The sequence below is a fragment of the Microcaecilia unicolor genome, chromosome 1 (genome assembly GCF_901765095.1).
Source record: "Microcaecilia unicolor chromosome 1, aMicUni1.1, whole genome shotgun sequence".
In the NCBI taxonomy this organism is placed as follows: domain Eukaryota; kingdom Metazoa; phylum Chordata; class Amphibia; order Gymnophiona; family Siphonopidae; genus Microcaecilia; species Microcaecilia unicolor.
This window is the reverse complement of record NC_044031.1, coordinates 123,401,253-123,540,037: the sequence shown is the minus strand read 5'-3', so window position 1 is coordinate 123,540,037 and position 138,785 is coordinate 123,401,253. Positions and strand designations below refer to the sequence as shown.

At 43.9% G+C, this 138,785-nt stretch overlaps 3 protein-coding genes across 4 annotated transcripts; 1 reads left to right on the top strand and 2 right to left on the bottom strand.

Moving 5' to 3' along the window:
• Positions 1-21,973: 21,973 nt before the first annotated feature.
• RPP38 (ribonuclease P/MRP subunit p38) lies at positions 21,974-36,688 on the bottom strand. Its single transcript, XM_030199919.1, is given in 4 exon segments — positions 21,974-25,645; positions 25,647-25,819; positions 25,822-26,479; positions 36,600-36,688. Coding segments are annotated over 3 exon segments (915 nt in total). The 5' UTR covers positions 26,459-26,479; positions 36,600-36,688; the 3' UTR covers positions 21,974-25,540.
• A 10,941-nt stretch (positions 36,689-47,629) lies between these two features.
• Positions 47,630-57,637, top strand: ACBD7 (acyl-CoA binding domain containing 7). The gene is made up of 4 exons (XM_030189938.1): positions 47,630-47,725; positions 48,129-48,246; positions 57,348-57,410; positions 57,498-57,637. Exons 1-4 carry the CDS (start codon positions 47,714-47,716, stop codon positions 57,575-57,577), a joined length of 273 nt encoding a protein of 90 aa, XP_030045798.1. The 5' UTR covers positions 47,630-47,713; the 3' UTR covers positions 57,578-57,637.
• Positions 57,638-79,239: 21,602 nt separating this feature from the next.
• LOC115460090 (S-acyl fatty acid synthase thioesterase, medium chain-like) lies at positions 79,240-120,173 on the bottom strand. Of its 2 annotated transcripts, XM_030189937.1 has the most exons (8): positions 120,016-120,173; positions 118,433-118,526; positions 113,878-114,008; positions 107,912-108,050; positions 105,174-105,273; positions 90,317-90,486; positions 82,537-82,619; positions 79,240-80,496 (listed from the first exon to the last, which is right to left on the bottom strand). In XM_030189937.1, exons 3-8 carry the CDS (start codon positions 114,005-114,007, stop codon positions 80,354-80,356), a joined length of 765 nt encoding a protein of 254 aa, XP_030045797.1. In that variant the 5' UTR covers position 114,008; positions 118,433-118,526; positions 120,016-120,173; the 3' UTR covers positions 79,240-80,353. The 2 variants fall into 2 exon arrangements, with proteins under 2 accessions (XP_030045797.1, XP_030045796.1); XM_030189936.1 differs by lacking the exon at positions 120,016-120,173 and having other exon boundaries at positions 118,433-118,828.
• Between the last annotated feature and the right edge of the window lie 18,612 nt (positions 120,174-138,785).

Sequence of the window (138,785 nt, the reverse complement as noted above, 5' to 3'; positions counted from 1 at the left end):
TGGAGTCCAAGGACATTAGAAACTGTCCCTGGTGAATCGGCACAATTAGATCTCAACATTTCCATGTGGAATTTGAATGTGCAGACCTAAAATTGCACCCTTGAGGTGTGAGAGATAAGAACTTCCCTTTTTTTAGAAGCAAATTGAGTTGGAGACATCTGAACTGCTGCTGTTTGGCTACAGCGACTACTACATCCAAATACTGCAGGTTCTCCAGGGTGTTCTATATAACTGTCCCCTTTGCTGGGGCTGAACAGGGAGAAGTATAAAAAAAACTGTGAGGCGATGGGAAGCGTAGCACAAGTCCCCAGTAGTCTGATATGATCCAGGGCCACATCACAATGAAACAATAGCCAGCCCTCTACTTATGTGAGGAAGGGACCTCCTGCCCATTATTAGATACCTTTATTGGTGCAGAACCTTCTAACTTGTGGTACTTGCTCTCCCATGTACTCAAAGGACAAACATCTGTCTGGAAATCTAAGCCACTGAGCAGCTACCTAGCCTGGTCGATACCTGGGTGCCTTACAAAATAAGAGGCTTTCTTGCACCTGCGTTCAATCCTCTTTTAGACCTTTCCTTTGGTAACCTCTGAGGCTTGGACTCGCCAAAATCCAGCTTCTCCAGTTCTTCCCTAAAATGGAAATGTTGAGGTCTAATTGTCCCAATTCATTAAGAACAGATTTGGAAAAGTAATCCATTGCTCTTTCAAAGCCATAGAAGGCATTGAGCTGAAACCATCACTGCAGTATTCCTGGCGGAAGTCCTAATAAGTCCATACCAGTGATCGGCTATAGAAGCCAGCCCAGCCACTTTCCTCTAAAGGATCCGCTCTGGATCAGTATTCACTGCAACCTGCAGACCTGCTATCCAAAAGACCTGCTACAAGGCTTCAAGCTTCTTTTCCTGGTGTTTTTGACAGTGGCACCTGCCTCCATCAGAATGAAAGTAATCTTAGTCACTGCTGTAACTAAGGTATCAACACTGGGTCCACACAGTCTTTTCAGTCATCAGGGACTAAAGGACAAGCTTGCTCATGGCCCTTGTCAACCCTGAGACCATTTTCTGGATAGCCTGAAGCACTGGGAAGAACTTTAATAGCTTGCACCCTTTATTCCAGGATAGGATCGCCAGATAGTATGAGTTGCTGCACTGGAGACTCCATGTCTCTAAAGGTAAGCATTGATGGCCAAAATTACCTTTTTCAGAATGAGTGGACCACAGAAATGCAACTCCCCTCAATCACTATGAGGTCTTCCACCTCCAGTGTCTCCCAAGGTGACCCAGCCCAGTCTAACAAACTTCCCACCATCCAGCTCTCTGAACGTGCAGCTGAATAGGACCTCCCAGTTTCCTCTATATCTCAGTCTTGGTTCTTCTTTAGCTCTGGGCAATGCTGCCTCTTCCCCCCCCCCCCCCCCCACCCCCCCCCCCCCCCCCCCACCACCACAGGAGCATTGTGATAGATGTAAAAGAGATTAGTGATACAGCAGCATAAATTCCATGGAAAAGTAAACCCACAAACCCAAGGAGCCTCTCTTTCCATATGTCTCCTCTACTTCTTGCTGAGGAACCACATATGCCCCTTTTCACTGCACTTTCCATAGCCAACGCAGGAGCGTCAAACAAGGTCAGTGCTACAAGGCTTTCTGCATGTAAGATAGCGGCCATTCTTGCACTGTCATAAGCAACAGGAGCCCCCTGTGATGAAATTTTGGTGTTATTCTCTAGCTGTATCATCTTCTTGCTCTGGAATCAGCTCCATGTGAAGCAGCATAGATGGCTGCCACATGGTGCACCCAGACAGTAATCCTAAAAGCAGCTTCTCACACACAGCCACAACTGCCAAAAAGGCCTGCACCTCTCCCAGTATGAATTTAGCTCTGATGCCTTCACTGTTCAGGTGCCGCTCCCAGCACAGGCTTCCAGTCTCCCCCTTGTCCACACACTGCACAAGAGTTCCCTCCTGCAGGTGGGTCAAACACCTTCAGCACAAATTCTACTCTCCCTGGGTAACCTGCCTGGTGAGCACTCTCAGTAATATTTTTTTCAATCCTTGGAGGGGGGGGGGAGAGACGAGGAAGGGGCCTGAACTTCTCCAGGTATTCCCCTGAGCTGGGCAGACCTCTGCCTAACTGGACTGAACCAGGTAACCAGTTCTCCAACAGCCCAGGAGTCATGTCTAATCAATATTAGATGAACACAGCACAGAACACCTATCTACCATCAGCTGGACAAAATCTATATATACATGAGGTTGGCTGCTTTGGAGCCCTATATAGGGTAGAGCTGACAAGTCTGTGTTATCTGTTTCCATCTGCTTGTGAAGGGCATAATCCATCTGGTGGACAATAAGGAAGTGGACTATTTGAAATCACAAATGTTCACCTGCCTTTTAACACACTGCTTTCAATTTTAAATCATGCATTTTAGTTCTTTTTGTATCTCCACTTTATTTTACAATTGTCAGAAAATGTTTCTGTGGCATGCGTATTGTCACTTTGCTTGGAAGTTGTTTTTGAAAATGTAGAGTGAATATTTTGATTATTGTGTCAAAATAGTCTGAAATTTTAAATATTCCCATAAAATTAATGTAGGGAAATGTGACAAGTATTTTAAGAAGTACTGTCTCTACATGCAGTAACTAGCAAACACTGAACTGAATAAAAGGCATAACACAGTTAATTGGTGCTTGCTTACAACTGTGTGCCTGGACATTTTAATGAGGAAATTGAATCCAGGTTTATATATCCCTGCCTTTTTAAACAATGTCTGGAAGTGTTAAATATGTTTTGGAAATTAGCCAAGGGTATGTTTTCATAATTTATTGTAGTGACATAATCATGCAGAAGCAAGAGAATCCACATTTTCCTAAAGCCATCTACGGTATCTAAGAAAATTGAAAGAAAGTGTCAAATTGAAGAGGAAAAAAGGAGAAATTAGGCCTTACCTGCTAATTTTCTTTCTTTTAATACCTCTAGACTGGCACAGACAAATAGGTTATGCACTTGCAGATGAAGACTGAGAAACACCGACTTCTGTGTTACCTAGAAGTAGCCTGTGCAGTTCCCCCTAGAGCCAGTTTACATATAGCCAAGCAGATGACCTTGAAATATTACACCAGCCTACAAATTTCCTCTCAATGCTGCCCGTCCTCCCACCTAATCCAGAAGACCATGTCTGCTGCCCATGCAACCTCACTGAACCTCCCCTTCAAACCATGACCCCACAGTAACTAACATTGACTGTTGTCTCTTTCATTTTCCGTTTGAACAAACCTGAACAGCCAGACCTCACAGCCAAAAACTGCATCACAACATCCACATTATCTCATCACCGACCGTGCGATATGTGACAAGGGTGGGCTCTGTGCCGGTCTAGAGGAACTAAAAGAGAGAAAATAAAGTAAGCCCTAATTTCTCCTTCTATAGTGTTCCTCCAGACCAGCACAGGCAAATGGGAAGTACCAAACTGTGACCATAAGGGGTGGCACCCCCGGAGTCCATCCTGTAAAACCCTCACCCCAAAGGCGTGTTCTGTTGTTTCTGCACATCCACACAATAATGACACACAAAGGTATGTAAGGAGAACCAGACTGCCGCTTTGCAAATGTCCTGAGGAGGAAACCAGAGAACTCTCCGCCTATGAGGTTGCTTGCCCCTGGGTGGAATTAGCCTTCAGGAAAAGGGGAACAGATTTCCCTTTAAGAAGATACACCGAGGCCACCGTCTCCATAATCCACCTTTCTATGGTAGCCTTGGGTGCTGCCACACCTTTCTTACGGCCACTCAAAAGACAAACAGGTGTGCCAAACACTGAAATTCCTGAGTTCTTTGCAAGTGCATCCACAGGGTCCTGTAGATATCCAACTTCCGCAACCAGCACTGCACCAGAAAGCCTACTTGCTCACCAAGATCAGCAGCAAACCCAACTGATTGAGTTGGAAATCAAACACCACTTTAGGAAGAAAGGATGGAACCGGCCACAAACCATCTCCTTGGAAAACTGGAGGAAGCGCTGTCTGCATAAGAGGGAAATGGAACTTGATTTACCGCCTTTCTGAGGTTTTTGCAACTATATTCAAAGCGGTTTACATATATACAGGTACTTATTTTGTACCAGGGGCAATGGAGGGTTAAGTGACTTGCCAGAGTCACAAGGAGCTTTAGTGGGAATTGAACTCAGTTCCCCAGGATCAAAGTCCACTGCCCTAACCACTGGGCTACTCCTCCACTGTAACTCCAAAGTCTGATGTGCGGAGGTTATAGTCACCAAGAAGACCGTCTTCAGCATTAGGTCATTCAGTGTGCACTCCTCCAGAGGTTCAAATGGAGGGGAGACCAGTTCTGACAAAACCGATTCATATCCCAATGGGACAGAGAAGGTTGAAATGGTGAGCAAAAAAACTGCACAACATCCAGATGAGAGGCCAAATGCTTCCTCCGCACTAGACCTCTGAAGTATGCCAACAGCTGCCACCTGCACCCGCAGTAAGGCAAGGGAAAAGCCCTTATCCAAACATCCTGCAAAAACTCCGATACACGGAAGGGATATACAGAACTATGATATGCTCACTTCAGCAATCCTCAAAAATACGCCTCATGTGAACATACACCAAGGATGTAGACCGCTTCCTAGAACTCAAGAGTGTTGAGATGACTCAACTCGAATATCCCTTCTTCAAACGTGCCCTCTCAAGAGCCAGGCCATAAGACAAAATGGTGCTGGATTGGTTATATGCACCTACCCTTGTAACAGAAGATCTTCCATAAGTGGAGGATGCAGAGGTTCATCGGATCTCCATACCACGGTCTGTAAGACCAATACAGCGCAACCAATACCACCAGACCCTCTTGACAGCTGGCTCTTTGAAGAATCCTGCCTATGAGAGGCAATGGAGAAAATGCATACAGGAGCCCTGACATTGGCTGATGCTACACTTAGTCTTCCAGACTCTCCGCTTGAGGAGACCTGTGTCGGCTGAAAAATTGTGGAGCCTTGGCATTGCAAAATGTTGCCATCAGATCGAAGAGAGGCATTCCCCACTTGCTTACAAAGCTGGAAGGTGATGCCAGATTCCATTCCCCGCGATCCACATCTGGCTAAGATAGCCTGCCTGCACATTTTCCACACCAGCTCTGTGTGCCACTGACAGGTCCTGAAGATGTTTTTTTTACCCAAGCCATAAGGAAGCCACATCCTGAGCCACCAGACAGCTCTCAGTGCCGCCCTAGTAACATTGTCTGAGAGGACCTGAACTGCCTGGCCCCAGAGAAGACTCAGGAAGGCTTTCAACACAAACCAAATTGCTCTGGTTTCCAACTGATTGACCAACATGCCTCCTCGGGAGACCACTGACCTTGTGCTACCTGTCCAAACAGTGAACCCCCCAGTCTGAGAGACTGGCATCCATCATCACCACTGTCCAATGGGAGGGGGGATTCAGCCACACACCCCTGTGAGAGATTGTGAACCACCAGCTTAAGCTGCGCATTGCTGACCCCAGAAGTGGAAGATGAAAGTCTAGGTCCTGAGCCTGAGGAGAACACCTACAGAGTACAGTGTCCTGCAGTGGCCATATGGACCTGGGCCCACTGAACCATGCCCAAGCTCACTGAGATAATACAGGGATGGCACACACATAGCAACAAGCAAATCTGACCCTGAAAGCTTCTGAATCCTGCCCTTTGGAAGAAAAACTCTCCTCTGAAGCGTATCAAACCTCACTGAGATACTCCAGCAGCTGAGAAGGAACCAAGTGACTTTTGGCTAGGTTGACCACCCAGCCCAACAACTGAACAACACGCTTGGTCGCTGAAATACTCTTCTGAAAGAATTTTGCCTGACTCAACCAATCATCCATATATCGGTGAACCAAAATCCCTTCCTTTTGCAAGACTGTGGTCACCTTGAACATGACCTTGGAAAACGACCGAGGAGTGGTGGTCAGTCCAAAAGGTAGTGAGCAAAACTGGCAATTGTCAACCCCAAACCACAAATCGAAGAAATTTCTGATGCACAGACCAAATCAGAATATGAAGGTATGCTTCGGTCAAATCTAGGGACGTGAGGAACTCTTCAGACTGCACCGCTGTAATGATTGATCTCAGTTTCTGTGTGAAAGGAGAGCTTGCGAAGAGCCTGGTTTTACCTCCTTTAAATCCAGAATAGGGTGAAACTCCTCCTTCAGTACCACAAAATAAATGGCGTAGCAACCCATGCCCCGCTCCTTGCATGGAACCAGAACGACTGCACTAAGAGTGACCAATCTGCAGGGTGGCTCGAAAAGCCTGCAGTGGAGGAGTGGCCTAGTGGTTAAGGTGGTGGACTTTGGTCCTGGAGAACTGAGGAACTGAGTTCGATTCCCACTTCAGGCACAGGCAGCTCCTTGTGACTCTGGGCAAGTCACTTAACCCTCCATTGCCCCATGTAAGCTGCATTGAGCCTGCCATGAGTGGGAAAGCGCGGGGTACAAATGTAACACAAAACAAAAACTGACAAGAGGACTCCAGAAAGGCATTCCGCAGGGGACAAGCAAATTCCAGAGCATAACAGTTGTGTACCACCTCGAGAACCCACTGATCTGAGTTAATTTGGGCCCACTTCTAATAAAATTTGAGCCCTGCTCCCACCTGAACCAGAGAGTGGGCCCAAGCATCTTCATTGTGAAGAATGACTAGGGCTGTTGCCAACAGACTGGAATCCTGGCCTCCTCTGGAAAAGGACCGAGTCCTCGGGGGGGGGGGGGGGGGAGAAAACCAGCTACGTTGAGCAACAGCTTGTACCGGTCAGCCTCCCTGAAGTGGCCCCTACTTAAAGAGCCTCTGCCTGCTTACTTAAGGTTCCTCGTTTGTCAGAGGATAAACCTATCACCTCAGCTCCTAACTAACATGTCCAGCTCCTCACCAAATAATGACCATTTACAAGGGAACTTACTGAGCTTAGACTTGACGCTGCATCTGCTGACCAACTTCTAAGCCACAAGGACCTTCTGGCCACCACACTGAGTGCCATTGGCTTGGCCAAAGAATTGAGCAAATCGTATATGGCATCTGACAAAAGGATGCACCGATCTCAATCCTAGCAAGCTCCTTGGTCAACCAATGTCCAGTCATCCACAGAACAATCCAAAACGTGCTCAGCTCAGTGAAAATAAGCCCTGGCCACCAAGACTTCAGATAGCAGTCTAAACTGCCAGTGTTGCCACATCAAAACTCTGCTCCAAAAGAAACTCCATCCTACTTTCTTGTGGATCCTTTAGAGCTGTACCACCAGCCACGGGGACTGTATTTTTCTTAGTCACCACAGAGACTACGGCATCTACCACAGGAGGCTCCCTATCCTGGTCAGTTATGGGGAAACAAGTGTGCCATGGACCTGGCCACCTAAAAGGGAACATCTGGGAAGTTCCACTGCATCTGAATGGCCTCTATAATATCATGATGCATCAGGAACAGCTTCGAAGACTTCCTGATCCCTTTCAGAAAGGGATCTATGGTCCACAGGGTCTTCTTCGGTTCCTCTTCAAAATGCAACACTGTGAACACCTGAGCAATCAATTCCTGCAATTCCTCCCTGTGGAAAATGTGCACCACAGAGGAGGAGTCCTCCCCAGCAGGCAATTGCTCCATCCAGGTGTCTCAACAAAAGAAGGCAACAGGGAAACAGCAAGCAGAAGCCAACAGCATGAGTCACCAAAGCCATAAGTTCCAAAGACATTTGATTGAAATGTTCCAAAATGTTTATTCACCAATATAAATACGGTCAAAACCAGACACAGGCTGTGTTTTGGCACACTAACCTTCGGCAGGGGTCCTGTATTGTAACAATAGATGTACATTGATGAATTTGATCGTTTATCACTGTTATTTAATGGATAAGATACACCTGAGCTATTCTAAACATAATGGTAACACCACATCCAGCAGCCAACTCACGAATACTTGAAGCATTTGAGAGTTGACCACCAGATGTGGTGTTTCACAGATAAGATCTCTCAGGATTAAGTGTAATAACAGTAGTAAACTATCAAGTTCATGGCTGTACATCTATTGTCATAATACTGCACCTCTGTCGAAGGCAGCAAGCCGAAACATGACCTTTGTTTGGTTTTGCTTGTATTTATTATGTTGAATACACATTTTGGAACATTTCAATTGAATGTCTTTGGAATTTGTGGTTTTGCTGATTTCTACTCTTTGGCTTCTGCTTGATCTATCCAGGTATCTGCCCAATCCCCTCTGCCTCCAAAGGTTTCTCCTCAGGAAGATAGAGAATCTGCTTCCAGAAATTCCTCTCTGTCCAGATCTAACTTTCTCATTGGAAGGGGGAGGAAGAGGAGGATGCAAGGGCCTAGCCCAAAGACCCCACTGTTCCAGGTCACCACAACCCCATACTTACTTAAACAAAAGCTTGATCCATCGGAGGATAAAATCCTGAGCAAACTCTCCAGGAGGTTCCTGAGACGGCCCAGCACGAAATCCAGTCATGGAGACTGTTCAGGGCCCGGTGCTGCAGATGCATCTGCCAAGATGGTGGTTGTTCCTGCCAAAGCTGGGGCCATGGGCAGCACCTCCACAGCACCAGCGCTCGCCTTGGCCCCTATGCCACCATGGTTGGAGACCTCCAAAGAAGCCCCTAGACTGCATGCAACTGCCATCTTGGACCCCGCATGATCCATGACAGAGCAAGGCAGCCAAGGCAGTAGATACTGAAGAGGGGAGGTGTGGAAGGGACCTGGCCACCTGGATGTAGCACCCCTGAGGCCAAAGGAGAGACTTCTCCAGGCCCATGCCTCAGGCCAGGAGAAGGTAATAACTGCACTGAGAGGAAAACAGCACCAAACCGGTATTATTTCCTTTTGTCGTCCCCCCCCCCCCCCCCCCCCAATATTATTAAATAAGCAGAACCAAAACAACCTTATGACCTACTACTCCCAGGACTACACAATGTACTACATCTACCATCTGCAAGAGAATGAGAACAGAATGGCTCTTTGGGTACAGCAAGCCTACTTGTAGGTAACACAGATTACCCATGCAGATAAGTTCTGTTAATTGGTGGCTGCACCTATAAGGGACCCAAGGTACTAAATGTAGATCTGTGCCTGGGGTAAAGTGCTATTCCTTACTCCATGTATACACCAATATCAAATAGCATGGAGATAATGTCTAATAACTCCTAGCTGCCCTCCCCCCCCCCAAAAAAAAAAAAAAATTTAAAAAAAAATCAGCTGAGGTATGATTTACTTGTATAATAGTCTGCAGTTTGGAAATGCTATTCATCTTGATTACTTGCTCCATGTAATCAGGTCCATCATGAGCTTTGCTATAGTTTAGTCATGTCGTGTCATGCCAAGAAAAAGTTTCCTTTACTGTTACAGAACTTCACTCTTCATCTGCATCTTAGTCATAAGTCTACTCTGATGCAAACACACTCGCAGGCTGAAAGGTCTGACCCTTCTCCATCCATGGCAGAGCATCATGCTGTGCTGGTCTCATACCTAGTAAGAGGGTAGATGCACTACAGGATTCCACTAAACTTGTTATTTATCAGTTGAATAAGTGGTTTCTTCAGCTTAAGTGGGGAAAAAGCCACTTTGTAGATTGCAGCAGAACTTTGCATGGAAAAGGCCAAGCAGTTCCAGGTCTGCTAATTTTCAGCTGCAAGCAGTTTTAATTTCCCTACACCCACTTTATCCCATAGACATAGTTCAGCAAGAACAGGTAGAGCAGATGTACCCTTTAAAAACTTAATTAAACAAACTATAGTTCCGCTCTTAAGATTTCAGTTCAGTTTTATTCCAGCAAACACTGTCAGAAGAAAATGCATTTACAGAATATTTTGTCATGACTTCCAGCAGCCCTTTGTTACCCCACCCCCATCCACGCACACATAAAAACATAAGCTTATACTGGAACAGACAGAAGGTCCATCAAACCCAGCATCCTGTTTCCAACAGTGGCCAATCCAGGTTACCAGTACCTGGCAAGATCCCAAAACAGTACAATACATTTTGTGCTGCTTATCTTAGGTATACAACAAACTGTCAGTGGAGCAGCTCACACTTATTTATGCTTTAATGAGGGGATGTCTCATACTGTCACACAGGCACTTCTTTTTTGTGCTTCCTTAAAGCCTCAGCTTTAGTGACTCAGTTATAATCATGACTACCCCAACCACCGATAGTGCTGTCAACCACCTCAAAATAAGTGTTCTACAATAAATTAATCCATATTTCAACTGTGCTTATATAACAAAAAATTCTTCTTTGATTCATATCATTTTTTTGTAAATTTTATGCACTATCGTTTGTAGCTTATACAGTGGGGGAAATAAGTATTTGATCCCTTGCTGATTTTGTAAGTTTGCCCACTGACAAAGACATGAGCAGCCCATAATTGAAGGGTAGGTTATTGGTAACAGTGAGAGATAGCACATCACAAATTAAATCCGGAAAATCACATTGTGGAAAGTATATGAATTTATTTGCATTCTGCAGAGGGAAATAAGTATTTGATCCCCCACCAACCAGTAAGAGATCTGGCCCCTACAGACCAGGTAGATGCTCCAAATCAACTCGTTACCTGCATGACAGACAGCTGTCGGCAATGGTCACCTGTATGAAAGACACCTGTCCACAGACTCAGTGAATCAGTCAGACTCTAACCTCTACAAAATGGCCAAGAGCAAGGAGCTGTCTAAGGATGTCAGGGACAAGATCATACACCTGCACAAGGCTGGAATGGGCTACAAAACCATCAGTAAGACGCTGGGCGAGAAGGAGACAACTGTTGGTGCCATAGTAAGAAAATGGAAGAAGTACAAAATGACTGTCAATCGACAAAGATCTGGGGCTCCACGCAAAATCTCACCTCGTGGGGTATCCTTGATCATGAGGAAGGTTAGAAATCAGCCTACAACTACAAGGGGGGAACTTGTCAATGATCTCAAGGCAGCTGGGACCACTGTCACCACGAAAACCATTGGTAACACATTACGACATAACGGATTGCAATCCTGCAGTGCCCGCAAGGTCCCCCTGCTCCGGAAGGCACATGTGACGGCCCGTCTGAAGTTTGCCAGTGAACACCTGGGGGGGGGGGGGGGGGGGGGGGGGGGGGGGGGGGGGGGGGGGGGGGGGGGGGGGGGGGGGGGGGGGGGGGGGATGGGGGGGGGGTGGGAGTGATTGGAGAAGGTGCTGTGGTCAGATGAGACAAAAATTGAGCTCTTTGGCATGAACTCAACTCGCCGTGTTTGGAGGAAGAGAAATGCTGCCTATGACCCAAAGAACACCGTCCCCACTGTCAAGCATGGAGGTGGAAATGTTATGTTTTGGGGGTGTTTCTCTGCTAAGGGCACAGGACTACTTCACCGCATCAATGGGAGAATGGATGGGGCCATGTACCGTACAATTCTGAGTGACAACCTCCTTCCCTCCGCCAGGGCCTTAAAAATGGGTCGTGGCTGGGTCTTCCAGCACGACAATGACCCAAAACATACAGCCAAGGCAACAAAGGAGTGGCTCAGGAAGAAGCACATTAGGGTCATGGAGTGGCCTAGCCAGTCACCAGACCTTAATCCCATTGAAAACTTATGGAGGGAGCTGAAGCTGCGAGTTGCCAAGCGACAGCCCAGAACTCTTAATGATTTAGAGATGATCTGCAAAGAGGAGTGGACCAAAATTCCTCCTGACATGTGTGCAAACCTCATCATCAACTACAGAAGACGTCTGACCGCTGTGCTTGCCAACAAGGGTTTTGCCACCAAGTATTAGGTCTTGTTTGCCAGAGGGATTAAATACTTATTTCCCTCTGCAGAATGCAAATAAATTCATATACTTTCCACAATGTGATTTTCCGGATTTAATTTGTGATGTGCTATCTCTCACTGTTACCAATAACCTACCCTTCAATTATGGGCTGCTCATGTCTTTGTCAGTGGGCAAACTTACAAAATCAGCAAGGGATCAAATACTTATTTCCCCCACTGTTACAGAGCTTAAACACGTGCAGAAACAATGTTTATACTTGTCAAGCAGGATCAATGTTTAGACTATCTGGCTGAAAAAACCCCTGCTGCTTATTATCTGTAGCTCATGCTGTGGATTCAGCCGTCCTGCAAGTAAAATTTACCTACTTGAGGTTGGCCTAACCGACCAGTAATTATGATCTTCCTCCTTAATCCCACTTTTATGAAGAGGGACATCTGTCTATCTTCAGCCCTCAAACTACTTGCATCTCCAAAGCGTATTTGAACAGAACTCTCTGAAGCCAGAACCTCTCTGATCTCCTCCAATACCATGAGATGGCTCACATCTGGCCCACTGCCTTGCTCCACAGTATTTACATAGAACTAGAAAACTGAAAGTGGCTATTTACCCCTTTGCCATATGTCCTATGCTGTGCTTGTCAACCCAGCCTAACCTTTATAACATTAAATGCGTCACATTAACAAGAAACCTGGAGTTGACAAATATTACAGAGCTCCCAGGGAGCTTCTTAGATGGGCAAGTCTAAATTTTAAATGTCACCTTTGCAATAGAAAATTTAAAATTCCTGGGAGCTAATGGCCCAAGTAGCCCCCCCCCCCCCCAAACACCTAGCAGGAAGAAAGGAAAAACCCCATTAGCTCCCCAGGAATTTTGTTATAAACAGGTTATGAACGTTACAACATGTTCATAAAACATATTACAAACATGTTTGTAAAACATATTACTGTTTTTTATTAGGTCTGCCATCTGTTGCACAGTGGAGCCATGGGCTTTCTAACCAGCCTGGAAGGAACTGCATATCCCCTCTAGATCCTTAATTACCCCAACCTGAATCTGCACATGACAGTGTTAACAATCAGGGCAGTATAAAACCTATGTAATTAGAAAGGAACCCAGTATTTGATAGGTAAAGAAATGTAGTTTATTAACATTGATATCTCACCCAATGTAGTACAAGCAGTTCAGACACTCATATGGTTGAGCAGCAGCTCAGACACGTCTGTCACCCGCCTTCTCTGGTAGCCTTCCTCCTCTTGTCTGCTTTATACCCCTCAGACTGGTCCTTATATCCATTTTGACTCCATTGGTTCCAATGGACCCCAGTTTCTCACCAGGGCTCTTGGGCCTTATTAGTTGATAAGGATGACTTCACAAGTTCTCAGCTCTAACTATAACAGATATGTTCACAGCGCATCTCGCGAGATGTCTTCACAGGTCATTTTGCTCTCTCAGCTCCCCCCTCCCCTTGGTATGCTCATCCTACGTACATCTAACCCTCTATCAACTTCTATTAGCCCAACATCTTTCTATGACTTCTTACAGGTGCCAGTCCCGCTTTGTTTACAAGAGCAAATGCCCCCCTCCCTCGCCAGCTCTCTGGGAACTCACTTCAGCTTGTGCTGCAGAAAAATGTACTTTGTATCAGAGATGATTTTTGATTTCTAAGAGAGGCCTAGCTCCTTAACCTGAGCCATTGGCCTGTATTTTTACTGAGAGCAAGGGCTAGCAAGGCTAACATATTTCTTCATTGTATAAACTACTTGTATAACTCCTCCATATTCTTAAGAAAATCCCAAACAGCCCAGTGCTGCTATAGTCATGTTGCAATGCTAGACATGAAGTGTACTGAGCATCTGTATTATGAGTCCTATCATCTTACTGTTATGATCCAGGCAAGCTTAGTAGCACATCTAGCAAATGCTTTATAAAAGACGGTCATCACTAAAACTTAGTGATGTGCCTAGTGGTTAGTACAGTGACTTTGATCCTGGGGAACTGAGTTCAATTCCCCTGCAGCTCCTTGTGACTCTGGCAAGTCCACCTAACCCTCCATTGCCCCTGCTACAAATAAGTACCTGAATATACTATGTAAACCACTTTGAATGTAGTTGCAAAAACCACAGAGAGGCAGTATATCAAGTCCCATTTCCCTTCCATTAGTACATTTTTTCCCAGCCTTCTCCTGATGTACACCTATCCATGTTTTCTTGATGTATTAGCCTTTGAGTTTACAACTTAAGTTTTGCTTCAAATGATTCTTTCCCATCCCCAGAATGGGGTGAGGAGGAAAGGCAGGGAATATTTGTAATTTCTTTAATAATGGTACATTAACCTGTATGAATCTGACATCAAGAGAGTGACCATACTGTAATTCTGTACGCATTAAGTTATGCACATGCGTCCAGTTTGCCAGGAATGCATATGAAATACACAGCTGAGTACCATGTGCAAAGAAAAAGAATGTTTGTGGACAACTCCAGCTTTATTCCAACCAGCAACTAATTGACTGCCAGCCTTAAGCATTGAATTTATCCAGCATGAATTTTATTCCAGCGAACTTTACCTTTTGATATTCATTCAGCTGATGAGTTGTAAGACATAATGTTTACAGCTTTTGAATCCCAAGGGTAAAAATAATACATTTAAAAATAACATCTGTTCAATGTAATTTTTTCTATGTAGCTTCCCAAAAGGATGAATAAAATAAACGAATGCCCATGTAGTTTTTTTACTAAGCCAGGTAGTGTGCATTATTGGGCACATAACACATTTATTTAACATGGCTTTTAATTCTATTTGTACTAATATAATAATCTGCATCACATGCAAAGCTCTCAGTGTATTTAAAGATAGCACAGCTTGTATTACGTTTTTCAGTGCAAGCTGGTGCGGGAAAATTAACTACATCTCTCTCTGGAGGTGCGTTAACTTTCCCCTATAAGCATCAACTGTCTAACACAGGAACTGATTTTCCTGGAGAGTTCTTAAAAGGGAACACACTTCCTTCCAATACAAAATGTAAAATACCTGGTGGGCTAATAACATCCCCTTTCTACCTACCTACAAAGGCCATTCTTTGGGGAGGTGGGCTAGAAATCCGAGCAGCTAGTGGCCCAACTAGCATCACACCCCTTAGGTAGCAGGACAAGCATTTTACATAAGTATTGCCATACTGGGAAAGACCAAAGGTAAGTATGGAAGATTCCTCTCTCCCCCCCCCCCCCCCCCCCCCCCCCCCCACAAGCATAAAGAGTTGCCTGATCCAAACCTCCCCTGACTTATCCTTCAGGGTAAAATCTAAGGTTAGAGGGAGGACACCTCAGCTGCACCTCCCTAAATAATAGTCACTGAGTTTCTGCCCGGTACTTGTGACCTGGATTGGCCACTGGTGGAAGCAGGATACTGAGCTAGATGGATCATTGGTCTAACCCAGTATGGCTATGTGTGTACTGATGGGGTACTTTTTCCTGTACACCTAATCAGTGTGGTTTTCATGAGTCGGTCACTATGCATAAGAGATCTGCATACAGTGGAGACCTAATGTATGCAAATCTCTATCAATCATGGAAAACAGACTGAGGATAGAGGAAGTGATGTCACACACCTCAGTGGTTGGTTAACTGGAGAAGCGTACTCTCAACAGTGCAAATCCTGAATATCAAGCCTTTATTCTGATATAGCAGTTAGAAGCTGACAATTTGTTGCAGTTACAGTGCTGAAATCAGCCCAATCCATTTTTTAACCCAGTTTCGGCAGAAAGGTTATTTTAATTTTTGGCCATGTTTTTGGTTTCAGCTGAAAATGACCATGTGTTTTCGGTGGAAGCTGACAATTTGTGCTTTGTTTCATTTGTCTCCTTCCCCCAACCCATAGGCCACCCTGGGCCTAGCTTATAATCCCTAGTGGTCTAGGGCTGTAGTTGGGGAAGGAGTGATCCCCAGTTCTCCTGCCCATTCTGGCTCCACTGTCAAGATGCCTGCTGCAACTCAGGCATCACTCCTGCCCTGACTACACCACCAGGGAATGTAAGGTAGCCCTGAGGGGAGTGCTACTCAATGTGCTCCAAATAATTGCTTTGATTACAAAATTTTAGCAGGAATTTCAGTCTATATTTGGGATAAGCTCCTTAAGAATTAGTTTCTCTGTGGAGTTATGATGGTCCAACTGTCACTCATAGTGTGGCACACAATCAGCCACACTAAAGTACCATGGTTTTTAGTTTTTCATTAGCTGTGGTCCATGTAAAAGGTCATGGATTTGATATACCACCATTCTGTGGTACAGCCAAAGTGGTTTACATTTATATGCAGGCTATTTTGCTTGGTGGTAAAATACTTACATTAATTTATATTTAAATATCTTTATTAAGTCACCAGATATCATACCGTCCAAGCAGTACTAAAACAGTGAAAGCTATTAACATACAATCAAAAGCAGTACCCAAGATGATATCAGAATTAGTAAATATAACCCTTCCACAACTCCCCCCACCCCAAGAAAGAATTATTATGCCCCATCTCTTTATACCACCTACAGTAATAACTAATGAAAAGCACATCCCCTGAAGAAATCAACAGAACAGTCACTGGTCCAGTGTATTCAGAAAACGGAAGTATCTCATCGGAAGAGTACCCAGATAAAGCATCCTCAAATTAAGGAATTCTTTTTTTTGTCTTGGACCCCTGGCATCAACAGCAAAATTGTCCATAATCAAAAGTTCATGCATGTGGTTCCTCCATTGTTATGGTCTTTCATTTAAATTATTATAGTCTGGCTTGGAAACTGAGGGTTTGTCAGAGGGATACAGACTGCGAAACTCTGAAAATCCCCTATTGGATATTAGAGATGGATCAGGACAGATGTGACTACTAATTAGGCAACAGTATTGTAGAATATATAGCTTTGAAACAATGTCTCAAAAAGACGTAGAACAATACCTTAGAGCACAATGGATATGCATGAGAGATTTGCATGCACTGCCTCCTTGTTATGTAAATCTATCTTGTGCTATTCATTGTGGATATCCTGAAAATCTGTTGGGACTAGGTGTGCCTCAAGGATTGGGTGGAGAAGCACTGCCTTAGAGGGTGTTCTTCTCAGTAGACTCCCCAGTAGTCTCTCCAGGCATTTTTTGTTTTATTCCTTCCTCCTCCCCAAGAAGAAATTCTAGCCATTAAAAATATATGAGACACTCGGATAGATGCACAACATTCCATAAAGTTTTTAAAAGTCACTTTGGTGACCCCCCTTATAACCTGTTTAATTTTCTAAGAAGGGAAGAATTATGTTGAAAGGAGAAAGATCCAACAATATGTTGATTGCATTAGTCCCTCTCGTTATTAGGAACTGATTATAAGTTACTACGAAATTCTGACAAAATCATGTGCAGGTGATAGTACTACAGTTGGTCCATCAGACCACTGAGGGTTTTCCCTGGATGAGTAGCCTAATGTAAGTGCAGTAGCCTGAGATAAATTCCCATTTGCAGCTCCTTGTGAGTGGGCAAGCTACCTTCCTCTCCATTCCCCCATGGTGCTTTGATGATGATGAACTTGCAAAATTCTAAATATTAACTTGAAAGAAGTAGCCAAACGGTTCAGAATCAAGTCCCTTTCAGATGGGCAAAATAATCTCTTCGGCATTTGGAAATATAACTCAGGTGTACATTGTCTACTGTATCATTTAAAACTACACCTTTTATAGAAAGCATAACTAAGGAGCTGGACAGGTGAAGAAAACAATGTATCCTGGCTCAGAAGAATAGCCATGATAAAATGTTACTTTTTCAAATGTAATGATCTGATCCAGATACTGCCTTTTTGCAAATCCCAATAGGACCTTAGAAGCAATGCACAAAGAAATTGACGATCTGGACATGACAACTGCCTAGGATACTACAAAAAAATATTATCTTGAAGTAAAAAAAAAAGAAGAAGAATACATGGCGTTCTAGCTATACTAAAATTGCATATTGTATTGTGCAGTGGGCCTAGTTATAAGCCACATTAGAAAGGAAAGCTGATGAGCCAAAACAGCGAGCACCAAAAGAGCAATTGAGGGCAGGCCCCATGTCCCTCGAAATACAAGTTAGAGTTGCAGTGTAAGTAAAATCCTACAGCAGAAGAAGGAAAATCCTTACATAGTTCTCTCAGTGACACTGGGAAAATAGACCAATCAGTTTTGATCTAGACAAGGTGTACACTGCATTCTTTTTCTCCAAGGACAAGCAGGCCAGAGGTATTCTGACGTGGGTGACATCATCCAGTGGAAGCCTGGTGCGGATGCTGCCTAGTGTGTATAGCTCAAAGAAAGTTCTGGCAGAGGTCCTAACTCAGCCTCTTCTTTTCCATGCAGCTAGGACGAGGTTGTGTTTTGTTGGTCCTCTCGGCACTTTTCTCATGTGAATAATTTTTCTGGCTTATATGCCTCGTATTTTTTATTTTTTTACTTTCCCGTACTTTCTTAGTTTGTGTTAGGCCCTTCTTTATTTTCTTGTATCTCTGTAGGGCTGCTTAGTCCTGAGCACCAGCCTCAGTTTGAGTCTGGCCCCGCTCTGATCTCAAAATTGAGAAGTTTTAATTTAGCCATGATTCTCTTTTTGATGTTGAAGATGACCCCCAGTGGCTTCAAAAGGTGCACCTAATGTAATTGGCCTGATTTCTATCATGGACCCACAGAATTGGTGCATCGAGTGCTAGGATCTGACCGTGATGCTGATTCTTTGTTCTCTCTGTTTGCAAATCCAGCGAAAGACACAGAGCACACACCTGGCCCAGCAGGAGAAACTTTTGGCTCCTCGAGGGCCAGTCCATTAACATCAGCACCAGAAGCATCAACCTCGATGGCTGCCCAGACTGCTTCTACCATTGGAAGTGCACAAACATCAATGTCTCCATCTCCCTTGACCGGGTGCTGTTAATAGGCCCCTGGACCTGTCGGACAACAACACATGGATTCAAAGTTGTCCTTATCGGCACTGAGGGACCACACTGCCAAGCGAAGACTAAGAAGCATCAGCTTCAGTCCCCTTTGAAGTATGATACTGGGAGCTCTGGGGCATCGGCAATCACCAGCACCCGAGAAGCGGTTGGTACCGAGAGGACCACTCCCCCCTCCTTTGTGAGGTACTGATGCAACAGTTTCCATGCGGGCCAGGTCTCAGCTTCCGGTTTGATACTGACTCTTCCCAAAGCTGTCCCTAATCCGGCTCCTTAGCCTTTGCTGATGCCTACCTTTGATGAACGGTACTAGGCTATGCTCAGGGAGGAGTTGGCGTAGAATGCACTTGTGCCAGCTACAGCTGAGCCTCAACTCCTTACTGAGGCCCAAGCTCTGCCTGGTGAGCAGTTTTCAAAGTTCCTCGTCAGGCATAGACATCAACCCATACAGTACTGCTTTCAGCGTTGGGAGAGGGAGCTTCCCCAGAGGTCTTGAGAGTCTTGTTGCTGCTGATAGGGTTGTTCTCAGAAGGAAACCATAGAAGTGATTTAACTACAGCCAAAGTTACATGCTAGTGCAGTGTGGAGTTTTTATGCCCAATGATAGAATCCGAGCATGTGTTATAGTTCAAAGCTTAAGTCCATAACCACGTTCAAAACCTCAGGCAGGCTGCTTCTGGTTTCTGAGGGCTTTTCTCCACAGCACAACATAAGCACAAATTATATTTAAATTGTTGGCTAGAGTTTTATATATCCAAATATTAGGTACACAATTTTCACTCTAGCATACACTGCGATATTTTTGGGTTATTTTCTCAAGTCTCTGGCCCTCAAGGCCTGGACCTCACGAGCATAGGGTTTCATTCCTTTTATCTGCCTGAGGGTATCTCCAGAATCTGCTCGCTTCCAAAAAAGATTCCACTAAGGGATGTTATTCTTTTAAATGGATGAGGGTTGTCATCTGGTGTGAGGGCAGGGTCCTAGATCCGCTTACTTGCCCTACACAAAAACTGTTGAACACATCCTACACTTCTCTGAGTCTGGTTTAAAAAACCAATTCTGTAAGGGTACACCTCTGCAAGCACTGCTTGCCATCTCCATGTAGGGGGGGGGGGGGGAAGCACATCTCTGTACAGCCTCTAGTTGTTCAATTCATGAGAGGTTGCTGTTGGCAAAGCCCCTGGTCAAACCTCCTACTGTCATGGGATCTCAACATCATTCTCATCACTGCTGAAAGTTCCTTGGTACCACTCAATTCCTGTAGTCTGAAGTATCTGACTTAGAAAGTTGTGTTTTTTATAGCAGTCCACTTCAGCTCACAGAGTCAGCTTCAGGTCCAAGCAGCTGATCCACTTTACACAGTTTCATCACACACCCTAAGTTGAGATTTGCAATGCTGTGATGTGGTCTTTGGTCCACACATTCACATCTCACTACTGCCTTGAGCAGGATACCCGACGTAACAGCCAGTTTGGTCAGACAGTCCTGCAAAATTTCTTTGGTGTCTGAATCCGAATCCAACTCCATCCTCCTATGCCCAATTTTTTTCTGTTTCAGGCTGCACTTTCACAAACAGGTTTATATATAGGTTCAGTTTAATTGACTTCAAGGCCTCAATGTATTGAGTCACTATTGTCCTAGCATTGCTGTTTTCAGTGAGCCTGGTAGCTAGGAATTCCCATAAGTGAGAATATCTCTGGCTTGCTTGTCCTCGAAGAAGTTACTTCAAGGACAGTAGGCCAAGTATTTCACATACTCTCCCCTAGGAGTTGTCTCCTTGAGCTATGTCATCTTACTGATGAACCTACGCTTGCATGTCTGGCGGAAAGACACCTATGCATGCACAGTGGGACACTGCCAGAACTTTCTTAGAGCTATATGTGGCGAGGTAGCATCTATACCGTGCTCCATCAGATGATGTGACCCACTTGTGAGAATTCTTGGCCTGCTATCCTCAGAGAACACCTACTACAGGTGTGTAACTTCACTCTATAGGCCCATTTCTCTCTAGCAATGATATGGAATTTTTGAGGTGGAAGCAAAAAGGTTTATAGTGATTGGATCAGCTGCTTAAGGTGCCTTAAGTTTCAGGAGCTTAGAGACCAATATGAAACATTACATAAGCAACACTAGCATTAGGAAAGATTTAGAAGACATGTCAATTTTGGAACTATTAGTGGAAGAAGATATGGAATCTTACAACTTTAAAATATCCTGAACGTCTTTAGGAAATAAAACTAAAATATGAAGTTATGGGAGAAAGCTATTGGTGAGACAATGGAGATCAATAGATAGGCTGAAGTAAAATTTCTATTTTCACAGCCATAATAAAGCATTTATATATGTAATAAAGTTAAAAAAAAAAAAAGTCCCCACCTCCTGCTTTTCCCTATTATTGCACACTGGTTTCTGATCTTGAAATAAAATGTTTTATTAAATGGAGCCTGAGTAAGTACGTAACACAGTAGCTGATGCAGGAAACTACCACAGGCCTGTGGGTTACTGAGGGTTGTACATGTGTGTTAATGCCCACACATTGCAGAGGGGTTGACTGTGGGAGTTAACACGCATGGAACACATGATAGTACAAACGGCATTAAAATGTATGGTAATGAGGCAATTAGTATTCTGCAGTATGTATAGAAGGAAACTGGCTTTCAGCACATGCAGAATGCAATAAATTTAGCAACAGGTCCAAGGCTATGTAGAAGGATTGGCTGGGAGGATAGAAATGGTTAGTTCCTAGTTTCTTTCCACCCCCCCACCCCCCAAAATCATAACAACTGCAACTTTAAAACAAGGCATATCTGAGCTTATTAGTGAGTGGCATGGAGGTGGTGGCCTAGTGGTTAGGGGTGGTGGAGTTTGGTCCTGGGGAACTGAGTTTGATTCCCACTTCAGGCACAGGCAGCTTCCTTGTGACTCTGGGCAAGTCACTTAACCCTGCATTTGCCCCATGTAAGCCACATGAGCTGCCATGAGTTGGGAAAGCACGGGGTACAATGTAACAAAAATAAAAAAATAATACCCTAGGAAGTGAGGGATGGGGGATATGATACAAAGACGGTTTAAACACAAGGAATTAAATATGAACAAATCTTTTTTTTATATGTGTTAGATGCAGTGTTGGCTGTAAAACAAGGCAATCATTAGTATGCAAGATGTTGCATGTGATGGACCTCCTCTCCCTGATTACCACGCAAGTTGTCTGCACTGAAAATTTTGAAAAATAATTTTATTGCATTTCTGTAGTACATTTTACAGTAACAGTCCAATCCATAGGGTCTCTACTGTAAATCTTTCTGCATTGGCCCCCCAGTTTTTGTAATTGCTTCATGTATTTAAAGGAACAAAGTTATGCAACACCCATGTGAAAAAAAAAACTGCCCCCTAAACTTACTTTTGCACCCATTAACAGCAATAATTGCAACCAAACACATCCTATAATTTCATATAGTTTTCACATTGTTCTTAAGGAAGCTTAAGCTTATTCTTCTTTGCAAAATTGCTTTAATTCAAACACATTTGTAGGTTTTCATACATGAAGTGCTCATTTCAGGTCCTAGCACTGATCTCTACTGGATATGTCAGGACTTAGACTAGATCAACCCAAAATTTTTATTACTGTTTTCCCAGCCATGCATATATAGACTTACTTTTGTGTTTTGGATTACTGTCTTGCTGCATAATATAAGTACACTCCAGTTCCAGGACAGATGACCGGACCTTCTCCTTAAGACACGTCTGGCACAGTACAGAAGTCACAGTTCCTTCAATCATTGGCAAATTTTCCAGCTCCTGAGGCAGCAAAGTATCCCCACAGCATCACCATGTTTAACTGTATGATGTTCTTACTGTGGAATGCTGTGTTTGCTTTACACTAGACATAAGGGGACCTGTGTTGTCCAAAAAGTTCCCCTTTTGACTTGTCTGGCTTAGACTATTATTCTCTATCTCCACATGCTAGTAGAGGGACATAACCCACAAATTCTCTGGCTTGAGCTGTGGGACACTATGGAATTCAAAAATATAAGACCACATTTTGTGTCTTATTAAAGAAATAACTTAGATGTTCTAAATAAAAAAACTTGACTAATTTATATGGAGCAATCACACACAAGAACAGACTGTGCATTAGCTAGTAGCAGCTACACCAGCACTGGCTGCAGCATGGAAGCAAACAGACTCACCTCAAGAGAAGCTATTTTAAGTACACAGTGGTTGATTTTATTTTTTTTATCTTTATTTTTCAAAATGTTATTCTTAATATGTACTTGGTGATATTTTTAATGTCTAAATTAATGGCTTTAAAACATCAGCTGGACAGTTTTGAGAAACCACAGAGACCATTTCTGAATTGGGCAAATAACACTGGTACTTTGGAGTGATGAGGAGCTGAATTTTTGAAATGCAGCCACCCCACCCCCAAAAAAAACCCATGTATTTTTTTAGGTATTCTTTTGTGATGGAGATACTTAAAGCTGCAAAGCTCAGGACACAATATGTTAGCTTACAGCATTGGTGTCAGGAAATGGGTTAAGCATGCATACATGTATAACCCTGCTGCAGGTGGATTAACTTTTATTGTAAACCATGGGGCCCTTTTACTAAAGGGCAATAATTCCTTAATGAACAGCACACAAACAGGCTACTTGCAGAAACACATTAAAACAGTGTGGTATTTTGCCTGTTTACACATGCTAATCCACGCATTGTTTTTTTTTTTTTTTTGGGGGGGGGGGGGTTGGGTGTTTTGTTTTTTTTTACACTTTTTGGGAGGGGCGTGTCATCTTCTATGCTCCACAGAGAACAGATCGTTAAAGAATTGACTTACTGACAGGTCAATTATTATCAGAAGCCCAATGTTGGGCTACATCTTGTTTTGGATTTTTATGTTGTATGACCCCTGATATAGGCATTGAATGCCGAAACATAGCTTGTATTGGGCTAATGATATACAGCATACTATTCATACAACTAATTAAAGGACCCACGCCAGATTTTGAAGGCTCTTGGTGCTTTTTTTTTTATTTTTAAACATTTTTGGGAGGTGGTGTGTCACAGTTATGGACACATTAGCTAACTAGTACATTAATGCACATTAACAGGCTAACACAGACTTAAATGCAGGAGCATTTTGCACCTCAATAGGAGGCAGTAAGTGCACCTGCATTAACTCCAGGCAGGTCCTGCGTGATAATGGCATTAGCACACAACCTGCAATATAAAAATAAAACACGCTAACTGCAAATTTTAGCACACCTTAGGAAAAAAGTCCCAGTGCTGCTTGGACTCAAAAAATTATATAAAACAAAAAAAAAAAAAAACAAAGAAAACCTAACTGGGTAGGTGTAATGATTAATTCATATTTCTTACGTAATTTTGTGATCCACCTTGGAATTTAACAACTGATAGAATATTAATTTTCAATACACTGTGGCAAGCCTGAAAACCCCATCGGACAGTTGAGATTCTAGAAGGGCTAACACAGGACTAAGGTCAATCAGCTAAACAAAGGCTGACTGACCCCCTAATGGTACATTCTGCTCTACTGTTAGGGAGTCAGGCACCACTGGGCATGTTCCAACCACCTAATAGATTTTACCATGGAGGGGATAAAGAGATCCAGGGAAGACACCTGGTTCTATTGAAGGGGGGATTGGGACGGCAATTTCTAGATCTCCCTGAAAAGAGGGGGCACTGTGTGACTAGGGATTTTAACATTTCTGAAGGGGGTAGGGGCAAAGAACCGTTATTATATTAGTCTGGCCTCTTTAGAAGGATAGCTGTAAGGGTCCACTATGTGTTCCTGCAACAGGACACAAACAATATCCCAGGCACCACAATGTTGGGAAAATGACTGCCCATTCTATTAAATTTTTCCATGCTGAAGTTACATACTTACATGCCATAAGCCACAGCAAACGATATCATTATTTGTATAGGGGATACTTAATAGTATTTTTAATCTTTCTATACCTGAATATGAAAATAAATGACATAGGCTGAAGAGAACCTGTATGAAGCTGTCTATATCAGCAGGTTTCCTTCATAGTCTCACATCTGTCCCTCACTTCCAAGTCTAGAGGATAAAGCATTTGTGGTGGTGATAGTGGAAGGGGGAGCATGGCCGTAGGTTTCTTCTGCTAGGGGGAGTGACAAAGCTTCCCCCACACTGTGTGCGCATGCATAGCCACACCATTAAAGCTGGGTGCAAATAATTATGGGTTCCTGCAGATTTATACAAGCTAACCTTCAACAACAGGTGCTCTCACTTATTGCACAAATATACCTAAAAGAGTACTGACCACTCTCACTTTTCACACAACAGGTCTAGCTTCCTTCTTTTGTGCTGATGGGAAAAATTCTTAATGCACAGACTCCTACATAATGTTCTAATATTTTCAAATCATTGGAAAAGATTTTCCTGTCCTTCAGTGGTACCGCTCTTACAGCACTCCTCCACATGGGAAACTCACAAAGTACTCTATGATAAAGTTCATATGCTACACATGTCCTTTCCATACAGAACTCTGTCAGACCGCAGGCAAGATAGCAGTCTCCTACACATAACACAAATCATATCACATTACAGGTCTCAGGTGATTTTTCTTTTCTTTTCACATACAGCAGTCGTTATCATCCCTTTTAAAAAAAAAAAAAAAAATCAGAGGGTTTTTTTTAGCATTTTTCTTAGTAAACAAAAAATGGAGTTGAAAATTGATGTCGATATCTTTCATGCATCTAATACTTCCAAACGATCCAACAGCACATATTTAAAGACAGACAAGACTGCATTAAGGTTTTTGATGTCTGAAAGACAAAGTATTCAATTTAAAAAAAAAAAATCATTTGGAGGTTGGCTTTTTTTCTTCACCTTCCGCACTTTATTTGGATTTGGAACTAGCTTTTTTATTCTGAGGGCTTGTAAAGTTTATTGATGAAGCAGCTTTAGCATCACAATCAAGAGTACTTGGTTCACGTTTACGTTTAAGATTCTGAGAGATTTCGCAGGTTGGTATCTCCATGGCCTCAGTCTCTTGCACATCCTGGGTCCCATCCTGTTCAGCTGCTGCTAATTCGTGCTCAAATGTACACTGAAGCCAGGTACATGCAAAGGAGGAACCCTTGCAGTTATAGCTTTTACTTCAGCAACAAATGCTTTTGTGGATCTTTGGAAACCCAGTGCTAAAGACAGACTTTAACCAAGAACAGGTGCTATGTTTTCACTAAGGCGTGGGACCTGGCAGGCAGGGACAGCCCTGCTCACGCTTAGCTCAATGAGGTGCGTGGTGATCAAAGCAGGTTTGACAGATTTACATACAAGCACCAAATTCAGGTCATTTTTTTCCAAAGCTCGAGTAACTTCATTGACTCCAAGTGCAAGTTCTTTCCGTAGGAGAACATTGGTCCACCCTTGTTTGGCCTCAGCCTTTTCTAAGCTAATTTGCTTGCCCTCGGCATGTTGTGTCTCTTTCTCAGCTGCAAGTTCTTTGCTAGGTGTACTGCACATTCTTTGTCTGTTTTCCCTTCTTGCAATATTGCGGTATTTTCTCCTGTTTGGAGTTTCAATCTTCTTGAGTCCAGCCTGTGTGAACTTCTCTTTTAATGTCTGCACTATAAAGTGCATGTCATCTCCTTTCAGTGCACTCCACTTCACAGAAAAGGGACTATTTAAAGATGTTTTCGCAGCCAGTGGCTTTGCTTTCCGTATGGATCCTTTAGCTATTTGGACAGGGGAAGTCATCTCTGCTTTAGCTCTTTCCAGCTATTAATAAAACAAAACATGGATGTGTGTTAATTAGGAAACTCTCTTTCATTACACAATAGCTGTCACTACATTACACAGAGTAACACATCAGTTTATGACTGTGATTTATTAAGATTGTGTGCACTTCAAATTGACCACCACATCTATCCATATCTTGACTTGAGGTAAGCCCCTCAATCAGCATCACTCCACCCACCTGCTCATCAGGCCATATTTTCATTACTGCAAAAGTGGCATCTGCTAGTGCCATATACTGGAAAGAAAACAAGAATGTCTGGCTTGGTAAGTTTGCTTTTCCTGTTACGCAGCAGAATTATTACAGAATCTGGGGTGGAAGTTTGGAAAAATAAAATTAAGAAAGTACGAACTGGAAGCTTATCATGCACCCCTGCTGAAATGACCTTGCATGGACTTTCTTATGCAGTTATATTGTGGGAAAAGTGCAAGATCAGAATATTCTTTTATTTGGACCTGCGAAAGAGAAACTACAGTCTTTATAGCTGGATCAAGCAGCAGAGACCCCCCTTGAAATTATCATCAGTACTGTCCTCTGACTGAACAGTCACCTAAGGAAAGCAGCACAGTAAGTACTGTCCCAGCAAGATTCAATTTCGTTAAACTAAGAGCAGTTTCTTTTTCAAAGAAGCCAACAAGTGTCAGGCAAAGTACAACAGTGCTTGCTGAAAAATGGGTATGAGGCCTTTTAACATTTACAGTAGGAAGTTCCTCGCTTGTAGATGTGCCCCTGCTTGAATGTTACCCTCTGAAAAGACTAAAATGATGGTCAGGAAAAAACATAAGGACAATCATGGAACTTTTGAGGCCAAGGGAAAACATCTATACAAGGTACAATGTGCACCAACTTTAAAAAAAAAAACACAAATCAACAAATCATTAGTCCGAGAAACAATTATGAGTACCAGTATGTAGCAAAAACTGCAGACATTATTATACATTAAAATATGAAAATAAATTATTTAAAAGGGGGCACGGTCATGTCCTAATTTGAAGTATTACAAAAATATATTTAGACAATCTAGCTGACAGTTATGATTAAGATTCTCCCTGTGGAACTCTCTTCCCTTGGCTCTCAGGGCAGAACATACTTTTGTGAAATTTAAAGACACTCTGAATGCGTACCTGCTTGTCTCGGCATCTGAGGACCTAGTAGGACAGTAGCTGGCGTTATTAATGGCATTCATGACTACTCAAACTATGACGTTAACTAATTTTTCTCCTCTATTGTCTTTCTTTTGCTTTCCTGTCTGAATTGTAGTTCTTATCCATTTGACATTTTATTTCCAAATTATAAACTACATTGAGCCTGCAAATAGGTGGGAAAATGTGGGATACAAATGTAATAATAAATAAATGATAAAACAATTAACTAGTTTTGGTAGGTTTATCTGCCTGGCCATAGCACTTAGTTGCCAGCTTTTAAACAAGATGACAGGGAAAATCAGACAGTGAGCTCAACAACCCCTCCCCCCTCATTTCCCCTACGTGTTTACTCAAGTTATGTTTGTCTAAAGATCAGAATTAGTATGACATGTGCAAAAACAGGGGAAATCGAGGAGGGAGGAAACTTTCACATCACTATCACATACATATTTTTGTAGCATAGTTAGTTGAGATTGTGTAGTTCTAGTAAATAGGTCATTTAACACCTAAATTTTAGGACTCTATCCACCTTATAATTGAAAGAGAAAAACGCCTAGATTTCGACCCAAATCGGGAGAAAGACGTTTATCTCACAAAAACGAATAAATCGGTATAATGGAAAGCCGATTTGGACGTTTTCAACTACACTCCATCGCGGAAGCGTACAAAGTTGACGGGGGTGTGTCGGAGGCGTGGCGAAGGTGGAACTGGGGCGTGGTTATCGGCCGAGGAGAGATGGGCGCCTTTCGCCGATAATGGAAAAAAGTATGCGTTTGTAGCTAGAATTTAGGGCACTTTTCCTGGACCCTGTTTTTTCACGAATAAGGCCCCAAAGTGCCCTAAATGACCAGATTACCACCTGAGGGAATCGGGGATGACCTCCCGTGACTCCCCCTGTGGTCACTAACCCCCTCCCACCACAAAAAATGATGTTTCACAACTTTTTATTTTCACCCTCAAATGTCATACCCACCTCCCTGCCAGCAGTATGCAGGTCCCTGGAGCAGTTGTTAGGGGGTGCAGTGGACTTCAGGCAGGTGGACCCAGGCCCATCACCCCCCTACCTGTTACAATTGTGCTGCTTAATGCTTAGTCGTCCAACCCCCCCAAAACCCACTGTACCCACATGTAGGTGCCCCCCTTCACCCTTAGGGCTATAGTAATGGTGTAGACTTGTGGGCAGTGGGTTTTGAGGGGGATTTGGGGGGCTCAACACACAAGGGAAGGGTGCTATGCACCTGGGAGCTCTTTTACCTTTTTTTTTTGTTTTTGTAAAAGTGCCCCCTAGGGTGCCCGGTTGGTGTCCTGGCATGTGAGGGGGACCAGTGCACTACGAATCCTGGCCCCTCCCACAAACAAATGCCTTGGATTTATTCGTTTTTGAGCTGGGCGCTTTCATTTTCCATTATCACTGAAAAACAAAAACGCCCAGCTCACAAATTGTCGAATAAAACATGGACGTCTATTGTTTTTCGAAAATACGGTTCGGTCCGCCCCTTCACGGACCCGTTCTCGGAGATAAATGCCCATGGAGATAGACGTTTTCGTTCAATTATGCCCCTCTATGACTTTCCTCCTCTCCATCCTGATGCAATTAGCTGTTAGATGACAGCAACCCTGCCTCTAAGCCAGGATAGTCTAAACACGTTTACTCTCAATTTTCCCAGATTAATCTTACTCAGGCTGCAGTAATACCAGTATAGGAAAATCAGCATAAAACCACTGCACTAAAAGGTAGTGCAGCAGGCATGCAAATAGATAAGGATTTGTTCCCAATGTAAAAAAAATAAATAAATAAATCTAGCGGGGTTTGTTTGGTTTTTTTTTTTTACACTTCTTTTCTATGAGTCTTTACATCAGCTCATGGCTGGCATATTCAATTTACCTCAGATGAACTAGGATCAAAGGAGGCCCAAGTACTACTACTACTATTTAGCATTTCTATAGCGCCACAAGGCATACGCAGTGCTGCACAAACATAGAAGAAAGACAGTCCCTGCTCAAAGAGCTTACAATCTAATAAGTAGGCCCTCAGATCCCACCTTCAAATATTCTTTGGTAATCCAAGAGGACCCCCACCCCCTTAAATTAAAATTTTAATTTACCTGATAGTAAATTGTCTGCAGGACTCTCTCTGAATGCTGAGCAGGAGTTGAACCTCCTCCCCCCCTCCCCCCGGCTAAATTCTTGTAATGAAGACATATAGTGGGATGAGTTTTAATCCAAATACTACTGAATTTTGAAATGCTGTTTACGGCATAAGTTATTTATTGTGATTTATACATTTACAAAGAGATTCCCTCAATTTTGTTAACAGCATAGCAAAAGTGAAATGATCAAACACAACCAATGAAATAAACTTGGGGATGGCAAATTGAATCCTAGAAATAGATGTTAATTTGATATAGTATCAGAAATGTAAACATTTAACAGCACTGTAAAACAATCATAACACAGAAATAATGATACCTGTCAACATCACTAAGCTGCATGGCACCCACACTCACATGATACTCAGTACAGGAACCTTTTACCAAAGCTTACTAAATGCTGATCATCCTATTTTATACCAATGGGTCACATGGCACTTAGCACTCGCTGATGTCTGTTAGCTCGCACTGAGCTTTAGTACAAGGACCCCATGTCAGCACAATACAAACAAAACACTTTAGTAAGCACACATTATAACAGTCAACAGATATGATCAAAACGCCATGTCTGCACAATGCAAACAAAGGGAATTTCAGCAAAACTATGATATACTAAAACAATCTCAATAGCTGAAAATACAAAGGATAGCAGTAAATCGAAAATATTGTAAAAAGAGAGAGAAAAAGACCTCAAAAGTCTAGATAATGGTATTATTGTATCTCATATAACCAATATCAACGAGACTCTGTTCCTATCACTGGTCTTAACACCTGTTGAAAAATGCTGGTTTATCATATTTAGAGGAAGTTAACTGTCAGCTTGCTGATGCATCTACATACCTGGAATTAGTAGATCAGACCAACACGTTACAATCCTTGATTTTAAAGATTATGCAACTAGCAGCACAGGATGATTTTCCAACTCCTAAAGAGTTCACATCCTGTACCTGTTTTTTATGCTTTACCAAAAATTCACAAGCATCTACAGGCTTCCCTGGACACCTGATTATTTCATCACGAGGATCGGTTCTGGAGCCCTTCTGTTTTGTTGATAAATTTTTGAAACCTTTTGTCTTCATTATCCCTTCTTAAATTAAGGATAATACACATTTTTTTGAATATATTGAATGCATTTAACCATCTAGCTGCATCTGCCCTGATCCTGGTTGCCTTTGATATTACATCTGTTTACATTTCCATTCCACAACAAGAAGCACTGGAAGTAGTAAATGAGGTTTTGGAAATGAGATTGAAACCTTGTAGAATTCCTGCTTAATTTTTAACACAATTGACATAGCCAGCACTTATGGAAAATTTTATGTTCCAGGACAAGTTATATTCGCAAACATTGTGGGTCATAATGGGAGCAACTTTTACTCCTTCCATTGTGAATTTGTTTATGGAAAGATTTGAGAAGAAATAGATAAATACAGTGCACTCCATTTAAGTGCACGTCGGATAAGCGCATGCTCTGTTTAACTACATACCGTACTTCGGTCCCATTTTTAGCGCCATCAATTTCTATGGGGACAAACTTCGGTTTAGCGCACCACTGATAAGTGCAAGATTGCTTATATGCATGGTTTAAGACTGCTCCTCTGCAGGAAAGACTCCACATAAGCGCACACACGGAATATGGAAGCCGATTGGCACGTGACAAAGAGGCGGTAAATTTGAAATCTTGTTGGTTAACTGCCACAGCCAGAATAAGCGAAAAAGAATGTTGTTAGAGTGTACACTGAAGTCGTTGTTGTCGCGCAACTGTAAGACTAATACTGGCTGAACAAATAGAAGTTCTTAAAAAATTAGAAAACAAACAAAGTCAAGTATCTATTGCTAAAGAATATGGTGTCAATCCCAGTCAAATTTCACATATCTTGAAGCAGAAAGACCAGTTTCTGGAAGACTGGGAAAACAATACAAATCCACACCGGAAACGAAAACGTGCGGGAAAAGCTGAGGAGGTAGAAGATGCTCTTCGGTGGTTTTCTCAAGTCAGGAGCAGACAGTTTCCTGTCAGTGGTCCACTGCTTATGGAAAAAGCTAATCAGCTAGCTGAAAGTCTTGGACTAACTGAATTCAAATCCACTGTTTGATGGTTGGAAAGATGGAAGGAGAGGAACAACATAAAATTCAAGAAACAGCATGGTGAAAAACAAGACACTGATGACTTTGGTGCTGAAAATTGGGTTGTTTCAGTTCTTCCTACCATCTTGAACGAGTTTGCACCTCGTGACAATTTCAATGCTGACGAAAACAGTCTCTACTGGTGAGTGATTCCTGATGGAACACTTGCATTCAAACAAGCCGAAACTACAGGAAGTAAAACGTTGAAGGACCGACTGACGATCCTCCTTTGCTGCAATATGGATGGGAGTGAGAAGTTGGAACCACTCGTCATTGGAAAGAGCAAACAGCCCCGTTGCTTCAAGAATGTTAAGCGACTTCCTGTGTCATACGAGGCTAACACAAATTCAAGGATGACTGGGGAAATTTGGAAGCAGTGGCTAAAGAAGTTAACTATAATGCGGGCACAAAAGCGTTAGATTTTGTTGCTTTGTGATAATTGTTCTGCACACAGTGATGATGTCAGGCTGTCTAACGTCAAGGTGGTCTTCCTGCCACCAAACACTACCTCTCTGATCCAACCTATTGATCAGGGCATAATAGCCAATTTCAAACAACATTATCGGGCTCTTATGCGACGTTGTCTGATGAGCGTTATGGATGACCAGACTGGCAAGGATAAACGTGCTGTTGAACTGGCTCGTAATCTATCACTGTTGGATTCCCTACATATGCAGAAAGAAGCCTGGAATCATGTTGCACAGGCAACCATTGTGAACTGCTACAAGTGGGCAAGCTTTGTTAGGGATGTGGAGAGGGACGAAACAGATGCAGTTGTTGCAAACACGTCAGATGAGCAGGCTATTGACATCCCAGCCGGTGTTACTGAAGAGGAGTTTCATCACTACATAGCTGTTGATTACGATCTACAAACAGCTGATGACAGCACTGATGTCCAAATATGCGCCGACACACAGGCAACGGCTGATGATGAAACAGATGATGAAATCAGCAGCGAGGCACATGCTGACGAAATTCAACAACCTCCTGTCACTTTTGCAAGAGCGCTGGAGAGTCTCAACACTGTGCGGGCCTATCTGGAGGCCATTGGATGTCACTGCTATGACAGTTTTTACCGTCTGGCAGACATAGTCTATGGAACTCACAGACACAAGAGTGTTCAGAGGACTGTGATTGATTACTTCAAGTAAGCCTGTCAGTTAACGGAGACTGTATAACGTTAGTTAATGGAGACTGTATACTGTACGTATAATAAACAGTACTGTACATATGTTTATCAGATGTCAAGCTTCTTTGGGTCACAACGGTTAAGTGCATGCTCCAGTTAACTGCATGTATATTTTTGGTCCCAGATCCTTGCACGGATTAAGCGGATTGCACTGTACATCACCTTTTGGTAATAAAATAGCTGTTTGAAAATGTTTCATAGATGACATTTTTATGATATGGACTGGGGCTGAAAATGAGTTATTTCAGTTCATTCCTTGGCTAAATACCTACCAGTCAATCATCTAGATTTACTAATAATTTTTTTGATATTGAAACTAATTACCAAGTGTATAATCCTTCCTATACTGCCATGTTGTGTGGTTTAAGGCCTATATAAAGATTCAGCTGGATCTCAGGGCTCTGCTGGCTCTAGATCCCAAGGCTTAGCAGGCTATCATTATGATGGGCCAGCAGGCTCCCAAGTTTTCCAAACCTTGTGTTCCTGCAGTTATACTATGCTTTCTTAGGATATGGGATATGCATGTTACATGTCAAGGTGACACAAGGAAGGAGCTGGGGGCCCTGCAGTCCATATATGGCAGATATAATTGGATGTAACCTTGAGACTAAGGACCATGTGAGCTCAGGATGTTGCTATGGAAATATGTGCTCGGAGTGGAAGAGACACCAGGTGTTTCATGATATGTACTAGCTGGTTTCATGGTCATTTTGCTATGAGCACAGCCATACTGATAAGAACTAAGTTAGTGGTCACATGTGCGCATGTGCATATAAGAGGAGAGGATGATATAATGTAGGAAATGGCCATATATGTATACATATAAAGAATAACAGAATATTACAGGAATATCCATATATGATCATAAGTTAGTTTGGGAGAAGTCACATGATTTCTGGGAAGGCAGAACTTGTAACAGTATTTATGTGATGTTCGGGAGATGTTAGCTGAGCAGTCCTTGTCTTTCAGGGTGCGCATCTGACTGACAACCTGCTCCAGAGAGAAAACAATTTTGTATATTGGCTCTGTGAGATATAAATAAAGATATGGCTGATTGCACCTAACTGAGTCTAAGTTTTCTCTCTTATTCTTTTACAGCCTATGAGGCTGTAATGTTTCCCCCCTCCCTATCAGGGCTAGGAGATGGGAGAAAACACATTCAAGTCTTTAAGAATGCCACTGACAGAAATACATTTTAGGAATATCAGAGTTACCATTCTAGGAAACTCAAGAATAGCTTGCCTTTTTCAAAGTTTCTTTGTTTTAAGAGGATTCGTGCTAAAGATTCAGGACTTTAAATATCATGCCAGTCTGCAGAGGGTTTACATCAGAGAGGGTACTCCGTGAATATAATTAAAACAGCTTGTATGCAGGCCAAATATAACAATCGGGACTTATTGTTGAACACCAAACCTCAGAGGGATGATGGCATGGACGAGATGAACACTTTTGTTTTGAAATTTGAAAGGAGGGGATGTGGCAGCTCAGATTATTAGCTGTAATTGGCTTGTAATGCAATCACATCCAATTTTTTCTGGATCACCTTCTGAAGATAGCCTTTTCAAAGTCTAATAAAGAGCTTTTGAGTCCGGCAAAATTACCTGACGTGAGGATGGAGAATTTCAGCAGAAGGGGGCATTTCCAGTGTGGCCATTTTAAGACATGTTCCTTGATACTGGAGATTTCACAGTTTACTAATCCTTTGGATGGGAAGATGTTTAAATCAAAATTCACTATCACCTGTCACTATCTACCCATATTGTATACATATTACAATGTTTATGCAATAAATGGTATGTTCGATAAATCACTCACAGCCTTCATCAATGCATAACAGAACATCACTCCTGAGTCAAGAGAAGGAAACGTGATGCTCAACTGGTGGCCACTGTGTGGCTAACAACCATGATTTTGACACTTTCAAATGTTTCGTCATAGATTATTCTGATCCCCACCATAGGGAATATGAAGTTCTAGCTCAATGTGAGCAGCCATCAGATGTTGGCTATTTGTCCCCCAAAACTAATGAAGCTACAGCACTGCAGAGAGTCCAAAGTGAGGCTGTGTCAATTCAAAAAATGAGAATTGAGCCTCTTCGGTTCCAAAGTATGTAAAACATGAACCATTATGAGTAAATCAAACAACTTGGGAAGGTGATGAACCCAGTTCTGTGGTATGCCCCAATACAACAGGTTAAGAGCCACTCCACTATGGGCTGGAGACTCACCCTAGTCACAATAGCTAAGGTTTTGTTTTAGCCAGTATCTCAGCCATGGGCTTCTAGGTTTGTAATTATGGCATAGGTGCCAGCTGACTGGGTGCAACAGCACTTAAGCAACCCCAATACAGAACAAACTCCTTCACTGTGTGTTGGGGGGGAGAAAAGGGGACATTTCTATTGAGTTTAGCACCACCAATCTTTTTCAAATATTGGGTCCTATGGTTTATGAGCTCTTAATAAATTCCCTTGCTGTCTCCGTGGCTCTTCCGAGGAGGGGACTCTGTGTGACTTCTGTGGCAGCCAGCACTGTGCACCACACAGATAAGGACAGGCTTCCCTACCCACAGTGAAAAAGTAACTATGAAAAATTATCTTAGGGTTTCCTAATTGCACCTGTTGCAAACAAATATTAGGAAGTGACAAAACCTACACCAGCACTGCTGTTTCACAGCCCCTAATGAATGGACATTCAAACAGCAGAGCCCCTGCCAGCACTTGCCGTCAGGACAGACCCTAAGGGCCACCTTGGATCCAAATGAGCTGAAGGATAGCTGCCAAATATCATCCCATGCCAGCCTGCAATACTGTGCTAACCAGCACGAATCAGTGACATTCATCCCTTCCAGGATACCATTAAACCTTTCATTGGGGGTACCCTCAAGGAGTTCTGCATCTCCAAATACATTCTCTTCTTCTATGGAGAAATGCCTTACCTTTCCTCTATCCACGTCCCTCTTTCTATTGCGAGCTTAGGTAGAAAGACAAAGAGTTGAAGAAGAAGAAAAAAAAACTCGTGATGATAGGAGCCACCACTGGCCCCCAGCAGGCCTTGCACTGAAGAACAGTGCCCTGAAGGAACCTTCGGTTTTAACCCCCCCCCCCCCCCCCCCCTCAATTCGGGCTAAGCTGCTGTCCCTCAAGATACCATGCTTTTAAAAAGATTACGTTTTGCTCTGTGTATGTATATATACCACACACAAATGAAGCCAATTTCTAAAAGCTACGTAAATCAGCTTTTGAAACTAACCACTCTTCCTGTAAGTTAAAATGCAAAACTGATGCCCCCCTCCCCCCTACACGACTACCTGGTGCTACCTAATAGTTGGGCTGACCCGGCTTATAGGAAAAATGCAATACATTGAGCCAGGCAAGAACCAGGTACAAACACGCATTCGTGGATCCGGCCTCCCCTCGCCATAGGCCCTGCCATCTCTCCATCTTCGTTCTCCTCGGTCTAGCTTGTCTCCGCCTCGCCTGACAAATTCATACCTGAAGTTGCAAACTAATAACTCTGCAGTTTTTCTTCTTCGGTGCCTCGTCCGTTACACTTAAAAGTACTTCGCTCCCTCCCTTGCCGGAAATAGGAAATTACATCACAAGAACATATAGGCAAAGGTGGTTGGATGAAAACATGAAACGGGATGACGCCAAAAGGTTGAAGCCAAGTAGGTTAACCTGTTTCCCATTCCCCGTGCAGCCGTCTTCCCAGTACACTCGGTCAAAGCAAACAAACTCATGAGCTGTTGCATCCACGTTCTCGTTTTTTTTATTGTTGATAGCATTTTTATTTAATCTCACATATTTTCAAACATGCTAGCTTGTGCAGCATACAGCTGTACACAGAGAAAGTGTAATAACAGAATAGCAATTTCTTATTAATTGTAATCAGTGTGTCACTAAAACAGACATCATATTATGAGAATTCGGTGCTCAACATTTAGTTTGTATCTATTTATTTTCTTATTTATGTCATTTATGTTGCACATCAACATGAATTACGTTGAAACCTGAGGACACTTAAAATCTTTTTTTCCCCTGTGCCTAGATCAAAAGAAAAAGATGGCATGTGAGAACTTGCGCCTTTTGTTTTGTGAATTGCAGGGGTATATTATAAAAATGCACTTATTATTGTATTACTAGTATTTAAAAGACATATACTGAATAATGGGGGCAGAGCTACCTTCATGCAGAAGTCCAGAATCAGTGTAAATGTACCAACATTGTCCAGTTCAGCACACTATGACCTCCAAGTTCATACAAATTTAATTATGATCAGTGGAAAATAAATCTGTTGACTCAAGCTGCTTGCTATTTGAATATTCCATCACTGTTTCATTATTGCTACTGAGTATACATATTAAGGACATTTGCTTTAAAAGTTGTTTTAATTCATTTATCCAGTCTTTATATGCACATGGTTTTGCATTTTAAACCCAAAGGTGAATCCTAAGGGTGGTGGAACAATTCGGTATAAACTGTTGTTTCTGACTACTTGTTTTGAACTGCTTTGGGTCCTGCTGATCTGTACATCTGCTGTCTGGAATTTTAGAAGATGGAAATGAGAAAACAATAAAGATTAAGTTTTGGATGTACTCTGTAGAAGTTGTTTACTTTTGCATGTGTGTATAGATACCTGTTCTGGTGTGTGCATGTGATAATGTTTGAATAACTGTCTATACCTATGACTATGATTTCTGAACATGAGTAGTAGACTTGGAGGAGATGAGGGACACAGAGAGGTACATAGAGGCAGTGGCGTTTCTGGGGGGCTGGCACCCGGGGCGGATCGCCGATTCCCCCCCCCCGGGTGCAGCCCCCCCGATGCAGCGCGGCCCCCCCCCCCCGGTGAAAGGACACCCCCGCGAAGGAAACCCCCCCGCCGGGTGCACGCCACTGGGGGGGGGTGCCGCGCGCGCCTGTCCTCCGTTGTTCCATGCTTCTTCTCTGCCCCGGAACAGGAAGTAACCTGTTCCGGGGCAGAGAAGAAGCATTGGAACAAATGAGGACAGGCGCGTGTGGCACCCCCCCAGCGGTGTGCACCCGGGGCGGACCGCACCCACCGCCCCCCCTAGGAACCCCACTGCATAGAGGAGACCTACAGGGACATTGTAGAGAAGTCCCACCTCCAGTCTGGCAGCCCCTGTGCTGCCTTGGAGGAGTGAGGTCTCCTAAAAAGAGGGCATCACCCTGTTGAAGTAGGAAGTCTATCTGTAGCCAGAACCTGCCCACCAGGGGATGCACTATCCTCTCGTACTGAGGATATGTCTCCAAGAACTTCTACAGGATGTGGAAGAACACTCATTCTCTACGAACGTCGACCATACGAATCTGGGAGTAGGGTAGGCTGGCTTTTCAAAAACAGCAAGGAAGACACTTATTCAATGTATAAGACTTTATTGGAAAACACCAAATCACTCGACACAGCTGCCATGTTTCGGCACAAGTGCACCTGCTTCAGGAGTCTATGAAACATATAAATTGCTAATATAAACATATAAAACATAATGGCATATTACTAATAATGATAAGCATGAATTAAATGGACCAAAAACACAGAGAATAGCATTGCAGGGTGCCAGATTTACAGTAAAAAAATACAATTCTATCTACAACTGAAAATTATCATATAAACATATAAAACATAATGGCATATTACTAATAATGATAAGCATGAATTAAATGGACCAAAAACACAGAGAATAGCATTGCAGGGTGCCAGATTTACAGTAAAAAAATACAATTCTATCTACAACTGAAAATTATCATTAAAATAAAGAGCTCATAATAAATATATAGGGTTGTAGACAAAACCAAAAGTGTGCTATAGAAAAAATGGACTCCCATATTGTCACAGGATACAATAATGTGTCAGTGTTATTTTCAACATGAGATTATAAAACATAAAACATGAATGAGGGTAATCATAAAGATCAACCACTGAACTACTGACCTTGTGGTGTAAGTTATTTATTTATTACATTTGTACCCCGCGCTTTCCCACACACTGCAGGCTCAATGCAGCTTACATAGTAAATAACTACAATTACAATCAAAAGTCTTTAAAGAGAATATTATACGCTGTAGTAAATGTAGTGAGAGTGGGGTTTTGAGGAATAAGTGAATTGAGCATGTCTGAGCAAACAAAGGTAGGATAGCAAAAGGAAAAAGGATTGGGAGGGGTGAAGAGATGGAGGATGGAGAGGAAAAGATAAAGGGCAAAGGATGGATGGATGGTAAGGTGAATAATGTTTTATTATTTATTTATTTATTGCATTTGTATCCCACATTTTCCCACCTATTTGCGGGCTCAGTGTGGCTTACAATACATTGTAATTAATGGAAATACAATTTGTTACAGATCAGTTATGGATTACATTGTGAGAAGTTAAGCAAAGACAAAGTCAAAGTATCGTTAGGGAATAGGACAAGGAAAAGAACAATGGGACAGTGGAAAGAGACAACGGGAAATTGATTGGGTAATAGAACATTAGCAAAAGAACATTCGGTAAACATTTTCCGTAAGTTAAGGTATAAATGTGATAAAATTACAGGGGATGGGAGTTCAGAAGAAAGTGTATTGGTGTATTTCTGAAATAGTGAGTGTGGACTTCATGTGTATTAATCCTTACAATAAATGTTCTCAAAGAGATGAGTTTTCAGTAGTTTGCGGAAGTTGGTTAGTTCGTGGATCGTTTTCAAGTTGCGTGGTAGTATATTCCAGAATTGCGTGCTTATGTATGAAAAGGTTGATGCGTGCAGTGCCTTGTATTTTATGCCTTTGCAATTAGGGAAGTGGAGGTTAAGGAAAGTTCGAGATGATCTTTTAGCGTTTCTGGGTGGTAGGTCTATTAGGTCAGACATGTAAGCTGGAGCTTCACCGTGGATAATTTTGTGGACCAATGTGCATAATTTAAAAATAATGCGTTCCTTAAGTGGGAGCCAGTGTAGTTTCTCTCAAAAGGGTTTTGCACTTTCGTATTTTGGTTTTCCGAAGATGAGTCTAGCTGCTGTGTTCTGGGCTGTTTGAAGTTTCCTCAGTATTTGCTCTTTACAACCTGCGTATAGTGAATTGCAGTAATCCAGATGGCTGAGTACGAGGGATTGTACTAGGTTGCGGAAGACGGATCTTGGGAAAAATGGTCTTATTACTACTACTACTATTACTATTTAGCATTTCTATAGCGCTACAAGACGTACGCAGCGCTGCACAAACATATTCTTTTCAGTTTCCACATGCAGTAGAACATCTTCTTGGTTGTGTTGTTTGCATGGGTTTCAAGTGTTAGATGGCGATCAATAGTGACTCCAAGGATTTTTAAAGTTTCTGAGATTGGAAGGTTTAGTTTTGGTGTGTTTAAGGCGGTAAATTCATTCGTGTTGTATTGGGAGGTGAGTATTAGGCATTGAGTTTTTTCCGCGTTTAATTAAGACAAAATTTGAAGTCCTATATATATTAAAAGGGTGAAAATTGGTAAGATGTAAAACAATACTGGCTCCTAAAGAAACAAACAATGCTCACTACTTCCTTATATTTCAAAGGCACGAATCAGCAGCATAGACAATGGACATGATGCTGAGGACAGCATAGAGAAATAGCAGTAGAGAAAGCAGCAAAGGAAAAGTCAAATCAAAAATGCAGGTGTTATAGTAATAATCTGGCCCCCAAAATGGAAAAAAAACCCCAATATATATATATAGAGAGAGAGAGATTAGGAAACGATTAGACGCACTGTACCTGCAAGTAGTGAACAATTAACAAGAGACAGAAAGCGAAGGAACTGCAAACATGTATCTGATATATATCATGAAATATAAGTGAAAATCACTAAAACAGCATAAAAAATGTTGTAGCTGGTAGAAACAGAAGTAATAAACTCTATATTTTATGCTCATTTTTATACTGTTCTATAGAAAACAGTAATCATGGCCAAATTTCAGTGAGAATATCCTGTTTCTTGATGGGTTCATCTTAACTGTTGTAATCTGCTTTGGGAAGCCAGGTGTTATAAAGCTGGAATATATTGAAATTAAATGGAAATAAAATTAAACTCTCCTTTCAGTGGGGCACATGGAGTCACATCTTCACGTAATCTCTTTTGTAGAAGTTTACATTTTAGATACACAAACGGATTATTCTGTTTTGAGCATGTTTCAGGGTCAAGTGGTTTTATAAGTCAAAATAATAAGAAAAATATTTTGTTTCATGCAGATCTCTCATTTGTTTAAACATAACTAAAATACCATACTGCTGTAAAAGGGATCTTACACTGGCATCAGCATGTGGATTTGCCATGCACTGAGGCCCCTTTTACCGCAACAAGTAAAAGGCAGAAAAAAGGAAATGGCTGTGCAGTAAGTACACATTTGACACGTGACCATTTCCTGGGAGAGCCCTTACCGCCTCCTATTTAGGAGGTGGAAAAGGCTCCCATGCTAACCCTGTTGTAAAAGGGATGCTTGTGGTGCTGCCTGATTACCGCCGGATAACCCTGGTACTAAAAATAAAAACAATTTTCCATCGCGCCAGAAATGGCGCATTGTGAAGGCAGCACTACCGCCAACACCCACAGTAGGCCAGTGGTAGTGCTGGACTGACATGTGCCAATGCCATGGTAGCTCTACCACGGCGTTGTAAAACATAGTAACATAGTAACATAGTAGATGACGGCAGAAAAAGACCTGCACGGTCCACCTAGTCTGCCCAACAAGATAAACTCATGTGTCATTTTTTGTGTATACCTTACCTTGATTTGTACCTGTCTTTTTCAGGGCACAGACCGTATAAGTCTGCCCAGCACTATCCACACCTCCCAACCACCAGCTCTGCCTCCCACCACCGGCTAAGCTTCTGGGGATCCCTTCCTTCTGAGGAGAATTCCTTTATGTTTATATTTAAAAGGGCCCCAAATTGGAGTATATACTGTAGACAGCCTACTGCAGCTCCCAATCAGCTCTAGCACATCTCTTCATTTATAGTCAATTATTCTAATTAGGATAACAAGAGGAAAGTTTTCATTAGAGTTTTAATTGCATGTAATTAGTTTCTGAGAAGCAAACACTAAGGGGTCTTTTACTAAAGATTAGCTCGAGTTATCTGCAGCAGGGCCCATAAGAATAAAATGGGCCCTGCTGCAGATAACTCGAGCTAATCTTTAGTAAAAGATCCCCTAAATAAATTACACATTATACCATATAATCTTAAAGCTCTTTTTTTTTTTTTTTGCAAACTGTTGCTTGACTTTTGCTCTTTATGTAAATCTAATATCCCTAGTACAATAAGAAGTTTTAATTAAACAACTCTATAGTAATAAGATGCAGACAGCCAGTGGTGTGGTGGTAAATTTTTAACAACAGGCTCTCTCCCCGGTCCACCTCTGCACACCCCTCCCCCTTCCACCTCTGCGCCCCCCTGTCTACCTCTGCCCACCCCCCACCCCCAAATTGCAGAGCTGGCTATACCTGGGGAGAGAGCCTGGGGGGGGGGGGGGGGGGCAATGCATTACTCTCTCTGGGAAAAAATATTTTTTTAAATGCTCCCAGGTTCCAATCTAATTCATGTTTAATGTGGGATAAAATGTCAGAAATAAGTAAATAGATAGAAACTCTGAACGTTGAGCACCTGATTTCCATAACATGATGTCTGTTTTAGGGGCCCTTTACCAGGAAAAAATCTCTGCACCAATAACAGGGTGAGGTGTCCTTATAACCAGCCCCTCCAAATGACACACTGATTACGATTTATAACAAATTACCACTCTACCTATGAAAAGTTATTCCCTTATTATGCTTCCTCTGTGTACATCCCTATGCACAAGCTGGCAGCATTTTAAAAAATTTAACTGTTTTTTTTACAGTATCCTCCCAATCCCTATTACAGACCTCCTCCCCGCTCCCCCTAGCCGAAGGGTCCCACTTCCAGCGCATACCTGAAGGCAGCATCCCTGGTGGTCTAGTGGATTCTTCGGGGCAGGAAAGATCCCCAGTCTTTCCTGCCTGCTGCCGGCGATGACCTTCCTCCTGCTGCATCTTCTTTAAAATGGCTGCTGAGACTTATAAGGGCAGCCTTGCAAGACATCTCCTTCCTCTTTCTTCCCACCCCTCCATCCATATGCATCTCCTTCCTCTCTCTTCCCTCTCATCCATCCATGTCCAGCTTTTTTCCTCCCCCCCCTCCATGATCCATGTACAGCATTTCTCCTCTCTCCTCTGCTCCACCCATGTTCATCTCATTTCCTCTTTCTTCCCTCCCCTCCATCCATGTCCAGAATTTCTCCTCTCTTCCCTAAATCCATGTGCATCTCCTCCTCTCTTCCCTCCCCTCCATTCATGTCCAGCCTTCCTACTTCCTGTCCATAGGCGGTCGGTGGCCCTACTGTTTGGGGAGGCTAAAGGGGCGGGGTTAGAGGTGGGGCCAGGGGTGGAGCTTACATCCATAATTGTCTGACAACACACAAAATAAATAAGTAAAAATAAAATAGTCACCATTAATATCTTTTACTAAATTTAGATATTAGATATGTATCATAAGGCAAAGAATAAAGTGGTTGCTCAAAGCATATACTAACCACAATCGCTCAACTGCAAAACACTATGCAGAAATTTGTGCAAAAGCACACTCAGAACCTTACTGTACCATAAATATTACACTGGGCAGACCCTAATGCACCAATATACCACCCATACGGAAAATGCAGACCGTCAACAATATGAAACAAGGGATCATAATATCACAATTCTCATGTAGAGCCACAAAACACCCTTTTAGGATGGATAGTGTTCACAATGAGCTCCTTTTATTAACAACCATATGTAGATCCTTCAAGAGGTAGTGTGTCATGATTTAGACTCTACACCCTTTCTGATGTTTTGGTGCCACCTCAGTAAGGCCAACACACAATCTCTCCACTGCAAAACACTATACACAAACATGTGCAAAACACACTCATAATCTTACTAAACCATAACAGCACTAATTCCAAGGACAGGACAAGCTACAACCTTATGCGTGGAAAGGCAGCAGTATAATTACACCGGGCTCTAAAACACCAGTGCACAACCAAGTGAAAAAAAACAAAAAAACAAAAAGGGCTGCAAATACTACACACTAGCAGAATACTGCACCTTGATCACACATGACAAGCACATGACACAACAGATATGAAGGCAAAATACTGAACTAGAAAGTTACCTCAAGAAGTCAGACTCAGCATGCAGCAAAACTAGAAAAATTGAAACGTACATGCAGTGGCATAGCCAGACCTGACATTTTGGGTGGGCCCAGAGCTAATATGGGTGGGCACTAGGTGTGAGTAGTGTTTCTTGGGATCTCCTTAATAATGCCTTAAAGTGCACTTGTTGATGGATTTCTAAGTAAACAGTCTGCATTAACAGAAACCACATACCTGGTTCATGGAACACCAACATTTTAAATATAGTGATTTTATCCCATATCTTAAACTTGACCAAATATGACTGCTATAAGGCAAACATGTCAATGGCACATATCCTTCAAACTTTGCTTTGTAACAAATGCAAATGCCTGATTAAGCTGTATTCATAAAACAGGTAAATTCTGAAACTGACATTCCCATTTAAAAAGCCAGAGAAGTCAGACTCATATAGATCCCCACACGAACTACATGCACACAGAATCTTTTACATCGGTCACATGCAGAACACAGATCACCCCTTACCAACTGCAGAATAAATGACAAAAAAATTAGAAATCGCAGAGATGCCAAGAACACAGACCACCAGTGGCGTACCAAGGGGGGGGGGGGGGGGCGGTCCACCCCGGGTGCACGCCGCTGGAGGGGGGGGTGTCCTTTTGCCAGGGTGGGGAGGGTCACTGCACTGGGGGGGGGGGCGCTGCACCTGGGGGGTGCATCTGCGATCCGCCCCGGGTGTCAGCCACCCTAGGAACGCCACTGCAGACCACCCCTTACAAATTGCAGAATAAAACACAAAAAATTAGAAATTACAGAGATGGCAAATTACCCAGTTCCAGGATTGAGATTTTGTGCAGTCCAGATTTAAACTTTATAACCCAAATCAGTGTGGGATTTGCAGTGCCTGATTCTGCCCATGAAAATCAGTGCTGCAAGTCCCATAACAATGGGGTGGTCAGAAATGCAGGATTGTCCCAATATCTCCAGCCTGGAACTGTAGCCCGGCATCAACCCTGCCCTTCCCCCTCCCCCATAGTTTGGCATCAGCAGCGGGAGAAAAGGCAGAGACAGCAATCAAAGCAGTGGCGTACCTAGGGTAGTTGACGAATCCTGGCCCCTCCCACGACCAAATGCCATGGAGTTGTTCGTCTTTGAGCTGGGTGCCTTCGGTTTCCATTATCGCTGAAAACCGATACCGCCCAGCTCAAATCCGCACAAATCCGATGCATTTGCCCCGCACCAACCGTATTATGGAAACAAAAGATGGACGCCCATCTTTTTCAAAAATACGGTCTGTCCCGCCCCTTTGCGTACCCGTCCTCGGAGATAGGCGCCCATGGAGATGGGCATTCGCATTCGATTATGCCCCTCTATGTAAACCACTTTGAATGTAGTTGCAAATAAACACAGAAAGGCGGTATATCAAGTCCCATTCCCTTTCCCTTCTCTTCCCCCCCCCCTTATTTGAATTAGTTTTTCTGTATAAGTTGTGCTTGATTTGTCTTTATTTGAAATTTCATAAATAAAATTTGAAAACACATCTTGTCAACAATGGGTGGGGCTTGGTGGGGTGGACTAGGCAGGGGTGCGGCTAGGCGGGGCCCCACCAAACCAGTCTGCACAGGGTCATACAGTTATTAAGACTGGCCCTGGTTGTAGCTGTCTATTTCTATAACTTGCAGCTAGTAAAGCACCTGTGGATTTTTTTTCTGACCATAGTATATGCATTAACGTTTGGCACTCAGTATCCTTGATTATTACAAAACAGGGCCAGCCCAACCATTACGCAAGACTAGATGGTTGCCTAAGGTGGGGAGGGGCAGAAAAAAATCAGTTGCAATTAAACAAACAAAAGAAAAGTCCTGACAGCCATATAAAAATCAAAGAACCATCAGCCTGTACTTTGAGGTTTAATAGAATTGTTGTAGGACAGGAGTGGGCAGCCACGGCCCTCGAGGACCACAACCCAGTTGGTTTTCATGATTATCACAATGAATATGCATGAGATCTATTTGCATACAATGGAAGTAGTACATGCAAATCAATATCATCAATATTGATTGTGGATGATCTTGAAACCCCAATTAGGTTGTGTCCCTTGAGGACTGTGTTTATATTTATTTAAAGTACTTGATGTGCCATAATTACCTGCAAGGTAAAGGAAAAGCAAGAGACAGACAAAAATTAAAATATAACTGGTAAGCAAGTCATGAGTACCAGTCACCCTGTTATAGGATGATCATGATTGTAGAGTTTAACTAGCAACATTTTTGGAGGACCTGAAAATTAATTGAGGGGAGGCATAAGGCTAACGGTTTGCCTGGGGCACCCAATACTCTTCCACCAGCCCTGTTACAATGCAGTCTATCCAGCTAGTTTGATTGGAGCTCTTCAACTGGTTGAGAACATAGCCGTCCAAGTTACTGTAGTGTTGGGGAGCTGAGTGAGCGTCTCACAGTCACATCACACCTGTCTTGGAGCTGTTACACAGGTTTCCTGTTGTGCAAAGAGCGAAGTTTAAAACGTGTACGTTTGAAGCACTCCTCAATATTTGAAGGCTTTGCTATCTCCCTGTTTTCCGGTACGTTTAGGTTCCTCTGATAACTGGTTTCCCTGTAGTACCTTCCTTGCCAGAGCTAAGCTTTCTACCACTGACTAAAGCGTCTGCTTTTTCCATTGCTGTTTATCGACTTGGGATTAGAACTCCTTGCCTGAACATTTACTTAGGGGGAGGTTTGAATGACATTTTAGAAAGTTATTAAAAGCCAAATTAGTTCATAGGCTTTTGCTTAGATAATTACTCTGTTATAGTAAACACAAGCATGTTGCAGGAGGCTTGAGTTTTTAAACATTTATTTTGAAGGAACCCACCTTACACATCTATTAAGAATGAGGTTTAGCTAGTAATAGGACGTTTGGGGGGTAAAAGAAAGTGCAGTACATTATTACTACTCCTACTTATCATTTCCATAATTCCGTGAGCAGAAGTGAAATGATTGGGATTCCCTTTTAAACACTTATTATACTAGTTCCACCACACTCATTTATCCTCTCTCATCAGATAGCAAATTAGTGTTGCATACCTTAAACTACTAGTATAGCCAAAAGTAATCCCAAGAAATGTAGATTATGAAAAAGAGATAGGGCAATGTTCAAAGTCGAACGTAATACTATATAGAAACAGAGCTAATAAGGAACACCTTAACCGCTTTAATGCGTCCTACAACAGGTTACCACGCTGCTGGTTGTGGAGGAGCACAGTGCAGGCTGACGTCAGCCTTAAGACGTCACAAACAGCAATCGCGTCACAGTGGTTTGACAGGTACCCACCCCTAGGTGGTCCTATTTATAAGCAGGAGCGTGCGTGGTAGCTCTGTGTAGTGCAGGAGTTGCTTGGTGACTGCTGGAGGGGCGATCATTGTTAGAGCTGCAGACATGTCTTTGCAGGTAAGTACTGTGAATGAACGTGGACAGAGAGCAGTTCCTTACCAGATAAGTTGATTGTCGTTTAAGGGGCACATGTAACCAATGAAGGGGAGCTATTGCACAAAGACAGCCTTGATGGTTCCGCTTAATAAGATCCGGTGACTGATATTGCTCCCTCCCCCCCCCCCCCCCCAAGATAGGAAACAAGGGTGACTTTTATTTTTAAGCTTGAATTGTGAGGAGGGGGCTGAGAGTATTAGGCACCTGATTTTTGTATTTCTGACACCTGTAGCACTCTTTTAACCAAGGGTTAATCAGATAAAACAAAAATGCTAAAGTTTTTTTCGAACTAATATGTCTGTGATAAGCTTTCAAATGTTATCCTCTCCACATTTTACATTTAAAACCCATTGCTTCTCACCAGGCTGACTTCCAGAAGGCGGCGGATAATGTAAGGAAGTTAAAAGCAAAACCAACTGATGATGAAATGTCAGAACTGTATTCACTTTACAAGCAGTCATTGGTTGGTGACGTCAATAAAGGTGTGTCCTAATGTTGAGGATTTGGCAGGGTGGGTGCCCAGTTTATAGAATAAGTCAGTTGCATGCACAATTTAATTTAAGAATTGGCTGTTCATTTAAGGGGCACCACTAAGAGTGCTTGTGACTAAGGTTAGACCAACTGAGGCGGGAGTAACAGACAGTTCTCTCCAGGGAATCTCTGTTGCTGTCACCTTTTGGAAAAGAAAAAAATAAGGTAAATGTGGGGAAGAGGGTTGAGGAGGGAAGGGGGGAGATACCAGACTGGGTGAGTGTGGCATCTCATCTCTGCCTCAGGCGGCAGATTGCCTTGGGCCACCCCTGCTGACACTATTTGTTGAATTTACCCCTTAAGTCTTAGTGAGTTGGAAACATGCCCTTGGTGTGTATGGGCTTCCCTGAGTTAGACAGATGTATTTGTGGAAATTGAGCCATATCTGAAGTAGGTATGTGTAGAAAGGTAGTGCATGATGTTTAGGGCAGGTAGGGAATCAGGGTTGTGTGGTATCTTGGACAGTAGGCGAATGTAGGAGTGTCTACTGTAGGTAAAATGTTTGAAGTGGAGGTATAGGAGCTTGTGCATATTGGAGGCACACTAGGGGTGTGGTGGGGCCGGTGGTAGAGCGCCATCTGAAACTAAACATGACCAAGACTGAGCTTCTTATCTTTCCCCCTAAACCAGGGGTAGGCAACTCCGGTCCTCGAGAGCCGCAGGTCAGGTTTTCAGGATATCCACAATGAATATGCAGGAGATAGATTTGCAAGCACTGCCTCCATGGCAGTGATGTAGCCAGACAGCCAATTTTGGGTGGGCCTGAGCCCGAAGTGGGTGGGCACAAAATTTTCTCTCTGCCCAGCACCTCCCAACTCAAAATAGGAACAGAAACACTTTAGCTCATGAGGAAAGTGACATCCGCTATGCGCATTTCTCAAGCTATCATATTTCAGTTAAGATTCAAAATAAAATGCCTTTTCTACCTTTGTTGTCTGGTCATTTTCTTTTTCCATCATGTTGATCCAGTTTCTCTTGAACTTTCCAATCTTTCTGCTATTTCTCCTTCAAGCAGCTGCTGTCCATTTGTCTCTTTCTCCTCTCTTGTTCCATTCCCTCACTTCACTTGCCTCTGACATATTGACCTTTCCATTTTAGCTCTTTCCTCTGTTTTTTTTTCTTTTCTTTTCTCTGTCCACCCAAATTTTATCCTAACCCCATTCCTTTGTTTTACTTTTCAGATACCTGTCAGATTTCCATTTCCTTTTCACACACTAGTTCTCCTATTCCCCAGCCATCCATTCCCTTCCATCTTCAATCTATTCCCCATTACCATATTTCTTTCCCCTGTAATCACCATCCTCATGTTTTTATTTCCTTGCCACCCCCTTGGCCTCTCCCACATGGTTCCACCTTTCCCAGTGTCTCTCTCCCTCCACCCTTCACCCCCTCCCAGGATATTCCTGTTACTTCCCTCTCCTGTGATCCAGTGTGGCCAGAATTTCTCCCACCCATCCTGTTTCTTTCTACCCCCCCCCCCCCTCTCTCCCCTTCGCAGCATCTCTCATCTCTTGGCAAAGAACGGCAATGTGGATGCAGCAGCTCACAGGTTTGCTTGCTGTGTTTTGAATGAATGGCGACGTGACGGCTGCACGGGGGAGTGGAAACAGAAATTTACCAAATGGCTTCCTTACAGTGGACTTCATAGGCTGGCTCACTTGCACTCCACTTCTGAGGTTGCAACGGCGAACTGGCAGGCGGGGTGCTACTCTCCAGTAGTAAAAGCAGCAAGCTGGCAGGTTCACCTCCGTCCTTCGCTTCCCCGCCCTCTCTGCGTCCCGCCTTCCTGTGATGACATTACCTTTCAGGTGGGCGGGACGCAGAGAGGGCGGGGAAGCGAAGGACGGACTCTAACCTGCCGGCTTGCTGCTTTTACTACTGGAGAGTGGCGCACTGATGCCCCACCCGCCAGTTCATCGCTGCGGCCGAGGATTCGAAGATACGGACGGACGGGGATGGACTCGGACTCTGGGTGGGCGGGCAGGCCTGAGGCTAAATTGGATGGGCCTGGGCCCATCCAGGCCCACCCGTAGCTACGCCCCTGCTCCATGGTATGCAGATCTATCTCCTGCATATTCATTGTGGATATCCTGAAAACCTGACCTGCCTGCGGCTCTTGAGGACTGGAGTTGCCTACCCCTGCCCTAAGCCAAACTCTCCTCCTCCCCCATTCTCTATCTGTGGATAACACTCTCATCCTTCCTGTCTCATCAGCTCGTAACCTTGGGGTCATCTTCAACTCCTCCCTGTCCTTCTCTGCACATATTCAACAGACTGCTAAAACCTGTCGTTTCTTTCTCTATAATATCACCAAAATTCGCCCTTTCTTTTCTGAGCACACTACCAGAACCCTCATCCACACTCTTATCTAAACCTCTCGCTTAGACTATTGCAACTTGCTTCTCACAGGTCTCCCACTTAGCCATCTCTCTCCTCTTCAATCTGTTCAAAATTCTGCTGCACGACTAATATTCCGCCAGGGTCATTATGCTCATATTAGCCCTCTCCTCAAGTCACTTCACTGGCTTCCTATCCGTTTCCACATACAGTTCAAACTCCTCTTATTGACCTATAAGTGCATTCAGTCTGCAGTTCCTCAGTACCTCTCCACTCTCATCTCTCCCTACATTCCTCCCCGGGGTAAATCTCTCTTATCTGCACCCTTCTCCTCTATTGCTAACGCCAGACTCCGTTCCTTTTATCTTGCTGCACCATATGCCTGGAATAGACTTCCTGAGCCGGTACGTCAAGCTCCATCTCTGACCGTCTTCAAATCTAGCTAAAAGCCCACCTTTTCTGATGCTGCTTTTAACTCCTAACCCTTGTTCACTTGTTCAGAACCCTTATTTTATCATCCTTACTTTAACATTCCCTTATCTGTTTGTCCTGTTTCTGTCCAAATTAGATTGTAAGCTCTGTCGAGCAGGGACTGTCTCCTCATGTTTATGTCTAGTAGCGCTATAGAAATGATTAGTAGTAGTAGTAAGTGGGGGTGTCTGAAGCAGGTGGGTGTATGTGAAACCAAAGAGAGGGTACCAGATGCACAGTGACCTCCCTTGTTTTCCTACCATGGAATTTCCAGCAATTTCTAGCCTAGTCATGCCTTGAAGAAAGATCTTCATTGTTCTAAGCTTAGGACATCAAGGGCCCTTTTTACTAAAAGGTTGGGCATGCAAGCAACAGGCTTGCCATGCGCCAATCCAGAACTACCGCCGGGCTACTGCAGGAGCCTGGTCCGGTGGTAGTTCCTACCCCCAGCATGCACCATTTTTGATGCTAAAAAAAAATATTTTCTATTTTTGTAGCACCAGCACTTACCCAGCGGTAATTGGGCAGCACTATTTGCTGTCTTGTTACCGCCAGGTTAGTTTGGGAGCCCTTACACCTCAAGGTGGCAGTAAATGCTTCACTCCTGAAATGGCCACGTGGTTCACTTACTACACGCTGCAGTTTTTAGCTAAACAAATACTTTGCTGGAGGATGTAGTAACAGTGGTTAACATATATGGGGTTAAAGGTTTGGACAAGTTCCTGGAGGAAAAGTCTATGGAGACAGACATGGGGGGGGGGGGGGGGGGTGAAGCTACTGCTTGTTGTGGGATTGGTAGTATGGAATGTTGCTACCCAGGGTTTCTGCCTTTTCCAAAACAACCTTAAAGAACCTGCTTTCTTGAATTCTGATTGTATTCTTGTCCCCACTGCCTCCATAATTTCCTTATTCTTGTGTACCCCATTTTTGAAAAAACATATCTGTTAAACACAGTAATCCACTTCCAGTAGTGGTCACTGTTTACTGCCTCAGGGGGAAGTATGGGGCAATACATAATCAAGTATGGTATAATCAAGTACGAGAATGGTATGGGATTTGTGTTACAAGACGTACGAGGAGAGACTTGCTGACCTGAACATGTATACCCTGGAGGAAAGGAGAAACAGGGGTGATATGATACAGACTTTCAAATATTTGAAAGGTATTAATCCGCAAACAAACCTTTTCCGTAGATGGGAAGGCGGTAGAACTAGAGGACATGAAATGAGATTGAAGGGGGGGGGGGGGGGGCAGACTCAAGAAAAATGTCAGGAAGTATTTTTTCACCTAGAGAGTGGTGGATACTTGGGATGCCCTCCCACGGGAGGTGGTAGAGTTGAAAACAGTAACGGAATTCACATGCGTGGGATAAACATGAAGGAATGGATCCTTGGAAGCTTAGCCGAGATTGGGAGGCAGGGCTGGCACTGGGCAGACTTCTACGGTCTGTGCCCTGAAAATGGTAGATACGAATCAAGGTAAGGTATACACACAAAGTAGCACATATGAATTTATCTTGTTGGGCAGACTGGGTGGGACCGTACAGGTCTTTCTGCCTTCATCTACTATGTTACTATCCTACTTATTTTCGAAGGAGATGGCCGGCCAAATCAGTATAATCGAAAGCTGATTCTGGCCGGCTTCAACTGCTTTCCGTCGCAGGGCCGACCAAAGTTCAAGGGAGCATGTCGACAGTGTACCGAAGGTGGGATGGGGGCGTGGTTAAGAGATAGCCAGCCTCAGCCGATAATGGGGAAAAAAAAAAAAAAAAAAAAAGCCGGCCCTGACGAGCATTTGGCCGACTTTACTTGGTCCCTTTTTGTTCACGACCAAGCCACAAAATGTGCCCTAAATGACCAGATTACCACCGGAGGGAATCGGGGATGACCTCCCTTTACTCCCCCAGTGGCCACCAACCCCCTCCCACCCCAAAAAAAATTAAACCATTTTTTTTGCCAGTCTCAAATGTCATATCCAGCTCCATCACAGCACTATGCAGGTCCCTGGAGCAGTTTTTAGTGGGTACTGCAGTGCACTTCAGGCAGGCGGACCCAGTCTCATCCCCCCCCCCCCCCCACCTCTTACACTTGTGGTGGTAAATGGGAGCCCACTGTACCCACATGTAGGTGCCCCCCCCCGTTACCCTTTAAGGGCTATGGTAGTGTTTGCAGTTTTGGGGGATCAGCACCCAAGGTAAGGGAGCTATGCACCTGGGAGCAATTTGTGAAGTCCACTGCAGTGTCCCCTAGGGTGCCCGGTTGGTGTCCTGGCATGTGAGGGGGACCAGTGCACTACAAATGCTGACTCCTCCCACGACCAAAAGGGCTTGGATTTGGCCGGGTTTGAGATGGCCGCCATTAGTTTCCATTATTGGTGAAAACCAATGGCGGTGATCTCTCAGAGCGGCACAAATGTTAAGATTTGGCCGGCCCTGACCATATTATCGAAACAAAAGATGGCTGGATCCCTCATGAACACCCACTACATCAGAAACACCAGCCATTCATAAGAATAGCTATACTGGATCAGACCAATGGTCCATCTAGGCCAGTATCCTGCCTCCAGCAGTGGCCAATCCAGGTCATAAGTACCTGGCAGAAACCTAATTAATAGCAACATTCCATGCTACAAACCCCAGGGTAAGCAGTGGCTTCCCTATGTCCATCTCAATAACAGACAGACCTGCTCCATGGCACTCAAGAACCTTAATCATATCCCCCCTCAGCCGTCCCTTTTCACATATGGGAGCGGTTCTATCCCCTCTATCATTTTGGTTGCATTACCACTTGCGAGAACAGTTCTCCCTACTTTTAGATGACACTGCAGCTGGGTTGCCCCAATCAATATCCAGCAAATTGAAATCACCTAGCAATAGCAAGCAATTTTGTGAACGCCTTATATTAAATCTTTCTTCTGCCTACAAAGGAGGGGCAGCGGAATGCATTTTTGTTTGGGGGTTCCTAATCTCCACCCCTGCCCCATTCCTAGCTCCACCACAGACCCTGCCACTGCTACAACTTTTCTTCCAGCCCTCCACCGTCCAATGCTTTCTCCTGGCTTCTCCAGCCCTTCCTCCATTGCTCAATGCTCTCTCCTAGCTTTGTCAGCTTTTCCTTCACCAGCTGAATTCTCTCTTCTGTCTTCTCAGACCTTCCTGCTTCCTGGGTCTCAAGTGGCCTGTTGGTTTCAGCAAAATTTTGAAGTAGGAGATTCTGGCAGGCAGTGGTCTGAAAAATCTGTGTAACAGGCAGTCAGAATTTATATGTCATGAAATATGATGAGGTACAGGTACGTGGAATGTTTAGTTCAAGGACTTGTAGGTAATCTTTCCATGTGTCCCATTTTTTAAAACACCAATAGTGTTCCAATCGTTTTTAATAAAAGTTCTCTTTAATAGATCTCCTTGTAAGGTGACTGGGGTCACTTCAGCAAGTATATGGTTTCTCGGGTTAAGACTTAGAAAGTAGTGACATCTCTTTCTATGTCCCAACTTAGTTCAAGGCTGTATTGAATTAGAAGCTCGTCCAATCACAAATCCAAGTTCTTTTAGCATGTTTTGTGGAGCCTCAAATAACCTTGGCTAACATTACCTGTATTCTTTTCAGAATGGCTTCTTCTTTAGTGGGCAAGGACTTTAATCCTTTTCTTCTCCTTGTATGTTTTGAGTCCATAGGTGGCCATAGCAGTTGATGGGCTGTTGCCAAAGATGTGACCTTGCATCCTGTATTCAATAATCTTATGTCTTTTTCGGTACTAAAGAATCTTAGGTAGTTTCTGTTAAGGTCAAGACTCCTAGTAGAATGGTAGCTCAGACCCGGCGAGTGTTATGATTCTGTTAAAATTCTAGTCAGGCAGGGGAATGCTTGGAACCGCTCCTGATTGGTCCATCAGGGGCTGAGCTGATGTCAGTCTGTCTACTTAAGCTCACCTCTCCTGTCAACCCCTGCTTTGGCGTTTACTCCAAATCTTCTGAAGCCTTCCTTTGCTCTGTTTGAACTGTTAGCTCTGTGCTCATGTGGAGTTGTTACTCCTCTCCTGGCTGCAGTTTTCTATTGCTCTGTTTGCATGTGTCTAATTACCTCTCTCCCTTCACCTGCGGATCTTGCTGTGTGGTGAGTTACTTCTCGTTCTGTTCCAGGTTGTTTGTTTGCTTCCCTTTCTGAAGAGTTCCCTTCGTGCTATGTTGTTTTTGCCTGTCGGGTCCTGCCCTTTGTTTCTCTCTGTGGGGTTGTTTTTCTTTGTCTGCAGTATTCTCTGCCTCTGGTTTCTGTTTGTGTACTGAGCTGGGCTTAACCCTTTGTCTGCAGAGCTTCTCTGCTTACCCATTGTCTGCAGTGTTCCCTGCCTCTGGTTTCTGTTTGTGCACTGAGCTGCGTTTAACCCCTTGTCTGCAGAGCTTCTCTGCCTCTGGCAGTTATGTTTATTGCAGTCTTCCCTTGGTGACTGTTCCAGTACTTCCTTTATTGTACTGTATTACTGAGCACTGTCCCTTTCTGTGCTAGTGTGTGTGTCAGGCTCCACTCTCCCTTTTGCTGACTTTTTCCTTCCCTGTTTTGCTGAGGGTCTCTGCCTACAGTATCTTATCGCAGTCCCTCACTTGTTTTGTGTATGCTACCTCTTCTTGATTACCAGCACAGAGGGTGTTGCTGGTCCTCCGGTTCCCGGGGGGGGAGGAACACCTCGCTTAGTTTTTCTCCCCTCCCTAAGTATGACTCGGTTCCAGGTAGGCCGTGAGGCCCATTTGCTTGACTTCTGACTGAATCGGTTCCTGATAGGGCATACAGGCAGGCCTCATGGCCTATCTTCCCCTTTCTGGAAGTGCAAGATTGGTTGCGTGTGTGTGCAGGGATTGGTAGTTGGGGTCGTGTATAGTACCTGTTCGGTCTATCCTAGGCCTTGGCCTAAAAGCTATACTAGGCCTCGACCTAGGTCCAAGGGCTCACGACCAGACTAACAGCAGGAAAATGTTATCTCGGTTTATATTTGAGTATGTACTCATAACAGTGGAGACACTGCCATAGGGCATTGGCGCTCAACTGAGTATAATTGTAACACTCAATAAAATCAAAGTCCAAAATGGGTAACCTTCCAAACCTGTATCAAATTGCCACTCCTTGAATATTTTCACAGATCTTGTCTCTCCCAATGTCCCCCCTCAGGCACTCCGCTCTGTAGATAAATCTCTCTTATCTGTCCCCTTCTCTACTGCTAATTCCAGACTCCATTCCTTTTATCTCGCTGCACCTCACGCCTGGAATAGACTTCCCGAGCCTGTACGTCTAGCTCAGTCTTTGGCCGTTTTCAAGTCCAGGCTAAAAGCCCACCTTTTGACACTGCTTTTGACTCTTAACCACTACTCTCTTGCCCTGTACCTCACCTCTTTAATTCCCTCACCTCTTGGTTGTTCTGTCTATTTACCTGGTGTACAGCGCTGCGTATGCCTTGTAGCGCTATAGAAGTGATAAATTAAGTGCTGGAAACAAATACAATTTCAGATTTGACCTGATTTCTTTGGGTGACATATGCCAAAAATAGGGTAAGTACTAGCATTCTTCATTATCTTTCAAAGTGGAGCTGGCTGGCTACTAGGTCAGTAGATTACCACTGCATATTTCTATTTCTAGTTTGTGATTCCTTGTTCTGTATTTGGTGAGTTGCTGTCTGTGTTTTGCATGGGTGCCTGAGATGCAGTATTCTCTTAGTGAGTGATCTTTTCTGTGTAAGGATCTGTAGCAGTCCTGCTTGTTCTGTTTTCCCAGTAGGACAATGTGTAGAAATGTAGGAGCTTAGCTTTTTTTTTTTTTTTTTAACTCCATTGCACTGATGAGGTTATTGTTGGGAGGAAAGAGAAGCTAGAATCTATTGGAATCCTCTGGGTGAAGGAGAAGGGTACAGTAATATTTCACACAGGGCAGCGTAAAAGGTAGCAACAGCCTTGGATGCTATGCATATTTTACAAGAAGCTTGGTACTCGAAGAGCCTCTATAAAAGGCTCTGAGTACCAAGCTTCTTGTAAAATATGCATAGCGTCCAAGGCCGTTGCTACCTTTTACACTGCCCTGTGTGAAATATATTTGCCTAGTTTTACATGCATAGATCCCTAAGCATCTGTTTGTCCACATACATAATCTATATAAAATTATCCTCATGAGTGTTTTATTGTTTTGTTTTTTTATAATATTACTAAGCATAGTTAATAAACTGCAAAACTAATGAGTGGTAATTTGTCTTTTATGAAATGCAGCTGACCCTGGAGCATCAGATGCAGTTGCTAAAGCCAAGTGGGATGCATGGAACAAAAAAAAAGGTACTGGATATGCTTTAAACATGACTCGCTTTGTGCATTAGTGAGCAGGAGGGATCAGGCTAAATCCAGTTTTCTATTTTTGCATAGGTATGTCAAAAGATGACGCCATGAAAGCCTACATTGCTAAATCAAAGGAGATGGTAGCAAAATATGGTGTTGCCTCGTAGTTACCAGTGCCCTGAAACTGCTTTGTTATCCTCTGTAATAAATGGCTGCAAAATTGAACAGGCTCAGCTTTTTTTTTTTTTTTTTAATCTTTAGTTTTTAGCACTTTATCATTGGGATGCTCTGAACTTACACTGCTTTCTGTTTCTGGGATGGTATAGGGATGGAAAAGATGCAATTTATAGAATACATCAAGTACCTGTCTGTGTGACTAAATTTAGTTGTGGACAGTGTAAAACTTGCTGTAAATGCCGATGACTAAATTAGGCACGAACCAAATGTATTCCATTAAAAATGTGCATAGATTTTAGAAATGCCCATGACCCGCCTTTTCACACCCCTTTTTCAACTATGCAACTTAGAATTTAGGCTCTTAGGTAGAAAGCTGAAATCCAGATTCTCCAGGATAGCATTTTCAGAAATGGCTTTCCTTTCCACTCGCAGGACCCAAGAGTCAGGCAGAGCTCTGAAAATCTCAATGTGTGGTTGAAACAATGATGCAGGGATGAGGGATTTAGATTTATTAGGAACTGGGCAATATTCTGAAAGGATGGACTCCACCTTAATCGGGATGGAACAAGGCTGCTGGTGCTAACATTTTAAAAGGAGAGAGCAACAGTTGCCCAGGAATGCATGGTTCAGTGTGTATGGAGTGTCCTTGAAGGATGCTATTGAAACAGGATCTTTAGGGAATCCTGACAAGAGAGGTTTCAATAATGGTGAAAGAAAGCCAGGGGAGTATTTCATGGGAGAACACAGTAAAGGATGGAAATTATCCCCATCAACTTTTAAGCAGCTTGTAAGATGCAAGGAAAACTTGTTTTTTTAAGTGTCTATATACACATGCTAGCAGCTTAAAAATAAGTTGGGAGAGTTTGAGTATTTAGCATTAAACTCTTAGCAGAGATTGGGTGGTGATGCCAGTAATTGGGGAAACAGGAGCTGGGCAGACTTCTACGGTCTACGCCCTGATCGTGACTGAATAGATAGTGATGAGTTGGCGTGTAAATTTTAAAGGGCTTCGATGTTAGCTTCAGAACTTAGTACAAGAACAGTACTGGGCAGACGTCTACAGTCTGTGCCCTGAGAAAGGCAAGGACAAATCAAACTCTGGTATACATCACATACCATGTGAAATGAGTTTATCTTGTTGGGCAGACTGAATGGACCATACAGGTCTTTTATCTGCCATCATTTACTATGTTATTAAATGAAGAGGAAGATGTAATAGGCATCTCAGAGCCTGGTGGAAGTAGGACAATCAATGGGACACTGTGTTAGCACAGTTAAAATTATAGAGCATGCCAATGATAAGAGTGGATCAAATTTGGGGGTGGGGGTTGAGCTATATGTTAGAGGGAATGGAGTCAAGCATTCAACATGAAACAGATAGCAGCATGGATTCTTTGTGGATAGAAATTCCATGTGTGAAGGGAAGGAGTATACTGGTAGGCCTATACCACCATCCGCCAGGACAGAACGAACAGACAGATGAAGAAATTAAGATAAATGTTACATCGGGGAATGCTAGGGGAGGTAAGATGGAGCAACTGGTCCAAGCACCTACATGAGGGGGAGCTATTTTAGATCTACTCCTTAGTGGCATGGTATGAGAGGTAATGGTGTTGGATCCGCTGGGAAACGGTGATCATAACATGATCAAATTTGAGTAGATATCTGGAGTGGTCACAAAGGAAATCTACTGTAGCAGCATTTATTTTTCAAAAGGGTGACTATATGACAAAATGAAGCTAAAAGGATCACAAATGTGGAAAGAAGAGCAAACTACAGCCAATGAGGTTAAAATGTGAACTGAAAGAGGCTGTTAGAGCCAAAATAGCATCCTTTGAAGAATGGAAAAAAGATCTGAACGAAGAAAAGAAGCAACACATAAGCACTGTCAACCTAGATAAAAAAAAAAAAAAAAAAAGGCTAAAACAGAATATGAAGTAAAACTTGCCATGGAGAAAAACTCATGGTAACACTTTTTCTCCAAGGACAAGCAGGACATTCATTCTTGAAAGTGGGTAATGTGACTCCGTGTTCCCGGTCCAGAGCTTATAACTAGCTTTGTGGAGCACAAGACACACTCCACCACACATGTGCTGGTGCTTTCCCACCCACCGCAAAGGCGTGGCTACTGCAGTTGATTTTCTACCGTGGTGAGGAGAGGTCACTTTTGTGCTTTTCTCTTCATTCCTGTCTGGAAGAGCTTCATTTTTTTGGCTTTTTTCTGCAATTATTTATTCCTGTTTTGGGCTTTGGTCCCCTTCTCTTCCCATACATTATTAGTTCCTTTTTCCCCTTTTTTAAATTTTTTGTGACTTAGGCCGCATTTAGGCCTATTCTTCGGTCGGGTTTTTCCATTGACTTTTTTCTGGAGCCTTGCCTCCTTTTTCAGGCACCATTGCATCTTTTGATTTAGCTGTGGAAGTTTTTCCGTCCATGTCCACTAAAGTACCTAGTGGCTTTAAGCGCTGTACGCAGTGCAATCAGTGCCTTTTGGCCTCACATCAGGGTCTTTACCAAATCCCTAGCAGTAGCTGCAGCATCCAGTGGCGTAGCTAGGTGGGGCACAGGGGGAGCGGTCACTCCCCTAAACAGCTGTTTTGAAAAAATGGCGCCTGTGCGCCTCGTGGCAATAAATATTTTTTTCTGCTCCCTCCCTCCCGAGTCCTCTTCTGCCCATCTCTCCCGTCCCGTCCACGTGGTCACTTTTTTTTACTTCCCTGAAGCCTTCTCTGTCTCCCTCCTGCGCAGCACCAGCGATTCACAGTCAGCCTTCTGCTAGCGTCGGGGCCTCTCTCTCCTCAGGCACGTCTCACCTCCTGCGGAAAACAGGAAGTTGCAATAGAGTAGGCGGGATGCGCCTGAGGAGAGAGAGGCCCCGACGCTGGCAGAAGGCTGACTGTGAATCGAATCGCTAGTGCTGCTCCAGGAGGGAGACGGAGAAGGCTTCAGGGATGTAAAAAGTGACCACGCGGACAGGACGGGAGAGATGGGCAGAAGAGAGGGTGAAGCCAATTTTGGTAATCTTCCCCCCTCCCCCTCGCACAGCCGTTGTTGACGTTAAAAGCAAGCAAACTTACAATCTGCTGCATACACGTTGTCGTCCTTCATTGTTGGTCCATCTATAAAAATGCTAAAGCTGTTTCAGATGATAGAATATACTGAAATTAAATGGAAGTAGAACTAAACTCTCCTTTCATTGGGGCACATGGAATCGCATCTTCATCTGTGTTGTAGAAGTTTACCTTTTAGATACACAAATGGATTATTCTGGTTTGTTTGTTTTAATATTTAGCAATTTTTTTTTTTTTTTCTCTGAAATATTTCTTTTATTGGTTTTCAATCAAACATATAAATGGCGAGTGACCGTACTCACTTGCAAATGCGCAGTAGAAACTTCCCTCTCTGTCCCGCCCCCGCATCAATATGTGATGACGGGGGCAGGACAGAGAGGGAAACTGCGCGAAGCCGCTGACGTCATCGCTGCCCCCTCTCCACCTGGCTCGAGCACTCTCTTCGGGATTGAACTTACATCGGCGAAATGCAGCACGCAGAACAGCTGAGCTCCCGTCGCTCTTTCTTCCCTGCCTTTGTCCCGCCCTTGCCGACATTACGTCACACGAGGGTGGGACACAGGCAGAGAAGGAAGGCCGATGGGAGCTCAGCTGATCTGCGTGCTGCCTGCGTTTTGCCGATGTAAGCTCAATACTGAAGAGAGGGCCCGGGCTGGGTGAAGGGGTAGCGGTGACCTCGGGGGGGGGGGGGGGGGGGGGGGGAGGGGCAGCGGCAAGGGGAGGGGGCCTTGCCAAAACCCCATACTAGCCCGTTTGTACAGGCTCAACGGCTAGTACAAACATAAGCAAGAGCTCACAACATAACAAGCAATATTTTACAAAGTATGGCAACACTGGAGCTCACATTTAAGAAGTAGCAATCTATATCTAGAATCAAATTAAGTGAAAACAAGAGAGGAAAAGGGGAGGGGGCTGGAGGATATAAATCAAAGTATAAAGCATGCATATGCCATAAAATACATCAAATTTAGTACTTATCTCTGTACCGTATCAAAATAAGAGACAAGTGGTAGCCATTTTTCCCTATATGTTTTTTGAACATGTTTCAGGGGCATGTGATTTTATAAGTCAAAATAAAATTAAATATTTTGTTTCATGCAGATCTCTTTTGTTTAAACATAAGTGGGCAATAAGCCCCTAATGCAGTCCATTTGTTTTCTTATATTTTGTTCTTATGATGACTTATACTGTGCCCAAACTGAAAACTCTTATCTCTATCTGGTCCATAATAAAAGGAACACTATCCACCTTAAAAAAGTTGTTTGTGGCAGTACATGAGGAATTGTGATATTGTATAAATAAGTATATGTTTGTGTCCCTAGTCATGCATCCTACGTTTATATAATTTATTTTTGTTACATTTGTACCCCGCGCTTTCCCACTCATGGCAGGCTCAATGTGGCTTACATATTGTATACAGGTACTTATTTGTACCTGGGGCAATGGAGGGTTAAGTGACTTGCCCAGAGTCACAAGGAGCTACCTGTGCCTGAAGTGGGAATCCTTTCAAGAAATCCAGTTAATTGTTTAGCATTAGTGGAACATAGCCACAGAGGTATGGTATGGTTGCATTTTTAATATGCTAATACGAGGGCCCAGCTAAGGAACAAGTTATTTTGAGTTAGTCTTCACTGGATGAAGCATGCTTTCCTTGTGCCATACTATCCTGCAGGATAAAGGATTTTTTTTTTTTTACATTTATATCGCACATTAGCCCAAGCAAAGTCGGATTCAGTGTGGCTTACATATAACACATGCTAGAGTGTCCCTATAACCAGCCCCTCCAAATGATGACACACTGATTACGATTTATAACAAATTACTACTCTTCCTATGAAAAGTTATTATACTTCTGTGTACATCCGTATACTGCACAAATTGACATGTTTGAAAATATGAGATTAAATACAAATGCTACCAATAATAGAGTGACAATGTGGATGCAACAACTCATAGGTTTGCTTGCTTTCTTTTCAGAATGCGGGGAAGGGGAAAACTGAGACTGGCCTAATTGGTTTTAACATTTTGACATCACTTGGTCTCCTGTCTATTAAAACCTCCTTGGAGCTGGGAGCAGGCCAGGGCGATATGTGGCCCCAAGGAGGATGGGGAGCGCTGAAAGAGACGGGGAAGAAGGTTAACATGGGGAGAGAGAAGGATATAGTAAATGCTGGACAAGGAGGGAGAAGGAGACAGAGTCAATACTGGACAGGGAAGAGGGTAGAGACACTGGAACACAGAGGCGATGCTAGAAAAAGAAGAAATGGGGACATAGGGGCTGTACTGAAAAGGAGGGGGATAGGGACACAGGCGCACTACTGGAAATGGGAGGAGGAGATAGGGAAAAAAGGATGATGCACTTGGAGACAGATGTAGAGAAGGAAAGGAAGAAGACAAGAGGCAAGCGAAGAAATGGAAAGGCCAACCTGGAAAAGAATTTGTAAGGATGACTCATGGAACATGAAAAAAAGACTAGGACCAGCCAAATTTCCAGACAACAAAAGTAGAAAAAACTTGGGGCGAGAGAAGGATATAGTAAATGCTGGACAAGGAGGGAGAAGGACACAGAGTCAATACTGGACAGGGAAGAGGGTAGAGACACTGGAACACAGAGGCGATGCTAGAAAAAGAAGAAACGGGGACATAGGGGCTGTACTGAAAAGGAGGGGGATAGGGACACAGGCGCACTACTGGAAATGGGAGGAGGAGATAGGGGCACCACTGGAAGGGGGCTATAGGGACAATGGTGAAAAAGGGGTGAGATGGGGACAAAGGTAATTCTGGAAAAGGGGGAAGATGGTAATGGGTAATGCTGGGAAAATGGGGACACAGGACAATGTTAGAAAAAGGAAGAGGTGGGTACACAGATGCTAGAAAGGGGGAGATGAGGAGACCAGATAGACTTGTGCTGAAAAAGGGGGGAGATGGGGACACAGGGCAGATGCTGAACTTGGGGGTAGGATAGGGACACCCAGAAGGGAGATGTTGGACAGGACAAATAGTGGTGCAGAGGAAAAAAGGATGATGCACTTGGAGACAGATGTAGAGAAGGAAAGGAAGAAGACAAGAGGCAAGCGAAGAAATGGAAAGGCCAACCTGGAAAAGAATTTGTAAGGATGACTCATGGAACATGGAAAAAAGACTGGGATCAGCCAAATTTCCAGACAACAAAAGTAGAAAAAACTTATTTTTATTTAATACTTTGTAAGGACTGAGATGTACCTGCTTTGTAAAATGTACATTTTTTTAAATTTTTATTTTGCAAAGTACAGGAGAAAATGCATGTCTGTCTTTTTTTTTTTTTTTTTTTTTCCTCCCTTTTCCAGTATTGTACTGTTTTAGAGTCTGGCTTCCTTGGGCCGGGAGGGGTCTCTATTTCAATTTTTGCTGTTGTTTTGTTTTTGTGGCTCCCTATTCTGCATTAGATTGGTGGCATGGAATGTTGTCACAATTTGGGTTTCTGCCAGGTGCTTGTGACCTGGGTTGGCCACATTGGAAACAGGATACTGGGCTAGACGGACCATTGGTCTGACCCAGTATGGCTACTCTTATGTTATATAGATGAGGGTCTGTCCATGTTCTGCATGTGTGACTGAGGTGAAGGATTCTGCTAGTAGGAATTAACGGTGCAGCTTGTTCCAGTTTCCCAAGAGTAGGTATATTGGTGCTCCAGAGCCCAGTGTACTAGATATAGCACTGTCGTCTGATAGGTGGGTTAGGGCTGTTATGGTGTGGTAAGTTTTGTGTTCTAGGGCAGCCCTGGAGTACCCCCTTGTCAGTCAGTCAGGTTTTCAGGCTATCCACAATAAATATGCATGACATTGATTTGCATACTGCCTCCATTCCATGCAAATCTTTTTCATGCAGATTCATTGTGGATAGCCTGAAAGCCTCAATGGCAAGAGGGTACTCCAGGACCACCTATGGAAACACTTCTCTAAGTCCCACTGTAATATTTATAGTCTTTTCATAGGTAAGTTAGGGCTGTTATGGTGTGGTAAGTTTTTCAGTATAGTTTTGGGTGTCTTTTTGCAGGGGTTTGTGTTATTTCACAAAATGTCTAGCCCTATTTGAAAGTAGGCTCTGGGGCAAGGGCCACCTTTGGTGGCCCTTGTCACCCAAAATAAAAATGCTCAAGAGTAGTGTTTTCACATCCTGTAGAGTCACCACACAAACAAAGCCCATCTTGATTTAAACAAGGTGTCTAGCAGTGGAAGGACTGGGTGTGCTATTCCTGAGGTGATGGTCTCGATTTGAATATTTTTATTTGACCTTAAGAAGACAGGTTGCCTGCTCTGGCCAGTCCAAGGACCTCTTCTGCGTCCTGCCTCCTGATGTAACTTACTATTTCCTTGTAGGCAGGACGCAACAGAGACAGCCTGTATTAATCATTGCCCACCACAGCCCTTGAGCAACAACACAAACACTGCAGTCTAGCCGACACCAACTGGTGCCTATTTTATAAGTCTGCTCCCCCTGAGATCAAAACCTGGCTATGCCTCTGCTTTGCCTGTGTCAAGGGACCTTAATGTCATTCTAACCTAGCTGATGAAAGCTCCTTTCGAGCTTGTCAGCCTCCATTGAAAAAATTTGCAAGGCTGCGACATGCTCTTTAGTCCACACAGTCCCCTTGAGCAGGATACCTAACACAACAGTTGGTTCGGGCAGACAGTGTTGCAGAATCTGTTTAGGGTCTAGAATCCAACTGCACCTCCCCTAGGCCCGTTTTATTTTGTTCCAGGCTGCACTCTCACTCAGTTTGTGTATAGTTTCAGGTTAATCTGAGTTATGTCCTTGCCGTTGTGAGGCCCAATTGACAAATGTTTGTTGTTTTCGGTAACCTTGGATGCTAGGGATACCCCATTTGTGAGAATTAATGGCCTGCTTGTCCTCGGCGAAAGCAAATATATTTACCTTTAGCAGGTATTCTCCAAGGACAGCAGGCCTTATATTCTCACAAACCTCCCATCTCCACTAGAAGTTGTCCCCTGTTTTTCTTTTGTATACTGTAGTATTTAACTGTGGTAGCCACGCCTCTGCGGCAGGTAGAAAGGCACCCGCGCATGCATGGTGGAGTGAGTCTTGCACTCCATGAAGCTCTGTAAAGCTTGTTATAAGCTCTGGACTGGGCAACATGGCACTGTGTTACCCACTCGTGAGAATATAAGGCCTCCCGTCCTCAGAGAATACGTGTTACAGGTAAGTATCTTTGCTTTCAAGTACATCAGAAGCAGAAAGCCTGTGAGGGAATCGGTGGGACTGTTAGATTATGAAGGAATAAAAGGGGCACTTAGGGAGGACAAGGCCATAGCGGAGAAATTGAATGAATTCTTTGCTTTGGTCTTCACAGAAGAAGATGTAAGAGAAATGAAATAACTTTGGTTTTCAAAGGGTGATGATATGGAGGAACTGAAAGAAATCTAAGTGAACCTAGAAGATGCACTGAGCCAAATCAACAAGAATGATAAATCACCTGGACCAGATGGTATACACCCAAGGGTACTGAAAGAACTCAAACATGAAATTGCTGATCTGCTGTTAGTAATCTGTTAAAATCTTCCATAGTACCTGAAGATTGGAGGGTGGCCAATGTAATGCTGATTTTTAAAAAAAGGGTTCCAGGGGTGTTCCAGGAAATTACAGACTGGTAAGCCAGGCTTCAGTAGCGGGCAAAATAGTGGAAACTACTATACTATGAAGAATAAAATTACAGAACATGTAGAGAAACATGCTTTAATGGGACAGAGTCTTACCTCACCAATTTACTTCATTTATTTGAAGGCATGAACAAATATGTGAACAAAGGTAAGCCGGTTGATGTAGTATATCTAGATTTTCAGAAAGCTTTTGACAAAGTTTTTGATGAGACTCCTGAGAAAATTAAAGAGTCATGGGATAGGAGGCAATGTGTCTCTGTGGATTAGGAATTGGTTATTGTACAGAAAAGAGGGTAGGATTATATGGTCATTCTTACTGGAGGAGGGTGAATAGTGGAGTTCAAGGATCTATCTGTACTGGTATCGGTGCTGTTTACCATATTTCTAAATGATCTGGAAATCAGAACAAGTGAGGTGATTACATTTGCAGATGACTCAATATTATTCAAAGTTGTCAAAAACATAAGCAGATTGTGAAAAATTGCAGGAAGACCTTAGGAAACTGGAAGACTGGGCATCCAAATGGCAGATGAAATTTAATGTGGACAAATGCAAAGTAATGCACAGTGGGAAGAATAATCTGAATCATAGTTATGTGATGCTAGGGCCCACTTTAGGAGTCAGCCCTCAAGAAAAAGATCTAGGTGTCATTGTGGATAGTATGCTGAAATCTTTTGCCCAGTGTGCAGCAGTGACCAAAAAGCAAACAGGATGCTAGGAATTATTAGGAAAGGGATGGTGAATAAGACCAAGAATACTAATAATGCCTCTGTTTCGCTCCATGGTGTGACCTCCCCTTCAGTAGTGCGTTCAGTTCTGGTCACTGTATCTCAATTAGAAAAGGTTCAAAGAAGAGTGCCCAAACTGATAAAGGAGATGGAACATCTCCCATATGAGGAAAGACTAAAGAGGTTAGGGTTCTTCAGCTTAGAAAAGAGACTGCTGAGGAGCAGATATGATTGAGGGCTACAAAATCCTGAGTGGCGTAGAACAGTTCAGTAAATTGATTTTTCACTCTTTCAAAAAGTACAACGACCAGGGGACACAACGAAATTGTATGGAAATACTTTTAAAACAAATAGGAAGGAAGAAATATTTTTTTTCACTCAAAGAATAGTTAAGCTGTGGAACTTGTTGCTGGAGGATGTAGTAACAGTAGTTATGATATCTGGGTTTAAAAAAGATTCAGACAAGTTCCTGGGGGGAAGTCCATAGTCTGCTATTAAGATGGACATGAGGGAAGCCACTGCTTGCCTGGATTTCTAGCAGGGCCACCAAGGGTGGGGGGGGGGGGGGCCCAGGCCCAGCTGGTGCCGGCATGATTGATTGGTCTCATGCTTCCTTGTGCACAGGTCCTTCTTCTTGCCTCGTCCTGCCTTCTGTGTGAAGTACTTCCTATGTTTCCGCAAACACAGGAAAGGATAAGGCAGGAAGAAAGACCTGTGTGGCAGAGCAGAGTTAGCGTGGTCTCAGTACACAGCAGGCAAATGTTAAGGAAGTAAGCAGGCCTGGAGTGGGGGCCCAGGGACTGTTTGCCTCACGCCCGGATTTGTCTCTTTGTGGCCCTGATGGGTAGCATGGAATGTTGCTACTATTTGGGTTTCTACCAGATCCTTTTGACCTGGATTGTTCACTGTTGGAAGCAGGATACTGGGCTAGATGGACCATTGGTCTGCCCAATATGGCTAATCTTATGAGGACCCACTACTTATGCAGGCACTGGCCATACAGTGCTGGTGTCTTCCTGGCTAAACAGGCAGATAGTTCTGGCACTAAATATCACCTGGCATCTGAATATCGTCCAGGTCTGTGCCTCACCTGCATGTTTGATCCCAGTGTCTGCATATGGTCTGACATTGATTATGTGGATTTAATTCTGCTATTGGCTTCTACTGGGCTCATTTTTGAAAGAGAAGGATGCTCATCTTTTGACATAAATCGGAAGATGGACATCCTTCTCACAGGGTCGTCCAAATCGGTATAATAATCAAAAGCCAATTTTGGATGTCCCCAACTGCTTTCCGTCACAGGGACAGCCAAAGTTCAAGTGGGCATGTCGGAGGCATAGCGAAGGCGGGACTTGGGCATGCCTAACACTTGGACGTTCTTGACCCATAATCGAAAGAAATGAGGACGTCCCTGACGAACACTTGGATGACTTTACTTGGTTGTGTTTTTCTTACGAACAAGGCACAAAAAGGTGCCCGAAATAACCAGGTGACCACCGGAGAGAATCAGGGATGATCTCCCCTTACTCCCCTAGTGGTCACTAACCCCCTCCCACCCTCAAAACATATCTTTCAAAATATTGATTGCCAGCCTCAGCTGTCATACTCAGCTCCATGACAGCAGTATGCAGGTCCCTGGAGCAGTTTTAGTGGGTGCAGTGCACTTCAGGCAGGTGGACCCAGGCCCATACCCCCCTACCTGTTATGTTTGTGGAGGAAACAGCGAGCCCTCCAAAACCCACTGTACCCACATCTAGGTGCCCACCCATAAGGGCTATGGTAGTGGTGTACAGTTGTGGGTAGTGGGTTTGGGGGGCTCAGCACACAAGGTAAGGGAGCTATGTACCTGGCAGCAATTTAGGAAGTCCACTGCAGTGCCCCCTAGGGTGCCCAGTTGGTGTCCTTGCATGTCAGGGGGACCAGGGCACTACAAATGCTGGCTCCTCCCCCGACCAAATGGTTTGCATTTGGTCGTTTCTGAAATGGACATCCTTGGTTTCGATTATTGCTGAAAATCAGAAACGACCAAATCTAGGGACGACCAAATTTAAGGATTTGGACGTTCCTGACAGTATTTTTGAAACGAAAGATGGACGTCCATCTTGTTTCGAAAATACAGGTTTCCCTGCCCCTGGATCGGGATGTTTTGCGAGGATGTCCATATCAAAACATGGATGTCCCTTTTGAAAATGCCCCTCTATGTTTACCAGAAGGGGTGTTTGTTTGAAAAAAAAAAAGAATTTCACTTTTTTTTTTTCATTCTCATCCCTCTCAAAATATAACATTAAATAAACCAAAGTAACTGAAGACTATAACTTAAAATATTATTACTCTCTTTGTTTAATGCTACCAGATATCTACAGGATTTTAGGCACATAATTCCTGCTTTTTATATTTTATAATTTAATATCACATACAGAGACAAGTAGCAAAATCACCTGAGAGATGATGGAAATTGGTTCAGAAGTATGATAAGGTGATTAATCTCCAATACAAAATCCTACACTTGTGATGCCTGCTGCAGCTATATGGTACTGTGGTACGAACAGAGATTTTTTTCCCTGGTATCAGAAGTGCTGGTATTCACATGCAAGGGCCATCCTTAGAGGACTGGGTGACCAGCTAGAAAATGACCCCCACAATAGCCATACCCCCTGCAGTCAGCCACAGAGTCTATCATAAGAAGGCAGCATTGCAAATTTTACTCCAGTCCTTAGAACATACCTTTTATTGAAAAGATTTTAAGCTTGATTGCTACAAATCCCTATGCAGAAAACATTTGCTCACAAAATACTTCACCCTAGTCACATATGCAGAATATGGATGGAGCGTTACCAGATACAGAATAAATGAGGACATATTTGAAACAGATAATGTACAGACAAAAACTGAAGTGAAAACCCCAAGAAGCTAGATTCTGCCTGCAGTAAACTGCCGGAGAACTAGAAACAGAAAAGCATTTGCTCTTGAACTGTGCAAAATACAAAGATATCAGATGTTGCACATTCGGATTCCTAAAGCAGGAATATTCAAATCACTAGGGGGGTCGGCGTGCTGGCGTTTTTAGCACGCGCTAAAAATAGGCGTGTGCTAAACAGTAAAGACACCAATGTATTCCTATGGGCGTCTTTAGCGTTTAGGACGCGCCTATTTTTAGCGTGTGCTAAAAACGTCAGCACGCCTTAGTAAAAGACCCCCTAAATTCCAAAACAAGCATTTTTTCTACTTATATTGTCTAGGTAGCTCATGTCTCCCACATTTTGCAGTGGCTGAGCTGTTATGTGCTGGCTAGAGCATGTCATTCTCCCTTGGACCTTTGGGAATTGGCTGACATCCATGCTTCTCCTGTAGGGGGTTCTCTGTGTGTGTGTTGAGGTGTGCAGAGACTGAGCTCTATCATTAGTATTTGGGACCATGTGTCAATTTTAACAGGTCATGCAAAAATACCCCTGGAGAAAAGCTCTTGGAGTAAGTTGGTGGTTACATGAAGAAAACAGTGGGCAAAGGAGAGGTATGAAAATTGTAAACATTATTGGCATCTATATGGTGCTATCAAGGAAAAACAGACATACATAGGAGTTCTCTGCAATTCTAATGAATCTGCTAGAGATGAGAGAACAGAATGTAAAGACTCCAAAGTGAGTTAATAAGTGGGGTTTAAGGGTGAGTGCAGGGATGACTCGGATGAAAATGAACACAACATAAAGAAAATATATTTTACTAGTAAAAAAGGCCCGTTTCTGAACACAAACGGGCACTAGCAAGGTTTTCCCCCAGGTCATCACCGCTCCCCCCGCCACCCCCCCCCCTCCCGAGGTGCTCCAACAGTCCCGTCCCCCCCAAACTGCCTCGTGCATGTTTCACACACCTTCCCAGTATCTCTCTCCCCCCCCGAGTTTCAGGGTCTCCCTCTCACTTCCAGGATCCCCCCTTGCTCACAGTTCCAGGGTCATCATGCCTCCCTCCCTCCCACTGCCAGCCCCCCTCCTTACAAATTTTTGAAGTCTCACCCAGTCGGGGTTACGATGTACGGCGGCAGCAGCAGCAGCAGCAGCAGCATCGGTAAACGGCATACAGGCTCGGGCTGTCTGTCTCTCAGCTCTGGTCCCACCCTCATTGGGACCAGAGCTGAGAGACAGACTGCCCGTGCCTGTACGCCATTTACTGGTGCTGTTGCCGCCATCCGCCGTAACCCCGACTGGCTGAGACTTCAAAAATTCGTAAGGAGGGGGGCTGGCAGTGGATGGGAGGAGGGAGGATGGAAGGCTACGACGATCCTGGAACTGTGAGCGAGGGGGGATCCTGGAACTGGGAGGGATGGAGGGAGGATCCTGGTAGTGGGAGGGAGACCCTGAAACTCAGGGATCTGGGAGGGAGGGAGACTTGGGGGGCATGGCGTTGCGGTGAGGGTGGCAGGGGCGGAGCCTCTTGCTCCTGTCTTGTGGTTGGTCAGTGTTGCGGGTGACGTACCCCTCCTCCTTATTGCCGAGCCAATCTGGTGTCTCCTTTCCGGTGACATCAGCGATCTACGGAGCCTAGCAGACCAACTCTGAAGGAGCCACGGTCTGAGGCAGCAAAATTAGAACGTTGGCGGTGAGAATTATTATATAGAATTGCAAACATGGATGAGACAGCAGTAGTTCCATTGAATCATATAGCCTTTAAAATTGTCCAGTTTTAAACTCGTTAACTATGAACACAGCTGAGATTAGTTTTGTAGCATACATGATGCTTTATCCTTGTGTGAACCTCAGATCTGACAATCCATTACTAGGCAGCCAAATGAAACTGGGTTGTTTTTTTTTTTTTTTTTTGGGGGGGGGGGGGGGTTCTGTTTCTACTGAAACAGAATCTGTGGCCGAAATTTGCCACTTGGTTTTGACCAAACCAAAACTGGTCCCACCCCCAAACCATATGTTGAATAAAAGCATAAAAAATAGAAGTGGAAAGCTTCAAAGAACATGCAGAATAAGCTGTTTCAACACTAAACCTCCTGGGACATGAGAAAAGAATGTGGCAGTAACACATCAGCCAAAGGCACGGCTCCAGAAAGTCTGTGAAGGGGGAGCAATAAGGGGAAACAGATGCGGCATATGTTCTGCTTTAAGTTAAAGGATTTATGGTATGATACAGCCTGCACGTGATGTTAGAAGAAATAGCAGGGACAAACAGTATATAAGCAGGATAGAAGAAATATGTAGTAAGCATTCTGACTCCTTTGCCTTAAGCATTCTGATTTCGTTGCCTGTATATAGCATTCTGATTTCTTTGCTGTACATTGCTTTTTTTAATCATTCATTCTGACTTGTATATTGCTTATCAAGAAATGCTTCCTGAAATAGCCCATTGAGCTATTCAGTCAATTCTGAACCAAGAATAAACTTTTTATATTAAATAGGAAATTCGTCTGGCCTTTTCTACAAAAGTGGCGACCGCGGCAGGACAAAAGATTTATGCCGCACACGGAAAAGAGAAGGCGAGACGAATGCCAAATTAAGTGTTTGTTGTTAATGAAAGTTTTTTACAGGATTTTGAGAGCAAGCGTTGTTTAAGCCTGATTTCTGTGTACCACGGATTTGGGAGTGATCAACCTACTGAAGTGGACATACGGGTGATGACTCCTGGGCTTGCTAAAGAGAAATAAGAAGACGCGTGAGTAAGCTTACATTGTGGACTTATTAGTAGTATATTTGTTTAGCTTTGTAGTTTTCTTTTTTGTATATTTTCTTTGTTTAAGTGCATTAGTATATTTTTGTAGGTTGTGGCTCTATAGGAGAAATTGTAATAGTCAGAATAAAATGGAAGGGAAAGGGGTAGATAAGAAAGAAAAGCCTCCTGTATATGCTTTGTATTTAGATTTAGATAGTTCAAAAAAATGCACCCCTTTGCAGCATGTCATAGAATTATTCCCGTTAGAAAAAAAAACAGATTGAAGAAACACATGAGAAATGGGTCAAATATGATGCAAAAGATTCTTTTTTGAGCTGGTCTCAGTATGGATCGTTTGAAAAAATACAGCAAGAACAGGAAAAGCAGCCTGTGGTTCAGCCTGAAGGTTGAGGAATGTCATCTGGTTTTGATTTCTCGGGTGTCTGGCTTAGGCTACAGGTTAGAAAGGTCAGGAAGAACTGAAATTTGTTTTGTTCCTTTTAAAAGATTGTGTTAGATTAGATTTAAATAAGTTTGATTTTGTCTTATAAGGTGATCTCTGTTTATTTTAAAATATGTGTTATTCTGTTTAATTAATAAGTTCTAGTTCTCTATGTGGAATGTCTTTGCAATTTAACTTTGTTTGACCCTTTTTTAAGTGAGATTCCTGCAGTGTTAAGAGATCATCTGGTTTGAATTAGTCACAGTCCTAGCTAGTTCTGTGTGTAGGGCTAATAGGTGAAAGAGGTGATTTAAAATCTTTAATAACATCTGAACAATATGATTTGTCAGCAATATGGTCACTATGCCTCAGAATGTTATCAGAATACAGGAATGCCCCAAGTACAAATGCAGACGCAGCAAGGATTGATGCCACAAGTAGTAGGGATGCCTGTGAGTGCCCCGCAGACTGCAATACAGCAGCCGGCGACGCAATCACAGGGACCAGGGGCTGCAGTACAGAGACAGGGTACTGTGAATGCCTTTCCAACTTGGCAGAATATTCCAGACCAATGCTATTGACTGGAAGCGGACCCGTGTCAGGAAGAGGGAATGATTTTCAGGTTAGACACAAGGGAGCCCTTTATTACATTGACAATTGGAAAATATGGAACTCCTGTGAGATTTTTGATAGATACAGGGGCGAGTACCTCTGTGTTATGTGCAAAACCACAGGGAGTTAAGCTTTCAAATCAGTATAGAACAACAGTGGGATTTACGGGGATAGAACAAAGAAAAAGGCTAACAGAACCGACTCTGGTGCGCTTGGAATGCCAACCGCACGGTTCAAGGGAGGCTGTGGTACCCTTCTTAGTGGCACCTGATTGCCCAGTAAATTTGTGTGGTAGAGACTTGTTGTCTCAATTAGGATTGTGTTTAGATTTTGGAGATAAAGGAATACCAAGTTTGCTCACTATGGTCCAGCAGTTGAATAATGAAAATAAAGTAAGGGTTATGGAAGAATTACCACAACATATTTGGAGTACAAGTGAGTCACCATATGGACTAGCCGTAAATGCAAAACCCCATAAGATAGAATTAATAGAAGGGGCACAGGGGCCGAAGCAAGACCCTTACCCCATACGACCTAAATTAGTATCCAAAACCCTGGAACACATTGGTAAATTATTGAAATGTGGTATTATTGAACCTTCAGTATCCCCGTACAATACCCCATTGTTTCCGGTCCCGAAAGGGGAAAACAATGTAAGGATAGTACATGATTTAAGAGAGCTAAATGAAGTTACAAGAAATCAATTTCCGATTTGTGCGAATCCTGCTACACTTTTGCATACCCAGAATATATATGCGTACAATACTGTCATTGACTTGTCTAATGCATTCTTTTCAATACCTCTTCATCCAGAGTCTAGGGATTTGACGTTATTTATAGTACAGAATGAGGCATATCGGTGGACTAGGAATGCCGCAAGGCTTTACTGATAGTCCATCGGTATTCTCAAAACAACTAATGATGGATTTAAAGGATTTCAGGAGTCACTTGCCTGACACGGTGTCATTGTTTGTCTATGTAGATGATATTCTATTGTCTGCTGAGACTGAAGCAGAATGCCTAGAATGGACTAGAAAATTATTTTTGTTATTAGGAGAGTTAGGATATAAATGTAATAAGGAGAAATGTGTTATAGCTCAGTCTACTGTCACCTTTTTAGGACAAAATGTTTCAGCAGAACATAAGGTCATTATACCGGAAGTTATATCTATTTTAAATGAGACTCCGGTACCACAAACAGTTACCCAGTTACGTGCTGTTTTGGGAATGTTAAATTACTGCAGACAATGGATACCAAATTATACACAAAAAGTAATGAGACTTTATAAACATTTGAAACTGCCCGCAGCCACACCAAAGAATACACTAATTGTGTTGGAAGAGCAGGATAAGATAGTGCTGGCTAAGATTGTGAGGGATTTGTTATCCCCAGGACCCTTAGCAGTAATAGATATCCAATCACCTGTGCATTTGTGGGTAAAAGACATGGGAAATAGTTGGGCAGCTATGATTAATCAAAACAATGAAGTAAATGCACCAGTAGCTTTTTTATCAGGCTCTTTTAATCATGTGGAAAAGGGAATGAAAGAAATACCAAAGTTATTGACAGCTATTGTGGCAGCAGTAGGCAAATGGAGAGCACAAATGCCTTTTGTTCCTATTGTAATACATACCAACCACACGATTAAAACGCTGTTGAGCCCTAGCCAGACGGCATTGACAGCCACTAGATTTGGAAAATATCAAGCAGTACTTTTAGGACAAGATATAAGAATAATACCATTAACTAAAGAACAGAGAAATAAGATAGATCTGCTTTTTCCTGTCGATCAAGAGGGTGAGATCGATACTATAAAAATCCCTACATTTCACTGTCTTACTTTTGAACCCTTATCTGATGGGTTGATATGGTTTACAGATGGAGCTTGTGAAAGGACTGTTGCAGGCTTTGCCTGCGTGCAGATGGATGAGAATCTAAGAAAGATAATGCAAGTACAATATAAAACCCCTCCTGACCATACTGCACAGCATGCTGAACTTTTGGCCGTTATTACGGCCTTACAACACACTGATATGACTCAAAATGTCACTATATATACTGATAGTGGTTACGTTGCAAGTTCACTACAGTATCATATATTAAAATGGCAGCGTAGGGGGATGATAACCAGTGCAGGTAAAAATCTACAACATTACACATATTGGAAATTGCTGTTTGAAATTTTGGCAAGAAGGGAACGTGAAGGTAGAAAAACTGCAGTTGTGTGGACCCCGGCCCACACTGAAAGGCCAACCTTTGAGGCACAAGGTAATGCAATGGCTGATGCAGCAGCAACGGAGGTGGTTAAGCAAAGTGAAAAGATTTTGTATAATACTAGACAGACACAGGAAGGGCCACTTACGAATGTAGATAAGATTGAAATGTGGCAGCCAGAGGGACAGGAAAGTGAAAAATGGTTGAAGAGAGGATGTATGAAATTGGGAAGTGAATGGTTTAATGCAGAAGAAGGATTACCTTGTATGCCAATGAGTCAGGTGATTAAGGTATTAACTGAGTGGCATGCAACCATGCATTGGAATAAGGAAACAATGAAACAACAATTTGAGCAAAGATTTTGGACTTTAAAAATTGATAACTTGATTCAACAGGTTGTGCAGAATTGCATGGTATGTAATATTAACATACCTAAAAGAGGTCCTAAAATATCGCCTGGGACACTTCCAGTACCAGAAGGCCCAGCAAAAGAATGGTATATTGATTTCACTGATATGATTGTTCCAGTGCAGGGAAAAAGATATTTGTTAGTTTGGGTGGATGCTTTTTCAAGGTGGATAGAAGCATTTCCATGTAAAAGGGAGACAGCACATGAGGTGGTACAATGCCTGGTAACTCACATTATGCCAAGCCATGGGTGTCCGTCTAGAATAATTTCTGATAACGGGACACATTTTAATAACAGTGTTTTGAAAGAAATGGAAACGATTATGGGTTTAACACACAGGAAAGTATCAGTGTATCGCCCCACCTCCAATGGTTTGGTGGAGCGCTACAATGGTATTTTAAAAACAAAATTGAGAGTCTTACTAAAATCTCTCAATAAAGAACTGGTGGGAAAATTATATACATGGCTTGATGTATTGCCATTAGCATTAATGACAATAAGGGCCCAACCAAATGGGCGTACAAAATTGTCCCCATTCCAAATTCAGACAGGACGTCATTTCTTCCCGATGCAGACAGCAAGTACTGATAATACAACTCAGTACTGGCAAAAGCTACAACAAATGTTGAACCTGACGAGTGATATGATCCGAACAAATGTAGCATCACAGGCAGGGACTACTAATGATGTTTGTGCTTTTAAAGTAGGTGATTTAGTACTACGAAAGAACTTTACACATAAAACATGGAAGGATCCTGTGTATGTAGGACCTTTTGCTATCACGGCCCTTACTCAGACTGCTGCCCGTCTGGAAGGTCATACTTCTTGGATACATTTATCAGATATTCGACGAACTAATAATATTGAAATGGACAAAGAATAAATTAACATCATGTCCCTAAACATGATGGTATTGGGATGTTGTTGTTTGTTAATTTTCTCAGCGGGATGGACAATGAATACATATGAGAATAGACTTGTTACAGTTGCCGAGATGTTGAATTTGACTGATTGTATCATATGTGCCCACCGACTGACATCATCCTTGTCCTTGCCAGCCATGATATATGGGACTACAATGATAAAATCATGTCTGTTATCCCAATAATACCTGTGTAAGGGATGATGGAAACCTTCATTGGACAAATGAGACTATTTATAAGCAAGCCTTGCTTACGGACAAGTATCCACAGACATCATTTTGGTGTCTAATCAATAGTATGACAACTGAAAACATCCCCCCAATAAAGTGCAATTACACGCACAATGTTGTAACAGGTAATTGGTCTATAGGAGGAAATACAGTGATTGTAAATGTCACAGCCAAAGAAAAGTGTGGCCATAAAACAAGCTGTAATAAGACTTTAACTCAATGGTATGTAACAACTGATGCAATGAATGTTAATACCTTGGAATATGCTTTTAATTTGTGTAATTTTTAATGCCACATCAGCTAATGAAAAGTAAGAATGACAGTGTATTTCTCTTTGAGCTCGGCTAGGAGATTATCTGTGGTGTGACTATAAATTATATACCTCAAGAGATATAAATTTTGTACCCTAGTACAGTTGAACCTGTTTAATGCTGTGTAACATGTGTATTAGCATGTTTGCAAAGATGTGCCAGGATGCTTTTAAAATGACAATGGTAACTGAAATCAAGAATGAATAGAACTTTAATATGTCAGCAAAAATATTGAAAGATGTATGATGATGAAAAGACAGAGCTTGCAGGCACAGCATATCATAAATAACAAGGGGGAGGAGATTTAGAAGGGAGGTAAAAAGAAACAGACTGGAGCTGAAACAGATGTGTGAGGCCTGAAACAATCAGTCCTCAAGGGAGGATTTGTTGAATAAAAGCATAAAAAATAGAAGTGGAAAGCTTCAAAGAACATGCAGAATAAGCTGTTTCAACACTAAACCTCCTGGGACATGAGAAAAGAATGTGGCAGTAACACATCAGCCAAAGGCACGGCTCCAGAAAGTCTGTGAAGGGGGAGCAATAAGGGGAAACAGATGCGGCATATGTTCTGCTTTAAGTTAAAGGATTTATGGTATGATACAGCCTGCACGTGATGTTAGAAGAAATAGCAGGGACAAACAGTATATAAGCAGGATAGAAGAAATATGTAGTAAGCATTCTGACTCCTTTGCCTTAAGCATTCTGATTTCGTTGCCTGTATATAGCATTCTGATTTCTTTGCTGTACATTGCTTTTTTTAATCATTCATTCTGACTTGTATATTGCTTATCAAGAAATGCTTCCTGAAATAGCCCATTGAGCTATTCAGTCAATTCTGAACCAAGAATAAACTTTTTATATTAAATAGGAAATTCGTCTGGCCTTTTCTACACATAGCAGTGTTCTCCCCTCAAGCAAAGGTAGCAACATTGCCCCCTCCCTCCCTCCAAACAAAGTTAGCTCTGCCACTGCCCCCACCCTCCCCACCAGACGATAGAGCCACTGCCACCCCCTCCCTCCTAACAAAGGTAGGAGCCACTCTGGCTATTTATATTGACTATCTTCTGTCTCTTTTTCTTCCCCTCCTGAATGCCTTCTGTATGGTTCCCTTCCCTGCTCTGCCTCTTCCTATTTTTTCTTCTCCAGTGTGCAGCTAGTATTTTCTCCTGAGTGCCTGTTTTTGCTTTCCTGTTCAAATTTGTATTTCATTTTAAATTTTATGTTATGTATTTTTATTGATTTGTAAACCACTCGAATCTGTGACTTAGCATGGGCAGTATATGAAAGCCAACTAAACTAAACACTATCGCTGCCCCCCCCCCCTGAACAATGGTAGCATCACTACTGCCTCCTCCCTCTCCCCTAACAGATTACCCCCCCCCCCCCAACCACTTTTGCATCTCTGGTGGTCTAATGATTAGTCAGAGCAGAAATGATCTGTAGTCACTCCTGCCCCTGCTATCAATTGAAGTGCCGAGACCATTCAGCAGCAGTCTTGCGAGACTACCGCTGAAGGCCATGGCAACCATTTTGCAATTGGGGATTGCTCCTACCCATGCCCTAGTCTCAAAATGGCTGCTGTAACATCCAGTGGCAGCCTCACAAGACTGTTGCTGAGATTTCTGGCAGCCATTTTTATGGCAGAGACAGCAGGGGCAGGAATAACTGGGGATTGTTCCTGCCTCAACTAGCCAGTAGACCACAGGGACTCTAAGGTAGGGCCTGGAGGAGGAAGCAACCTTTGCTCAAAGGGGGAAGAGGAAGACGAGCCCGCGACTGTCTGGGAGGGAGGTTGCAAGAGTGCACTACAGGTACAGAGTAAGTTTCTGTTTCAGTCAAAAATATACAGGCATTTTTGGTCAAAACCAAAAGAAGACTGAACACGAATTTTGGGCCGGTTCTGGTGCTGAAGCTGAAATTCAGTCTGCCTCTAAGGCAGATTGTGAGACTATTTGTAAGCCTAAGGAGGCTTCCACGCTGCTTGGGCCCTACCTTGAGTCAGTGAAGCACTAGTACTGTGAAAATAAAGACTGTGTCCATGAGAGGAGGCTAGACAATGGCTGCATGTCCTGTTGGTCAATCTAAGGCAATGCAGGATCACTGAAGCAAGCTTTTTTTCAGAGGGGGAGTTGATGGATAGCAGTGTAGCTAAAATAGTAGGGAACATAGGTCCTCTGGAGCCAATTCTATAAATGGCACCTCCATTTAGGTGTTCCAAGGCTGCACAGTGAGTATATTTTGTAACGGCATCTGGACGTTCAATTCCATTAGAGAATGCTAGCATAATCCAGTATTGGCTTGCCTTATAGCGCTGTCAGCTACACCAGCCGTAGACCTGGCATAACTGGTGGTTATTCTGTGCCATTACAAAATAGTGCTTAGGAATCCTGCTGGCACTTTCATGGGTAAGTACTAGTATTCCAGACATTTATTCACATAAGGAGTGCACACACTTTTAGACTTGCCCTTTCTGTGCACTTAGATTGGAGAACTGCATCTGGATGAAAAATAGAAATCTTCTAGAGGTAGGTCATTTCTGTAGTTTTTAAGTGTTTTGCAATATAGTTCACTATGGTCTTTTCATTAGCAGGTTCTTTAAGATAAAGATGTCCTCCCGGAAGGCTGTAAATGTTGAAATCTCCGCTTGTTAGTTCCTTCCATGCTAAAAGAAGAAGTGAAAGTCCTTAAAAACATAATAGTGTAATTTAACTATAATATTTGTTCAAATTTTACTTTGGATAATACAATATCACAATCCTGAATCGGCTCCAGAATTAGCTCTCTTCAACACAAATCTGTGGAGTAGGAGGAGCAGGAGCCTAATGGGGTTAAGAGTTGGAGCAGCAGGATGAGAAGCAGGGAACCCATCTACTGCTTCTTGTGACTTTGGGCAAGTCACTTAGTCCTCCATTGCCTCAGATATGAAGCTAGATTGTAAGCTCTTTGAGACCAAGAAATATCTTCTGTACCTGGGTTTAACTTGCATTGAGTGTCCACTAAAAAGGTGTGAGCTAAATCTTAAAATTATTTAAAAAACAAAACAAAGGACAAACAAAAAGAAAAAAAAACCCTGACTATCCTTTAGCCCCTATCTGTTGGTGTTCCCCAGGGATCTGTCCTTGGACCCCTTCTCTTCTCAGTCTACACCTCTTCCCTGGGCTCCCTGATCTCATCTCATGGTTTCCAGTATCATCTCTATGCTAATGACACCCAGCTGTATCTCTCCACACCAGACATCACCGCGGAGACCCAGGCAAAGGTATCAGCCTGCTTATCCGACATTGCTGCCTGGATGTCCAACCGCCACCTGAAACTGAACATGTCCAAGACTGAGCTCCTCGTCTTTCCACCAAAACCCATGTCTCCTCTTCCTCCACTTTCTATCTCAGTTGATAACACCCTCATTGTCCCTGTCTCATCTGCCCGCAACCTCGGAGTCATCTTTGACTCCTCCCTCTCCTTCTCTGCGCATATCCAGCAGATAGCCAAGACGTGCCGCTTCTTCCTCTTTAACATCAGCAAACTTCACCCTTTCCTCTCTGAACACACCACCTGAACTCTCGTCCATGCTCTCATTACCTCTCGCCTTGACTACTGCAACTTACTCCTCACCGGCCTCCCACTTAGCCATTTATCCCCCCTTCAATCTGTTCAGAACTCTGCTGCACGTCTCATATTCCGCCAGAACCGATATACTCATATCACCCCTCTCCTCAAGTCACTTCACTGGCTTCCAATCAGATACCGCATTCAATTCAAGCTTCTCCTTCTTACCTACAAATGCACTCAGTCTGCTGCCCCTCACTACCTTTCTACCCTCATCTCCCCTTACGTTCCCGCCCGTAACCTCCATTCACAGGACAAATCCCTCCTCTCTACCCTTCTCCACCACTGCCAACTCCAGGCTCCGGTCATTCTGCCTCGCCTCACCCTATGCTTGGAGCAACCTTCCTGAGCCCTTACGCCAAGCCCCCTCCCTGCCCATCTTCAAGTCTTTGCTTAAAACCCACCTCTTCAATGCTGCATTCGGCACCTAACTCTTACCGTTCAGTAAATCCAGACTGCCCCATTTTGACCGCCCCTATCGGACTGACCGTTCATTTGTCTCTTAGATTGTAAGCTCTATGAGCAGGGACCGTCCCTCTATGTTAAATTGTACAGCGCTGCGTAACTCTAGTAGCGCTTTAGAAATGTTAAGTAGTAGTAGTAGTAGTAGTAAACACAAAATGCAGGCACTCATAGCAATTGGATGATGATAGTCATGCAGCAGGAACAGGAAAATAATTTTTATGCCAATTCTTATTTAATTAGAACAATACAAAAAAAAAGAGAAATCAAACAATGTTAGAAAATTCTTATAAAACATACCCCCCAAACTACCCCACAACATAACCACCTAGTAAGCAGACAATCTAAAACTGTGTAACAGCACAGGGCTTAGATTCTTATAGCCTTGTCTGCCAAAGTTATAAACCCTCCCACCAATAACGCCCCCCCCCCCCAAGATCCCATAAGAGGTCCTATCACATTGATCCAGCCTCTCCTCCCTCCCCCCACCAAGGTATTTAACACTAAGCTATGCACTCTTGATGGTATGGATTTGATATGGGGGTCCAATACATGTAAAAACTTCCATCAATAGAAGAGAATGGAAACGGTTCCGCCAGCCCCAATAGCAAGTACAGTACAAATGCTCAGTTACCTTCCAAATCATGTGGCACATCTTCCGTCCCATCAAAGCAGGTAATATCACAAGACAGAACCGTACCGGAGGGTTTCTCATAGCTGTAAATGAAAAAACAAATCATTTAATCACCATGTCCTCTAAGAAAAGTCTCCAACTCCATAAGGTTACTCTCTGGGCACTAACTGCCAATGTGTATTGCTGGCCCCACAAATTTCAGCAGTATGAACAACTACTGTGGTGCCAGTGTTTTAGCTGCATGCCCAGATACACATTCAGCCCAGAATAAATAGGAAAGGGACAAAATGACACTAGATAAAAGACCATAAAGGCTATCCACGTTGCCCATCCATACCAACTAAGCTCTACAATTTTTTTTTCCTCTTTGTTTGTTTCATGCTTTATTAACTTCAAATATGGCCCTCATCTCCGCCACCTCAATATATCCACTATCCCTTCAGTAAAGAAATATTTCCTATTTCCTTAGACTTAGGAGTAATCTATCCTTTTTCACATCCTGCTTCTTCCAAGGCTTTCTTTCAATTGAAAGAGACTCGCCCCCTGTTCAATTATACCACACCTTCTCTCTCCTGCCTTTCTTCCAAAGTTGGGATCTTTAAGTTATTCCCATATGCTTTATGATGAAGATCACTGACCATTTTAGTAGCTGCCTTCTGGACCAACTCCATCCTGTTTATATCTTTTTGAAGGTCCAGTCTCCAGTAATCCTTGCAGAATTGTATATATGGTACTGCAAATGAGGTTTCATCAGAGACTTATACAGAGGCAATAGCACCTTTTTCTTACTGACCATTCTGCTCCCTATGCATTCAAGCATCCTCCTAGACCAGTGATGGGCAACCTTTTGAGCTTGGTGTGTCAAAATTTACCAAAAAACCGAGCATAACTCGGGTGGTGTGTCACTTCGAGAAAAAAAACATAATTTCGCGATATTTATAGTTTAAATAACAAAAAATGTATAATTGTAATATATAACTGTATTTAATAAACCAAAACCTAATTATTTAACTTACCTGCTTAGTGACTTCTTTATTCATCTGTCAGTTGGTTTCTTTTGTTGGTCTTGATATTATTTAACTTGTGTGGGGTGCCGTGAACTAAGATAAGTGAGGGGGAGGGGGAATTCTTTAACTAATCTGCCTATTAGTGACTTTTTTGTTGCTGAATTTCATTGGCTAAATCTTCAATTGAAGGTTGGTATTTTGTACACTTCAAGCCCAAGCAAGTGCTACTAACTTCATCTTTCAATCTGTTTCTTTTGTTGGTTTTGATATTATTTAACGCTGAGAATAAGGTTTCACAAAAGTACGTAGAGGGAAAAATTGTGAGTAAAGCCATTGCTATATTTTTCAGGGTGCTAAAAGTGTCTGGTAATCGGATCCAGGCACTCCAAATTTCCTGGTAACTCAGATATTCTCTTAATAATTGCATCTTTATTCTGCATATCGTGAAATAGAACTGGTGCACATCTTAGGAGAGTTTCTTTAATAAATCCTCCCTCACTGAGTGCTTTTCCATGCTGAGCTATGGAGTGAGCAATGCTCAAACTTGCAGATGTTAAATTTGTAGAACCTTTTACAAATGTAAGGATGGAATTAGATTGGCTCTTATAAAAGTGTAGCTGCCTGGAAATGTATTCCTTCCTTTCATCCTCACTTTTTTTCAAGAGCTGGGAATGATTAGTTTCAAAATGTCTATTTATATTCCACGTTCTGCTTACTACCGTTTCAGTACATAGAACGCAAAATGATCTGCCATTTGTTTCTATAATGCCATACATCTCGGTCCATGTCTCTTGAAAGGGTCGGCTACTGCTACTACCACTTCCTTTACTTAACCTTGGTTTTTTATTTTTTGGGTTCTCCATCAGGGGGGCAGTGACAGAAGATAGAATTATAGATAGCCTGTTAGCCCTGCAGGCAATTAGGAGTTAACTAGCCTAACTGACCACCTTATGTAAATTAAGATGGCTGCCGCTATTTCTAATGGCGGGAAACGGCACCCATAGCACATGCCCTCGCCTCTCCCAGCCTCCCCCTCACCTATCTCAGTAATGATGGTCAATTAGAAATCCACGACACCCCAAAACAGTAGATTGGATGATGGTTGCTGTGGTTATGTGGTTGCTGGTAATGGCGATCACAGGGCCCTCAGAGATGCGTCCCCCACGGCATTCCGCTGCTCTCTGCTCCGCCGGCCGGAAGTGAGGTCAAACGGCCGTGCAGGAGCTGGGGCAGAGGGAGCAGCAGGGAGGGAACGAGCGGAGGACTCGGAGGGAGCCAACAGGAGCGCACACGGGTAAACATGCACCGGGGGGGGGTGATTTCACCAGGGGGGGGGGGGGAGGTCGCGCTGCACCTTGGGGAGGGGGGGGGCGCATCGGTGATCCGCCCGGGTGTCAGCAAGGAACGCCGCTGCTTCTCTGTATGCGGCCACATGCCGCCGTGTGTCATCGAAAATGGCTACGCGTGTCATAGGTTCGCCATCAGGGTCCTAGACAGTGGCATTCCTAGGGTAGCTGACAGCTGGGGCGGATCGCCGATGTGCCCCCCCTGGGTGCATTGCGACCCCCCCCCCCAGTAAAACAATGGACATCCCCCCCCCCGGGTGCATCTTTACCTGCTGGAGGGGTGCTGCGCATCTGTTGGCAACGCTCGTTCCCTTCTCCCTCTGCCCCGGAACGGGTTACTTCCTGTTCCAGGGCAGAGGGAGCAGAGAATGAGCGTTGCCAACAGACGCGCGGCACCCCCCCCCCCCCCAGTGGCGAAACAGACACCTCCCCCCGGCGAAATGACCCCCAAGGGTGCATCTTTATCTGCTGGGGGGGGGGGTGCCGCGCGCCTGTTGGCTTCGCTCGTTCCCTGCTCAGAATGGTGTACAATGCCCTCTTTCAGCAACATTCAAGGTAATAATTAAGTTCTCTAACATGGGTAACACATGAAAGGGATCTAAAAATGGCCACTACCTCATGGGACTACCGGAAACAAAACTGGACACACTCTGACCCAGTTAGCAGGGGGAAAAGCACCATGGGAGTAGAGCCCACTACTCTATACTCACCACAATGCATTGCTGATGTGACTCTGCAGGGCACCTAACAGAAAAGGTGTCACACTCACCCGAGAGCCACATCACAACCAGGGAAAGGATGTCAGAGGATAGAACACATTCTGCTGTCATGGAGGTGGGTACGGCATTTGAGGCTGGCATACAGGCTGGCAAAAAAGGTTTTTAGTTTTATTGTTTTAGTGTGGGAGGGGGTTGGTGACCACTGGGGGATTATGGGGAGGTCATCCCCGATTCCTTCCGGTGGTCATCTGGTCAGTTGGGGCACCTTTTTGAGGCTTGGTCGTGAAAATTAAAGGACCAAGTAAACCCGGCGAAATACTGCTGAACGCCGCTTTTTTTTTCCCCATTATCCGCAAAACCCGGCCATCTGGTAGCCACACCCATGCCCGCCCATGTCCCGCCTTTGCTACGCTGCCAACACGCCCCCTTGAACTTTCACCGGTGATGTGACAGGAAAGCGGCAATGCTGTCAAAAAAGCCGCTTTCGATTATACCGATTTGGCCGCTTTTGCGAGATCGCCGGCGATCACTTTTGAAAATAAGCTTGTTAGTTTATTTATGTTGCTTGTGTGGAACTGTGTGAAAGGCTTTGTTACAAATAAGTAACCACAACAGTACTTTCCTTTGATCCAGCTCTCTAGTCACACAGTCAAATAAATTAATCAAATTCATTTGACAAGACTTAACTCTAACAAAACTCATATATGTGGGATTGTGTAATCCATTGGATTCCAGAACCTGTACTATCTTCTGTTTTAACAGCCTTTCCATTAATTTATTCACCACAGAACTGCCAGAAATGCCTTTCCTTCAGTACCCTTGCATCTATCCCATCTGGCCTATTGCTGTCTACTTTTAATTTAGCTACCTCCTCATAAACAGAATTTTCCAAAATCATTTAAGGTCTGCCTCACTTTCATTCTTATGTGTGTTTGTTTTCTGTGGTCCTACTCCCAGCTTTTCATCTGCGAATACAGAACAGAACTATCTGTTAAGCAATTTCACTTTATCCTCATCAACTTCTACATATTCCTCCAATTCACCCTTCAGTCTGACAATGCCACTTTTGTACTTCTTCCAATTGCTAACATATCTAAAGTCTTGTCCCCACTGTAATCTTTCTTCCATTTGCATTTTTGCTTTCCTGACTGCTTTACCAGCTTTTCTTAGCTGTTCCAGATATTATATTACACTACAAATTGCATTTTTAACCTGCTATTACCAAGCTGGTTCTAGGTGGTTTACAAAAGAATAGACTGAGCATTCTCAGGATAACCATTAAAAACAATAACATTAAATGAAGAGCCCCATTTTAGGTCTACACGGAGTGCATATTTCTGAAATAAAATGCTTTCAATTTACAAAATTGTTTGTAATTGGACATACATTTCAAAGTATGCGGTAGTAGATTCCAATTTTTAGTGGCTTGAAAATTGAAAGTAATTGTAAATATCTTCTTGTATCTGACCTTTGACACACTTAGGTAATGAAGGGCTAAAAGATGTTTGGAGGAAATATAACCCTTTTTGCTGAGATCTTAACCAGACCCATCATATGTATGCTGGGGCTTGACTATATAATATCAAAAATACCAATACACAAATTTTGAATATCACCTCTATACGAAGCCAATGTAATTTTACTAATAGGGGTGATATCCTATCAAATTTGGACACATGGCTGCTGTATTCTGCAATAGTTGGAAAAGGAAGGGAAAGAGGATGGGACTTGATATACAGCCTTTCTGTGGTTACAAAAAAAGTGATTTACACATTTATTTTGTACCTGGGGCAATGTAGGGTTAAGTGACTTGCCCAGAGACACAAGGAGCTGCAGTGGGAATTGAACCCAGTTCTTAGGCTGCTACACTGCTCCTCCACTTGCAATTTGCTCAGTAGATATTATTACAATAATCCGAGTATGCCAAAGTAAGTGTCTACACAACTATGTGAAAAGCTTCAGGTGTAAAATAAGCTCTTATTCTCCTAAGCTTCCAAAGCATTCTAAATACTTTGGCAGGCACTGCTTTCACTTGTGTCCCAAAAAGTACATTATCAAATAGTACTCCCAAATTTTAATTTCTTTTTCCAAATTGTACATTACCCCGTTGACAGAAAATGCCACCATAGGCAAATGATTAAAACTACTACTCAATACCATAAATGTCTTCTCCTTATTTAGCTTCAGTCTAAACTGAGAAGCCCAATCTTCCAATGCTAGAACTTCAGCAAAATCCCCAATGAAAGGTTGCCTATCTCCTTTCTTGGCTTTGAACTCTTGTAGTTTACAAAGGATAACCTCTTGTCCTTACCTTTTTAGCTACTACTTTTGAGAACCTTAGAGGGGCATAATCGAAAGGGGTGCCCACGTTTTCCTGAGGACATCCTCCTAATTAGCCAATTAATTGGGCTAAGAAAAGTGGTTTACTTACAATTTTGCACAATGATTCTGAAGTAATCTTAGTGATCTGACTTTGTATATTATTTTCTCTGAAGGAACTAAGTACTGTGAGCTGCTGCGAGAGGTCGTGGCAGCCATTTTCCCTCAGTGGCCACAAGGGGCAGGAGCGAGATGCCTGTGCTCCTGCCCCCAACAACCACCACAAACCACCAGGGGTACAGGTATGTCCAGGGAGAGGCACCAAAAAGCAAAAGGGCAGGCGATTCGCAAACTCCAATGTGGAAAAAAGACAAGCAGATCAGATGTACGATCAAACCAAATCTTTAATTAGGGATATGCAAACTAAAAAAATGTCTGACACAGGCCATGTTTCGCCCATGAAAGGGCTGCATCAGGGGCTGTGTGCTCCTTTCATGTATGCTTGCTCTACCTCCTCGTGGTCACTGCTCTGCTCGCAGCCTTGCACGCACTGTGCACAGCTGGTTAGTGTACATGTGAGGCTGCGAGCAGAGCAGTGACCACAAGGAGGCAGAGCAGCAGATAAAGACCTGAATGGTCCACAGTCCATCCAGTCTGCCCAACAGTCACACTCATTATGAATTCATGATTAAATTAACAATGAATGTCATCTTATATACTTTATCACAAGTCTTTCACTGGTGTTTCTGGGACATACACCGTATTAGTCCGCCCGACTCTGTCCTTATGTTCCATTTACTGGAGCTGCCGTCAAAACCACTGCAGCCTAATTGAATACATGTTGTCATTTGCGGGACCCAGACTGTAAAAGTTTGCCCTGCACTGTCCTCGGTTCCAGTTACTGAAGTAACCATTGAAGCCCTTAACTTTTTATTTTTGTTTTATACCATCTTTTTTCTAAATAGAGTTCCTCTGTGTTCATCCCATGCCCTTTTGAATTCGGTTACTGGTTTTTTTTTTTTTTTTTGGGGGGGGGGGGGGGTTCTCCACCACCTCCCTCAGGAGGGCATTCTAGGCATCAACCACCCTCTCCATGAAAAAGAATTTCCTGACATTACTCCTAAGTCTACCACCCTGCAACCTCAGTTTATGTCCTCTAGTTTTACCATTTCCCCTTCTTTGGAAGAGATTTGTTCCTATATTAATACCTTTCAGGTATTTAAAAGTCTGTATCATATCTCCCCTATGCCTCCTATCCTCTAGTGTATACATATTCAGGACTTCCAGTCTCTTCTTATATGTCTTTTGGCACAAGCCCCATATCATTTTTGTTGCCTTCCTCTGGACCGCTTCTAGTCTTTTTACATCCTTAGCAAGATGCAGCTTCCAAAACTGAACACAGTACTCCAGATGGGGCCTCGCCAGCAACTTGTACAGGGGTATCAACACCTCCTTTCTTCTGCAGGTTACTCCTCTCTCGATGCAGCCTAGCATCCTTCTATGGCCACTGCTTTGTCACACTGTTTCTTTGCTTTAAGGTGCTTGGACACCACAGCCCCAAGGTCCCTCTCCCCGTCTGTGCATATCAACCTCTCACCTTCTAGGACATACAGCTCCCTTGGTTTTCTAATCCCCAAATGCATCACTTTGCACTTCTTTGAATCAAATTTTAATTGCCAAACATTATACCATTCTTCTAATGATCTGCTTGTCTTTTTCCCACACAAGCCCTGGAGGAGGGCCTACCTGGCGGCTGGGGGATGAGGGGCCCTCTGGGGGTTCTTGCCGTGGGCTGGGAGAGGGGGAAAGGAAAGAGGGCCATTGTCGTGAGGTGGGAGTGGCTTGGGTGCTTTATTTTTTATTTTTACAAAAAAAAAAAAAAGTTATGCGGGTCCTAGCCTGATACTCAGCCGGGGCTGCATAACTCTTATGTGGCTCCAGCTAAATATTGGCCAGGCCCGCAGCCTGCCCCCCCACCCACCCACCCACCCAATATTCAGTGCCAGTGCCCGGACATTGCCCTGTACTGAATATCAAGGGATAATTTAGCCAGTGACAATCAGCTTTTTAGAAAACTCTGACCACCACTAACTGAATATGGTGGGGAATGTAAGTAGTACATACAAATCAATCTCGTGCATATTCATTGTGGAAGTCTTGAAAACTCAACTGGGTTTTGGCCCTCAAGGTCTGTGGTTACCCACCCCTGTCCTATAACATACATGCACACTTGGTGGGATGGTGACCTATGGAGAAGAACCCCTACCAGAGGTCAGAAATCTCACAACACTTCCAAAACTACTCAATACAATTCAGAGCTAAATAAATGTAAGTGTCTGATAACAAGTATGATGTACTTTCTGGATCAAAATGAACTAGAACAACTTACACAAAATTATCAAGCACCCTCAGATCCGCTTTGAGCACTGGAACAAACATTTCCAGAATCTCCCTGCTCTGAAGCATCTCAGCAGGAGCACCGCCAACAGTGGTCATCCATTTCAGGAAATCTTCATCTCCTAATGCAAGTGTTGTCTGAAGAGAATCACGAGCCTTTGACTGCAAAATTCAGAGAAGGATTCATTAACTGCTGTGCAACTGAATAATTTATATCAAAGGAAAGACCAGTTTTTTTTTAAAAATTCTTAATGAGCTGAGAACAACCTATTAGCTTACTGTAACCAGACTATATTCTTACTTGCAAAGGACTGCTGCTGTGCTGGCTGCTTTTCAGTGAGGTGCTATGGTGGGGTACATAAAGGTGGGCAGCATCCTACAATTATTGCTGAAATCCCTTTCCTGAGGATGTGTGTTTTTATCCCGTCCCAGGGAAATGGCTTTCTCTGATCTGTGTGTATCTAAAGTTTAAAATGCTATAAAGTATATATACCTCAGTCTACAAGATCGAACAGTGAAACTAGGCACTACCGAAGGCAAGGTATTCCCCTACATTCACAGCTCTATCATAAATGTTATTTTATTTGGATTTATTAACTGCCTTTATGAAGAGATTCACCCATTAACTTAACTCATTGCATCTCCCTATGCTACCATTTACTTATCATAGGATAATTAAAATTTGAGGTAGTAATTCTTTAGCCCCATGACTTTCTTCAATGTGATTCTATTACATCAAATATAGATGCTTTCTTCATTCATAACTCTGTAGAAGATAATTCACACCTACGAGATCCTTGCTGCATAGTTTATACAGCAAACCCTCCACACAATTCAAAAATGTTATCGGAGGGGGTGACGCTCCTTCTGCAATAACAAAAAAGTTAGTTTACTCTACTTGTTGTAAGGATGAAGCACCAGACTACAAATTGTTAAAACATGGTTTTCCAAACTTGTTTGGGTGACCCCACAATCAGTTGGGTTTTCAGGATAAATTTACATATTTGTATGTTCTTAGCCTTTTGCACCTTCGGTGAAAGAATTGCAGATTAGTCATCATTTGTGCATTAAGTTTTTCTATGAGTTGAGAATGAACAATTAGCTCATTTACATCTCTTAGCTAAACTATGTGAAAAATTTCTCATATGTTGCCATGGCCAGGAACTTAGTGTATTCCTAGCTGTGGCAATACATGAGAAATGTTTTAAAAATCTGTCTTCTGCATGCTGCAATGGCAGGATTTATAGGGCCCCAGTAGTCCAACTGGAGGCTCCTGATCCCTGATGTCTAGTTTCTCCCAGCCCTGATGTGGGGCATAAATGAATAAAGAAAGGTCCCATAGACTCCTAAGAACACCTCAAGTCCTGATGGGCCAGTGGCCCTTCAGCAGCTTCTCAGGGCTAAAACGTATTTGTATTTTTGTTCACACTTTTTCAGTGACAGCTCAAGGTGAGTTACATTCAGGTACAATGGGTATTTCCATGGAGGGCTCACAATCTAATTTTGTACCTGAGGCAATGGAGGGTTAAGTGACTTGCTCAAGATCACAAGAAGTAGCAGTGGGATTTGAACCTGCCACCTCTAGATTTCAAGGTGGGTGCTCTGACCACTAGGACACTCCTCCTCCCTGCCCCTTAAATAAAAATAAACTGAGATCCTTTGGTAGCTTGACCCCTAGCAGTAGTGCAGGAGACTATCAATTAGATGTCAGTGGAAGCCATTTTTCTTTTGGTGGTTTTTACAGTTCTGGGATCTTGTTTTACAAATGTACAGTTCATGTGAAAAGTAGTGCAAATGGCATTTTTCATGTTTCCAGACATTTTGCTCCATTTTTCACGACGCATGCTTTTAGAAAATCACTCACACTATAAATGACCCTAAATTAGGCAATAATATTCTATCTTTCAAAATTCAGAAGCAAAGCCTAAGTATATTTATGTATTTATTTTGTATTTGTTATACCGTTAATCAAAATGAACATCATGGCAGTTAAATTTCTAGCAATTTTTTAAAAAGGCAGCAAATAGGAAAAAGAGAAGAAGGTGAAGCGGATATATACAATCCAAACTGGACACAACATGAGCAGTTTCAGAGAAAAAAAGCCGAAAGCCAGTCTACCTATCTTAGAGAAAAGCTGTATCTTAGACATTTTGAATCTAAGGTAGTAACTTTCAAAGGGCAGGTCTAAAGAGAGAGCATTCCAGTTTAAGGGAGTGATACAATGGAACGTGAGTATGAGCTGGGTCAAGCCTAATACAGCAAGAGGAAGGGCCGGTCTTAAAGAACAGGGGTGGTCGCACAGGGCCTCGTGCTCCTAGAGGCCACATGGCCCTAGCATGTCCACAGTTCCACTGTCTCAGAACAACCCCCCCCCCCCCCCCCCCCCCAGTAAAGCAATTGATTCAGCATTTGCTGACAGTGCTGTGCACCAACCACAGACCTTTCACCGGGAGGTTCCTGCTTTGGTGGGTCATCTCCTACAACAGTCAGAAAGTCTCCCGTTGAGTGGACCCACCTCCAGAGCCATTTTTTTTCCCAGTGGACAGGTCGCCCAACATGCATGCCCTGATCTACATGCATGCCCCAGTGTTAGAGGTCACCCGATCTACTGGCACATGTATGTGGCCACCCTCCTGCAGCAACCTCCTCATGTAGACTGCCTTTCCATGTGCACTGCTCAGGAGGTTGGAAAATGTGTTCCCCTGCTCCTCCGGTGATGATGACTTAGCTGCAGCTGGCTACTGCTGCTTCAGCCAAGAAAGGCAAGCCTATGATACCAGCAGCAGGAAGCTGCCAGTCTGTGCTGTCATCTTCAGCAGAGCCGACGAACACTGACTGACTCGTCATGCTCTGAGCCCACCAGCTGTTGTGTGCAGCTAGTTTACTGACACTGTGGTGACTCCCCCCCCCCCCTGCAACACACCACACAGAGGAGGCTGACACAAGCCTGGGCCCTGGCACAGTCTGCCAGCCCTTTAGAGACTACTTCCTGCAGAGCTGTGCACTCAAGGTAAGCTTAAAAAAGCATTAGCATAGCCTGACAATGGAGGGGGGGGGGGGGGGTGTGGAAAGAATTGGGAGACTTTCTAGGTGTTGGGACTGGGCCTGTCTTTTTTTAGCTACTAGTGTTGGCTCTCTGGATTGGTGGGTTACAGTAATGGGGGAATTTGAAAATACTCTGCCCACATAGCTGGATATTTTCTTAGTTAATACATTTCCTTTATTCTCCTCTATGTTATGAGAATTGGAACTCCTAATTGTGGTGGACTTGAACAGGATAATTTCTGCTTATGTTCATTGATTAAAACTAGGTTTCCCTTGATAGCATTGTGCTTATTTGAATTAGTTATATAAGAACATAAGATTAGCCATACCGGGAAAGACCAATGGTCCATCTGGCCCAGTATCCTGTTTCCAGCAGTGGTCAAGCCAAGTTACACATACTTGACAGAAACCCAAATAGTAGCAACATTTCATGCTACCAATCTCAGGGCAAGCATTGGCTTCCCCATGTCTATCTCATTAGCAGACTATGAACTTTTCCTCCAGGAACTTGTCCAATCCTTTTTTAAAACCAGGTATGCTAACCACTGTTACCAAATCCTCCAGCAAAAAGTTCCAGAGTTTAACTATTTGTTGAGTAAAAAAATGTTTTCTCCTATTTGTTTTAACAGTATTTCCATGTAACTTCCTTGAGTGTCCCCTAGTCTTTGTACTTTTTGAAAAAGTTAAAAATTGATTCACTTCTACTCATTCTACACCACTCCAGGATTTTGTAGACTCAATCATATCTCCCCTCAGCTGTCTCTTTTCCAAGCTGAAAAGCCCTGACCTCTTTAGCCTTTCCTCATATTAGAGGAGTTCCAGCCCCTTTATCATTTTGGTCGCTCTTCTTTGAACGTTTTCTAATTCCGTAATATGTTTTTCAGATATGGCAACCAGAATTGAACGTAATACTCAAGGTGAGGTCGCATCATGGAGCGATATAGGCATTATAGTATTCTCGGTCTTATTTATCATCCTTTTCCTAATAATTCCTAACATCCTGTTTGCTTTTTTGGCTGCCACCGCACACTGGGCAGAAGATTTCAGAGTATTGTCTACAACACCTAGATCCTTTTCTTGGGTGCTGACTCCCAAGGTAGACCCTAGCATCAGATAACTATGATTCGGATTATTCTTTCCAATGTGCATCACTTTGCATTTGTCCACATTAAATTTCATCTGCCATTTGGATGCCCAGTCTTCCAATTTTCTAAGATCTTCCTGCAAGTTTTCACAGTCCGCACGTGTTTTAACAACCTTGAATAGTTTTGGGTCATCTGCAAATTTAATCACCTCACATTAATTATTTACTTATTTTATTTGTATCCAAATAATAAAACATACATAATCAATGGAACATAAAAGCACAGAACAGGGGTATTGTAAGAGAGAGAGTAACATGATTGGAAATTCTGAAAAAATAAATGGTAAGAAAAGAATGGAGCCATTGTAAAGCAATCCCTGAGATGCTAATTTAACGAAGGTGATAAAGCAGAAAGGAGTGATCGACCAGATTAAAAACAGCACTAACATCTAAAAGGACTCAGTGTGTGCTTATTTTCATCTCAGAACACTACATTTGACTAACCATAGCCACTAGAGATGTTTCAGTGCTATGTTTCACCTTATAATCTGATTGTTGTGGATGAAGATCATTAGCTTTGCCTAAAAAGATGGACAATTCTTGAAAACCATAGATAGAGAGTAATTGTGAGATGGGATGATAATTTGCAGGGCAAAAAGGATCAAGATTTGGTTTCTTAAGCAAGTGGTGACCCAACGCTTCTTTCCATTCTATAGGCATTCTACAAGGGTGGTCTTAAGGGATAGCAACCCTGGTCAAGACCAGGGGCCCCAGGCTTTCAGACTGCCTCATATTTCTTAGAAAGGTTAATCATGTACTGGCCAGTTCTTCATTCGGCAGGTGCAGCCAATGTGGTCTTGGTCCTTGTCTACAGTTTCACATTGTTAATATGATTCCAATCATGTTTATGCATATAAATCCAAAAAAGGACACTGGTCACATTAATTAGTTTGGGCTATTATCGATTCGATCGGTGATATAGCATACTACCATTTACATTAGTGACAACGTGTGACGTCATCATCTGTTGACAACAGATAATGTTCATATTGTTTGCAATTGTGGTTTTTCTTTGCATTTTGATTACTCTCACATGTGTCTTATTAGACTATCAATTTGGCAAAGTATTTTGAAACTGATTGAGTTCAAAAAATTGAAAACAGTCTTTATTAAATTTTGAACTAGTCCACTAGTACATTTCTGCTGCCCAGAAAAGAAAACTGATGACACAAAAAGAAGCATGAAAAATCTGAACCAGATAAAAAGCTCCTGAAATCGACAAGTTTTTATGTCCAGCCCCAAACTGCTGAGGGGCAGGAGCATAGTGGTGAGCAATCCATGACAGTCATGCACATGAGGACAGAGGAATTATGACGAGCAACACATAAACGTTGATGAAAAGGCAATGCAGCTGAAATCACTGAAGAGGAAACTATACATCTTATTTCCTCCTCAAAGCCAACTAACTGTTCCTCTGATCCTATTCCCACCCATCTACTTAACACTATCTCTCCTACTGTCATCCCTTTTATCTGTCATATCCTCAATCTTTCACTTTCCACTACGACTGTTCCTGATGCCTTCAAACATGCCGTAGTCACACCCAGTGCTTTTTTTGTGCCGGTACGCAACGGTACGGCGTACCGGCACCTTTTTCTCCTCCTCCCCTCCCCTCCCATTACTTCCAGCGATTCTCCGCCTCTCTCATGCCCTCCCATCGACGTGCAGCGATTTTTCCGTCCCTCCCCTGCCCTCACCTCTCTCATATCCAGCGATTCTTCGTCCCTCAGCGTCCTCCTTCACTGCCTGCCAGCCAGTCGGACTCAGAAGCGAATGGTGCAGGCAGCGATTGGCTGGCAGCGTCGTAGCTTCCCTCTGCAAGTCCCGCCTATACGTAAACAGGAAGTTGTAGGCGGGACATGCAGAGGGAAGCTACGACGCTGCCAGCCAATCGCTGCCTGCACCGTTCGCTTCTGAGTCCGACGCTGGCTGGCAGGCAGTGAAGGAGGACGCTGAGGGACGAAGAATCGCTGGATATGGGAGAGGTGAGGGCAGGGGAGGGACGGAAAAATCGCTGCACGTCGATGGAAGGGCAGGAGAGAGGCGGAGAATCGCTGGAAGTAATGGAAGGGGAGGGCAGGGGAGAGCGAATTGCTGGAAATCAATGGGAGGGAAAGGCAGGAGAGAGAGAATTGCTGGAAATCAATGGGATGGGAGGGAAGGACAGGGGAGAGAGAATTGCTAGAAATCAATGGGATGGGAGGGAAGGGCAGGGTAGAGAGAATTGCTGGACATGGGAAGGGCAGGGGAGAGAGAATTGCTAGAAATCAATGGGATGGGAGGGAAGGGCAGGGGAGAGAGAATTGCTGGAAATCAATGGGATGGGAGGGAAGGGCAGGGGAGAGAGAATTGCTGGAAATCAATGGGATGGGAGGGAAGGGCAGGGGAGAGAGAATTGCTAGAAATCAATGGGATGGGAGGGAAGGGCAGGGGAGAGAGAATTGCTGGACATGGGAAGGGCAGGGGAGAGAGAATTGCTAGAAATCAATGGGATGGGAGGGAAGGGCAGGGGAGAGAGAATTGCTGGACATGGGAAGGGCAGGGGAGAGAGAATTGCTGGAAATCAATGGGATGGGAGGGAAGGGCAGGAGAGAGAGAATTGCTAGAAATCAATGGGATGGGAGGGAAGGGCAGGGGAGAGAGAATTGCTGGACATGGGAAGGGCAGGGGAGAGAGAATTGCTAGAAATCAATGGGATGGGAGGGAAGGGCAGGGGAGAGAGAATTGCTGGACATGGGAAGGGCAGGGGAGAGAGAATTGCTGGAAATCAATGGGATGGGAGGGAATGCAGAGGAGAGAGAATTGCTAGACATGGGAAGGGCAGGGGAGAGAGAATTGCTGGACATGGGATGGGCTGGGAGGGAAGGGCAAGGGAGAGAGAATTGCTGGACATGGGAAGGGCAGGGGAGAGAGAATTGCTGGACATGGGATGGGAGGGAAGGGCAGGGGAAAGAGAATTGCTGGAAATCAATGGGATGGGGGGGAAGGGCAGGGGAGAGAGAATTGCTGGACATGGGATGGGAGGGAAGGGCAAGGGAGAGAGAATTGCTGGACATGGGAAGGGCAGGGGAGAGAGAATTGCTGGACATGGGAGGGAAGGGCAGGGGAGAGAGAATTGCTGGACATGGGAGGGAAGGGCAGGGGAGAGAGAATTGCTGGACATTGATGGGAGGTCAGGGATGAGATAATTGCTGGACATGGAGGGGAGGGCAGGGAAGATAGAATTTCTGGACATGGAGGGGAGAGAGGAGAATCGCTGGACGGGGAGGGGAGGACAGGGAAGAGAGAATTTCTGGACATGGAGGGGAGAGAGGAGAATCGCTGGACAGGGAGGGGAGGACAGGGAAGAAAGAATTGCTGGACATGGATGAGAGGGGAGAGAGGAGAAATGCTAGAAATGGATGGAGAGGAGAGCAGGAGATAGAGGAGAATTGCTAGACATGGATGGATGGAGGAGTTGGCTAGGAGAGAGGAGAAATGCTGACTTGGATGGAGGAGAGGGGAGAGAGAATTATTGCTTTATATGGATACAGAGGAGGGAAAAGAGATGAGAAATGCTGGACATGGATGGAGGGAAAGAGAGAGGAGAAGTGCTGGACATGAATGGAGGGGAGGAAAGAAAAAAGAAGATGTGCATGGATGGAGATGAGGGAAAGGGAAGAGAGGAGAAAAACTGCACATGGATGGAGAAAATAGGCAAAAGCTGGATCCATGTTATACCTCCTCCAGTCAATTCCATGGAGGAGGACCCAGCTTTTACTTATGGATGCAGGGCAACAAAAGAAGAAGAAAGGAGGAAAGTAAAGAAATAAATGGAAATGAAGCCCTGGAAACGGAGTTAAGAGAACAGATAGAGAGCAGCAGAATCAGAGACTGGGACCAATATGGATAGAAAAACAAAGTCACCAGACAACAAAGGTAGAAAAAAATCATTTTATTTTCATTTTAGTATTTGGAATTTGTCTTATTTTGCACTGGGTATACTGGAGCTGTAACAGCTTACAGAAATTATTTATAATGAAAAAAAAATCACATTATTTTTTCTCCTATACTAGTATAATATTTTTAATGATGTCTGTTTATATGCGCCATGGCTGGTATAAGGGGTGTGGCTAATGTGGGTGTGGCTATAATAGGGGCGGTGCCATGTGTGGTGACCCCGCCCACAATGAGTACCGGCACCTTTTTTTCTACAAAAAAAGCACTGGTCACACCACTCCTTAAAAAACCTTCATTGGACCCTACCTGTCCTTCCAGCTATCGCCCCAACTCCCTCCTCCCTTTCCTATCCAAGATACTTGAACGTGCTGTTCACCGCCGTTGTTAACTTGACTTTATTTCATCTCAAGCTATTCTTGATCCACTTCAATCTGGCTTTCACCCCCTTCAATCAACTGAAACAGCGCTTGCTAAAGTCTCCAATGATCTGTTCCTGGCTAGATCCAAAGGTCTCTATTCTATCCTCATCCTTCTCGATCTATTTGCTGCTTTTGACACTGTTGATCACAGCCTACTCCTTGATATGCTGTCCTCACTTGGATTTCAGGGTTCTGTTCTTTCCTGGTTTTCTTCTTATCTCTCCCAGCGTACCTTTAGTGTATACTCTAGTGGATCCTCCTCTACCTCTATCCAGGGCTTTTTTGAGGGGGTACTTGGGGGTACTGAGTACCGGCACCTTTTCCATTGTCTGCTAAAATTGACCTATGATCCCCAAGTTTTAATGAAAGAGCTCAGGTTCTACACACCAATTCTGCCTTGTCATAGATTCTGTGACTGGTTGCAGGGGGCCTGGTGATTGTGGGGTGGATCCCTCAGTGATCACCCCACCCCTGAAGGGTGACCTTGCACTTGAGTACCGGCACCTTTTTTGCTAGTAAAAACGTACTGCTTCTATCCCACTGTCAGTTGGTGTACCTCATGGATCTGTCCTGGGACCTCTTCTTTTCTCCATCTATACTTCTTCCCTTGGTACTCTGATCTCATCCCATGGTTTTCAGTATCATCTTTACGCTGATGACTCCCAGATCTACTTCTCCACACCAGAAATCTCAGCCAAAATCCAGGCCAAAGTATCAGCTTGCCTGTCTGACATTGCTGCCTGGATGTCTTGGCGCCATCTGAAACTAAACATGACCAAGACTGAGCTTTTTATCTTTCCCCCTAAACCAACCTCTCCTCCTCCCCCATTCTCTATTTCTGTGGGTAACACTCTCATCCTTCCTGTCTCATCAGCTCGTAACCTTGGGGTCATCTTCGACTCCTCCCTCTCCTTCTCTGCACATATTCAGCACACTGCTAAAACCTGTCGTTTCTTTCTCTATAATATCACCAAAATTCACCCTTTCCTTTCTGAGCACACTACCAGAACCCTTATTCACACTCTTATCACCTCTCGCTTAGACTATTGCAACTTGCTTCTCACAGGTCTCCCACTTAGCCATCTCTCTCCTCTTCAATCTTTTCAAATTCTGCTGCATGACTAATATTCCACCAGGGTCGTTACGCTCATATTAGCCCTCTCCTCAAGTCACTTCACTGGCTTCCTATCCGTTTCCGCATACAGTTCAAACTCCTCTTATTGACCTATAAGTGCATTCACTCTGCAGCTCCTCAGTACCTCTCCACTCTCATCTCATCCTACTTCCCCCCCTGGGAACTCCATTCACTGGGTAAATCTATCTTATCTGCACCCTTCTCCTCCACTGCTAACTCCGGACTCCGTTCATTTTATCTTGCTGTACCATATGCCTGGAATAAACTTCCTGAGCCGGTACGTCAAGCTCCATCTCTGGCCGTCTTCAAATCTAAGCTAAAAGCCCACCTTTTTGATGCTGCTTTCAACTCCTAACTCTTGTTCACTTGTTCAGAACCCTTATTTTATCATCCTGACTTTAATATTCCCTTATCTCTTGTTAGTCCTGTTTGTCTGTCCTAATTAGATTGTAAGCTCTGTTGAGCAGGGACTGTCTCTTCATGTTCAAGTGTACAGCGCTGCGTATGTCTAGTAGCGCTATAGAAATGATAAGTAGTAGTAGTAGTAATACCAGCTGATGCAGTGACGATGTTGAATATAGAAACATGATTGACAATGATATGTCTAACGATCAGCAAACTGTGCCATTGATGCTGCAGTCAGCGGTGACCCAGCAACTTGACCTTTAAATATTTCTGATTCATTGCAAATTGAGTGGGTAAAACAAGAACCATGTAAAATTATAGGCTTTCAGTCCCCATGCATACCTCCTACCCACCCCCATCCTCCCACCCTGTCATAGTAATGCTTGAATGTTTTCACTTATATACACTGTCAGCTAGCACATTTTTATTTTTATTTATTTTTGTTACATTTGTACCCCGCGCTTTCCCACTCATGGCAGGCTCAATGCGGCTTACATGGGGCAATGGAGGGTTAAGTGACTTGCCCAGAGTCACAAGGAGCTGCCTGTGCCTGAAGCGGGAATCAAACTCAGTTCCTCAGGACCAAAGTCTACCACCCTAACCACTAGGCCACTCCTCCACATTTGCTTATTTCCGATCTGATGAAGAAGGGCAACCTTCGAAAGCTAATCAAGAAATGTATTAAGTTATGTCCAATAAAAAAGGTATCATCTTATTTTCTTTTCCATGTTTTATTTTGTTTGATTTCTATTGATAACCTTAAAAATTTGCTATACTGCTATAGCTAACTAGCATAAAAATATAGAAGGTGAAAATGAAAAAGAACTACATTTTGGATAGTTTCCTTTTAACAATAAGAGGTCGATTCACTGAGGACAATTACCATAAATTACAGAACAGTGAAGTTATTAAACATTGCTGGCTCATTTTCTCAAAGCATCGGGATGGTTTTTTTTTCTCTTTTTCTTGTAATCTTTTTGGACATTTCAAATCCCACCTGACCAAGATCAGTTATAGCAACTGGAAGTACATCTGCTAGACCATGAATGCATACAAAACCATTTAGAATCAATGCAGAAATGGAATCTTTTGCAGAGCTCATTGGAGACAAGTACAACACTTGATGCCCATGCGAAGAAATTGATTGAAGGTAACAGAATACACTGTTAAAGAATTCTGCATTGTATAATCACAGTTATTAAAACTTTAGCTGAAAGAAGCTTACTGTTCCGAGGGAAAGATAAGAAACTAGATGAGCCAAGCAATGGACATTTTCTTGGCCAAGTTGAACTACTTGCAAAATTTGACCCTGATTTGAAGGAACATAAGTGATGCATTTAAGACAAAGAGTCATTTGACCATTACTTAGGGAACTGTGGCTGGCGGCGAATGGGTAAGGCTGCTTATCTGTATATTTTCAAAAGATATATGGGTAATATTGGACAATTTAAATCTCAAGCCAGATATTATTCATGTAACTAGAGGCCAAGTTAGGGATGACAAGAGCCTCAAATGATCTGTTTAGGGGCAATATTCAGCAGCTAAATGGATGTTATCCATGTTGTCGAAGCCTGCTAAACAGCAGCCCAAAGCTAGTGCCACCGCGGTCCTTGATAAATACGTATATTTAGTGCCACTACTTACATTCACAACAACACTGAACGTCGTATTAAATACCGGTGCCAGTGATTAATGGAAGACAGTGACCCCAATATCTAACTGTATTATGATTTTTATTTTTAGACCATGTATATTTATATTCTTTTAAATTTTTGTCGTTGTCTGTAGTGTTTTCTCTTCTTACTGAAATTACATTTCTGCTGTACTTCTTCAGCATTTTGGTAGGGAGAATTATAAATATGATAAATATTATTTCCAGATATCCCGAAAACCCAACTGGACATGTTTTGGAAGTTCTAAGGTTGCATTTGTGTCCTTGGACTCGGACCCAGCAGTAGCCAGACAAGAGTCTTTTTGTCTGATGAGATGGCTCACAATGTACATTTTAAACATTGGCTGATCTGGAGTGATCATTTAACTTTCCTGAGAATTGTGAATAGGAAACTAAGGGACCTGTTTACTAAACCGTGCTGTAGGCGCACTAACGTTTTTAGTGTGTGCTAAAAATTAGCGTGCACTAACACTAGAGACATCCATAGGAATATATGAGTGTTTCTAGTATTAGTGTGTGCTAAAAATTAGCGCATGCTAAAAACACTAGCGTGTCTGAGTAAACAGGGCCCTAAGTTTGGGCCACCAGGTTTCTAGCTCTGTGCTTTAACTATTCCTTGAAAGGGAATTGTCTACTATATCTGATTATAACTTGCCTTGAACTATTAAGGTTAAGGCAAGATCTAAATCCAAATCAAATCTTATCTAAAAATATTTTTAACCAGGGCTGGCCCAACATTTAGACAAACTAGGCAATTGCCTAGGGCAGCAGCCATTGGGGGGGGGGGGGGGGCAAACACCACCTGCAGTCAAAGCAAAACAATAGATCCTGACAGCTACACAAACTCAAAGAATAATCAGAATGTACTTTTACAAGTAGGAGGAATGGGCAGATTTCAAATGGCTTTTGGAAATTGCCCTCATTATGTACATATTTACAAAACAAAGTTTAAATGTAGGTTTATTTAGGATTGTTCTGGGAATGAAGGTATCAGAATCAGTGGCATAGCCACGGGGAGCCTTGGGGGTCTGGGCCCCATCCAAATTGGATTTGGGCCCCCAAGGTCTGCTGATTTGGCTGGCAGGGGTCTCCAAGCCCCACCAGTAGAAGCCTTCCTCCAGTGCTGTTTGCCACCACGCTGCCTGCTCTGCTTCCCCACCCAGGGCCGTGCCAACACGGTAAGCGGGGTAAGCACCGCAGGGGGGCACCGACCTCTGGAGGGCGGCACCGCGCCATGCTTACCCTCGCCGCTTACCTCAGCTCCCGGACCCGGACAGCAGCCCTTTTATTTAAATTTACCTCCAACATCGCAGCAGCTGAGCAGCATCAGTGAAAGCGCTGCCGACGACTCCAACCTTCCCTCCCCGCTCGTTTGTTCCCTCAGTGTCCTGCCCTCACAAGGAAATGATGTCAGAAGAAGGCGGGACACTGAGGGAACGAATGAGCGGGAAGGGAAGGCTGGAGACGTCGGCAGCACTTTCACTGATGCTGCGCAGCTGCTGCCACGATGGAGGTAAATTTAAATTAAATACAAGAAACCAGACTCAGAGGGCGGGCAGGTGGACATGGGAGGGCAGGGGAGAGAGGAGAATTGCCGGATATGGATGCATAATGGATGGATGGAGGAGGGAAGGGCAGAGAGGAGCATCGATGGACATGGATGGACATGGATGGGAGGGCAGGGCCCAGGGAGAGAGGAGAAATTGCTGGAAATGGAGGGGAGGGGAGAGAGGAGAATTGCTGGATATGGATGGAGGAGAGAAGGGCAAAGAGGGACAAGGATGGACATGGATGGGAGGGCAGGGCCCAGGGAGAGAGGAGAAATTGCTGGAAATGGAAGGGAGGGGAGAGAGGAGAATTGCTGGATATGGATGGAGGAGAGAAGAGCAAAGAGGGACAAGGATGGACATGGATGGGAGGGCAGGGCCCAGGGAGAGAGGAGAAATTGCTGGACATGGAGGGGAGGGGAGAGAGGAGAATTGATGGATATGGATGGAGGGGAGGGGAGGGAAGGGAAGGGCAGAGAGGGACAAGGATGAACATGGATGGAGGGAAAGGGAGAGAGAAGAAATGCTGGGCATGGATGGAGGGGAGGGAAGAGAGAGGAAGGAGATGAGATGAGGGAAAAGGGAGAAATCCTGCACATGGATGGAGAAAATAGGCAGAAGCTGGATCCACTGGACAGTCTGCAGAGGACCCAGCTTTTACTTACGGATGTAAGGCAAGAAATGAAGAAGAAAGGAGGAAAGTAAAGAAATAAATGGAAAGGAAGCCCTGGAAACGGAGTTAAGAGGACAGATAGCAGCAGAATCAGACAACAAAGGTAGAAAAAAATCATTTTATTTTCATTTTAGTGTTTGGAATATGTCCACTTTGAGAATTTACATCTGCTATCTTATTTTGCAATGTATAGCAATTTGTTTCTAAGAATATTGCTGACAATTCCTGTCAGTGTGGCAAGTGGTGAGCGATCATTTTCACGGTTAAAATTCTTAAAAAATTATTTGCGATCAAGTATTTCGCAAGAAAGGCTTGTAAGCCTTGCCATGATTGCTATTGAGAATGATATATGTGCCCAGTTAGATATCAAAGATTTAATTACTAATTTCGTGAACATGAAAGCACGAAAAGCTAAGTGGTTATAAACCCTCTATTTGTTCAGCAATCCCACAAAGATGTACTCCATCTTTCAGCTCCTATTTCCATTGCATCTTGTGCCACACGGGGGGGGGGGGGGGGGGGGGGCACCAACTGATAGTCTGCAGGGGGGCACCAGAGACCCTAGGCACGGCCCTCTCCCCACCCCTGCGCTCATGCTCGGTTTTTGTGAAATTCAGCATGCGTGAGGTTTCACACATGTTCAATTTCATTAAAAGGAGTATGCAGAGCAGCAGGGAGGCAGGCAAAATGTGAACCCCCCCCCCTCAAATTGAGGTTTGGCTATGTGCCTGATCGGAATGATCATGAGTTTAACTATCAAAAATGGGAGAAGGCGTGATAGTATAAAGGTTATTTGAAAGGGCATGCAAGGCAGAAGTTTTGTCAGGGACATCCAATACCCTTGCACCAGTCCTGCTTTTATGAACTTACATGTGGAGCAGAGGCGCCTGATACAAACAGATGCACTGGTTCCACACCACAGATTTCTTTCAGTTTGACTGCAGTAGCAAAACTGGTAAATGAGCCAAAGCTGTAGAGAAGAAAAATGAAATTAACCTGGGATGTAAACCTACTAAAAAGCATATCTATAAATGAAAAAGATACAATAATACCACAAAAACATTCAAACAATATCATAAGATCCTGAGCCACTAACATCAAAAACATAATTTTATACCACCCGATATTTAAAACCACTTAACCATCCTGGAACGTCTCCTGACCAGTTAAATGGCATTTAACTAGTTATCCAGCAATATTCCGCAGGAGATAGCTGGCTGCTCAGCGCATTGTCGGCTAAGTTTGGTGGCCATATTAGGCCGCCAAAATAGTTAGAATATCTTTGGCCGATTTAAACTTAACTGGCCAGCGCTGAATATCGGCTTGGCCCATTAAATTTAAACCAGCCAAAATACACCCGGATATTCAATGCTGGTCACTGGAAATAGCCCAGCATTGAATATCTGGGCTCAGCGCTAACTGCAGTAGGCAGCCCGGCTACCTCCCGCGATCTGAATATCGGCACCATAGTTTTTAAAAAGGTGATACAAATTTGTATTTAAAATCAAATTTTTTCTACCCCCTCACAAGTACATAAGTATAGCCACACTGGGACAGACCAAAGGTCCATCAAGCCCAGCATCCTGTTTCCAACAGTGGCTAATCCAGGTCCCTAATACCTGGCAAGATCTCAAAAAAGTTCAATACATTTTATGCTGCTTATCCCAGAAATAAGCAGTAGATTTTCCCCAAGTCATTTTAATAATGGTCTATGGACTTTTCCTTTTTAAACCCCACTAAGCTAACTGCCTTTACCACATTCTCTGGCAACGAATTCCGGAGTTTAATTACACGTTGAGTGAAGAACATTTTTCTCTGATTTGTTTTAAATTTACTACTTTGTAGCTTCATTGCATGCCCCCTAGTTCTAGTATTTTTGGAAAGAGTAAACAAATGATTCACGTCTACCCATTCCACTCCACTCATTTTATAGACCTCTATCATATCTCCCCTCAGCTGTCTTTTCTCCAAGCTGAAAAGCCCTAGACGATTCAGCCTTTCCTCCTAGGAAAGTTGTCCCATCCCCTTTATCATTTTTGTCACCCTTCTCTGCACCTTTTCTAAATCCACTATCAGCCTTATTTTCGAAAGTGATGGGCGCCCATATTTCTACTCAAATCGGGAGATGAGCACCCATCTTGCAAAGGCGCCTAAATCGGTATAATCGAAAACCGATTTTAGGTATCTTTAACTGCACTCCGTTGCGGGAATGAACAAAGTTGACGGGGGCGTGTTGGAGGTGTGGTGAAGGCGGGACTGGGGCGTGTTTATCGGCTGAGGAGAGATGGGCGCCTTCGGCCAATAATCGAAAAAAAGGGGTGGCAGAAGCGAGAATTTGGGCCGCTTTTGCTGGACCCTTTTTTTTCATGACCCAAGTCCCAAAAAAGTGCCCCAACTGGCCAGATGACCACCGGAGGGAATCGGGGATGACCTGCCCTGACTCCCCCAGTGGTCACTAACCCCCTCCCACCACAAAAAAAGAACTTTAAAAACTTTTTTTGACAGCCTGTATGCGACCCTCAAATGTCATACCCAGTTCTCTGACAGCAGTATGCAGGTCCCTGGAGCTACTATTCCAGCACAGCCACAGCGAAATACTTTTCTAGTACTTATATTGCACAGCATGTATAAGAAAAATTGAAAAAACGTAAAAATAATTACTGCTAGTGCATTAGAGGCTTTAGACTAATGAGGATTCTCGCCAGCGTGAGCTTAATACTTAGCCACGCAGAGCAGTGCAGTCAGCGGTCCTGTTATAACTAGAACCAGCTGGCGTGGAGTTTCTGAAGTCTTTTCCTCTATTTCTTATGGTTATCAATGTAGCAGGGAAAGTTTGCTTGCCCTAAATTGCTATATATATATATATATATATACATGAACACACTAAGAAATAAACATAGATGAGGAGATTATATAAGGTTTGCATATGTTAAAAAAGTCAATTATATATGTAAATTGCATACATATATAAGTACCACAGGTGACAAGCAAAGGTTTGAAGGGGATGTGTACTGGGGATAGTTTGGGAGGACATGTGAAGGTAGCTACAATATAAACAAACCTCCATCAAATATCAAAAAATGTATTTTATTTACAAACACTTGATATACTGTATACGCCAGGAACTGGCTTCTAAGTGGTTTACACAAAACTAATCGCAATCATGCTGTGCCAAAAAGGAAAACACACACACACAGTCAGGGATGGGGAGGATACACCCCTCGTAGCTGTCCCATCTCGTCCCGTCATTGATCAGCACCATCTTGACTGTAAAGACTCTTTACGAATCTTATGATATTATGAATGGGATTGAACAAGCATAACACAGGAGAATCATATCAGGATCCCTTTCAGACTTCCGTGTCCTTATTATTTATTTAAATTATTTCTATTCTGTTCTATCTACAATTCTAGGCAGATAATCTCCATCTCCAGATAATCTTCTCTTTCCTCTCCACAACAGTCTGACCTCACACTCTGTCTCAGTCTGTCTACCTCACTGTGATTGGCAGGATTTGCTTGACTAATGATACTGAAATGGATTGCTTACTTTTATTAGCAGGTTAAAGAACAAAATATGTCTTTTTAAAGTTAACAATTTATTTTACCTGTGACCAAAAAATGCAAAAGGTTTTTCCTTCAACTTTGACAGTAGGACACTGATGATCTCCATCACAATTTGGTCCATATTTTGAGCAAAAGATTCCCGAGAACGTGATTCCCTTCCAGGAAGTCTTATTGAGTAGACTGTGGAGAAAAAGAACACAGTGTGGTCAGGTGCAATAGTAGAAAACACAGAATATGATGGCAGATAAGAAGCATTATGTCCATCTAGCCTGCCCAAGGTGCCATCCCATAGAGCCCAGCTGGTCTTTGGCTTTTCCCTTACAGCTCAGCAATCAGGGATCCTCCATGTTCACCCTAGCGTAATCCCTTTCTTCTGATACCCACTACAAGAAAAGAACACGCTCTCAGCTGCTGCTGAGGTCTGACAACACAGCCCTGGTGGTTTGTCTGTGGGAACAGTGCTTAAGGGTTCTTGAAAATCAAGATAATACTCCAGAAAAAAAAAAGTCTTCACATGCCAGCATGGTGTTACTGATGTACGATGGAAAATGATGTGAATTAACATAAATGACTTTTCCAAACTTACAGTCTAACACAACATTAAAAATAAGTACTTGTGCCTTTTCTCAGATCCCTTTAGTCTCCCTGACCTCAAGGAGGGTGATGAAACACGTACAGAATTTTCTGTTCTTCTGACAGACTCCCTTTGTAACTGTAGTCTTTGGATTTTGCTCACACTTTTTCCAGTAGTAGCCTAAGGTGTGCTACATTCAGGTACAGTACGTATTTTCTTGTCCATGGAGAGCTCGCAATCTAGTTTTGCACCTCGGGTAATAGAGGGTTATGTGACTTGCTCAAGATCACAAGGAGCAGAGAGAGATGGGATTTGAACTAGGTACAGCTCACTGCTCTAGCCACTAGACTACTCCTCCTCTCTGTCAGGATAGCTCTCCTTGCCTTTGGGAGCAGGAAGGTTAACCTTCTTCCCTTCAGCTCCTCTCTGTTTCCATATCACAAACCGAGGAGGCTGGATGAACAGGAGATGAAGTGAACCTATCTAGTCCATTATATGAGGTGAAGCCAGTAGGCGGAGTTTCCAAGCAGTAAATGGAGTTTGACGCTGTTTCAGTGCACCCAAAACGCTATAGAAAACAATAACCAAAGATTATTAAAACTAAGGGACTGCCTATACGTGGGCCATCTGTAAAAAGTCTAAACCTGTTCCAGTTGGATAGGCAGTGCCTTAAAAGGTGGAGCACAAAAGATTTTTTTTAAACTTCTTAGACAGCTTTTTAATTTATTTGAAAGCTTCCCACATCTAGATATACATATCATGAAGTAAAAATTGAATATCACTAAAGCTGCTTAAAAATTATTGTAGCTGGTGAAAACAGCACTAATAAAGGCTGTATTTTGTGCTCCTTTTTCTAAGATTCTATACAGTACAGTAGTATATGGCCAAATTTCAGTGAGGATATCCTGTTTCCTGATGGGTTCATCTTAACTGTTGTTGTAATCTGCCTTGGGAAGCCTGGTATTATAAAGATGATGGAATATATTGAAATTAAATGGAAGTAAAATTAAACTCTCCTTTCATTGGGGCACATGGTATCACATCTTCATCTGTTTTATAGAAGTTTACATTTCAGATACACAAATGGATTATTCTGTTTTTAGGCATATTCAGGGACAAGTGGTTTTATAAGTCAAAATAAAAAGAAATATTTTTGTTTCATGCAGATCTCTTTTGTTTAAACATAACTAAATGGGCTATATTCCCCTAATGTAATTCGTTGGTTTTTTTAATATTTTGTTCTTGTGATGACTTATACTGTGCCAGAACGGAAAACTTTTTATCCCTTATATCTGGTTGATATCTGGTTCATTGTGAACAGTATCCACCCGAAAAGGTTGTTTTCTAGCTGTACATGAGGAATTGTGATATTGAATAAATAAGTATATGTTTGTGTCCCTAGACATGCATCCAAAGGTTACATAATCCTTTCAAGATAGCCAGTTAATCATTTAACTTATTAGTGGAACATAACCAAGAGGCATGGTATGGTCGCATTTTCAAAATGGTAATGCTAGGGCCCAGCTAAGGAACAGGTTATTTTGAGTTAGTATTCATGGGACCAAACTTGCTTTCATTGTGCCTTCACCATCTAGCTGGATAGACAGTGTCTTAAAAGGTGGACAATAAAGGATTTTTACATTTTATCCCACATTATCCCAAGCAAACTCAGGTTCAATGTGGCTTACATTTGAAAATACAGTGAGACAGAATAATAGAAGTCAGTTATATCATTCCAATATCAATGCCTATATAAATGATAGGCACTGATGTTGGAATGGTTAAACAGGAATGGTTGGTTGATTAAATTTTCAAACAACACAAAAGCAAGAGCAAAGTCCAAGAACTACTACTACTAATCATTTTTATAGCGCTACTAGATATATGCAGCACTGTACTCATTATATGCAGGTACTTTCTCTGTCCCTAGAGGGCTCACAATCTAAATTTTTGAACCTGGGGCAATGGAGGGTTAAGTGACTTGCCCAAGGTCACAAGGAGCTGCAGTGGGAATCAAACATGAAAAGGGATCTGCAAAAGTTAGAAGAATGGTCTAACGTTGGCAATTAAAATTTAATGCAAAGAAGTACAAAGTGATGCATTTGGGGAGTAAAAACCATACACGTTGCATAATAAAGCTATGGAATCTGTTGACAGAAGATGTAGTAACCAGGGGTGTAGCCAGACTTTGGCGGGAGGGGGGTCCAGAGCCTGAGGTGGGGGGCAACTTTTAGCCCCCCCCCAGCCCTTTCAACCCCCCCACCACCACCGCTGCCAATTCTCCCCTGCCACCGCCAGGTACCTTTACTGGCGGGGGTCCTCAACCCCCGCCAGCCAAATTCCCTTTCAGTGCCGGTCTCAGAGTCCAGCGCATTCGCTGATCTGGAATCTGTTTCTGTGAGTTCCTACGTGCAGGACGTCAGGACTCACAGAATCAGAATCCAAATCAGCAACGTGCTGGAAACAGGCGCTGAAGAGGACTTCGGCTAGCAGGGATTGGGGACCCCCGCCAACAAAGGTACCTGACAATGGCAGTGGGGGAGGGTTGGCGGCGGCAGGAGGGGGGAGTCAAATGTGGTGGGGGAGGGTCGGCGGCAGGGGGGTGAAAGCAGGGGGGCAAGGGCTAAATCTGCGGGGGCCCTTGCCCCCATGGCCCCACCTACCTACACCCCTGGTAGTAACGTGGTAACATAGTAAGGGACAGCAATAAAGACCTGAATGGTCCATCCAGTCTGCCTAACAGTCACATTCATTATCAATTCAAGATTAAATCAACAATGAACATGATATTATATACTTGATCATGGTCTTTCTGAGACATAGACCGTAGAAGTCTGCCTGGCTCTGTTTTTTATACCATTCATTTTTAAATTAGAGATCCTCTGTGTTCATCCCATGCTTTTTTGAATTCCACCACAATTTTTTTCTCCACCACCTCTCTCAGGAGGGCATTCCAGGCATCAACCACTCTCTCCTTGAAAAAGAATTACTGACATTACTCCTGAGTCTACCAGCCTGCAAACCCTTCTCTGGAATATATTTGTTTCTATATTAATACCTTTTAAGTATTTAAATGTCTGTATCATATCTCCCCTGTCCCTCCTATTCTCTAGTGTATACATATTCAGGTCTTCCAGTCTCTTCTTATATGTCTTTTGCCTTCCTCTGGACGGCTTCTGGTCTTTTTAAATCCTTAGCCAGATGCGGCCTCCAAAACTGAACACAATACTCTAGGCGGGGCTCACCAGTGACTTGTACAGGGGCATCAACACCTCCTTTCTTCTGCAGGTTACTCCTCTCTCAATGTAGCCTAGCATCCTTCTGGCTATGGCCACTGCTTTGTCATACTGTTTTTTCATTTTAAGTTCCTCAGACACAATCACTCCAGGGTCTGTCTCCCTGTCTGTGCATATCAGCCTCTCACCTCCTAGGACATACATATCCCTTGGGTTTCTAATCCCCAAATGCATCACTTTGCACTTCTTTGCATTAAATTTTAATTGCCAAATGTTAGACCATTCTTATAACTTTTGCAGATCCCTTTTCATGTTTTCTACTCCCTCTGGGGTGTCCTCTCTATTACAAATCTTAGTATCATCCAGAAAAAGGCAAACCTTTCCTATTAATCCTTCGGCAATGTCACTCACAAATATATGAACAGAATTGGCCCCAGCACCGATCCCTGAAGGTGCATACAGCAAGTCTACTGCTAGGGATAAAGACAGAGTAGACCAAAGGAGTAGCCTAATGGTTCAAATCCTACTGCAGCTCCTTATGACCTTGATCAAGTGTCTTAACCCTCCACTTTTCAAAATTCTGCTGCACGACATATATTCTGCTATTCTCATATCAGCCCTCTCCTCAAGTTACTTCATTGGCTCCCTATCCGTTTCCGCATACAATTCAAATTCCTCTTATTGACTTACAAGTGCATTCACTCTGCAGCTCCTCAGTACCTCTCTACTCTTATCTCTCCTTACACTCCTCCCCCGGAACTCTGCTCATTGGGTAAAACTCTTATCTGTACCCTTCTCCTTCATTGCCAACTCCAGACTCTGTTCCTTTTATCTTGCTGCACCATATGCCTGGAATAAACTTCCTGAGCCAGTTTGTCAAGCTCCATCTCTGGCCCTCTTCAAATCTAGGCTAAACGCCCATCTTTCTGATGCTGCTTTTAACTCCTAACCCCTTTTCACTTGTACAGTGCCCATGTATGTTTTATCATTCCCACCTTAGTAATTCCCTTATCCCTTATTTGTCCTGTTTATCTGGCCTGATTAGATTGTAAGCTCTTTCGAGCAGAGACTGTCTCTTCATATTCAAGTGTACAGGACTGCGTATGTCTAGAAGTGCTATAGAAATGATAAGTAGTAGTAGTAGTAGATACAAATTTAGATAGTAAGCCTTCCAGGGACAGTGAAATATCTAGTGTACCTGAACATAATTCACCTTGAGCTTCTACTAAAAAGGTGTGAGCTAAATCCAAACAAATAAATATTGTCAGGGAATTTATTCTTTTATTTGTATTGTATGATTATTTTATGTATTTATAATGTTGATATTATTTTTGTTACTCATTGAGAACAAGACAGTTGGATAAACTGGATATAAATATTTTTAAATAAATAAATTAAGTAAAACATTTAAAGGTCCTACTAGCCACTGGCATCCCCTGTGTAAAGCTATTGCTAGAAACTCTGCCCTGTCCCCAAGTATTCCATACATCTCAGAAATTTACCGTTCTCAGATTCAAACTTTGGACTTGCAGACCCACCAATTCTCCCACCTCAGTCTTAAGCCTCAATCCTGATGTCTGCAACACACTGGGACATTACAATGATTTCACAATACACAAAGTTTAGAAGATGTTTGCTACGCTGGCACAGACTGTGAATAATGATTATCTGAGAGAAATAAGAGGCAGAATATGCTGGGAAAGTGAGAGGGGTTCTGCAGGGTGGACAGATGCTGGGGAAGAGGAAGGTGGCAGTTGCTGGGAAAGAGAATAAAGGAATTGGTAGATAGCAAGGGATAAAATCAAGAAAGGCCTAGGGATAAAGTGTAGATGGAGGAATAACTTATAAGAGGAAGTGGTGGAGGGGATGGAGACAGAGTAAAAGACTGGCAAGGGAGAGAAGAAAATGGATTGGAGGGTCTTGATTTTAACCATACACCTATCGGGTGCCAAGATTAGACTGTAAGCTCTGGTGATAAGAAACTGTCTATGGGCCCTGTTTACTAAGCCGTGCTAGAGGCTCGCTAGGCTAAACGTTAGAGACACCCATAGGAATATATGGGTGTCTCTAGCGTTTAGCATGCGCTAAAAACGCTAGCGCATCTTAGTAAACATGGCCCTATGTGTCTCTGTACAGTGCTGAGTATACTTATGGCACCATCCAAATACTACTACTAATGGTGTGAAGAGCTACTGACCTTCTGTTGAACTATCAAACAACTTGCCCCAGTGAGCATAATGGGCAGACCCACTTCCAGCCCAGGGAAAGCAAATTAATCTTGAAACAGCCTCCGGCCTTTGATAGAAGCAGGTCACGAGCTTTTCCATCCTTGTTAAGAAAATCATTGAATTAGTTACATAATATGGTCCATATTTTAGAAGCATCTCTACATGTAAATGATAGCAATTAAACATTTGGAGAAGCCCAGATGTTGACAAGTTATTTCAAAATAAAGCCTATTCATATATGGGGAAACTCAGTACGTTTAGATGGCCAGAGAGCATGGGTAAGGCAGGGAGAGAGAGTGGTCTGGGCAGGCCTACAGTACAGATGTAGTTTCCCTATTTTACATTGATAATCTATACCTGTATAGAAAAAAATAGACACTGGCACTTATAAATGCCGGCTCAAGGGGCAGCTGTAAATACTAATATCTGGAGTCCTCCAATGCCAGATATCCCACCAGGGGCGTAGCCACGGATGGGCCTGGGTGGGCCCAGGCCCACCCATTTCCACCTAAGTCCCACCCAAAAATAGTGGATCACAACCGCGATCGCAACCACAGCTTCAGGTGAGTCTTCTTTTCCCTCCTCACCCCCACCGCAAAGCATCTAGGCGCCGACCGGCAGTGTTTCAGACCCACTCCGGAGCCTTCCCTCTGTGGCTGCTGAGATGAATCTCTTTCCCCTCCCTCACCCCTGCCGTAAGCATCTGGTTTAAATTAAGGGTGGGGCCAGCAGTGATTCGCTAAGCACTCCAGAGCCTTCCCTCTGCCACGATCTGCCCTGGAAACAGGAAGTTGTGCTGAAGAGAGAGAGCTGATCTTGCGGAGGGAAGGCTCTGGAGCAGGTCTCTTCATCTGTGATCAGCGAAGTGATAGTGAGGGAAGAAAACAGAGTGAGTGGCTGTACCTGTAGGGTGGGAGAGGGACAGGCTGGGACACAGTGGCTTCACCTGCGTGGGGGTGGGAGGTGGGGGGGGGGGCTTGAGGCCATAGGGAAGGGATTGGAGAGAGGTTATGGACCTTCAAACAGGGGGGAGGGGTTTGGCTGGAGAAAAGGGAGAGAGATTCTGGACCTGCAAAAGGGGGGAGATGGCTGGCTGGAGGGAAGGGAGAGAGGTTTGGGACCTGCAAGGGGAGAGGTTGCTGGCTGGAGGGAAGGGAGAGAGTTTTGGATCTGCAAAGGGGGTGGCGGCTAGCTGGAAGGAAGGGAGGTTCTGGACCTGCAATGGGGGGGGGGGGGGGTGGCTGGCTGGCTGGCTGGCTGGAGGCAAGAGAAAAAGGCAAGGGAGAGAGGTGCTGGACCTGAAAGGGGGGAGGAAGATGGAGGGAAGGATGAGAGGTGCTGGACCTGCAAGGGAGAGAGGCTGGGGGCTGGAGGAAAGGAAGAGAGTTGTTAGACCTGCAAGGGGGGCAGGCTGGAAGGAAGGAAGGGAGAGAGGTGCTGGACCTGTGGGGAGGGGGGGGGGGCTAGAGGCTGGAGGGAAGGCCTGCAGGGGAGGCTTGAGGGAAGGGAGAGAGGTGCTGTACCAGGAGGAGAGATTAGAGGGAAGGGAGAGAGATGGCACCGGGAATAGAGAGGCTATGCTGGACACTGGGAGGGAGGGGTTTATGGTCACAGGGGAGAGATACTAGACATAGGGGACAATAGGAACTCAAAAGGGAGATACTGGGCATGTGAGGGCATAGGGACACAAGGGGTGATGCTGGACACAGGGGTAGGGGATAGAAGGGTGGTGATGGATGCAGGAATTTGAACATAGTAGAGATACTGGACAAGGAACTGTAGGGACACAGAGATGGGAGATGGATGGTGGACATGGAGAGAGAAGAAATGACAAATAGACAGGAGACCCTGGTAAGTGAATTAAGACAGAAGAAAGCAGAAACCAGAGACTAGAACCAAGCTGATTTGAAAAATAAAATAACCAGACATCAAAAGGTAGAAAAAAATCTTTTTTTTTTTTCAATTTTGTGATTAGAATATGTCACATTTGGAATGTACATCTTGCCAGAGCTGGTGTTAGACATGGCTGGAGCCCAGGCCATAAATTTGGGAGGGAACCCCAAAGCCCATCACCAGACTGCACTGCCTTCAGTTTCCACCATGCTTGTGGCTCTCTCTGGCCAGGGGACCAAGAGCAATTGCTCTAGTTGCTCTCCAACACCATCCCTGGCAAGTACTATGCTTATATTTTGCACAGGAGGAAATGCATTTCTTTCTGTATCTCTGGTATTGTATTATATGCAAGGTTTGGCTTTTGGGGGTTTTGGTTATATTTATGTTTATACTTTTTAGTCAATTATTCTATATTTTACATTTTTATTCCGTGTGTGTGATCAAGGTATTCTGTTAGCATGAATTTTCTATGTAGCCTTCTGTAGTAAGTTTGGTTTGTTTAGTTTTCCCAATAGATGTATTGATATTTTACAGCCCCACTGTATTATGTAGGGCAATGCCTTTTTCATAGGTAGGATCCTTCTTTTGGAAGTTAGTGCTGGCATTGTAGATTTGCACTAGGTTATGAGTGACATTTTGTTTTAAAGATTGTTTTATTTACTATATGGCGGCTGTTGAGATTACGATGAGTTTTATGGGGAAATGTCCTAACTCTGCTCTTTACCCATTGGGGGAGGGACAGGGGGTTCTGTGGATGCAGAATTTATTTGCCTTTAATACTAGACTATACTTTCTGGGATCATTTCTATAGCGTGTAACTGGAAAGATATGTTGAAAAGTGTTTGGTCTTGCTATACAGGCTAAGTATGTGTGTTAGGGAACCGAGGCTCAATGGAAGTGGAAGAGTGCATGCAATCTCTTGTACTCCCCCCTGAAGCCTGCACTGCTACCCTTATTGAAGTTATTGGGAGTGGGGTAGAGCTGGAGCATGGGGTGGGGTATCAGGTGGCAAGTTTTTCAATTTCAAAAAAGTTGGCAACCCTGGTGCCCACCCATCTGACCTGTTGGCCCACCCAAAAATTGCTTTCTGGCTACGCCACTGATTAAAACACAAAATAGTGTTCCTACTATTCAAATATTCACATATCTTTATATATAGTATTTTTCACATATTCCTAAATTCACATTTCATTCACTTTGTTATTCACACATTTCAAGGTCGTATTCATCTCTCACTCATCTACATATAATTTATATTCAAGGATTATGTTTATATTCATGGTTTATGGGTATTTTTATATTCACATGTTATGACCTATGGAGACTCATTTTCAAAGCACATAGATTTACAAATTTACATAGGTTACTTATGCAACTTTGTAAGTCTAAGTGCTTTGAAAATTCGCCTCTATATCACTTATGTATCCATATCTGCATTTGTATGTTTAAACACACATTTTGTATATAAAAATAATTTGGTTTATGTTTATTGTTATGTTTATACACTATTTTATCTATATAATGGACTCCCGAGAAAGGCTGGAAAACACGGTGGCTGTTGAGTCTATTCTTCACTTTGTCTATATATCCTCACATAGATCCAACTGAGATTGTAAAGAGCTACAACTATCAATAAAAGGTTTTGTTTAAGCCCTTGGATCATTATTGTAGCTACTGTTCGCTTCCATTCTTTTGTTTGCCTGCTGATTGCATGTGGAAGTGCTGCTTTTCTATTTGCGTTTGGGGATCCCCAAGCCCCACCTGCTGAAGACCTCCCCAAAGACACCCAGCAATACCTGTGCCCGGCACCACCATGCATAGTTTCTGCGCATGCTTGGGGATCCCCGCCAACTATTGCAACAGCGAGTTGCTGCTGGGTGGGCCTGAGCCCAAAGTGGGTGGGTCCCTGCCCCCCGCCCACCCCTTGCCCCCCCCCCCCCAGCCCATTCATGGCTATGCCACTACTGAATATCAATGAAGAATATGTTCCTTGCACTCAGGGGGTCTTTTACTAAAGCTTACTTCAAGTTATCTGTAGCAGGGCCCACATGGGGTAAAAGTAAAAGACCCCCCTTAGTTCCTAAGCCGTGTGGTAAGCTCAAAACATACTAGTCAAAGTTCTTGAGGAAAAAATGAAAGTGATTTGTTGTAGTTTTCCTGAGCAAGGTGATTAATTTTTGCTCAGAGACCTGTAGATATGTTAGCAGCTTTCAATTTTTCTGCACGTCTTTACTTGATCAAATGATATAAATTGATAGAAAGTGACTGGTAGAAATGTGACCCACACTAGACACTTTCAGAGGGTAATTCTTTGGTTTCCCCTTGAAGCTTATAGGCTCATGGATCTTTTATATTTTATTTTCAAAGGGAAACACTCCCTTGAAAATCTGACCTGTAAAGTATGACAGTACTTTCACCCACACTACACAGAAGCTGCAGTCTATAAATTGAAGCTAGAAAAGAAGGGATTCTGAAAACACTTTACAAGTATAAATCATTTTCATTTGTGTGGAAGAGATCTAATCTTTTTAGAACTGGCTAATGTTGTGTAGGTGTACTTTGTGAAGCTGTAATGAACTGGCAACTAACAAAACAGGGAACCAGGAAATGCAAATGAAGAGTCAACTTTACCTTTTTATGACTGTGCTGTAACTTAAGCTGATCTTCAGACTCCAAAAGAACCTTTGATCACTTTTCACGGAATAATCTGAAAAGTTTCCCTGCTCTGAGAAGAAAATGAGATTAATCTATGGATATGAGAATGTACAGATTCCTTTTATAAAGTGTGTGGGTCTGTGTAGGCACACAGCATTTTACACTAACTCCAGCCTTGTACGCAAGCTCATTTTGGCACAGATGTACCAAGGATATAGCCACATATTTATTTCCTTCTCATTAAGGCTACAGAACATTGATTGTTTGATTTCAAATTCCTGCCACCTGATCAGCTGTTTTATCTACAGACTAGAGAACAAAAAGAACCAGTGATTCCCTCTCAGATTTCTACATTCTTAACTTCCCCACCCTTCTCCTGTTACTAGACTTCTGAAACTTTTTACTTGTCTGTGTCACTGTAGAGTGCTGCACTATATAAATGATTACTAGTCATAGCAGTAAAATGTTTTTCCTGCTCTTTATCTGTAGGCCTGTTGTGTTATAAAAGAGCAGGCCAGTAGAATGACATATGCGCGGTGTCACTGTATTATAATCAGCAGGGTGTACACTGATTCTTGTAATCAGCATGCCAGAGCTAGTGCAAGGGTGACGGGCACCCTAGCCTTATACCCCCTCAATGAGCGATGTGCTGGAGCCGGCTTGCACCGCCTTGCAACAGCTGTTTGTTATGTTTTCAAAAAATTGGGGACCTGGTTGTTAAAGTAGCCACCCCCCCCCCCCCCCGGGCTACTTTAACAACCAGCTCCCCAAATTTAGGCTCCCTTTTACTTTGCTGGTGGGGATGCCGAGACCAACCAGCGAAATAGACTGCTGCCGCTCCCCGCTGCTTGCTTCCGGCTCTAAGCAGCATGCCGGGACTTGTTGGTCACTGTTACAAATTTACCAACACACCACTGCCCTCAACTTACTTTCAGGCCCCCTAGCCTGCATCTCCCTTCCCCCCTCAAAACTTGGATAAGTAAACTTAACAATCATGATCATCACACAAACATCCTAAAAAAATGTGGGTTCCAGTGCATGCTGATGGCTCTTTTGAGTCTGTGTGGCTGTCAGGACCTCTTCTTTTGCTTTGACTGCTGCTGCCCTTTGCTGCCCTAGGCGATCACATACTCTTGCCTAATGGTTGGGCCAGCCCTGCACAGTACATGAGAACACAACCTCTTAGAGCTAGATAACAGGTGTCTTGTAAACTCTTTCTTAGCTCGCATGCACTTACAATTAAGTTTAATGTTTTTCTGGCTCTGAATTCACTAGCACTCAGCTGAATTTTCACTGGCAGAGGCAGTACCTGGAAAGTTACCATTTCTGCCTCTAGCCCATTATGCAAAATCAGTTTGTACTGTATAGCTAAACTCAAATTTAGGGTCTAAACTATGAACTGAGGTCACTCCTCTCTTGTTCTTTTAGCTGAGATTGAGACTCCACCAGGGATGTGATTAAGTTACAACCACAGCAAAGAAATGTGAACAGAGCTCTTGCAAAATCATATGTGAACAGTTTCACCCCGGCACAAAAGAATAACAAAATCACCACCTTACCTTTAGATCACACATCCATCAAAGCAAAACTATTTTCATAGACAGCCTGGAAAACGCAGGGTAGTGGCAGTTTTGTTCTGAGGCTATTGGCTGGTGAATCATAAAATCTATCTTGAGTGCTTAGGGAGTTCATACTGTACAGTAGTTAAAGTGACAGTGTACCATCATGAAATTGTACATACATATATAAAGAAAAAAAATATCCGCCAGAAGGCGGAGAACTCTAGACGCCCCACAGACAACAAGAAATAAAATAAAAGTGGGAGGACGACCAAGGATTCCAAAGACTGAAAGGATATATAATAATAAAGATGTTTATTGAGGTATAAAGACTCGACACAACGTCGTGTTTCGGCCGTTAGGCCTGCATCAGGAGTCTATAATCAAATTTTAAATACATAAATTATAAAAACAATATGACATTAAAATATTTTATTTTATTTCTCATACATATATACAGTGGGGGAAATAAGTATTTGATCCCTTGCTGATTTTGTAAGTTTGCCCACTGACAAAGACATGAGCAGCCCATAATTGAAGGGTAGGTTATTGGTAACAGTGAGAGATAGCACATCACAAATTAAATCCGGAAAATCACATTGTGGAAAGTATATGAATTTATTTGCATTCTGCAGAGGGAAATAAGTATTTGATCCCCCACCAACCAGTAAGAGATCTGGCCCCTACAGACCAGGTAGATGCTCCAAATCAACTCGTTACCTGCATGACAGACAGCTGTCGGCAATGGTCACCTGTATGAAAGACACCTGTCCACAGACTCAGTGAATCAGTCAGACTCTAACCTCTACAAAATGGCCAAGAGCAAGGAGCTGTCTAAGGATGTCAGGGACAAGATCATACACCTGCACAAGGCTGGAATGGGCTACAAAACCATCAGTAAGACGCTGGGCAAGAAGGAGACAACTGTTGGTGCCATAGTAAGAAAATGAAAGAAGTACAAAATGACTGTCAATCGACAAAGATCTGGGGCTCCACGCAAAATCTCACCTCGTGGGGTATCCTTGATCATGAGGAAGGTTAGAAATCAGCCTACAACTACAAGGGGGGAACTTGTCAATGATCTCAAGGCAGCTGGGACCACTGTCACCACGAAAACCATTGGTAACACATTACGACATAACGGATTGCAATCCTGCAGTGCCCGCAAGGTCCCCCTGCTCCGGAAGGCACATGTGACGGCCCGTCTGAAGTTTGCCAGTGAACACCTGGATGATGCCGAGAGTGATTGGGAGAAGGTGCTGTGGTCAGATGAGACAAAAATTGAGCTCTTTGGCATGAACTCAACTCGCCGTGTTTGGAGGAAGAGAAATGCTGCCTATGACCCAAAGAACACCGTCCCCACTGTCAAGCATGGAGGCGGAAATGTTATGTTTTGGGGGTGTTTCTCTGCTAAGGGCACAGGACTACTTCACCGCATCAATGGGAGAATGGATGGGGCCATGTACCGTACAATTCTGAGTGACAACCTCCTTCCCTCCGCCAGGGCCTTAAAAATGGGTCGTGGCTGGGTCTTCCAGCACGACAATGACCCAAAACATACAGCCAAGGCAACAAAGGAGTGGCTCAGGAAGAAGCACATTAGGGTCATGGAGTGGCCTAGCCAGTCACCAGACCTTAATCCCATTGAAAACTTATGGAGGGAGCTGAAGCTGCGAGTTGCCAAGCGACAGCCCAGAACTCTTAATGATTTAGAGATGATCTGCAAAGAGGAGTGGACCAAAATTCCTCCTGACATGTGTGCAAACCTCATCATCAACTACAGAAGACGTCTGACCGCTGTGCTTGCCAACAAGGGTTTTGCCACCAAGTATTAGGTCTTGTTTGCCAGAGGGATCAAATACTTATTTCCCTCTGCAGAATGCAAATAAATTCATATACTTTCCACAATGTGATTTTCCGGATTTAATTTGTGATGTGCTATCTCTCACTGTTACCAATAACCTACCCTTCAATTATGGGCTGCTCATGTCTTTGTCAGTGGGCAAACTTACAAAATCAGCAAGGGATCAAATACTTATTTCCCCCACTGTAAACACACATACACAGAGTAAATATTCACTTTATTTTTTTATATACTGCAGATACACAAAGAAATTTGTACTAACCTCAACATATGATATTTCAAACTAACTGCTTCAATAAAAAAAATATCCCTGCATATCATCTTAAGTGATAAGGAATACCAATAAAAATCAACAAAAAAACTAACAATATTCTATAATGCAGTAGCATGGCCATACCTGACATTTTGTGTGTGTGTGTGTGTGTGTGGGGGGGGGGGGGGGGGGGGTTCTAGGCATATGAGTGTGAGTGGTGCTTGGTATTAATCTTATATAATGCCTTGATTATTGAACTTGCACTGGCTGCCAGTTAAAGCTTGTATTTCCTATAAACTAGCTTGTTGGGTCTGTAAGTTTTTTGAAGGGTGCTGCCCAGAATATATAACTAAATTTATTTCTCGATTGGGTGGGACCCACCTTCTTTACTTTCTTTCTCTGTTGGGACTGAAATATAGTCAGGTGATCCAGACTTGGAATCTATTGCCCTTAGAGATTAAAACTACGCCTACGTATTTGTCTTTTCACAAAGAGCTTTAAAAACTCACCTTTTTTCGGAATTGTACTGATTTCCTTTTCAGTTTGAGCAGTGGTGTAGCTATGTGAGGACATGGGGGCCTGGGCCCCCTCAAATTTCCTTTGGGCCCCTGGTTTTGTTGGCGTGGGTCCCCAACCCCCACCAGCTAAAGCCTTATCTAGCGCCGGTCTCTGGTGCCGCCGCTGCCGCATTGCCTGTCCTGCTCTTTCTTCCCCCTCACGTCCTGCATACTCCTTTTAGTGAAACTGAGAGTTTCACTAAAAGGAGAGTACAGGATGTGAGGTGGAAGAGAGAGCAGGGCAGGCAACTTGGTGGTGCCAGAGACCGGCGCTGTAGAAGGCTTCAGCTGGTGGGGGTTGGGGACTCCTGCGAGCCAAAGTATTTGTTGCTGCAGCAGTGGGTGGGAGAGTGGCAGACCAAAATTGCCCCCCTCACCTCGGGCTCTGGTCCCCTCCCACCACGAGATCTGGCTACACCCCTGGTATTGAGACTGTTTTTTTCTTTTGTTTGTAATCCGCTTTGAACCAACTTCATTGGGAGTTGGTGGACTATAAATACCATGTCGTCATCATCATCATTAATTTAACAGTAGCCACTAACTGCTATATAGCGCACCTAGCTTTCCGCACCAAAATTGTATTCCATAGCAATGCACGTAACTTGATTGGCTTAAGAAGCTAATCAGCGTTTATAACAGCATTTAAGCAATAATGAGCACTAATTGGCAATAATTAGAATTTTTGTGCATAACTCGTTACGCATGTAATGAACTGCGCCTAAATTTTAATGTGCACAGTTTGAAAGGAGTGTGACTATGGGTGTTTCCAAATTTATGCATGTAGTTACAGAATATGGCCCAGTGCATGTAAATCTATGTGCAGGGATTAATGCCACTTTTTCATTGTGTAAATGAAGGCACATAGTTTTAGACGCTGGATATCAACTAAGCATATTCCATATTCCGCAACTAAATCTAGGCACCACTTATAGAACACGCTTATGCGGAAGTGTTTACCATGCAGATTTTTTAGGTGCCTCATATAGAATCTGGTCCTAAACGCATAAACCTCTTAGTCCTGACTCTCCAGGGTCCCTATGGGGGAAATTCCATAACAGGGATTCTCAGCACAATCTGGTGTTTAGCATCCACCTCCTATCCCCTCTCTACTTGCCAAGAAAAGGAACACATTCCCAAACAGGTGCATGGTCTGAAACTGTTATAAGCCCAATGTCCGAGGTACAACTCAGATGGGCCAAAGAAATATCAACTAACAGGTAGTCGATCCTACAGTATGTGTCCTCCACTTTTTAAGTTTAACAAAAATATCCAAACAGAGAATCCCACTTATAAAGAAAGTGATTACAAATTTGTAAATAAAAAATAGGAAAATCTTTGGTGTCCTTTTACTAATGGACATACAATAACTCTTCCTCTCTACGATTCCCTAATGTGTCTGTACACATGAACCTTATTCTACCACAACATTGGCGAATGCCTTTACAGTACTATGTAAGCCACATTGAGCCTGCAAATAGGTGGGAAAATGTGGGATACAAATGTAACAAATAAATAAATAAACCCAGTCTTCGGGACACACCTAGCCAGTCAGGTTTTCAGGATATCCACAATGAATATGCATGACGGAAATTTGTTATAGTTATAGGTTATCAAAACTTGCTATACCATGTAAACCAAACAAGTGGATCTACATGGTTTACAATGCTAAAAGTAATGTAATGTAATTAAAGAGAAAAAACCGAACTGCCTCCATGGTGTACAAATTTCTCTCATGCATATTAACTGTGGATATGCTGAAACCCTAACTGTCTAGGTGTGTCCCAAGGATCAATTTTGATTTATTAAACTTGATGGATCACTTTTTACAAAAAAAAAACTGACAAAACGATTTACCATGAATAAAAACATGGAGAAAAGTTAAAAGAACGCAGGAGAAAAGAAAGATAGAATAGAGAAGAGAAAACGTAAGGTCAGAGGATCCTTGACAGTCCGCTGTGGTGTAACTGAATGGAAAAGGTCTTTTCAAAAAGGTGGGTTTTTAGGAGGGCTCCAAAGAGAGGGGGTGGCTTGGGTGCGAGTAGTTTCAAAGTACGTCTCTTTTAATGGAGGAATTCTAAATCGATTGTCGTTAAGAGAACGAAGAGTTCTTGCCAGAGTATAGGGAGTAAGAAGAGAGAAAATATATGAGGGAGAGCAAGTGTAAAATACTTTCAGGCTTATTTTTGAAAGAGGACGACGCCCATCTTTCGACACAAATCGGAGGATGGGCGTCCTTCTCACAGGGTCGCCCAAATCAGCATAATCGAAAGCCGCTTTTGGGCATCCCCAACTGCTTTCCGTCGCGGGGACGACCAAAGTTCCCAGGGGCATGTCGGAGGCATAGCGAAGGCGGGACTTGGGCGTGCCTAACACATGGGCGTCCTTGATCCATAATAGAAAAAAAGAGCGTCCCGGACGAGCATTTGGACGACTGTACCTGGTCCAGCTTTTCTTACGACCAAGCCACAAAAAGGTGCCCAAACTGACCAGATGACCACCGAAGGGAATCGGGGATCACCTCCCCTTACTCCCCCAGTGGTCACTAATCCCCTCCCACCCTCAAAAAATAACTTTAAAAATATTTTGTGCCAGCCTCTATGTCAGCTTCAAATGTCATACTCAGGTCCATTGCAGCAGTATGCAGGACCCTGGAGCAGTTTTAGTGGGTGCAGTGCACTTCAGGCAGGTGGACCCAGGCCCATCCCCCCTCTACCTGTTACATTTGTGGTGGTAAATGTGAGCCCTCCAAAACCCACCACAAACCCACTGTACCCACATCTAGGTGCCCCCCTTCACCCGTAAGTGCTAAGGTAGTGGTGTACAGTTGTGGGTAGTGGGTTTTGGGGGGCTCAGCAAACAAAGTAAGGGTGCTATGTACCTGGGAGCTTTTTCTGACGTCCACTGCAGTGCCCCCTAGGGTGCCCGGTTGGTGTCCTGGCATGTCAGGGGGACCAGTGCACTACGAATGCTGGCTCCTCCCATGACCAAAGGTCTTGCATTTGGTCGTTTCTGAGATGGGCGTCCTTAGTTTCCATTGTCACCGAAAATCAGAAACAACCAAGTCTAAGGACGACCATCTCTAGGTACGACCTAAATGTCAAGATTTGGGCGTCCTCAACTGTATTATCAAAACGAAAGATGGGACCTTTGCCGGGACATCCTGTGAGGAAGTCCTCAGGAAAACTTGGGCGTCCCTTTCGATTATGCCCCTCTTTGTGAGCAAGGATGAGAACTTTGTAGTGAATGTGAGAAAGGATAGGGGAGCCAGTGATGCTGAATTAAAAGGGAAGCGATACGGTCAAATCTAGAGGCATGTGAAAGAATGCAAGCTGCTGTGTTCTAGATTGTCTGAAGACTGCAAAAAGAATATTGGGGGAGACCAGAGTAAACGATATTACAATAGTCGGGTAATCAGAAGAGCGTGAAGAAGTGTTTTTTGAGATTGATCATCAAGATAATGTCTATTTTAAATTGAAGCAAAGATGAGAATGAAACATGGGAAGAAATATGGTGAGCAAAAAATAGATATGGGTCAAGAATTACTCCTACATAGCGGAAATGGGAGATGAGAGGAATGGAAACATCTGGAAACCAAGGAGAAAGAGGGGGAGGGGGAGTAGTCCTGTTCTATAAGTAGGCACCCTGATGCTGCATGGTGAGACCCTATTCTATAGCAGCATAGAGGGCACCCAGATGACATTATAGAATTCTAGCACAAACTGGTATCAACACACTCGGGGGCCACAGTGGAGGGGAGCAAACTTCTTCTTGCTGCCTGCTTCCAGGTCTGTCCTGCCCTGCTCCTGTGTGCCACCCAGAACCCGGATGATTGCATTAGCGTGATATTGTGTTAATGCAATCATCCAGGTCCTGACTCCCAGAACGGAGAAGAGCAGTAGAGGTCAGACCGTGGGAGCAGGCACACAGGAAGTGGCTTGCCAGCAACAGGCCTGGGCCCCTCCTTGGAGACAAAGACAGAAAGGTAAGCATGCGGGTTGGAGCGGCGGTGCAACTGTGGGGGGTGGTTTGCGGCAGTCCAGTTCAGCCCCAGGCCCAGCTATGTCTCTTGGCGGCTCTGGACACACTTAATTACACAGCCGCAGACCTAGTAGAACTGCAGTCGTGCAAATTAAGTAAGGAAGCGCATAACTTACAGCAGCACATGACCACTATGCCCGTGTCCCTCCCATGCTGCACCTTAACACTCCTTCGTATTTATGGGCTTTGCCACTTAAGCACACCCTTACAAAACAGTGCTTAAGTCACCTTGTTGCCCATTATGCGTGCTAACCCCTGGATTCTATATAATCCCACATCACTCATACCTTTACTCACAGAAATATGTATACCATATGTCTTTATGCCTTAGTATTGCCCTTTAAGCTCCCATTGTCTCCTTTCAATGTTCAATGTTTGTGTTCCACTGTTGCACTCCTTAATGACACTTCGATTGTCTCACATAATTCTGCACAATGTAATCCATAACCAATCTGTAACAAAAGCGAATGCTACATACCTGTAGAAGGTATTCTCCGAGGACAGCAGGCTGATTGTTCTCACTGATGGGTGACGTCCTCGGCAGCCCCTCCAATCGGAATCTTCCTAGCAAAGTCCTTTGCTAGCTCTTGCGCGCCCGCGCGCACCGCGCATGCGCGGCCGTCTTCCCGCCCGAAACCGGCTCGAGCCGGCCAGTCCAGTATGTAGCAAGACAATACAGTTCAAGGGAAGACACAACTCCAAAGGGGAGGCGGGCGGGTTTGTGAGAACAATCAGCCTGCTGTCCTTGGAGAATACCTTCTACAGGTATGTAGCATTCGCTTTCTCCGAGGACAAGCAGGCTGCTTGTTCTCACTGATGGGGTATCCCTAGCCCCCAGGCTCACTCAAAACAACAACCATGGTCAATTGGACCTCGCAACGGCGAGGACATAACTGAGATTGACCTAAAAAATTTACCAACTAACTGAGAGTGCAGCCTGGAACAGAACAAACAGGGCCCTCGGGGGGTGGAGTTGGATCCTAAAGCCCAAACAGGTTCTGAAGAACTGACTGCCCGAACCGACTGTCGCGTCGGGTATCCTGCTGCAGGCAGTAATGAGATGTGAATGTGTGGACAGATGACCACGTCGCAGCTTTGCAAATTTCTTCAATGGAGGCTGACTTCAAGTGGGCTACCGACGCAGCCATGGCTCTAACATTATGAGCCGTGACATGACCCTCAAGAGCCAGCCCCGCCTGGGCGTAAGTGAAGGAAATGCAATCTGCTAGCCAATTGGATATGGTGCGTTTCCCTACGGCCACTCCCCTCCTATTGGGATCAAAAGAAACAAACAATTGGGCGGACTGTCTGTGGGGCTGTGTCCGCTCCAGATAGAAGGCCAATGCTCTCTTGCAGTCCAATGTGTGCAGCTGACGTTCAGCAGGGCAGGAATGAGGACGGGGAAAGAATGTTGGCAAGACAATTGACTGGTTCAGATGGAACTCCGACACGACCTTTGACAAGAACTTAGGGTGAGTGCGGAGGACTACTCTGTTATGATGAAATTTGGTGTAAGGGGCCTGGGCTACCAGGGCCTGAAGCTCATGACTCTACGAGCTGAAGTAACTGCCACCAAGAAAATGACCTTCCAGGTCAAGTACCTCAGATGGCAGGAATTCAGTGGCTCAAAAGGAGGTTTCATCAGCTGGGTGAGAACGACATTGAGATCCCATGACACTGTAGGAGGCTTGACAGGGGGCTTTGACAAAAGCAAACCTCTCATGAAGCGAACAACTAAAGGCTGTCCTGAGATCGGCTTACCTTCCACATGGTAATGGTATGCACTGATTGCGCTAAGGTGAACTCTTACAGAGTTGGTCTTGAGACCAGACTCAGACAAGTGCAGAAGGTATTCAAGCAGGGTCTGTGTAGGACAAGAGCGAGGAGCTAGGGCCTTGCTGTCACACCAGACGGCAAACCTCCTCCACAGAAAGAAGTAACTCCTCTTGGTGGAGTCTTTCCTGGAAGCAAGCAAGACGCGGGAGACACCCTCTGACAGACCCAAAGAGGCAAAGTCTACGCTCTCAACATCCAGGCCGCGAGAGCCAGGGACCGGAGGCTGGGATGCAGAAGAGCCCCTTCGTTCTGCGTGATGAGGGTCGGAAAACACTCCAATCTCCACGGTTCTTCGGAGGATAACTCCAGAAGAAGAGGGAACCAGATCTGACGCGGCCAAAAAGGAGCAATCAGAATCATGGTGCCTCGGTCTTGTTTGAGTTTCAACAAAGTCTTCCCCACCAGAGGGATGGGAGGATAAGCATACAGCAGGCCTTCCCCCCAATCCAGGAGGAAGGCATCCGATGCCAGTCTGCCGTTGGCCTGAAGCCTGGAACAGAACTGAGGGACTTTGTGGTTCACTCGAGATGCGAAGAGATCCACCAAGGGGGTGCCCCACGCTTGGAAGATCTGGCGCACCACTCGGGAGTTGAGCAACCACTCGTGAGGTTGCATAATCCTGCTCAACCTGTCGGCCAGACTGTTGTTTACACCTGCCAGATATGTGGCTTGGAGCACCATGCCTTGACGGCGAGCCCAGAGCCACATGCTGACGGCTTCCTGACACAGGGGGCGAGATCCGGTGCCCCCCTGCTTGTTGACATAGTACATGGCAACCTGGTTGTCTGTCTGAATTTGGATAATTTGGTGGGACAGCCGATCTCTGAAAGCCTTCAGAGCGTTCCAGATCGCTCGCAACTCCAGGAGATTGATCTGTAGACCGCGTTCCTGGAGGGACCAGCTTCCTTGGGTGTGAAGCCCATCGACATGAGCTCCCCATCCCAGGAGAGACGCATCAGTTGTCAGCACTTTTTGTGGCTGAGGAATTTGGAAAGGACGTCCCAGAGTCAAATTGGACCAGATTGTCCACCAATACAGGGATTCGAGAAAACTCGTGGACAGGTGGATCACGTCTTCTAGACCCCCAGCAGCCTGAAACCACTGGGAAGCTAGGGTCCATTGAGCAGATCTTATGTGAAGACGGGCCATGGGAGTCACGTGGACTGTGGAGGCCATGTGGCCCAGCAATCTCAACATCTGCCGAGCTGTGATCTGCTGGGACGCTCGCACCCGCGAGACGAGGGACAACAAGTTGTTGGCCCTCGCCTCTGGGAGATAGGCGCGAGCCGTCCGAGAGTCCAGCAGAGCTCCTATGAATTCGAGCTTCTGCACTGGGAGAAGATGGGACTTTGGATAATTTATCACAAACCCCAGTAGCTCCAGGAGGCGAATAGTCATCTGCATGGACTGCAGGGCTCCTGCCTCGGATGTGTTCTTCACCAGCCAATCGTCGAGATATGGGAACACATGCACCCCCAGCCTGCGAAGTGCCGCTGCTACCACAGCTAGGCACTTTGTGAACACCCTGGGCACAGAGGCGAGCCCAAAGGGTAGCACACAGTACTGGAAGTGGCGTGTGCCCAACTGAAATCGCAGATACTGCCTGTGAGCTGGCAGTATCGGGATGTGTGTGTAGGCATCCTTCAAGTCCAGAGAGCATAGCCAGTCGTTTTGCTGAATCATGGGGAGAAGGGTGCCCAGGGAAAGCATCCTGAACTTTTCTTTTACGAGATATTTGTTCAGGGCCCTTAGGTCTAGGATGGGACGCATCCCCCCTGTTTTCTTTTCCACAAGGAAGTACCTGGAATAGAATCCCAGCCCTTCTTGCCCGGATGGCACGGGCTCGACCGCATTGGCGCTGAGAAGGGCGGAGAGTTCCTCTGCAAGTACCTGCTTGTGCTGGAAGCTGTAAGACTGAGCTCCCGGTGGGCAATTTGGAGGTTTGGAGGCCAAATTGAGGGTGTATCCTTGCCAGACTATTTGCAGAACCCACTGATCGGAGGTTATGAGAGGCCACCTTTGGTGAAAAGCTTTCAACCTCCCTCCGACTGGCAGGTCGCCCGACACTGACACTTGGATGTCGGCTATGCTCTGCTGGAGCCAGTCAAAAGCTCGCCCCTTGCTTTTGCTGGGGAGCCGCGGGGCCTTGCTGAGGCGCACGCTGCTGACGAGAGCGAGCGCGCTGGGGCTTAGCCTGGGCCGCAGGCTGTCGGGAAGGAGGATTGTACCTACGCTTACCAGAAGTATAGGGAACAGTCTTCCTTCCCCCGAAAAATCGTCTACCTGTAGAGGTAGAAGCTGAAGGCTGCCGGCGGGAGAATTTGTCGAATGCGGTGTCCCGCTGGTGGAGAGACTCTACCACCTGCTCGACTTTCTCTCCAAAAATGTTGTCCGCACGGCAAGGCGAGTCCGCAATCCACTGCTGGATTCTATTCTCCAGGTCGGCGGCACGCAGCCATGAGAGCCTGCGCATCACCACACCTTGAGCAGCGGCCCTGGACGCAACATCAAAAGTGTCATAAACTCCTCTGGCCAGGAATTTTCTGCACGCCTTCAGCTGCCTGACCACCTCCTGAAAAGGCTTGGCTTGCTCAGGGGGAAGAGCATCAACCAAGCCCGCCAACTGTCGCACATTATTCCGCATGTGTATGCTCGTGTAGAGCTGGTAAGACTGAATTTTGGCCACGAGCATAGAGGAATGGTAGGCCTTCCTCCCAAAGGAGTCTAAGGTTCTAGAGTCTTTGCCCGGGGGCGCCGAAGCATGCTCCCTAGAACTCTTAGCCTTCTTTAGGGCCAGATCCACAACTCCAGAGTCGTGAGGCAACTGGGTGCGCATCAGCTCTGGGTCCCCATGGATCCGGTACTAGGACTCGATCTTCTTGGGGATGTGGGGATTAGTTAAAGGCTTGGTCCAGTTCGCCAGCAATGTCTTTTTGAGGACATGGTGCAGGGGAACAGTGGACGCTTCCTTAGGTGGAGAAGGATAGTCCAGGAGCTCAAACATTTCAGCCCTGGGCTCGTCCTCCACAACCACCGGGAAGGGGATGGCCGTAGACATCTCCCGGACAAAGGAAGCAAAAGACAGACTCTCGGGAGGAGAAAGCTGTCTTTCAGGAGAGGGAGTGGGATCAGAAGGTAGACCCTCAGACTCCTCGTCAGAGAAATATCTGGGGTCTTCTTCTTCCTCCCACGAGGCCTCACCCTCGGTGTCAGACACAAGTTCACGGACCTGCGTCTGCAACCGTGCCCGGCTCGACTCCGTGGAGCCACGTCCACGATGGGGGCATCGAGAGGTAGACTCCCTCGCCCGCATCGGCGAAGCTCCCTCCGCCGACGTAGTCGGGGAGCCCTCCTGGGAGGTGGCCGCAGTCGGCACCGCACGCGGTACCGACGTCGGGGACCTCACCCCGGGCGATGGGCCAGCCGGCGCCACGCTCGACGGTACCGGAGGCGCAAGCACCGCCGGTACCGGAGGGGTAGGGCGCAACAGCTCTCCCAGAATCTCTGGGAGAACGGCCCGGAGGCTCTCGTTCAGAGCGGCTGCAGAGAAAGGCATGGAGGTCGATGCAGGCGTCGACGTCAGAACCTGTTCCGGGCGTGGAGGCTGTTCCGGGCTGTCCAGAGTGGAGCGCATCGACACCTCCTGAACAGAGGGTGAGCGGTCCTCTCGGTGCCGATGCCTGCTGGGTGCCGACTCCCTCGGCGACCCAGAGCTCTCGGTGCCGACGCGGGGAGGGGACCGGTGTCGATGCTTCTTCGACTTCTTCCGAAGCATGTCACCGGAGCTCCCCGGCACCGACGAGGAGGACGTAGAATCCAGCCGTCGCTTCCTCGGGGCCGAGGCCGAAGGAGGTCGGTCTCGGGGGGGCTGTACCGCAGGAGCCCTCAGGGTAGGAGGAGACCCACCTGAGGGCTCACCGCCACCAGCAGGGGAATGGACAGCCCTCACCTGCACTCCACTCGATGCACCACCGTCCGACGACATCAGGAGACGAGGTCCCGGTACCACCGACGTCGATGCAGCTATCCGATGTCTCGGCGCCGATGCCTCGATGCACTCGATGCACTGGCAGCCAAGGAAGAAGGTCTGGACGCTGATGACGTCGATGCACACGATGACCCCGGTGCCGATGCCGACGAAGAGCCCGAGAACAAAACGTTCCACTGGGCCAATCTCGCTACTTGAGTCCGCCTTTGTAAGAGGGAACACAGACTACAGTTCTGGGGACGGTGCTCGGCCCCCAGACACTGAAGACACGAAGAGTGCCTATCAGTGAGCGAGATTACCCGGGCGCACTGGGTGCACTTCTTGAAGCCGCTGGAAGGCTTCGATGTCATGGGCGGAAAAATCACGCCGGCGAAGTCAAAATCCGAAATGACGAATTTGGAGCACCAAAACTTTAAGGGAGAAAAATCTCGACCGAGGCCGAAAGAGGCCTACCCCGACAACGAAAGAAAACTTACCGGGGCAAAAACTGGAAATACGGGAAGGGGCAAACGAAACCCAAGGGGGTTTCCGGAGCACTTTCCGAACGAAAAGAAACTTTCCGAAGAAAAAACACGTCGATTAAATCACGGACGCGCGAGGTCGACTCTCCGGGGCTCAACACGGCAAAAAACACAGCCGTACCGAGTGCGGACGAAAGAAGACTGGCCGGCTCGAGCCGGTTTCGGGCGGGAAGACGGCCGCGCATGCGCGGTGCGCGCGGGCGCGCGAGAGCTAGCAAAGGACTTTGCTAGGAAGATTCCGATTGGAGGGGCTGCCGAGGACGTCACCCATCAGTGAGAACAAGCAGCCTGCTTGTCCTCGGAGAATTGTACTTCCATCATTCATTTCTTATTGTAAGCCACACTGAACCCGCAAAAAGGTGGGAAAATGTGGGATACAAATGCAATAAATAAATAAATAAATATTGTGCATGCATTTTAATCTCCATAAGTGACCACCTAAAACAAATGGCACCTCCCAGAGTTTGGAAGGAGATCAGAGACAAAAAAAAAAAAAAGCTGACCGCTGAGAATTTCCTAGAGGCCTTGGACTATCCACATGTGGATGAAAAGACAACAACAGTGTCAGAACAAGTTGACATCTGGAATACACACTTAGCCAAGACCTTAGAGAAAACAGCACCACTAAAAAAGGTCTTATGCCCCACCCACAAACGCTCACCTTGGTTTTCTCCAGAACTTCAGATCATTAATCATAAAGGACGAAAACTGGAAAGGAGATGGCGCAAATCTCGCCAGGATGAAGACAGACTAAACTGTAGGAAGCACGTGGCAAAGTACTGCCAAGCACTAACAGCAACCAAAACACAGTATTTCTTGCAATGCATTACACAGGCTGCCAAGTCAACCAAGCAGCTGTTCAGGATAGTAAACAGCCTACTGCAGCCCCCACAACAGAACCAGCCTACTCAGTCTAAACTGAATTGCAATGATTTTGCTGCATACTTTGCCAACAAAATTAAAAGCCTCCGCCAGGATTCACTGGCAATTCCACCTAGGCCCCAACCAGTCAACCAGGGGTGCACAAACTCGCCCCCTCCTGACAGAGACAGATGGGACACTTTTAACCCAATGACAGAAGAGACCCTTGATAAAATTCTAAGAGACCTTCAACCAACTACCTGCTCCCTCGATCCTTGCCCATCAAAGACAGTGCAGCAGGCAAGTATGGGCCTCATAGAAGGCCCCACAAAAATTGTGAACACCTCTCTTTCTAATGGGCAGCTACCAACAGCATTAAAAAGGGCAGTGGTCCGCCCTCTGCTGAAGAAAAACAACCTTAACCAGGACAAACTTGAAAATTACCGACCAGTATCCAACATCCCGCTTCTAGGGAAACTCATAGAACAAACAGTCTGTGTTCAACATAATGATTGGTTAGAAAAAAGAAACTGGCTAGATTCATGTCAATCTCGATTCAGACCTGGTTATGGTACAGAAACGGTCCTTGTAACCCTACAAATACAAATACGCAATAAGACAGACCAAAAGATCATACTATAAAACTAAAATAGGGACAGATTACAAAAAACACGAAGAAATTATACCAACTCGTGAACTAACTCCTAGACACCAACCTGATCACTACAACGAATACAGACATCCCCATTTGCAGATAAACTTGCTAAGTATTTCAATGAAAAAATTGTAAACATACGCAACACGCTACCTCATGACAACACTGACATCGAAAACTTCCTTAATGAGTTGGACCCAACCACTGGAGAATACCCGGCTGACGAAACCTGGTTAAACTTCGCCCTCCTTACCGTTGATACAGTTACACAGGCGAACAGCAGGTTCTCCAACGCTCACTGCAAACTGGATACCTGTCCCAACTACCTAATGAAATCTGCCCCTAACTGCTTCATAGTAGACCTCACATCCCACCTAAATTACATACTTCAGCAAGGTCTCTTCCCTAAGGAAAATGGCAACTTCCTACTCACCCCGACACCAAAAGACACCAAGAAAAAAAACAAATGAAATCACTAACTACCATCCAGTAGCATCCATCCCGTTGTTAGTCAAACTGATGGAAAGCATGGTAGCCAAACAACTTATAGATTATATAAACAAATTCTCAATATTACACGAATCACAGTCAGGGTTTCACCCCCTCCACAGCACAGAAACAGTACTACTCACTCTTCTACCCAAATTCAAGCAGGAAATAACAATAGCCAAAACATCCTCCTCCTCCAATTCGACATGTCTAGTGCATTCGACATGGTAAACCATAATATATTAATAAGATTACTAGATAAGTTCGGGATTGGTGGAAACATACTTAGCTGGATCAAGGGTTTCCTAACCACAAGAACATATCAAGTAAAATCAAACTCAAACATATCATCACCGTGGAAAGCAGACTGTGGAGTACCACAAGGATCACCGCTATCACCGATCTTCTTCAACCTGATGACCCTACTAGCCAAGTCATTATCCAACCAAGGCTTTAACCCTTTCATCTATGCAGACGATGTCACAATATACATTCCTTACAAATCTAACCTGACAGAAATCACCAACGAAATCAAGATAAGCTTGAACATCATGGACTCTTGGGGTAATTCATTTCAACTAAAACTCAACAAAGAAAAAACACACAGTCTCATCCTCTCATTCCAACACAGTGCGGACAACCCCATAATCATCAACACCCCAGATTACACCCTCTCTATCTCAGACAGCCTGAAAATCCTCGGCGGTACAATGGACCGCAACTTAACACTAGAGAGCCGAGTGACATCCACGACAAAGAAAATGTTCCACTCAATGTGTAAGCTCAAACGCGTGAATCAATTCTTCCCGAGAGAAACATTTCGCAACCTGATACAATCAATGGTACTAAGCCATGAAGACTACTGCAATGCAATTTATGCGGGATGTAAAGAACAAACCTTAAAGAAACTTCAGACTGCTCAAAACACGGCAGCTAGGCTTATCTTCGGGGAAAAAAAACCCTCCACGAAAAACTACACTGGCTCCCAATCAAAGAACGCATTGCTTTCAAAATCTGCACTCTGGTTCACAAAATTATCTACGGTGAAGCCCCGGGATACATGACAGACTTGATCGACCTACCAACTAGAAAAACATCCAAATCAACACGAACGCACCTAAATCTGCACTACCCAAGCTGCAAAGGACTCAAATACAAATCAACCTACGCATCCAGTTTTTCCTACATAAGCACACAACTGTGGAACGCATTGCCAAAAGCCATGAAAACTACGTACGATCACCTAAGCTTCCGGAAAACACTAAAAACTAACCTGTTTAAAAAGGCATACTCTGCCGATCCAACATAAATGCCTGATCTCTGCAACACAACAAAACTAAAGTACGTAATGGACATAACACAACTCTTCCGTTATACAATGCCCTAATGTGGCTGTACCACATGAACTTTATCTTACCACAACATCACTTTGTATTTGTTCACACCGGAGTCTGCAAATGCCTCTTCGGTACTATGTAATCCACATTGAGCCTACAAATAGGTGGGAAAATGTGGGATACAAATGTAATAAATAAATACTAGATGATCTTCACAGAAACTGAGACAAGGGATTCGCCTCGATGTTAGTACTGCTTGATTTCTCTGCAGTTTTTGACATCGTGGATCATGATATCATGCTAGCACGAGTGACAGGAACAGGTATTAATGGAGCAGTACTTGCCTGGTTTACATCCTACCTATCAGACAGGCAACAATCCATAATATTTGGCAGCAACTCATCACCACCATGGACACTGACCTGCGGGGTACGACAAGGATCGATACTGTCACCTATTCTGTTCAATATCTACCTCAAGCCACTAGCTGAGCTGATTCGGTTAATGGACACTCAGTTCTACATCTATGCGGATGATGTGCAGCTACTCATACCCATTGAACCTGACTTACCCACAGCCTTGAATAAACTGATTACCTGTCTAACATCAATTAAAGAATGGGCTAAACACAACAAACTTTGCCTGAACCCAAGTAAAACCGAGCTTCTCTGGGTCCCTAACACAAGTGGATACATACCTGACATCAAAATCCCTTTTGGGAAGTATGAAGTCCCCCTCAAATCACAAATCAGAAACCTTGGAATACAGTTAGATTCAACACTTACACTGATTCCCCAAATCCAAGCAACCTTCAAGAGCTGCTTCTACTACTTGCGACAGCTATGTTGCCTCTCTCCTTACTTCAAGAACGTAAATCTTATCCCAGTTGGACATGCAATGATAACATCAAGACTGGATTACTGCAATGCACTATACAATGGTCTGACTACAAAGGGCCTGCACCAGCTCCAGTTGATTCAGAATACAGCAGCAAGACTCATAGAAGGTTGCAAGCGATGTGATCATATCATACCATTTTTGCAAAAACTTCATTGGCTACCAGTACAATAAAGGGCTAAATTTAAAACTCTATGTCTGATCTTCAAGGCCCTGAAATGGCCCCGAGTACCTGAAAAATAGGATGATCCTCCACACACCGCCAAGGACACTAAGATCCTCCCAAGGACTTTCACTAACCACACCCTCTCCAAAAAACATTACACAATGTGATACCCGCAAGCGAGCCTTCTTCGGAGTAGCCCCCACACTCTGGAATGCACTGCCTGAAACGCTGCGCTTAACACAAGACTATCTCTACTTCAGGAAGCAGGTGAAAGCTTGGCTCTTCAACCAGGCCTTTACTGGAAGTAACTAACTCGGTAGTCTCACTCACAAACACAAGGAGTACTCAGGCTGCATATACTGCAGCAGGACATGTTTATCCACTCCTACCCTTGATGATATAACATGTATGCAGATTTGAGATAACATTTAACCATTTCTCTGACCTCATGCGCAACTTTCTTTAAATCAATCACCTTACTTTCTAACTCTTCCTACTTTCTTACCCTTCTCTATGTTATATCTTTGCTTTACCCTTCGCTATCACTTATAATGTTCTATTACGTATTGTGTTGACATTGTAAATAGTATATTATTTATGATGAAGACCCGACACGGGCCGTGTTTCGGCGTACAAACGCCTGCATCAGGGGTCAAAAGACTCCTATAGGTCAGCTTATGGACTAGTGAGCAAGGATGTGAAATAAACAATCAGGATATAGTTCCCACTGTTTGAACAACTCGTCTGTAGAACGCCTTCAGCCTCGTAGACCGCGGTCTACGAGGCTGAAGGCGTTCTACAGACGAGTTGTTCAAACAGTGGGAAATATATCCTGATTGTTTATTTCACATCCTTGCTCACTAGTCCATAAGCTGACCTATAGGAGTCTTTTGACCCCTGATGCAGGCGTTTGTACGCCGAAACACGGCCCGTGTCGGGTCTTCATCATAAAGGACTACATTTTTCTCAACCCTGAAGGCCCAGTGTTTGCTTTGTTTGTTTGGTTGCTTTTGTATGCTGTCTTCCCTCTCTTTTTGTGACTGTATATTGTAAATAGTATACTAAGCCATACTTTGTATTGTTTATTCAAAAATATTGAATATTTTTACGGCTGTAATTGTCTATTGCTCATGTTTGATCTATTCTTACTGTACACTGCCTTGAGTGAATTCCTTGAAAAAGGCGGTAAATAAATCCTAATAAATAAATAAATTAAGAAGCCCTTAACTAGCAATAATTAGGATTTGAACACGCATCTTGCTAAGTACTATTCCATAAAGATCTGCACGGAAATCTTTTAGCATGCAA

What these genes read in the sequence shown, in the direction of transcription:
- LOC115460090 (XM_030189937.1), bottom strand. Translation starts at nt 114,007, where the DNA reads ATGGAAAAGCTCGTGACCTGCTTCTATCAAAGGCCGGAGGCTGTTTCA. An exon ending in CAGGCGCCTCTGCTCCACAT is followed by an intron (nt 90,487 to 105,173) that starts GTAAGTTCATAA and finishes TGAATTTTGCAG; the next exon opens with TCAAAGGCTCGTGATTCTCT. An exon ending in AGGGTGCTTGATAATTTTGT is followed by an intron (nt 82,620 to 90,316) that starts GTAAGTTGTTCT and finishes TTTCATTTACAG; the next exon opens with CTATGAGAAACCCTCCGGTA.
- ACBD7 (XM_030189938.1), top strand. An exon ending in GGTTGGTGACGTCAATAAAG is followed by an intron (nt 48,247 to 57,347) that starts GTGTGTCCTAAT and finishes TATGAAATGCAG; the next exon opens with CTGACCCTGGAGCATCAGAT. An exon ending in TGCATGGAACAAAAAAAAAG is followed by an intron (nt 57,411 to 57,497) that starts GTACTGGATATG and finishes ATTTTTGCATAG; the next exon opens with GTATGTCAAAAGATGACGCC.